Here is a 144179-nt window from a genome sequence, read left to right as displayed (position 1 = left end):
GTCTGTTGTTGCTGACCGAGAACCCTGATCCAAATATTATGTATATAAATCTACATCCACAGGTGTAAAAGTTTTATAAAAAACACTTTGGGGTAGTTTAAGTAAGATACTACCTATGTTTACGACAAAGCCGTTGATGGCATACACGCCTATTAAGGTCGTAAGCTTTGATCATGTCGCTGTCCTCAACAAGATCAAAGACCCTACTAGGTGTTTAACTATTTCCGCTGCCTTCGCAGGCTGATATATGGTAGGAATTATCACAATTATACCCCAGCAGGGAGATGAAAGCTAGCCACCATTCATCGCCAGGTGCCGAGAAGACGCCGCATTGCTGTGATGTCGACTGGTGCAGGGGAGTTAACTAGGTGAAAAATTACCACTGCAGCCCACTACAAACACATGTACAATAATGTCCAGCACATGCCGTCATCAGCTACGCAATTTTCGCTGTTTGCATTGTTAAAGGACGTTTGGCTAGTATGCAGCCTAAAGAGGGAAGTTTTTTATGCATTACGATCTAACAATCCATAATCATTGAAGTATTTCTACGCCTGCCGTGTCCTTGTCGGTGCAAGAGGTGCGGTGGTACTTACTTACTTACTTATATTGGAGATTTAACGTGCGCTTTCCGACTGCAAGCGTTTGTTTCACACGGGCCCGGCCAGGCCATTTAATTTGTTTCCAAAAAGGGGAAAAGTGAGTTTGTGCAACCCAGGAGGGGGGCTTTAGGGGTTGCTTAGGTGCGGTGGTTTATGAATAAAGTTTAAATAAGTATTAGGTTCTGGCTTCTACCCCGTTGTCTTCTGACACTGCCCGCAGGGTTTATAACACTGTCTGCAAGGCTTATAACACTGCATGCAAGGCTTATAACACTGCCTGCAAGGCTTATAACAATGCCCGCAAGGCTTATGACACTGCCCGCAAGGCTTCATCAGCAGACGTCAGTCGATAGACGAGAGACTGGGCTACCGTCTGTAGGGACAGCAGCGGCAACGTCTGCAATCGTTTCTATGATCTATGAATATTTCGATATTACAAAGATCGCATGTTGTTCATTTCCTCAAATGACAAAAAGCAGCTGCCAACAGCGGATATGACACAATGTGTTTTCAAACCCGGGATGCGCACTGCTCGAACCAAAAGAACAGTCCATAAAATGTAACCCACTTCCGGTTGCCGTCACTGTTCAAAACAAACAAACGAAAGCAAGTCCATCATGGAAGCTTGGGCCTATATTTACTATAATAAAATATTAATCAGTGCCCCGCGATAAGTTGTAGGTTAAATATAAAACGTCAACGACAGAGAATAACAAGTCTCGATGATCCGCCGAAACAGATTCCATTAAGGCGTAAAAGGCAAAAAAAGCCGTGAATGTGATGTGAATTGATTACTGAAAACCAGTGGTGACACCAAGTGTTCGCTAAAAGGCTAAAGGTAAAGTCTTGGTGTTCTTATAGAAACCTAATGGACCAATACACTGTGTATTCTGACGGTGTCTAGCAGCTGTCGGTCGGGGGTACTTCTAACGACACTCAGATGCGTTTGTTCATAGCCGTTTTAAGACATTGAAATAAATCCCAACGAAGTGTTTTCCGAAAACGTGGAATAAACAACCCAAACATCTCTCTTCACGATAAACTGCAAACCTGGGACACCCAATATCCACTCATCCTCCCACGAACTAATTCACTCACTCACCCCTTCACCTACAAGTGCACTCTCATCCAATCACTCATCTTTTCATTCAGTCAAACACTCAGTTTCATCAAACACTCATTCACTTATTCAGTCAAACAAGCACTGATTCAATCAAGTTCTCATTCAGACACTCACGCACACTATTTCTGTCTCTGTTTTGTTTTACTATATATATTACTTTACACGATACTTGACTCAATGACTAGTATCTGTCCGTCTGTTTTTTATTCAAGTTCAATTATTCAATTCTCCTAATTCGTCTTTCACAAATTCACCCATTGACTCACTCACTCACTCACACATTCATTCACCCAATCAATCAATGACACACCCGTCACTCACTCACCCACTCAGTCACTCACTCAGCATCTGTTCTGGTACATTTTTTACTGAAACAGTCATACGGACGCAATTTTAGGAAGGGCAAAAAAACTGACAGCAATGTAACCGTTAACGTCTTGATGAACTCCCTTGATGCGCAGCCAAACAAACTACTTTTACAATTATATGTGGAGGGCAAGACAACATTGCAGAACACACTCATGATGAAGAATCACTGAAGACCTCTTGTAACAAATGACCTTTCTCTTACCTTCCACTGTGGATGGACGTGACCTAATACCTCACTTACTCTGTATTCTTTAAGGGTTTGTGGGCGTTAGAAGTTTAGATATGGATTATACAGTTCAATATCATCATTAAATTCGGCGCATCCGGGGGGAATTGCAAGCCAATGAATTTTAACTTATAATAACTTAAAAGTCGTTTCTTGTTGTTAATGTCCCACACTCTAAATTCCTATCATCGATTTATTTGGTCGGCTTTTTCAACCCCATGATGCTTTCTTACTGAATGGACACTGATAAAAATAATAATTCCAAAATATACTCCCCCTGACTAAATCATGGGAACACTTTAATACAACTTAAATTTCTTTCTTACCAAATTATGACTATCGTAAGCGAAAAATGGCTTCTTCTGTAGTCTCATGTGCTAGTTATGTAAGTCAGCAAGATCGGCAACAATTTGTCTTTTAGTCATTTCAATATCCCAAATCAGTGATTGCGGTGTGTGGCATGCTACCATCAGCACGGAGTTGTCGATTCACTGACTGATGTGGAAGTAAACAAGTACAGCATGACGATATGGGTAGACATGAAATAATACAGAAACGTTGATGGCCTAGAACTATTTTGACTGGTCTTATTTAGGTTATAACGCCTCATCATGATTGAATGAGTGAGTATTGTTTTACGCCGCTTTTATCAATATTCCAGCAATATCACGTCGGGGGCACCCAAAATGGGCTTCACACATTGTACCCATGTGGTGATTTGAACCCTGGTCTTCGACGTGACAAGCGATCACTTTAACCACATGGCCCCTCCTCCCGCCGCCCCTCCTCCTGTTTCCCATTTTGCCCCTTGAAGACACGTGTGTCTGCCTTCAACTACCCAAACTGTGGGTCAGATAAGGTTTCTTTGCATTTTCCAAGTATATCGAACTGTTTATTTTTGACATAATACTAATTTCAAATTTAATTTACAACAGACTGCAGCGACACTATTTTCAAAGTGAATTTACACAGTACCGAAGCAATACTGTTTTCCAAATCAATTTACAAGAAAGGGCAGCAATTTACACCATACCGAAGCAATACTGTTTTCCAAATCAATTTACAAGAAAAGACAGCAATGTACACTATACCGAAGCAATACTGTTTTCCAAATCAATTAACAAGAAAGGCAGCCATTTACACCATACCGAATTCCGCGAAGCGATACTTTTTTCCTGTACCAGTTTACAACATACCACAGTGACACTATTTTACAGATCTAATTGATCCAGACAAGGCAGCAATACTATTTTCCAATCAATTAACAACATACTGCAACGATGCTATTTTCCAAACCAATCTACAAGATACTGCTGAAGTAGTACTATTTCCAAGTCAGTTCGCATCATACCTCAGCGATACTATTTTCCAAGTCACTTTGCAACATACGGCAAGTTATATATTCCAAGTTACTTTAGGGGTCGACCATTTAAAAAACAATGTGCTCCAGTAAATGCAAGAAAAGCTAATTTTGCCCTGAAAATAAATTGAATTGATATCCTGAACATACAGACCTTCGTCCCCATAAAAAGTGTCTTGCTCTTTCTTTCCCCAAAACTGACAGTATCACAGAAACTTTTGTACAACTTGAAACTATGGCAGAAACAATATTCTGTTACAGACAAAAATACATCGTGTGTATTTATTCACATATAGTTCCATTAAAGACTATACAAATCAAATAGCTAGAACATGAAGAAATATTCATCTTTTTCGAATATGATATATCTTATCACACACCTGTTCTAGACTGTCAGTAGCCAACAAACTCAACTAGATACTCTACAGGTAAACTTCAAAGGAAATGCCACGTTCACTTACCTTCGGACGTTTCCTCTGCTCCACCAGTTGTTGCACGGGTCTTCAAGTAGGGGCTCGCTCTTAAAGGCAGGGCCAGGATGTGTGCGAGCTTTTATGGCACGTCGGGACCACGCAAATATGAGCCGGGACGGAAAGAATGATAAAACACCGCGCATAAAAGGGTTTTTCTAAGAAGGAAAATAGGCAGTAATTGCTCAGATTATCCGTAAACATTGGCTGAAACTGACGCGATAGGCCTAGAGTGTGATGTCATTGTCATGCCCCCCGCCTATCACGCTTCACCGTGGAGTTCAGCCTCGGTGGGTGAGGGGGGGGAGAGCGGGGCAGACCCCGGGTCGATTTGTGGAAGATCTATTTCTGATATTTGTCAAAAGATCGGAGTTCAATACGTGAACTGACTTGAGCTGGCGGGCGCCAGGCGTGGATGACAAAGCGTGCTAAAATTGAATTTCCTCTACGAAAGTCTGCAAATCGGCAAATACCATGATAGCATAGCATCGCCTGATTACCTGCCGTATCCCGCTCTCCTAAACCACCCTTCTGAAGAACGCTTCCTAACTACTTCTTTGGGAAAAAAATGAAGTTCGGTATCTTTTTGAAATCGGTCATATCTTCTGTTTGGTGGGACAAAAAAATCCCGGTGTGTTTGTGCGTGGTCCAGTATGTGTGTCTACAAGGTCTGGGTACCATTGCGGAATGGCGGGGGTTGGGCGAGATGTAGGATAAAGAGCAGGTTATTTATCAGACATCACAAAGAGTTGACAGGGATCTGGACATGGAAGGGAATTATGCTGATACAGAGGAAACTAGACATTTGTTGAACTAGAAACGATCTTGAAACAGTAAAAATAGAGTCGCCAGTCCATGTCAATATTAATGTCAATATGAATGTCTGCTTTAGAAGAAGGTTGAGCTATGGCTAAGAACTAAGTGCCATGAAGTCAGGCTTAAACAAGTCCCCATAGCAATAACAAAACAGTATAAAAATGCACAAAACGCATTAACAGATCACCGTCTTGGGTTGATATTAATGTTAGGTACATGGCTCTTTTCGTAAATGTTCGAATGTTGGCAAAGTTCAACCTCAACACACAGTACGATCCCTAATCAAAGTCATACATACGATTGAGTATATGTTATCCCTGTATTACTCTATTTGTTTCTTTGTTTCTTTGAATCTTTAAAATAGTGACAAGTGTACGCCTTGATAATTCCACAACTAAATACATAATGAGTATAACAAAATGTAAATTTTTAAAATCAAAAAAATCTAAATCAAAGTAGAGACATTTTCAAATTATCTACATAAATTTTAGTTCACCGAATTTGTGTGAAAGTCGAAACACTTTGAAAATTTAGACATTATTCTGGAGGGTACAGGGTCAGTGTGTCTATATGAACCACGTGTACAGCCCACCCACACCTACACACGCCCACACACGCCCATACACGCCCACACACACCCTTACACCCACACCCACACCCCCACACCTGCACACACACACCAGCCTCTACGGAGCACGCCTCCGTACCTTCATAGGGTACTGTCCAAGGTAGAGGTAGATGCACACCGACCCTCATCAAGCACACACACACACACACACACACACACACACACACACACACACACACACACACACACACACACACACACACACACACACACACACACACCAGCCTCTACGGAGCACGCCTCCGTACCTTCATAGGGTACTGTCCAAGGTAGAGGTAGATGCACGCCGACCCTCATCAAGCACACACAGACGCTTCTATCGCACACACAACTCTATATTAACACAAACACGCACGTAGGCATCAGCACCCATACACCGAAGTCGACTGGCCACGTTATTCGTAAAAGAGGAGGAAAGCTGAAAAAATAAGAAATCCGAGTTCAATTCCATATTTGAGTACATATTTGTGATATGCCTCGAACACTACTCTCACTTTCCTGATATTATATTCCTGATATAATATGTACATAGCTGTACAAATGTACTTTCAACACTTCAAACGGTGTTTGTTATTTGAAGGAAATGTGTCCTCCGCTTCTATAAAAAACAAATGTTAAATTTGGTATAGTTTTACGGGGTTTTTCAGTTGTTTTCGCGAGTATGCTGATATCCATATGTTGCAATATCTCTTTTTTTAGTTATTCATAAGTTTCAGGGATGAAGGAGTTGGCAGACTTGACCCCAATCCAGTGAGGCGCTTGTTGCAGTACTTATGGCCAGCATCAATTTCAAGCCTGACTTCACCAGGACTTCCAAACACACAGCCTGATACCGTCACGTTCCGTGTTTCAGAGACCGTTCAATCATTTGCCGAGCTCGTCAGACAAGCTTACACATGCCTCGGCCGTTGTCAGTAGAGGAACTCCTATACTATTACGCAGCGTGTTATCTGACACTTACATTGCTGGTTACATGAGGACTGAGACGTGAAATTCACTGGCATGTGGCTGCTAAAGTTCCTCTAAAATACATGATAAACGTTTTACAAAATGACAGACAGATATTTTAAAAATATTTTTTCCATTTCAAGCAGTATAATTCTTTTGAAACAATATGCTCAAGAGACCATCAGCAGATTTGGCGTAGGGAATAGGGGTCAACGGTGCCTCGATTCGCTGTATGGGTTTTATGTGTGCCAGGATTTTAAAATAATGGGTTTGAATCCAAATTGTGATCCTTCGCTTATCAGCTCCAGAAATACGTTCCTCGTTTTCACAAAAATGGTAAACGACAAAGCTGAACATCACTTGTAACTTCCTCCTATATTAAGTACATACTCTGTGACACAGCAGAAATACTGTTCAAACTGGGGTTAATTCCAACCAAATAACTCTGGCAGACGTTTCCCCGTCGCTATACATTAAGCCACATTTTCTGTGGTTTTTTTTAAAGAAAATGGCAGTTTCTTTCTGTTGAACCGATTATTTTTTATAATATTTTTTTCTCACACATCTTCGTTTCTTGATGTCATTTAAGTGTTTGGGACTCGATGCACAGTCTGATAAGGCCTAAAGTAAGATATAAATATCATTAAACAGCCCACACGTGTTACACAAACCGCGGCTACTCTCACTGCAAACCCGAAAACGTCGTTTTTTTCCGTATATGGTCATTGGACGGAAAAACGACTAAAAATTCATTAAAATTGATTAATTGGTCAGCGTCTAGAAAGTGTCCAGAAAAGGGTCGAGTTTTTCAAGCGTAAAATGGACGGAAAAACGATGCTTTTTGCTCCGCCTTGTACAACTGTTAACGGCCAATCAGATGGCGCTGGTCCCCCGACGCACGTGATGTCCAAGGCTTCCTTTCGGAAGCTTTAGGTTTCGTATTTCTGGCATGCCTTGCTCTAGTATCTGTCGCGCGTAGTGCAGCGAGATTTGCTGATAAGCTCGTTTAAGGATATGTTACATGTTAATGGAATTCAGACATGCGCCAAGAAGTCAAACCAAACAATGTTACTAAGTTTATTGTGGTAACGGCTATGTACAGTTACCCCTATCGGATAATGGGTTGTGTTTCATTTGGTTATAACAATAACTAATTTTTTAATGTGAAGTTTACAAGATATACGACTTGGACGCGAGGTCGGTCACATGACGTTCTTCACGTGACTGTATTCTTGAAAAGGCGTAAACACTGACTACTTCCACATTCCTGGGGAAAACCCTTGGAATTCCCTGGTACGAATTCATACAGAAGCGTGGTTGCAAGCCCATTTAAGGATACCCTCGCTACAACCCATCCCAGAGAGAAAAAACACGGAAAAAAATCCGAAATTGTCGCAGTAACAATTTACAGAAATCTATGAATTTACCTTAGTATCTATTTGACACATCTTCACAATCACCTTTCAATGATCGGCCAATTGATCAGTGATGCCAAAGGCTTGAAATAGCCACAGGTTAATTACAAACTTCGAAAATATCTCCTGTCACGTTTATCGTGTCGGCCATTTTGACGTATTGTACTTGATGTAAATGTATTACGACGCTCTGTCATTGTAATTGACTTACTGAGGTAATTCTGTAAAAGATCTTCTCATCTAATGAGGATATTGTTTGGAATATATTTCTTGTAAACATACTAAAACATATGTTCCTCGCTTTGGGGGGAACTATCTTATTCCGGGGTGGCCCATTAAATCTAGTAGTAAGTCAAGGCACCATGCGTGATCTGTTATTTTATGTGTTTAACTTACGATTTGGGGCGTTAATTGGGGCGTTAATAAAATACACTAACGCAAGTATATTCTATTCAAATCAATTGGATTATTGAATATGCTTTCTTTTACATATTACATAACATCACTGCACAAAATATGAACAGTTGCAGTAACACACTACGGTAATCGCATTAAACATCATTTTCAACTGTACAGTATTTCAGTATTTCAGTTATATCATGGTGTATCAGACTGATGTGGGATAAAAATCCGAAGTGGTTCAGGTCATCCAATGGGTGTTCGGGAAAAGGTGAGCGTATCCTGCCACACAAATGGCACCCGTCACAAACACATGCAAGGACAAGTCAATTGTTCACCTGAACAAAGCACGGATACAAACAATAATGCCCGTCCTCAGTTTTACCGAGCATGTAAATTATTTTGTCCTTCAAAAACATCGACGAGTATAAACAATATGTTCATTCACGTAATACATGTAATACATTTGACAAAATGTATTGACTCGGAGCATTATTGTTAATCACAGCGTATGCAGTTGAACTCATCACCCGTCCCATTATTGATAACCCTTCTTGAAGATCTATAAAATCAGAAGCTGCAACACTCTATCCTTTAACTGGCATGTCAGACTTCTATTTCATTACTGAGTTTTATTTGCACGGATGACTATGGAAGGGACATTGTCTCGTTGTCGCATTGTCGCACTGACGCCTTTACAAAAACAAGCAAAACGTGTCAAAATTAACAAAAGCGCGACAATTGGCCATTTGTCGCATTGTCGCGTGTTCGCATTGTCGCTCTTTGATAATCCTTTTCTTTATTTTACAAAAGGGCGACGATGCCGTAACGCGACATTTTCAAGGCCAAAATATGTCTCGTTGTCGCATTGTCGCCCCATCACAAATGTGTATAAAAGGCGTAAAGTTCAGTTATTGTTACAGTTAGGAAGTTCAACCTGATAAATGTACGTCTTGAAATGAAAACACAAGTCCGTCCGCAAGTCCATAACGTTTTATTGTGAGCTCTTCTCTAAAAGTGCTTAGTGTTCAACTCCCAGTTCCAAACACGTAGTACCTCCTCAATAATCCACATACCTCCAGTGCAGTGGTCTTCCGGAAGATCTTACTCTTGACCGTATTAGACAACTGACGAGTGCACTCCTGACCTGTGACCTCGTTGCAACCCTCGTGATGTGTTTGCCAAAGGGAGAGGTGTAGGAAATGTGTGCTCCAGCCCAGCACAGAGCTCGCGACACACTGTATACTGATGTATACAATATATTGCAGTTGATATACTGTATACTGCATGTGATACTTATTTGCGGAAATGTTACAACTTTCAAGATTCAAGATTCAATTTGCATATATTTCATATACAAAAGACCGCCGTCATATATCACTGGAATACTGCTGAGAGCGACGTTAAAACAAATTGTTTTCATAATGGAGCGCTGCAGTCATTTAAAATAGAACCGTATACATATGTACATGTAGTACCAACTCACTCTATTTGTTTCGAATATTCAGCAGAAAATATATTATTAACCAGGTCTTTGGGAAAAGATATCAGATTTGTATAAGCAGCCACATAGGGATGATAAAGGACCCCTCGCTGATTAGGTTCTTGTTTACTTAAGAGCAGAGTTGGCCATGTTAGATGATATAACCAAAATCCGGGAGCTCCGGCGGGGGGCAAACTGGTCTTGTTAGTGTATGGTATGAGCTGTGACGTTGACCCAAGAGAATAATGTAAAACATGAGACCAACTCAAGTCTATAATGATTGGGAAAGTCTAGATTTCCACAGCTCTAGCCTGAAATTAAGAATTGTTCTATGCTCCATTTTAATTCAATTTGTATTATTTTCATTTTGTAGACATGGATGGACCAACCAGGAAAGAAATTGATGGAATATTAATATCACATGTTACCACTGATCCAGTTAAATTCATCACACAATAATAAATTAGTATTTGACATTACGGCATTTGATTATTAGGGCATGATCATGTACATGTCCACTGTAGTAATGTACACACCAGTCAACTTGATTATAATTTTTATCAAAGTGTAGCGCGGCATCAACGATTACTTTATGATATCCTCACTTGTCATCGATGTATTGACATCGAACAATGGACGGCAATTCCAAATTCTTATGGATAGCTTCAATAGGGATAGCGCCGGTGTCAGTACAATTTTCCTAGTTAAAAATAAGTATCTACAAAATATAATCTGAAGCAGACAAGAACAATATTTTTTTATTAATGCTTACTTTCATGGATAGAATTAAGGCAATCTAGGCTTGCCAAATCGTTCTAGTCTTGAGCTGGATTCCTTTTAAATTTATTCTGTATGGTCTGGGAGACGAACGGGCGTCAGTATCGCATGGAGAACTGGGACAGCCTTAATCAGTGTAATCGGATATGTTGTGGAGTTTCGGTTTTGGGCTGTTTGCTGAATATATAGAATTGCGAGTTATGTATACTCTGTATTATTTCGTCATGGTAGATATATATTTTCTATGTTGCTTTTTGAATTATCCACAGATAATGAGAACTACAATGTAAACCTCTCTCTGGAGATATGCAATAATACTACTGAAGGGCATATCTGAAAAATGGGACTTCTCGACAAATATTTCTTTCTTAAATACTACCCGTTACAGGCATTCTGATCATTATATCATACTTTGTACAGTTTAAAAGTCAAATAATGGCAAATTGTGTATCTTTCTACATTTTGAATTAATTATATTTTCTGAAATAAAACCTTAGCATCAGATAGTGATATACACGAATATGATCTATACTATTATAAATGAATTATCAATTTCGTATTATGAATTAGATAAACAGAAATATGATAGTAAAACCAATTATTTTAATCTATTCTTGTGAGTAGGTAACGAGAGATCTAGGCAACGCACTAACGTAGCCATTTATGAAAAATGAAATATTAAAAGTTTAGGGGTTTGAACATGCACATTGAATGACAGGGAAGAAAGCAACGCAATAATTAAATTATGAATCAAATTATGTTATAAATATAACAGAATATTTAGAAAATATAAGTTTAATTTCTTATTGTTGGAAGGTGTTTAATAATTATATAGATTTTGTTTGATTGTTTGTTGTTTAACGCCGCACTCAGCAATACACCAGCTATATGACGGTGGTTCGTAAATAATCCAGTCTGGACCAAACAATTTAGTCATTATCATCAAGAGCACCGATCTACGCATTTGGGATACGATGACATGCATCAACCAAGTAAGCGAGCCAAGTCGCCTTCGTACAAGCATGGGTTGTTGAATGCCTATTCTAACCCGGATCTTCACGGGTATTTTTTTAAATAATAAGGTACAATGAAATTCTGTATATGTCCATAATAAGTGTGTATAAGTAGATGGATAATATGTCCATACACGCCAAGTAAATGGTATATGCATTAATTTAAATGCAAATGATTCAATGATGAGTTCTTTCACAAGTCCATATTTCAAGGCATGTATTTGATATTCATTATAACTCCACAAAAGCTACACAATGGCAACAAAACGGTACCAGCATCACAGATACCAATAATACATGAGATACATATAATTACTTTAAAGTTAAAACATGTATCTAAACAGAAAATTAGAAGGATACACTTCCGACATTTTTCGTATTTTGTTTTCGTTTGGAGAGAGAAGTTGTGATTGGTATCTGATGGGTGCAAACTGGTGTTCCCTTCCGCCCAGGCCTTGCGGCAATGCTATAGCCCAAAATGAAACAAGCCTTGTTCAACAGGTTCAGACTCAAATTTCTATCCCACTTTGGCTCCTTTTAAATTTAAATATAATTTCTCGTGTCGATATGTGTCAGAAGAAATGAAATATTACAGCACTGGTGAATAGGTTATATGCGCATGTCAGCGTCGATCCTATGATATCCTTTTATGCAAAATACATATATACTGATGAATTAACGTAGTAATACTACGCAAATATATGTCCAGATGTATACATCAGTATCATCTCGTGATCTTAATTCGTGCTTTAAGCTCTTTTTCTACCGGAGATTCTGGGGTGTTACATCACAGCAGAAAGCCAGGTCCAAATTCAAGTCATAATTTCATGGTCCGTCTTGTATGTTGGAAACCAATATCGCAATATGGCTAAATATTGCTGAACGTGGTATTAACACGATTACTCACATAATTATTCAATTTTCTACAGTCATCTACGAACACTATCTTTAAGGAGGTATATCTGTATCATCCAAATGTCCATACATATAGGTCCACATTTATATGTATAAAGAAAGTCGTCCTGCACTCTTCCTTAAAAGATAAATGTTAAGCATTTCCTCTGTATGGATTTATATAATGTAATATCGTTTTAATGTAATGCTGATGCAGTAAACGTACCACAGACCTAATGCTAGAATAACATCTAATTTCTGAAATGAACATATTTTACAGAAAAAAACAGTTGTTTAAACAATACTTATAAAATATAATAACAAGGAGCCAAGAGCAAATATTGGGCTGTGTTGAACATATTTGTTTCGGGGTCTTATGACAGACAAACCTGATGCCTTTAAGTATAAAGATAAGTAAGTATAGATGTTGTACATATTCAAATATGTTCGTGAAAAATATTGAAAGATGAGTGGTAACTATTTATGCCATTATTTCAAATTAGAATGAGAGCACATCAGGAAAGCATGGTACTTTAATATACGTATCTTGTTAACCCAATATTCTTGAGTAAGAGCAGCATGTATATCGAGAGTATAGGTTTGGTGCATGACTTATCACACAGTACTTTCAAAAAGTGTGCATATTCTGTTTATCGGCAATAAATAACATAAGACGATACGGGTAAATACGATTTACTTCAGAACTAGTATAGATTATTTAAGGTTAGGGGGAAATGTATGTAATTAACAGAACTTTGGCCGGGTTTGAAGGATTTGGGTCCTGGCTTGGGCTTTGTGTTGGACGTGTAGACGGCATTTCCAGGTTTGACGTATCAATGACAAAGATGATGTCAGATGCAATTCTCTGCCTTTTCGGGTGAACAATTGGCTTGCCTTTGGATGTGTTTGTGGCGGGTGCCACTAGTGGATCGGAATGAGCTCGCGTTTTTGCGAGCATCCAATGTCATCATTTATTATGATGAATCATGAAACATGCTCCCGATGTTGTCGCAATGGTGCAGTTGGCGCTACTTTTGGCAAGGGTTTCTCATGATAATGGAAATGCTTATGTCGCTTTTGTTGACCGATAAACATGAAAAGATATAATGTTAGTGTATATGGTCATGTTATTAAGAAACAAACGACGAGTGGGAGTTGTTTATTGTACGATAAACAACGACCGAGACTCGTTTATTTCTATATGAGATATCAACATTACGTACAGCCTCTTTTAGGGTGTTAAATTAGGAAAAATACGCTTTACAATATTTACCCGTACCTAAATAATGATGATTCCTCGAATAGAATCCGACAGCGGCCATGCTAGATAAATCCATTTTAGGATTTGAGTTTGGTCCCGCATATTCTCACAATTTTCTCGTCAATCATCTGTACCTTTTCTCCCAATGCCGATTGTCATATCACTCTCACTTTCGGATTCTCCAGCAACATTTATTTGGAACAACTCACTAGACACATACCTCTCAAAAATAAGGTCAAATTTACAAATTTTACTTTTCAAGTTGCGAGTGCATGTTCGAATCTCAATAAATGACGTCATGATAGAACAATGTTTTATCGTGAAATAAATATCGCTTCCTTCTTTGTTCTTTGTGATTTATCGCGTAGCTATCTTATATCATCAAATGCCAATTTCTAATTGCTTTATCATGACGTATCCGTGTCATGTAGCAATAACATACACAAATATCGTTGACTTCGACGTTGAATAGTGTCATGAAATATGATTATCCTCTTGTGTGCAATATTTCTGGTTGATAAATCTAACATATTCTTACTTTAAGAATAGCGACTATACATTATTGTATATCCCTTATCAGGTCTCTGTAACATTTGCAAAATGAGACAAATACAAAAATACAACTGAACCTAAATGTAATGTTTTAATATCCTTACGTTGCTGAGTACAGCATTTAACAACAAACAAACAAATCATAATATCTTAAAGAATTATGTTAACAATTCCGATGCTAAAAATAATCTCATAATCTCCATACCTCTTTCTCTCTATGAAAACATAATAACTTTTTTTTTAATAATCTGAAGGAATAATAATGGCAATACTATCATAATTATCATCATTATTTATGTTACTTATCCTCAAGTGAAGTAGTCCTCCACACTATACATTCAGTGAAGAAGCCCATGAACATATGAACTATGTAACATACATTCATGGAAATTAGATGAACAGTTGAAGTTAGCACATTTAGAAGAACATTTACCGTGGGACCAACAGAGGGAATTATGACTATCGACTTGCTAATTATTTTTTTATATTCATGCCAGCTCAAACGATCTATTGGCTTGATTTATTGTTATGTTATCCACGAAATAAGTAGGATCCGATTTTTTCCGTTTTTGTTGAAATAAAACTAAATAATATTTGCTGTTTACATATCGAAGTTTGCCAAATTGTTACAAAATGTTTGCCCACAGCAAGGCTACGTATTCCCAACATATTGTGCTAGGCACAGTATCACTGGACTGAGGGAGGGCGGTATTCCTCCTTGTGGGTCACCTGCTTGGCAATATGGGACGGGAAAACTGCAGGGGGTGAGGGCAGTTAAGTTGATGGTGCAGACAGATAAGAGAGATCATTTTACAAATGTGAAACCTCAGTCCACAAAGGAAGAGGCGAAAGCTGAAACTTGGTGAGGTTTACAGAACAAAGGCAGTTATTTCTAGTTTCTTACTGACTCTCGAAGATGCATTTAATATAACAATTAATGCGCGCGCGCGTGTGTGTGTGTGTTAGTGTGTGTGTTAGTGTGTGTGTGTGTGTGTGTGTGTGTGTGTGTGTGTGTGTGTGTGTGTGTGTGTGTGTGTGTGTGTGTGAGGTAGAAGAATAATTGTACACCATAAAAATTGCTACGTATGAAGTTGGGGTAGATATGTTGAATGCCCGGCCAGTATGACAAGTCTGCATGTATCAATACTCATACCTGCCACATCCTCAACCACTTAACTTACTCACACAATCATCTGACAACATGTTCGCCAACCCTCGTATCACAACGCATGCACGCATGCACACACACACACACACACACACACACACACACACACACACACACACACACACACACACATCACATTCTTCTTTCCCCACCATTATGTCTACGTCAGCCATGATGGATCCATGCGCATGCTTTCATACATAATCCATCCTCCCACCATTCCCCAACATCCATCGAACTATAACTATATCCGCCCTCATGTATCGGTATTCGTGCTTTCATACATACATACACCCCCCTACCATTCCCCTACATCCATCGCAGTATAACTATGACTATAACCGCCTTCGTGCATCCGCACTTATGTTCACATTGCATTGCATATGTATCGAATTACACGTTTAAAATATCGTAAATATTTTACAACATGTACATATTATATATCAGCAAACAGAGATTATTATAACGCAATAGATTTCATCCGTCAAAACATCACAGAAAGAGGGGCAGCCTGGAATTTTACAATGGCATCTGAATGCACTAAGACGTTCAACTGGTCAGGAGGTGACAGTTGCGGAAGATTACGGTAAACTTCAGTTACAGATCTCCATTACGAATATCTAAAGTATGAATAAAGATCACAGCTTGCTATGACGTGTACTTCATGCCTGCAGAATTAGCAATGTCCTTAGCTCTAAATTGTATGTCTAAATGCTTATGTTGACAAAGACCCAAATGTATATAGGCATGACCATATTATATTCTAAGCAAATATCACCACATTTAAAAACAAAGCTAGATTGAGTCTTTGAAGGGCATTAAGAACTGATACACACAAGGAAAAATATTTATGGATGTCAACGGAGGAACACTGCGTTTCGGAATATATACTTTCTCCTTCATCAGGTGCATATTATTAAATGCTATGAGGCAGAGAACATATATTTGTACCTGTAAGAACAACAAAAGTAAAAAGATAGCAAAGAAGGGAACGCAACAAGGGAAGCCAACAGATAACTGGCATGGCGCTGATTACCCCGCCTCCCGTTTGTCCACTGTCCGTTTCCCATTACCAATCATTCATAAGTTAAGTTTTGGCTTTAATTTGTCCATTGATAATCAACCATCAAAGTCTATTATCTCCACCCTAAAAATATGTAGTTTACTGAGAAAGTGGTATCCAAATACAATGTGTGTTACTGTTGACCACTTTCTTAAAGGCATTGTTGGTTCAAAGCTTTCGGTCATAGAAGCCGTGCCATTTTTCTCTTGTCAGAGGAGTATACGTCATCTGGACTAACATTTTTGGTTTAAGTGGCTGGGTTAGATCGCCAACTTTGTGTTCTGGCGATTGGGTGCCTCACTCACAGTGTGGGTTCAAGTCCCGGACGGGACTCAACCCAAGAAAGTACGAGAATCTGTACTTTACTCAGAAAGTGTTATCCCAATTATAACATTTGTTGTCAAGAAAACACAATAAATGTATATTCGGCTTTGGATGGGTAATGATATCACAGACATATACGGATATTGATGATGACTTGGAGGAGCTTCGTAACGCACGTCTTCTCAATTCAGGGATTAGTAAATCCAAATATGTGTGTGCGCGTGCGTGCGTGCGTGCGTGCGTGCGTGCGTGCGTGCGTGCGTGCGTAAATGTGGGCCTGTTGGATGTTACATAAAACATTCATCTTGAGCGGGATGGTAGTTCGAGTTGGATTAGCATGTTAACTTTATGATCTTCTTTAGGCAGAGAATGCCGCGCATGAATGTATTGATGAAATTCCTAGGTACATGGGACCTTTTCGTCCCCAGGAATACCCACAGTGGAAACTTCAATGGGGATAGGGTGTACACAATGTGCTACCTGGTAGATTGTGTGTCATCAGACCGGACAACGTTGGTCTTTGACTGATTGTGGCGTAAAACACACTTATTCATTTACTTATATCGGAAATTGAATGTTCATCTTAATTGTTATTGTTGAACATGTAATATATTTTTTAAGAAATAAAACAGTGACATAATAACTACAACTTTATGTGAGCGCGAGTAGCTTTTTTGGAATGAGATGAATAAGTCTTATAAAGTTGTAAGCTTCTTCACAACCGTGTAACTATGAATTGACTTTATTGGGTAATCAAAAAAGAGATAGGACCTAAAATAGCCAAATTTCATACGATTTCACTTGTCCACCATCTTGGATGCAAGGCGAAAACATTTCAGCGCGTTTGAAGCCACTGAGAATGCCCCCTGCAGAGTTGGACGAACATTCTGCGGTGGCGCGGCTGAGTTGACCAGAGGCTATCAGCAGTATTTCCTGTCCAGGTTATTTAGGTCAGTTGTGTGTGTGTGCGTGCGTGCGTGCGTGCGTGCGTGCGTGCGTGCGTGCGTGCGCGCGTGGGGGGGGGGGGGGCGTGGGGGTGAGATTGGGGGGATAGATGATAGATTTAGCAACAAGTCAGGTCATCTTGAGTGGAAGGGTATTCGCAGATGGATTAGTATATGAACTATGATTCTCTTTAGGCAGAAAATGAGGATCCACGATGTTCGACCTGGTAGAAGTGTGTTATCAAACCTCACAGCATTGGTTTTTTGACTGACTGTAGCGTCAAAACAAACTCATTCATTTACTTGAACTGAATGTTCATCTTAATTGTTATGGATAGTCACGGAGCCATGATCCAGAGAACAGGGTGTCATTAGATAGAAATAAACTAAGTAATAATAGGATTACTAGAAAAACGGGGTTTTACACACAAGCCAATAAACCTCGCTCATTAACACCAGAGTAAGTCAGTACAAGATTAAAAACTGCCCCATAATTATGTATAACATGCTTGTCGGGTATTGCAACATGTATATGTGAAAACAAAGTTATTAAAATGAAGAGCAAAACTGATGAAAGTTAACAATAAACGTGTACACGTGTTATATCGTCACTGCAAAAATAATGATTGTTTGTCTTTAGTATTAACATTCAAATACGTTATATCTGAATTAGCGATATTGTCTTTGTTCCACCGGTGAGTCAGCGTTAGCCGTACTATCTCGTAGTATAATTGTATTTCTGAAGACATCACGATACAGTTTTTACGATGCATCACGTCTGCACTAGCGCTTGATAACAGCCTTGTGTTTGGGTGTTTCAGTGGTTTAAATCGCTGCTCTTGATATTGTTGATTAAACTTTGATACTATGAACAATATAATGTTATGTGAGAGGTTGACTTTAGAACGGTAACATACTAATAGTATATAGGATGACATAAACAGAACAATGAGAAGTTCGTCCAGATTAGTGTATAGGCAACATTTAATAATTAAAATAATTACATTCAACAACTCCCCTTTTAAGTCCATTTTCCTGACTTATAAGTAAATGCAAGAACAATCGGCCAGTACAATGTATAGTTCTTGTCCACTTCCATATGACTATATAGCATACAATAAGCTATCGGGTCCCGTTTAGATCGGTTTGGGTGGCAGCCTAGATAGCCATAGAATAGTTTCATCTTGGAATCTCCCATATCACTGGGGATCCTCTTCAATTTAAATGGAGTTACTCGTTACGATTCCGAACCTTCACGTTACTATGTTTTTGAACCATTGTCAAATAGTTGTGAAATTAAATCTAGGAAACAATACGCGAAATCGCGCATGCACAGAACGGAAAATTTGGTCAAGGCATTAAGTAATCCGCATGCGCAGAATGATTGATTTCAGTACTTCCGCTAAGCGCTTCGAGTGCTGCGTCAAACGCGGGCCTGTAATCTAACACGCGGGGACTGACCAATGAAATCTGAGAAGTAGAAATACCGGTAGACGCTGTTGCTTGATTGACAATGTCAATCAAGAAAGGGAGGAGCTTAACGCTATCGTTCTCTCCCAGTAAATTCCGATGTCAAATAACGACGTTATTTGGACGGAAAAACGATGGTTTGAAAACGTCCAAATAACGTCGTTTTTCCGTCCAATGACCATATACGGAAAAAAACGACGTTTTCGTGTTTGCAGTGTCTGATTGACCCTTTTGTTATAAGCCAGGACAGCGAAACCGTAGAAGCCGGCGTTTTAGACTTTAGCGTCAATATCAGTGACCACAAGGTTTATTTGTTACTCTATCCAATTGTATAAACTTAACACACTTATGTAAGACATGTTTTACTCTACAAGCAAGGTCATTATCAACGCCTAAACCAGCTTATTGTTTCCACAGATTGGGATTTTTTTTTACTCCTGCAATTCGGTCAGCGAAGCTTGTGACGCCTTTACATTGGCACTGAGTCACTATGTAAAAGAGTGCGTGCCTAATAAAACGAGTAATAATAAGGCCGAGGGGTAAACCCTGGTTTAACAGCGAAATTCGACGAGCAAACCGAATCAGAGAAAGACTCAGAAATAATGCTAAATTATTCTGTAAACCAAATGACTTTTTAAGGTACAAAAAACAAAGAAATACTGTTACTAATCTCCGAAAACAAGCAAAGGAGGACTTCCATTGTAACTTAGATGTTTTTTTATCAACTGTATCCAAAGAAAATAACAGCAACTACCGGAAACTACTTAGATTTAGTTTGAAGGATTCTGGTACTACAACAGCCTTACCCCTTTGGTCACTGATGTTTCAAATATGCCAACCGCTTTTTCAGATACCGAGAAGTCTGAAGCATTAAATCTATATTTCAGTTCAGTCACACATATCGATAATTGTAACCAAGGTTACCTTATACTTATAACAAATGTGATGCTGAACTTCTATTGTATTTATTGTTAAGTTAGTCTTTGCTTTAGCACGAATGTCGACACCAGTGGACACTGGCACATGTCATTCCACTATATAAGGAAGGGGATAACTCGTCATCTTCCAGTTATAGACCAGTCAGTACTATCAGGTATCAGTAAGATTTTTGAGCGAATCGTTTTCAAGAGATTGTATACTCATCTTATGCATCATTACATGCTGTGTAAATACCATTCAGGATTTTTCCCAGGACACTCAACTACTTTTCAACTACTAGAAATATATCATCAAATATGTAAGTCTTTAGATCAGCATGAATATTTTTGCATGGTTTTCTTGACATTTCAAAAGCATTTGACCGAGTGTGGCACAAGTGTTCATTACACAAGTTAAGACAATGTGGTATAAGTGATAACAAGCTTAAATGGTTCAAGAGCTATCTCACAAACAGACACCAAAACGTAAATGTTAACGGTTGTCTCGCCAGTGAACAATCATACACGCTGGCGTCCCACAGGCGACATTTTTGGGCCATTTTTATTTTTTATCTGTATTAATGACATATGCTATGAAATGAGAAATTTCACGTTTGTTCGCAGATGATGCCAACGCTGGCATATCATCACCAGATATTAAGCATATTGAAAATTCAAAAAATAAAGATCTGTGCAAATTACATAACTGTGCACAAACATGGCTAGTACAATTCAATCCTATCAAAACCAAGTATATACACTTGAAATACCATCACTAGTTTTCAATAACACATGTATAGAAAGGGTAGACTGTCACAAGCACCTTGGTGTTACATTATCACAAGACACAAAATGGAACGATCATATCAATAATATTCTTTCAAGTGCTTCAAAAATGGTTTCATCAATGAGAAAACTTAAATATCGGTTAAGTAGATCAAACTTGGCTGGAATATATCTAGTTTTTTTCAGACTTCAGTTGTCCGGTACAATTGCTCTTCTTATAATGAACTACTACAACTTGAGGCAGCTAGAATAGTAACAGGATTAACTAAATTTTCCTCCCGTCGCAGCCTATATCAAGAAACTGGATGGCAGCCATTAGCGTATAGAAGAAACGTCAAACTTGTAACTATGCATAAAATATATAATTAATATGCAATATAATGTCCTTCATATGTAACTCATCTTATACCACATCTGTGTCACAGAGCGTCAATTATAATCTCAGAAACCGCCATGATCTTGTAGTACTATTGGCACGGACATCTACGTTTAAAAGGTCTTATGTTATGGATACATTAGGCCAATGGAGTAATCTACCATCAGAAGTTTGTGATACTTCGTCAATATCTTCTTTTAAAGCTGTCGCATCTCTGCAGCAGCCTACATCACCACTTATGTACTATAATTGCGATAAGAGATCTACAAACATATTGCACACTAGATAAAGACACAATTATAGCACACTAATTTTCGTGTAAACTTACCTGACACTATTTCCTGTAAATGCGGAGCTCCTTGTGAAAATTCATTCCAATTTCTTCGTACCTTATATGGTGAGTTTAGGGAGACATTACCGTCAGCTATCCATAAATTTGGAGGACAAAAAAATCTACATAGTATTTTTTTGGTAACCCAAACCTAATTATTGTACTGAATGCAAATATATTCTTGTCTGTACACAAATATATAGAAACGACTAACAGATTCAGTAGCTAGCCTTTCATAGTTTCCAAATTGTTAATCAATAATATTGTTAAATCTATATATAAACACTAAAATTATAATATTAGCATATGTATGAGAAGCACACTGTCTTCACTTTTCAGAACATTGTACACACCCTTTATATCAGAGCGCTATATATATATAGTAATAACTAAATAATTGGAGTAAGAGACTCTCACGTGGTACGAATTGAAAGCGCTAGCCAATTGTGTTCAATCTTACTCCACTTATTTAATTATTACTATATTGAACTTTACTGTGCTTTATATATATATATTGTGCACTATGTTTCCACAATGCCAAGCTTCAATTGTAAATTGTTCATTTCCATTATGAAAAATTATGTTTAACTTTCTAAATGGAGGAGGCGGCAATACGTGGTGCATTTGTGCCCTATCTCAATTTCATTTTGGACAATAATATATGTTTAATAATATTTTTAATAAGATACAAATACCAAAACCTGAAATCAATTAATTTTTTATTATTGATATTTTATTTAAACATATCAAAATATTTCTCTTTTCAAATACAGTTGATAAACGAATTCGCCCCTCTCCACTTCAGCAACAAGCTCGAGAGAACTTATGATTTATTTGTGGACAGATGGTAGTTGCAAAACCCAAGTATCACAATTCGCGGGTATCACAATTCGCTGATATCACAATGCACTGGTTTCACAACAAATTTTGTCAATTTTTCGTCGATGGGGCAGTTCAGGATGCCAGTGTGGTCCGCCATGTTAACGGTCGCTGTGACAGGGGAATGTGCCGTCACGTATAGCGACATGCAAGAAAGAGATGTCGTGATGCAGAGACTTGGACTGTCAGGAGGTTATGCCCTTATCTCACTCCAAGCATAATTTAAAATGAAAAAAGTGTGGCAAACAGGTTTGAAACCTAACGCAACACGCAACACGCAACACGCAACAGGCAACACGCCACACATCCCCATTGTACACTGCACATTCTATCACAAAACAAAATTCGCACCACACCATAGACAGACCTCAGACACATCACAGACACACCATAGACACATCACAGATAGACAACAGACACACCACAGACACATCACAGACACACAACAGACACATCACATACACACAACAGACACATCACAGACACATCAAAGACACACCACAGACACATCAAAGACACACCACAGACACATCACAGACACACCACAGACACACCACAGACACACCACAGACAGACCACAGACATCACAGACACATCACAGACAGACCACAGACACATCACAGACACATCACAGACACATCAAAGACACATCAAAGACAGACCACAGACACATCACAGACACACCACAGACACACCACAGATACATCACAGACACACCACAGACACACCACAGACACATCATAGACACACCACAGACACACCAACTCACACATCACACAAAACATATGAGACACTCATCATCGCACTCAATACACACCCACACGCCTTCTCGTGGATCTTCAGCGTAATGTACTGGAGATGAATAGTTGTTTGTAATGACAATTTTATATTTAAATTATGTATGTTACTCTTTTAATCATCGAACTTTAACCTTTAATGACTTAAGGTAACTGTTTAATTATATTTACAATGTAAGAAGCGACGACAGCGACGTGAATGCAATGGCGGTCAGATTGGCCTGTAAATACAGAATAATGTAATATAATAGTGAAGTCATGTAATACTAGAACTATACTCTCCAATTCGGGCATCATTAATCAAATATCTCTGAATTAAAGGTTCAATTGTCTGCAACTGCTTGGTCATAACGCGTAGTCTGTATGCAAGGGAGTTGGCCAACTGTTTGCCCTGGTCGCCGTCTCCATACCCTCGCTCTAATCAATAGCATGTCTCCCACTCCATGTCTCAGCACAATTCTCTCTCACCTGTCGAGGACTATATAGTTGTCAGTGTTAGTGGCGTTTTATGGGGTGGTTTTTGTTTAATCTTTCAACCAACGGGAACAACAGAATAACTTCAAAACGTCAACTCAGAAAAGAGAATAATCAGTTTCGAATGTTTGCCCAAACCGATTCCATAGGGCGTAAAAGGAAAAAAAGTGAAGAAATTTATTAAATGGATCGCTGAAAAAATCACCGATGAGACTAGATGTTCACGAAAAGGTTAAGCATGGCCTGCTCTACCGGTAGCTCCCGCAACTCACACAATTTCAATTAAAGTAGTAAATGCCAGTGATTAAGGAGGCGTGACAACGCTATGCAAAGGTCACAGTATGGATGGATACTGGTACTGTCTCTTGGTGAGGGTATTTGTGATACGTGACTGTGTTAAACTACACCCACTCACTCACTACATGTCTATATGTTTTAGTCAGGCTAAGAAATCTACCATGTCGTGAAATGACTAAAGCCTTCAGTAATTTCCTTCGCGACATGCTGGTAGGATCAGTCTCTGCAGAATACCTGGATCCCCGCCCATCAGGAATAGGTCAAGAAGCTGAAATGCTGTTTTTGATGTCAGTGGCCAAAGGATGCAGAGCTTAGTGAGATGATCTGGATAATCCATATTCCATTTAAAGCTACCATGGCATATTGACTGCATGTCGTATAAGCGTATATGCACCATAATACCTCATATTTCTGTATATTAAGTTATCATTTCACAATATCACTTTATCATAACATATGAACAAGCGTAAATATAACACTTTCACTCATTGGTGTTTCGATGGAGTATATGACGTTTGAATTGTCCGTGCCATTACTTGGAAATGACACATGAACAACTGGTAATGTTTATCTTACCAAGTGTAGTTTATTGTTTCCTAATCAGCATGGTCTGCGATATTGAAAATTACCTTAAAAGGTCTGGGGTTTATTTCTATGATAATACAACGGCAGAGAGCAATACATATTTGTTTAAATCTTATATCATATATCATACATACATATTTGGAATTGTGTTGATCTGTATTCAAGATTAATTAAAAGGACAGTTTATGGTGTATGAGGTGATTAGTGTTTGAACAACTTTTGTGTACATCTACGCACAGACATTACTGTTGTTATTGGAGAACCTGTATAGACTAGACTGCATAATGCTGGCTTCTTAGCGCAGAGTTCACATTCATCGTTATTCTGGAAGGGGCTGCTGTCAATGTATCGCAAGGAGTGATAGATCAAGTCATATTTCTTAAGTGCACAAAACATCGAGCTCACACTGAAACAGTCGTCAATTTTCCCATTATGCCAAGCAGTGAACTACTCTATGTCCCAGCATGTGATGTTTTCACCTCATAATTATTGAAGTCCCCGAGAGAAGGTTTCCTTTAATACTGACTTCAACAAACGCTACCATGTGATGGGAAAAACGCTATTTGGTCAATGGTATGACATTATTGTGCTCATGAAAACATGTTCAAACGTCTTTATGGTAAACACTCTGGTTCAACATGCCAACATGCAAGGCCTGTGACAAGTGGAATCGCGGTGTCATGCCCTACTTCCATTCTCGGAGCGAATCCTCTCTGTAATCTCCGTGGTAAACAAACATAATGTCATCCTGACTTCTACATTTGTTAGCACTGACAATTCCATAGGGCAGTTCCTGTAAGAGAAGCGGAGCTGGGATTTCCATCTACATGTACTGTGTCAATGAGGTGTCGCTGTGATCTACAGTCTGGTCAATAAGGCGTCGCTATAATCTACAGTCTGGTCAATAAGGTGTCGCTATAATCTACAGTCTGGTCAATAAGGTGTCACTATCGTCTTCAGTCTGGTCAATTTGGTGTCGCTATCGTGTTCAGTATGGTCAATAAGGTGTCGCTATCGTCTTCAGTCTGGTCAATTAGGTGTCGGTATAATCTAGAATCTGGTCAATAAGGTGTCACTATCGTCTTCAGTCTGGTCAATTTGGTGTCGCTATCGTCTTCAGTATGGTCAATAAGGTGTCGCTATCGTCTTCAGTCTGGTCAATTAGGTGTCGGTATAATCTAGAATCTGGTCAATAAGGTGTCGCTGTGATCTACAGTCTGGTCAGTAAGGCGTCGCTATAATCTACAGTCTGGTCAATAAGGTGTCGCTATCGTCATCAGTCTGGTCAATTAGGTGTCGCTATAATCTACAGTCTGGTCAATAAGGTGTCACTATCGTCTTCAGTCTGATCAATAAGGTGTCGCTATCGTCTCCAGTCTGGTCAATAAGGTGTCGCTATAATCTACAGTCTGGTCAACAAGGTGTCGCTATGGTCTTCAGTCTGGTCAATAAGGTGTCGCTATCGTCTTCAGTCTGGTCAATAAGGTGTCGCTATCGTCTTCAGTATGGTAAATTTGGTGTCGCTATCGTCTTCAGTCTGGTCAATTTGCTGTCGCTATCGTCTTCAGTCTGGTCAATAAGGTGTCACTAACGTCTTCAGTATGGTCAATTTGCTGTCGCTATCGTCTACAGTCTGGTCAATAAGGTGTCACTAACGTCTTCAGTCTGGTCAGTAAGGTTTCACTATCGTCTTCAATAAGGTGTCGCTATCGTCTTCGGTCTGGTCAGTAAGGTGTCACTATCGTCTTCAGCCTGGTCAATATGATGTCACTATAGTCTTCAAATAAGAAACAAATGATAAAAGTGCAGGAGGGTGAGTTTAGAATAAAATATATAATTCCTCATATTCGAAAGTGGATTGATAATTTCTCAGTCTCACATAGGAAGAAATGACCAACAGACATCGAAATGATTTAATGTTTAACAGACCCGTGAAGATCCGGGGTAGAATAGGTCTTCAGCAACCCATGCGTGCCGTAGAAGGGGCCTATGCTTGTCGTACGAGGCGACTAACGGGATCGGGTGGTCAGGCTCGCTGACTTGGTTGATGCATGTCATCGATACCAATTGCGTGGATCGATGTTCATGATGTCAATCACTTGATTGTCTGGTCCAGACTCGATTATTTACAGACCGCCGTCATACAGCTCGAATATTGCTGTATGCGACGTTAAACAACAAACAAACAAACAAACAAACATAATGTCAACATAATCATTCATACACTTTCTCGGATGTGGTTGGAGGGTATTTATCCCGCTTCTGTAGTAATCCTTCTCCTATCTGTCAAATCGTTTTCCACAGCTGCTATGACGTCATTGCTGGGTGCACAATGGTTTCGGCTGAAGCGTCCTTCATGTTTGAGAACAGGTGTTTGTGTTTCGAAGCCACATCAGGAGAATGAAGGGGGTGCTCAAGGAGTTCAAAGCCACAGTCGTGGATTGTAGCCATGACAATGACTGATTTGTGCCCTGGCGGATTGTCCTGATGGAAGAGCACAACTATTTCTCAGCTTCCTACGTCTCGTAGTCTTAATCCCGTAATTGCCCCCAAGGTGCAGCATAACATGCTCTGTTAAATGCCTGGTCTTATGGAAAATAGACTCTTTTCAAACACGGAGGCCATAACCATTCAACATGATTGACAATCTTTGCCTTCTTTGGTTGTGGAGATATCAAATGCTTCCAAGTTTTTGTCATTGTTTGGGCTCAAGCTGGAAGTGGAGAACCCATGCTACACCTATCATCACAAATCGTTGCAAAAGCTCTGGTTCAACATGCCAACATGCAAGGTCTGTGACAAGTAGAATCGCGGTGTCATCCCTACTTCCATTCTCGGAGCGAATCCTCTCTGTAATCTCCGTGGTAAACAAACATAATGTCATCCTGACTTCTTAATTTGTTAACACTGACAACTCCATAGGGCAGTTCCTGTAAGTGTGAGTGAGTGAGTTTGGTTTTACGCCGCTTTTAGCAATATTCCAGCAATATCACGGCGGGGGACACCAGAAATGGGCTTCACACATTGTACCCATGTCGGGATTCGAACCCGGGTCTTCAGCGTGAAGAGCGAACGCTTTAACCACTAGGCTACCCGACCGCCCAGTTCCTGTAAGAGATACCTATCATCACAAATCGTTGCAAAAACATTTCTGGTTCAGTTTCAAACAGAGCTAGTTTATCACGAGACATGTCGATTGTGCCAGGTGCGATTTTGATCAGATGGTAGAAGCTTTGGAACCAAACGATCTGATACGTTCCTTATTGCCGAGGTTTCTGTGGTAATGGTAATGCACTCTCTCCTGGGAAATGTCTACTCCACTGGCAATGTGAGGCTGAGCCTTTCGCCGGTCAGTCATCACCAAACGTGGATTCTCTGGATCATTTCTGGTTTTGCTGACGTCACAGACCTTCGGGGATGATGGTCTTCTTCAAGGCTCTCATTGCCTCGCTGAAACACTGCGCTTTACAGTGACATAGGAAGGGTTGTATCTTTATGGATGTCTTTTGGAGTTAATCCCTTTGTCTGCAATTACTTGATCAATGCACCTTTGTCAAGTTTGATTAATTTTCAAAAGGTTACAAATCCCTGCTTTTTCTACTGACTTGTCGCAACGAATGATTTGGTCCAGTGAATCAAGGATATACCTTTAGGACATCATGCAATGCCCACAACAAAGATTTCATTATTACGCAATTCCTTCAAAGCGAGACTCTGAAGTTATCAACCCTCATAAATATTTGATTAAACAGTTTACTCATGTAATTGTCCAGAGCGCATAGGTCATAGACAAGGATCTTCACGGGTAACCGCCCGAGTGCAGTGTTCCTATGGGACTAGTGTTTCTGGGGACATGTTTCAGGGGACATGTTTCGAGGGACGGTTGTTGGTAGTAGTAGTAGTAGTAGTAGTAGTAGTAGTAGTAGTAGTAGTAGTAGTAGTAGTAGTAGTAGTAGTCAGTCTCATTAAATTCATTACATAATCTACATTCAATATTCACATTTTGATGCAAAATCACACATTGACGGTTTCTAGTTGGAAGTGGCTGGTCCTGAGCAGGAAACAGAATGCCTTCCGTTTCACTTTTCAGGCCAGCCGACTTCATCCAAGTGAAGGACTCTGCAGGGTTGCTGACCTTCTCAACACACTGCACATTAACTTGATGCATTGGTCGTTCAGAAAGCCTCTCATTGAAAATCATTGAGTCTGGGCCGATTTGATATGGCACTTCGCTTGGTTGACACTCATTTATGTACCTTCCAGCAGTACAGAACCATCAACAAAACCGACACCGACATTAAGATTATGTCCCACATCCTTGGCTCGTTTTAGAAAACTGTGGAATGCCTTGTTTTCATCATGAGTCTTGACATGCTTCACAAGAGGATCATCAGACAAATAAATGTGTGCAAAAGTGCACAAAACAATTCTATCATGGAGAGTCTCCACATCAATCAAATCACGCCCTCCCATCATAATTGGTAAATATAAGTGACTGAGGGAAGAGCGAGGGTGGTGGGATCAATTGTCTGACATGATTCCTCGTGTGAGGTAGTCAATACCCGGAATTTCTTGTTTCGTCAAATCAGCAACACCAAAAGAATACGAAAGGACGGGCACAGCTTAAGTATTTGTGGCTTTGACTTTATTGCGACTTGTCTCCATTTTAGGCTCTATTCTTTCGAGTATCACATTTGTTCATGACCTATTTATATTCGTTCATTGCACACCCAGTGGGCCACTCCCAGCACCCAGAACCCCTCAACATACCCGTGTTTAGCACGTGCAATGAAAACTATTAACGCGTAACGATATATTTTTCCTCATAATATGTGTACAAGTATAAAATGTTTACATAAGTACGAAAAAAATCCAATTTAGGTGCGCGATTGAGAAATGAGGTGCGTCCTACATTTCACCTTTTGACAGTGAAAATTTAAGCGTTTTAATGCACAGTTTGTTGTTTAATGTCTTTTCAGGGTATATTTACAACGCTAACCCGCTCTACTGACGAGCAATTGAACAGGTTATGCATTACGACCGAGAAAACGTTATTCCGTTTACAGCGTTCGTCCTGCTAGTAATTATTTTCCACATCGTTGGGGTCGATTGTGTTAAATCAAGTACCGTGTTTCAATTGTTTCTATTTAAGCGTACGTCTCTTTTGTCTGTACATTTCTCTGTTTAATTTAAGATTTCTATGTTGACTAAATTGTGTCTGCACACGATAGCACTATTGTCATGTTTGGGATGTTTTCATAGTGGGGACTGATTTTATCATTCTAACATTCAACCATGCATGGTCACTGAAACCATTTTATAATGCCCGTGATACACATTATTCTGTTCAGTCGCAGACAATCGATATTTAAGCAGTGAAACTGGAACGCAAATGCAATATTCATTATTGAACCATTCTGATGACGTCATGCTATTGTTCTTGTAGTTGATTCTGAGCCAGAAATGTACTGCCTATCCTGAACGTGTATTTTAAACAAATACAACTTACGTATCTAAAGGTCATTGTGCAAAACTGTGGTTAAAGTCAGAGAATTCTACTTCCGGAACCGACAGATTCTCATGATTATTCCACTATTATAATAAAAACGACAAAACCTTTCCATAATCATAAGAAATCTCCGACAAAAGTCCATTGTAGTATTCTGACCATATCATGAGAATAAATCATTATCAAATAGTGATGCTACCAGGTGTTTGTGAAAAGGTTAGCGTGCCCTGTCCCACCGGTGGCCCCCGTCACAAACACATGCAAAGGCAAGTCAGTTGTTTACCTGACAATATACGGGAACATATGGTACAAGTCTATATAGGGAATTGGAACGAACATCATTCTCGTCACTGATGCTGTAAATGTTTTTGAAGGCTTTACCGAGGCCTTGAATGTTGTAACCTTGATCACAAGATCATATTACGCCTTTTGAAACCTTCGTAGAAAGAGTACCTCAACAGTGAAATGTAGACACCAAGGGCTGGAGCTGATGGAATATTGCTCGACATTGGGAAAGTTGAAGTCATCCCTCTTGTCATGTTGTCTTGAGGAGATTGTTTTGTCGCTCTGAATCTTTAAGCACAGAAGAATTTTATGGCGCTCTTTGAAATCTTCGTAGAAAGAGCTTGATCGATTATACAAAGAACATGCTGATGTGTTAACTATTTTCTATAGACATAGAACACTGAATTACGCACGCTACTTTTTAGAACGCATTTCACTGTGCCCGTTTCACAAGGAATTTCGAAACCTGACCACGATTTTGGTTTATAGTTTGTTTGACTATTTGCATGGATGTTTAAATACATAATGAATTCTAAAAATCAAAATTAGGTTTCACAGTTTGTGTAGGTAATCGTATTATGATAAATGATGACAATACAATCACTTATAGCTCAAGTATAAGTCCAGGGCATTAAGATTTCGAAGTATTTTTTAACCATGTCGCCAAATAATCTGAATATGTGAAATGTTACAATTCATCTTTCTGAATATTTGTTTTCAAGTATTTCGATATCTTTGAAGCTCTTCTATAAAAATGCATGATCCAGTATTATTTTGATAAATAGTTGCGATCCAGACAGAGGGGTGATGTATATTCTCTATAGAATACGATCACAACAGAATGGGCGTAAGTTTTAGATCAGCGAATTGGGACATTCAATCCCCACCACTCAAGTTGGGTTGAGAGACGCCATTTCAACACATACTCGTCTGACATTGTGGACAAGCAGGTGGGTTGAGAGACGCCATTTCAACACATACTCGTCTGACATTGTGGACAAGCAGGTGGGTTGAGAGACGCCATTTCAACACATACTCGTCTGACATTGTGGACAAGCAGGTGGGTTGAGAGACGCCATTTCAACACATACTCGTCTGACATTGTGGACAAGCAGGTGGGTTGAGAGACGCACTTCAACACATACTCGTCTGACATTGTGGACAAGCGGGACGGACACCAGAAACAGACCAGCGACTATCCTACTGACAATCTGCAGTGTGCTTTCACGCTACATCGGCTGTGAGAGTTGACTTTCAATGTGGATGCTCTGAAACAACTAATATCCAAGTCACAAACAGGAATCCCGAGCGAGGCCGGAAGATATATGCATGGAGTCTCTTACACACTTTTGTCTGTTTACTCGATCAAGATTACTAACTCTCTGTTGTGACATCGAATTAAACCCAGGCCCTGGAAAGGTGCCCCTGGAAATGATACTGACCAGTACCGTAAGCGACACAAAGAACTCATTGCGGCAAATAACTCTGTTAAAGAAAATCTTTTAAAGGGAAAAAAGGCCTCAAAATAGAATCACACGAACTAAATAGTACCGTCGGGGAAATAAAAGTCTTGATAATCTTGACAAGAGATTCTCTGACTCGATATTGAGGAAATAGCTGCACGCTTTGATAGTGTGGTGACTTATGCTGATTATTCATATGTAGATGTATACAGGGGCGAACACAAGAGTTGATAAATTGCAAAACGATCTAGACAAACAGGAGCAGGTCAACAGACGCCTGAACATAATCCTGCACGGACGAATCTGCAACAGGTTGTAAACAATACACCTGTGTCACACTCAACCTCAGCGTGGGAGAAGGTGTAGAGTACATCACCCCAGATGACCTGCTGCAGCACATTGACAATATAGACCACGGTCTATGATAACGAAGATGTTCTATGTGGAGGAGAGTTGCGGACATTAGGCCTGAGAAACAATCTGAAGAAAAGTGGAGTGGGCAAATCAAATGATTTTACTCAACATCAGGGACACACTTCAGGAACTAAAATATAATGGTCAATTTGGTTATTAGAAAAATGGGAAACTAATCATCTCCGATCGCCAACAGCCAGCATTCCAGGCACGACACACAGGGGGGTAACGATGACCATAGGGGTGCTGGCGAAGAGCGTACAACGTCAGAACCAACACCCAGTGACGTCACAGAGACCACCTCACTTGAGGCCGAAATGAAATTCAAGGCTGACCACGACTCCGCGCTGAATTCAAAGCTGCCAAGGTCCAAACTGGGGGAACTGACAGGTGTATGTCTACTTTTTAGGAATATTAGTGGACTAGTCTTTGAAATAAGTAAACTGACTCGCATTTCTGCAATTTATTTAAACATTTGTTCATATTTGGAATAACAGAAACATGGCTTCAGGTTATTGATATTGATTAGGATGTTTTCATGATTATACCCTGTTATGACGAGTGCTACTCGAACAGCACAACACGGCAGGGGGATTGCCCCTGTGTAAGAAAATCATTTAATCTCCTGATAAGATATACCTGTATAGGAGAAAACGTTATTTTCTTAGTGCTGCATAAGTCTTTGTTTGATTAAGATGAATATGTTTCTTATGTGTACTTATTTCCATCCTGAAAGGACAACATGGTAAAACAAATAAACATGTGAAAACAGTAATTCACATATACTTTAGGAAGCCTTGATATTCTACACGATGTTTGAGTGAGTGAGTGAGTCTGGTATAACGCCGCTTTTAACAGTATTCGAGTTATATAGCGGCGTGTCAGCTTCATGTGGGAGGAAAGCCCGAAGTGATGCAGGTCTCAGACGTTTACCACTTCGGTGAAACCCACGAACACGGGTATGGTGCTGACAAACCTAGAAACATAATCGGGGCGAACCTGGATTCGAACCCACAATCATAGGTTTCTGGAGAGCCCAAGGGACGCAACTCTGCACTCACACGATGTTGAAATATTTTTATTATTAGCGGTGACTGGAACAATCGTCGACTATGCAAAAGTTGGTATTGCAGCATGTTTGGAAATTGACATCTATGACAAAATCTTCTTTGTTTTTTTTGTAACAATTAAAATTTACGTCGTTTCTCCTGTGACAAGGTCACAATCAGTTTTGGACGCCAACTTGTAAACCTGTGTGCATCATTAAACCCGGCCAAACTCAATGGTAGATGTGATCCTGGTATCAGTGATGTTATATTTTTTGGCCCGACTGGAGCCAGTGGACCCGTGAAGATTCGGGGTAAAATCGGTCTTCAGCAACCCATGCTTTCCGTATGAGACGACGGTGCTTGTCCTAAGAGGCGACTAACGGGATCAGTCTTGCTGACTTGGTTGATGGTTGCGTAAATCAATGTTCATGATATCAGTCACTGGATTGGCTTGTCCAGACTCGATCATTTACAGACCGTCGTTATATGGCCGGAATATTGCAGAGTGCGTCGTTAAACAACAAACAGACAAAAAGCTGGGGCGAGTGCTAACGACTATGCGTCACAACCATTGTTTACACAATGATCAACATTCGAGGTCATGTCGAGGTCAGACACATTACACCTTCTGAATCTTACAACATCTGTACGTTACCAATTATCCTGTAAGAAGACCCGGCCCGACCCGACCCGAACCGAACCGAAACGAACCGACACGACCCGACCCGACCCGACCCGACACAACATGTCCTGGTTCCCTACAGCACAATAAATATGCCGTTTGTCACAACTTCGCTTAACAAAAACGTAACGAAAACGTATGTGACAATGGTTGTTTATTTAAACAGGTACATTCAAAAAGTAACTTATGACCCCAAGGCAAATTGGCGGTAACTGTCAGCGTTAGTTGCATTCTTTCTGTGCATGCGTACTTTTGGACCGATGTCATGATTTCTATGAAAGCTACCTCACCGCAACACTCTGTAATTACATACCGTCACATAAGCATCTCCCGTGTAGATCCGGGTTAGAATAGGTCTTCAGCATCCCATGCTTGCCGTAAATGGCGACTATGCTCGTCGTAAGACGCAACTAACGGGATCGGGTGGTCAGGCTAACTGACTTTATTGATCATTGTCATCGTATCCCAATTGCGTGATGTCAGTGACTGGATTGTCCGGTCCAGTCTCGATTATTTACAGACCGCCGTCATAAGCCTGGAATATTGCTCAGTGCGGCTTTAAACAACAAGCAAACATACTCATCAGTATTTTATCTGTTGTTGATGGTTTGCAATATAGCTAGCGTGACAGTGAGGTGTATATGGTAAACAGGGTCAGGATGATCACGGCGTGTCAGCTTGATGGGGAAAACTCTGAAGCTCGAAGTGATGCAGCTGGGAGATGCTACTACGGTGATGAAGGTCACGACTTCTAGTGCGCTGCTGACAAACCAAGGCTCATAACAGAAGAATCAGATTCCAACACACGACCATCGACCCCCTCACGGCTAAGGGACCTCCGATGCCCACTGAACCCTAGACTAACATTTAGTCTCTGAAATCTTATATTACACAATATCCTTCTTGACTCTAAAAATATTTAAAAAATTCCCTATGCTGATTTCGGCTAGACTTGCTTTTGTATATTTTTTCTCGATTATTCTTTTTTCATAAAATAAATATATTCCACGGTCATGGTGCAGGACTAACTGAACCCATGCATCACAATGTAAGATATGTTACCGTTAAACTGGACGAAATGCCGCCGTTGTTGATGTCATCTTATTGTTGTGGATGTGGAACGACAAATGATTAAATAATTCAAATAATTAATTCAGAGACAAATTCAAATTCAAATTCAAATACAAATCAAGTTCAAATAAAATCAAATTCAAATTATTAATGCAACGACATTGCAGGATTGTCCGAAGATAGTCCCTTTTAAGGCACGAAGTATGTACGGGAGTCATAGTGGGTTGTTGTTGATCGACATGATGCGTATAACGAAAACAAAAGAACCAAGGTGACAGTTATATCACACGTCTAAAACATGGTGGTCAACATCAACGTCTGGAGATGATGGCGTTAAGATCTACAATATATGTTGGGTTTTTTATTTGACCCTCTACTTTACGTGGACTACCTCACTGGAAAACTCGTACAAAGAAATATTAAATAGATCGCAAAGTTGCAGATATTACTATTCGTATTGTTTTAAAGAAAAAATAGTTTGATGCAAAACTTTATCACTATTGTCAGCAATAAGTGTGAAAGGAGTAGAATCTTTGGGGGTTTTTTTAATGAGAAAGTGTTTGAGACTGTTGTCATGGACGTCCCTCACGCCTGTCTGTAGAGCAGGAACGACATCACAAGCATCACCACTGGTAACAGACCTGCACCTGAAACAGAGGGTATACACTGTACCATTGTGGGGAATCGAACCAGATTCTTCGGTGTAACAAGCTAGTGTTTAAATCAGTCACTACATTATCCCATCGACCCTAGGATCTTACACACACAGTGGAACATTCCCTGAACATAACATAGGGATTTCCGGAGAAGTTACATGACGTGGATTACACATTCATCACTCCTTAATTGACACTTTTTCCTTTTTTCTTTGCAGAAATGCCAACCCCACGCGTGTTGTGCGTGTAAGCCTTACCTGAAATGCTGCCTCTGTTTGGCGTCACTCGTATGTCAGCTGAAAGAAAAAACACAGACAAGTTCTTATGGATAAACGACTTCTTTATTGCAATTGAGGCGACGATTTCTGTATAGATTATAACACCTATGTCAAGCAAGTGATGCTTACTAACATGTCATACAGCGAAAAAGCGACCAGCAGATATAGATTCCTGCGTCTACCAATATATTCTACAGGTTCTGTAGTGGACAATGCCACTTCCAGGACAGACCGATTCCTGCGTCTACCAAAATGTCCTAGAGGCTCTGTAGTGGACAATGCCCACATCCAGGCCAGATCCGTTCCTGTCTACAAACATGTCCTACAGTTTCTGTGGTGGACAATGCCCACATCCAGGCCAGATCCGTTCCTGTCTATCAACATGTTCTACGGGTTCTGTAGTAGACAATGTCACTTACAGGACCACCTTCCATGTCTGCGTCAGCGACCTGCCCCCCAACATGGTCAGCTACGGAACAGAGAGCCCGGCGTTCTGACCAGCTACGATGACCAAATGACCAAAGTGTTACTCACCTTCCGGGCACAGCTCGTTGATAGTGGCGAGTGACACCCCATGGTCTGTCTGGTTAGCAAGGGTACAATGCTTCACACTGTCAGCGCACGTTACAGTGCTCTTCAGCATTCTGAGGAAGTGAATACATGGGGATTACTTCGTTTCAGACTCAATGAGCAGTAAATACCATGCGGGTTTTAACGCAATCATACCGCATACCATCTAACATTCTGTTTGGCTAGTCGCGTCTTTTAGAAGTCTAACGCTTTTCTGTTCGGTCATCATGACGTCATAGTGTTGGATGGGACGTCACTTGATTATCACGACACGATTAACCCTTATTTAGATCGATTCAATATTGCCACAGAAGTATATTTCACAGAAAATAAGTCTTTGTTATAGTGTTTATGATAAATTCATTACATGTGTCATTGGAATTTTAGAGAGAAATATTCGTGTAAATAAAAGCGACAAGAAATATCTGCTAAAACGAGTCCGTTGAACGATTCCGACTATAACACCTCGGTCTTCGGTCATTCCGTGCGTAACAAACGCAAGTAATTCATAATGTTTATCTCATATCGTGACCTGATGAAGGCCATTCTAGAAAAGATTGATTTTGTCAGCTAAGTCAAAAAGATAAACATGTTTGCTTGAAAAAATCCTCGATACATTCAACAAGTGATAATATATAAGAAACACTTTTTCGGAACCCTGCTTTGCATTTCAACTTCAATTTTCGTCATCCTGGACGTTAGATCGTATAGACTGGAAACATATAACTAAATCTCTCATCCAGAGAGTGTACTCACGAGCACCAGAAACGCGGGTCTATGAACAGGGGGACGGCTGAGTTGAGGTCGGTCGGGACCATCATTGTATCCATGCATGACGTCATTTCCGGACAGCCGACCAACTCCACGTCGACCGTCAGGGCTGGAGAAAAAGTTAAAACCGAATAACAGGCGGCATCACACAAGTATGTTGATGGTTAAAACCGAAAATAAACAAAAATGGAACAGATAAACATTTTATGAGAATCGTAACACGCCGTTAACACACGTTGTTTAGGATTTCTTGAAGGGGATAGGTTGATACCGATAAGCAATTTAGCCGTCAGGGGTGGGGTGGGGGAAGGGGTATGGGGGTGCATGAGCAATACTGATGAACGCTAGTTGAGGAGTCATAAGCATAAGAGTTGTCCATAAACAATACTGATAAGCATAAGAGGTATGAGCAATAAAACTCCAGGGAATGATCCAGAAGAAAATCGAAAATGTTGCAGTGTTAATCCAAAATTAATAGCTTAAAATCCTATTTGTAGATAACATGGTGGAAATATATTATTTGTTTAGAATGATTCAAAGTCCACTATATGTGCGCCATAGGAGACAGGACTGGATTTGAATATTCCTCACAGCTGATTTGAAAATAGGTGCACGTGATCATACACATGCTTACAGTGAGCAACAAGATGGACGTGCAGACACGTGGGACAATGCGATAACAATACTTCTACTCTGCTCGCAATAACCAACAAAAAACTGGTAAAAGACAATTTTTAAGCTTTCGACATTTCTTAGCATTCAAATATCACTGCTTTCTAAACGTTGTGTCCATGTAAGAGACATAAATGGTTTGTCAAACTGTCTCTCTTCTACATATTGGACCTATAATTCAACATCTATTCATAATTTGTATCAAAATCAATAATGCTATTGAGGGCGATGAAGCTGGAGGGTGTGTCTTAGTTCTGAAAGTATGTTTCCCATGGCGTCTCTAGGTGATACACATTCCGTTGTCAACTTGAATCTCCATAGCTACAAAACAACAGATACACTCGTATGCTAAGGAAACAAAGTCTGCGTGTTAATACTATGTAATAACAATGACTTCTAGAGCTTATGTTTATTCGCTGGATACACCTGTCTGCAAATTCCTTGACATAGTACACGACGTTGTACGTACTTCGACAGGTGGCGTTGTAGAGGCCGCCGACTTCTTCGAAGCTGTAGTCCCTGGGGGAGGAGACGTTACACTTCTCCAACTCTGCGTGCATGCAAGCCATTGTTTCTGTCATCTCCCTGTTGGAACACGGAGCGAGTTGGTCATGTAACCCAAACACAGCACTGAAGACTACTTCCGGCAAATGTTATTTATACGTTATGGATAATGTGTTCTTTGACTCTTGTATGGATGTCTAAGAAAGATGTTCTGCGGATAGCATTTCACACAGAAGAAATCATTTGAGTCATCAGAGACAGCTAGTTGAAGGTGTACGTACTGACATCTCATCAGTAGGTCTGGAACAGTCGGCGCTTCCTGGGCGGAGGTGGACATGTTCTTGGTGCATGTATACACAGAGGGACAGTCTGGAAATACACCGTCAAATGCAGGTCACTATACAACACCGTCAAATGCAGGTCACTATACAACACCGTCAAATGCAGGTCACTATACAACACCGTCAAATGCAGGTCACTATACAACACCGTCAAATGCAGGTCACTATACAACACCGTCAAATGCAGGTCACTATACAACACCGGCAAATGCAGGTCACTATACAACACCGTCAGATGCAAGTCAATATGCAACATCGTCTGATGCAGGTCAAATATAGAACACCGGCAAATGCAGGTCACTATACAACACCGTCAGATGCAAGTCACTATACAACATCGTCTGATGCAGGTCAAATATAGAAAACCGGCAAATGCAGGTCACTATACAACACCGTCAAATGCAGGTCACAATACAACATCGTCAGATGCAGATCACTATACAACATCGTCAGATGCAGGTCTAATATAGAACACCGTCAAATGCAGGTCAATTATACAACACTGTCAAATGCAGGTCCAATATAGAACACCGTCAAATGCAGATCAAATATACAAGACCGTCAAATGCAGGTCACTATACAACACCGTCAAATGCAGGTCACTGTACAACACCGTCAAATGCAGGTCACTATACAACATCGTCAGATGCAGGTCACTATACAAAACCGTCAAATGCAGGTCACTATACAACTGCGTCAAATGCAGGTCACTATACAACATCGTCAGATGCAGATCACTATACAACATCGTCAGATGCAGGTCACAATACAACATCGTCAGATGCAGATCGCTATACAACATCGTCAGATGCAGGTCCAATATAGAACACCGTCAAATGCAGGTCAAATATACAACACCGTCAAATGCAGGTCACAATACAAGATCGTCAGATGCAGATCACTATACAACATCGTCAGATGCAGATCACTATACAACATCGTCAGATGCAGGTCACAATACAACATCGTCAGATGCAGATCGCTATACAACATCGTCAGATGCAGGTCCAATATAGAACACCGTCAAATGCAGGTCAAATATACAAGACCGTCAAATGCAGGTCACTATACAAAACCGTCAAATGCAGGTCACTATACAACACCGTCAAATGCAGGTCACTATACAACATCGTCAGATGCAGGTCACTATACAACACCGTCTAATGCAGGTCACTATACAACACCGTCAAATGCAGGTCACAATACAACATCGTCAGATGCAGATCACTATACAACATCGTCAGATGCAGGTCTAATATAGAACGCCGTCAAATGCAGGTCAAATATACAAGACCGTCAAATGCAGGTCACTATACAAAACCGTCAAATGCAGATCACTATACAACACCGTCAAATGCAGGTCTAATATGTAACACCATCAAATGCAGGTCACTATACAACACAGCTGCATCCCTTAAGTGTCCGTAGAGCCTTATTACTAACAACACGTACCGACCATATGGCATGCCATTGTGTATCCCTCCTCCAGCTCTCCCAGGACCTCAGACCGCGTGACGGGAGGGTCACAGCTAGGCAGCAGCTCGTCCACACAGACCATGTAGGAGCTGAGGCCTCTATAAGAAACAGATGGCGGTGCTGCGTTAGGAAACAGATGGCGGTGATTGTTTGTTGTTTAACACTACACTCAGCAATATTCCAGCTATATAACGGCGATCTGTATATGGTATATAGTCTGTATATAGGACCAGAAAATATAGTGATTGATATCATGATCCACGCAATTTGGATACGATGACATGCATCAACCAAGTCAGCGAGCCTGACCACCCGATCCCGTTAGTCGCCTCTTACGAGAAGCATTGTCGCCTTTTACGGCAAGCTTGGGTTGCTGAAGACCAGTTCTAACCCGGATCTTCACGGGTCAGATGGTGGTGCTGCATTGGGAAACAGATGGTGGTGCTGCATCAGGAAACATATGGTGTTGCTGCATCAGGAAACAGATGGTGGTGCTGCATCAGGAAACAGATGGTGGTGCTGCATCAGGAAACAGATGGTGGTGCTGCATCAGGAAACAGATGGTGGTGCTGCATCAGGAAACAGATGGTGGTGCTGCATCAGGAAACAGATGATGGTGCTGCATTAGGAAACAGATGATGGTGCTGCATTAGGAAACAGATGGTGGTGCTGCATCAGGAAACAGATGATGGTGCTGCATTAGGAAACAGATGATGGTGCTGCATCAGGAAACAGATGGTGGTGCTGCATTAGGAAACAGATGGTGGTGCTGCATCAGGAAACAGATGATGGTGCTGCATTAGGAAACAGATGGTGGTGCTGCATCAGGAAACAGATGGTGGTGCTGCATCAGGAAACAGATGGTGGTGCTGCATCAGGAAACAGATGGTGGTGCTGCATTAGGAAACAGATGATGGTGCTGCATTAGGAAACAGATGATGGTGCTGCATTAGGAAACAGATGGTGGTGCTGCATCAGGAAACAGATGATGGTGCTGCATTAGGAAACAGATGATGGTGCTGCATCAGGAAACAGATGGTGGTGTTGCATTAGGAAACAGATGGTGGTGCTGCATCAGGAAACAGATGATGGTGCTGCATTAGGAAACAGATGGTGGTGGTGCATTAGGAAACAGATAGTGGTGCTGCGTTAGGAAACAGATGGTGGTGCTGCATTAGGGAACAGATGGTGGTGCTGCATCAGGAAACAGATGATGGTGCTGCATTAGGAAACAGATGGTGGTGGTGCATTAGGAAACAGATGGTGGTGCTGCGTTAGGAAACAGATGGTGGTGCTGCGTTAGGAAACAGATGGTGGTGCTGCATCAGGAAACAGATGGTGGTGCTGCATTAGGGAACAGATGGTGGTGCTGCGTTAGGAAACAGATGGTGGTGCTGCATTAGGAAACAGATGGTGGTGCTGCATCAGGAAACAGATGGTGGTGCTGCGTTAGGAAACAGATGGTGGTGCTGCATCAGGAAACAGATGGTGGTGCTGCATTAGGGAACAGATGATGGTGCTGCATTAGGAAACATATGGTGGTGTTTCATTGGGGGAAAGGGTAGCTATTCATATTTTTTTTTTTTTCCATATTAATGATAATTATAACAGATACCGGTCATAAGTTCGTTTGAGGACTCCAGGTGGTATTGTTTCCAGTACATGGGCCACGACTTTTATAAAAATCAAAGAGCAATGAGGATAGCATCAAGTACTGCTGAGAATGACTAACTAGCAAACGCCACCAAGTGACACTTTTGTCATTGACAGTATAATCATGTTGTACTGGTCCGTGTCCTTGTACACGCTAGAGCCGCCGTAAAATTGAATCAATTCTTCTGGCAGCGACGTACACCTGTCTTACTTACTTTCGACCCGTGAAGATCCAGAGTAGAAAAAATCATCAGCAACCCATGCTCGTCGTAAGAGGCGACTTTATGGAGACGGTGGTCAGACTCGCTGGCTTGGTTCGTGCATGTCATCCTCTCCCAATTACGTGGATCGGTGCTCATGATATCAATCACTGGATTGTCTGGTCCAGACTCGATTATATACAGACCGCCGTGATATAGCTGAAATATTGCTGAGTGTGGCGTTAAACAACAAAGAATAAAACTACTTACCTGCAGTAGACAGGCGGCTTGTCTGTATTGTTGAGGGCATCTACCAGTTGTGGGAAGCAACTCTGAAGCCTCGTCTGGCACATTTCTACTGGGTTACCTACAACAAGATATGTTCAATACGAAAACTGGATCTGTAAAACATGGTGAAAAAGTTTCAAATTAATGCTCTTAAGACGCTGACAAGATTTTAATTTCAAGATAAGTCATCCCTATGCGTAAAATAACATTGCATGAATCCTAACAGTACTGGTTTTACCTTATCCAGCGAAACCTCGTTAGTGCGGACTCCGTTGGTTAAACACTTCCTGAGGATCACTTAGAACGTTTACATGTACAAATTGACTGATCACCTTAACCTTGATTCATCAACCGTTGAAGTATATTATTCCTCACACACGCCCCCACCTTCAAGGGCCACGTCGCTCCAGTGGCCTGAAACACCGATGATGCATAGATGCGAGCCTACCCCTTGCCAGGAGATCGTGCGTTTAAATCTCGGAATAGCCACGGGCGGATCGGGGGGGGCGGGGGGGGGCTCCCCAGGAGGTCCGGACACACACACACACACACTCTCACAGACACACACACACACTAATGCACGCACGCACGCACGCACGCACGCGCGCACACACGCACCATCCCTCACCCAACCTGACACGCCGGGATGTATGTGTAACACTGTTCCCGACGGCGTTGGCCTGACTATAACGTCACCTTTACACAGTTTCCTGTAGGGGTCCTCCAACCCAGAGATGAAGCTGGTGCGATTCAGGCTCGGGTCGCATTTGGCAAACGTTGTGTCGAAACAACTCATGTACTCTCCCATTCGCCTGCAACATCAACGGTCGGGGATAACACAGATTTACCGCACATGGATACAACACTGTTACATATTACACAGTCGGATATAACACAGTGGGATATAGCCCAGGCAGATATAGTACAGTTAGGTATCACACAGTTAAATATTACACAGTCGGATATAACACAGTTAGATAAAACACTGTTATATTAGATATCGAACATCTTACTTTGCATGTTGTTAATATTAGTGTCTACGGATGTTTCGGTGTCTGTGTGGGAACTTCTGTTAGTGTCGACCGATGTATGAGTGTCTATGTTGGAAGTATTATTAGTGTCTCTACAGATGTTTGGGTGCCTATGTAGGAACTATAATTAGTGTCTACAGATCTTTGTGTGTCAATGTAGGAAACAAAGATTATTTTGTCTGCATATGTTTGAGTGTCCATGTAGGAACAATTATTTGTATCTACAGATCTTTGTGTTTCTATGGGGGAAACAAAGATTCTTTGTTTCTGCATATATTTGTGTGTCAATGTAGGAAACAAAGATTAGTGTCCAGTCATGTTTGTAGGTTTATATGGGAACTATGTTAGTGTCTACCCATGTTTGTGTGTCAATGTAGGAAACAAAGATTAGTGTCCAGTCATGTTTGTAGGTTTATATGGGAACTATGTTAGTGTCTATCCATGTTTGTGTGTCTATGTAGGAAACAAAGATTAGTGTCCAGTCATGTTTGTAGGTTTATATGGGAACTATGTTAGTGTCTATCCATGTTTGTGTGTCTATGTAGGAAACAAAGATTAGTGTCCAATCATGTTTGTAGGTTTATATGGGAACTATGTTAGTGTCTACCCATGTTTGTGTGTCAATGTAGGAAACAAAGATTAGTGTCCAATCATGTTTGTAGGTTTATATGGGAACTATGTTAGTGTCTACCCATGTTTGTGTGTCTATGTAGGAAACAAAGATTAGTGTCCAATCATGTTTGTAGGTTTATATGGGAACTATGTTAGTGTCTACCCATGTTTGTGTGTCAATGTAGGAAACAAAGATTAGTGTCCAATCATGTTTGTAGGTTTATATGGGAACTATGTTAGTGTCTACCCATGTTTGTGTGTCTATGTAGGAAACAAAGATTAGTGTCCAATCATGTTTGTAGGTTTATATGGGAACTATGTTAGTGTCTACCCATGTTTGTGTGTCTATGTAGGAAACAAAGATTAGTGTCCAGTCATGTTTGTAGGTTTATATGGGAACTATGTTAGTGTCTACCCATGTTTGTGTGTCTATGTAGGAAACAAAGATTAGTGTCCAATCATGTTTGTAGGTTTATATGGGAACTATGTTAGTGTCTACCCATGTTTGTGTGTCTATGTAGGAAACAAAGATTAGTGTCCAGTCATGTTTGTAGGTTTATATGGGAACTATGTTAGTGTCTACCCATGTTTGTGTGTCTATGTAGGAAACAAAGATTAGTGTCCAGTCATGTTTGTAGGTTTATATGGGAACTATGTTAGTGTCTACCCATGTTTGTGTGTCTATGTAGGAAACAAAGATTAGTGTCCAATCATGTGTGTAGGTTTATATGGGAACTATGTAAGTGTCTACATATTTGAGTGCCTATGTAGGAACCAGAATTCGTTTCTGGTGATGTTTGTGATTCATTGTGTAAAGCTTTATGTACACACCTGCAGTACTCATTTATGTTAGAAGATGCTAAAGCTTCAGATATTCCCTCCATTGAGTCTGCACATCCAGCCGTATGAAGCTTGCCTGTACATAATGCTTTCTTGTCGTTTCCTGGATAAACAATTCCATCTTTCAATATTTCGGCATACAAGTTTGTATTTACAGTATTACTGGACCCACCTACCAAATCGCAGTGTTGCCTTGACGTATAAATAGCCCCTAAATACGTACAGCATCAACCAGGTGATGCGTTAAAGGAGCAAGATAAACTGGTAGGGACACAGAAAAGATGTACATGCTAGAGTTGGTTTAACGCCGTTTAAACAATAGTTTAGTGACATCATTGCGTTTCAGCTTGGTATAGGGAGCCTGAAGAATTGAAGTCTTCGACTGTCACCACGACCACGGCGAGGTACTGGCAAACACAGAAACATAATCAGGGCGCACCGAGACTCGAACCCACAGAGTGGCACGCCGACGCACGAGGACCGACCATTAGATATGGTTGAGGGGAAGGGAGGGGTGATGGCTGGAACTTGATCAAAAAAATATATTGTCCCCGAAAGTCTTGAAAATAAATGCTGCTTCAATCTGTTGAAAACAAAACTTGCCTGCCATAAAACTTCCATTGTTTCAAGGTGTTTTTCTTAAAACAAATTCAGACTCATAGTTTCAAATAAAATATCTGCTTTTGTAGATGTAACTGAAAAAATATCTAATCTCTATACAAAATCTCAGGCCAACTCCCTCCAGAATATCATTTCGTCGGTCCATAAGGATTAACAAATCTAGAGAAGTGAGTGAGTATGGTTTTACGTCGCTTTAAGCAATATTCCAGCAATATCACTACGGGGGACACCAGAAATGGGCTTCACACATTGCATCAATGTGGGGGATCGAACCCGGGTTTTCGGCGTGACGAGCGAACGCTTTAACCACTAGGCTACCCCACAGCCCCAACTCTAGAGGAACTGCAAGGGGACATGAATAGGAAATACGTGTAGGGTAAACCATCTGGGGACACGTCATGGATACACGTGCAAGATAAACGTAGTAACTATCGATTATATTAACCATGACTTGATGCTAATGAATTTATGATCGGAACAAATTAAACAACGGCACACTTACTATTCATTGTGCTACAAAAGTGGTCGTACGGTGTATACAGGCCTTCTAGCACATCGAACAGGGTCACACCTTTTGCGCAGGGCTTCATTTTAAACTCCACACAGTGGATGAACGCTTCCATGGACCTGCAACAGACCGTCACTATTACACACAGGGGCCACACAGTTGGAGCTAAGTGCACGTGACATGCATGGTTAAGACACCGGGTTGGTGGTCACGACGATTTGATGTGATAAACAGTGGTATCCCAGAATAAACGAGTAGTATGATACACGTAAAGCAGCAGATAGTGTGAAACGAGTATGCAGTAGTATGACACACGTACAATAACAAGGAGTATGACACACGTACAGTAGCGAGTGAGTGAGTGAGTATGGTTTTACGCCGATTTAGCAATATTCCAGCAATATCACGGCGGGGGACACCGGAAATGGGCTTCACACATTGTACCGATGTCTGGAATCGAACCCGGATCTTCGGCGTGACGAGCCAACGCTTTAACCACTAGGCTACCAGACCGCCCCTACAGTTGCCAGTATGACACACTTACAGTTGCCAGTAGTATGACACACTTACAGTAGCCAGCAGAATGACACACGTGCAGTAACCAGCAGTATGGCACAGTACAGTAGCCAGTAGTATGCCACACGAAAAGTAGCCAGTAGTATGACACTCGTTCAATAGCAGTAATAGGACACACGTAACGTAGCCATTGGTATGATACACGTACAGTAGCCAGTAGTATGACACACGTACAGTAGCCAGTAGTATGGCACACTACAGTAGCCAGTAATATGACATACGTACAGTAGCCAGTAGTATGACACACGTACAGTAGCCAGTAGTATGGCACACTACAGTAGCCAGAAATATGACATACGTACAGTAGCCAGTAGTATGACACACGTACAGTAGCCAGTAATATGACACACGTAACGTAGCCATTGGTATGACACACGTACAGTAGCCAGTAGTATGGCACACTCCAGTAGCCAGTAATATGGCATACGTACAGTAGCCAGTGGTATGACACACGGGCAGTAGCAGTAGTATGGCAGACGTAACGTAGCCATTGGTATGACACACGTATAGTACTATAGTAGCCAGTAGTATGACACTTGAACAATAGCAGTGGTATGACACACGTACAGTAGCCAGTAGTATGACACTCGTTCAATGGCAGTAATATGACATACGTAATGTAGCCATTGGTATGACACACGTACAGTAGCCAGAAGTATGACACACGCACAGTAGCCAGTAGTATGACACACGTACAGTAGCCAGTGGTATGACACAAGTATAGTAACCATTAGTTTGACACACGTACAGTAGCCAGTAGTATGACACTCGTGCAGTAGCCAACGGTATGACGCACGTACAGTAGCCAGTAGTATGACCCACGGATAGTAGCCAGTAGTATGACACACGAGCAGAAGCCAGCAGAATGACACACGTACAGTATCAAGCAGTATGACACACGTAACGTAACCAGTAGCGTGAAACACGGATAGTAGCCAGTAGTATGACACATGGACAGTAGTCAGTATGATGACACATACAGCAGCCAGCAGTATGACACACGTCAGTAGCCAGTAGTGTAACGCACGCTCACTAGCCAGTAGTGTAACGCACGCTCAGTAGCCAGTAGTGTGACACACGTATAGTAGCCAGTAATGTGACGCACATGTAGACAGCAGTAGTGAGACGCACATGTAGACAGCAGTAGTATGACGCACGTGCTGTAAGAAGTTGTATGATGCATGCATGGTTGCCAGTAGTATGACGCACGTGTTGAAAGCAGTAGTGTGACGCACATATAGTAGCCAGTAGTATGACGCACGTGTTGAAAGCAGTAGTGTGACGCACGTATAGTAGCCAGTAGTATGACGCACGTGCTGTAAGCAGTTGTATGACGCATGCATGGTTCCCACTAGTATGACTTACGAGCAGTAACCAGTCATTTTCATTTTCGTGAGTAGATTTGAAGCTTCTGTCACCAATGGATAGCAGCTGACAATCTTGTTATTGCAAGACCGAACCTCCTCCTCTGAAAAGGCAACGAAACTTGGAATTTAATATAACTGTTGAATCAAAAACATATATTAACACCACCACAAGTCAAGATGCAGACTAGTCTCTGAGAGTTCATCAAACCAGTAATGTAATTCAGTTCTACAACTTGTATGGGGGCGTCTGCCATGTGACGTCAGCAAACAAGCACAATACACTCACTCGTCACCGAACACTCGCTGTAGTATTTTCTCTTCATGGCGTCCAACAACTCGGTACTGTTGTCGCATCTGGCATCGGCGCTGGAGTAGCAGGCAATCGTTTTGCTGGTGAACCTGTGGGGAGGCAGGATATCAATATCATATTTCAGTTCTAGTGTGACGCTATTGCAGACCTGTCCCCAGGACAGACGGGTTTTTTTTATTATCAGTAGGCCATAGTGACAAATACACCTGTGTAGATGTGACCAGAGCTCAACTCGGGGTCAGACTATCGCGAGCCCATCATATTGCTATGCAGCTCAGGGAGATAGTTTTAGATTGGTTTTGTAGAGTTCCTGTATTTATGTAGATATATAGGCAATAAAAAAGGAATGTGTGAGTATTACAGAGTTTTACGAAAATTGAGGGTCGTACTTCTGCCACGTGTAAACTCAGTAAGACACATATTCGAGTGCAGTCATACCTCAAGTTCCAACACGTATTAGAGTAAGCAACATCTGTTCCAAACTTCAACCTAACTGAGATGCATCGGTATTAACATGACGTCAGAAATTATAGTATGTTGTCATATTAATGTCATTTCTATATGACGTCAACCATGCTGTCTACATTACGTCAGCGATCATTATGACATACTTGTATATCGTGTGGATGTTGTGTACTCGTTCATGTTGAACCATATGGATCGATCACTAACGGTACTCCAATCTCATATTCACTGACTGAATTTTACTTATTCGTTCATTCCAAACAGCTCCACGTCAAGTCATGTAAAAAAATTCTACCTTTAATTCATTCGTCCATTTGATCACTTACTGTTCCATCCATCACAGTCGTGCATGCAGCCCTTCGTTCCATCATCGCCTGTTAAAGGCGCCATGTTTCAAACACGAATGTAAACATGCACACGTCATTTTATTCCCGCTTCCACTGACTGCACTAAGCGCTAATAAAATGCCGATCTCTTACACGTGTTGAATCACCACTACACGACGCGTTGAATCACCCATACACAAAGTCTTGAATCACCACTACACTAAGTGTTCAATCACCACTACACAAAGTCTTGAATCACCACTACACTAAGTGTTCAATCACAACTACACAAAGTTTTGAATCACCACTGCACTAAGTGTTCAATCACCCATACACTAAGTGTTCAATCACCACTACACTAAGTGTTCAATCACCACTACACTAAGTGTTCAATCACCACTACACTAAGTGTTCAATCACCACTACACAAAGTCTTGAATCACCACTACACTAAGTGTTCAATCACCACTACACAAAGTCTTGAATCACCACTACACTAAGTGTTCAATCACCCATACACTAAGTGTTCAATCACCACTACACTAAGTGTTCAATCACCACTACACTAAGTGTTCAATCACCCCTACATCAAGTGTTCAATCACCACTACACTAAGTGTTCAATCACCACTACACTAAGTTGTGAATCACTACTACACTAAGTTTTGAATCACCACTACATTAAGTATTGAATCACCACTACACTAAGTGTTCAATCACCACTACATCAAGTGTTGAATTACCAATACACCAAGTGTTCAATCACCACTACACTAAGTTGTGAATCACCGCTACACTAAGTATTGAATCACCACTATACAAAGTTTTGAATCACCACTACACTAAATATTGAATCACCACTACACTAAGTATTGAATCACCACTACACTAGATATTGAATCACCACTACACTAAATATTGAATCACCACCACACTAAATATTGAATCACCACTACATTAAGTGTTGCATATGAGGCGGAGAGTGAGTGACTGTTCTTTCATACATCCATATGCAGACAGAACTATGCAGAACTGTACAGCTCACACGCTAACACACACATACGCACACACGAACGCACAAAACACACACACACACACACACACACATACGCACACACAAACGCACAAAACACACACATACGCACACACAAACGCGCAAAACACACACACACACACACACACATACGCACACACAAACGCACAAAACACACACACACATACGCACACACGAACGCACAAAACACACACACACATACGCACACACAAACGCACAAAACACACACACACATACGCACACACAAACGCACAAAACACACACACACACACACACACACACACATACGCACACACAAACGCACAAAACACACACACACACACACACACACACACACACATACATACATGTTAGTGATGTTACTTACTGACAGTACAGTTTCTGGTCGTTGTCTGTCTTGGCTCTGTTGGCGTCCACACTCAGGGCTGTACAACTGGAGTCGCTCTTACACGCCAGGCTGCCGCCTAGACATCATGCAAGGAAATGCACGTCACAAAAGACTGGTGTTATGTATATATTCTTTAACTTTTAGTCACCAAATATACCGGGCTGTGTTAAACAGCGTCATATGAATTAAAATAACAAGCCTCACTTCCAGCAAGTATATTGACTTTGGTTGTGAGGTACTTCTGGAAATACCCCTTAAGGAGATACAATGCATCACGGCTTGGCACCCTTGTACAGCCTTGACCTGGTGTTACACCTATTGTGTGAAACTGTTACAATGTCCCTGTGTAATTAAGGTAAACATGAACTGCTAGACTGGAAATAAATCAGAAACCAGCAGAAAAACAAAATCGTATTTTCAATTACTTGAGTCAGTACTCATGTGACCACCAACTGATCCACACCTAATCGACTGTCTACTGTATTCTACCATGTATAACGTGAACTTCTTGAACAATCCCATAATGACTTAACAATGTATGCATAATATTTATATCCGATAAACTAGTGTCCGGCGTCGAGTGTGTGTGTTTTCCTGTTTAGTTCTGATTCAGTTAACTTTAGCTGAAGGACATAGCCACTTTACACGAGTATACATTCTTTGACTGTTAAAGATCTATCTTAACGTGTATGCCTACATAAATATGACTGCATATTGAGAGAAAATCAGACCCATAACACATTCACTATAATTCTGTCCATTGTCATTTCCAATCTACTACTTTCAGCGCCAACAATCCCGGCCTCCCGTTCGCCCTTTGCCCATTGCCTATTACCAATCAGTGATAAATTAAGCCCTGGCTTCAAGTTGTTCATCGCTATCAACTATCAGCGCTAATTTACTGTTAAGTGTGGCTTCCATTTGTCCACTGCTAATCACCTATCAGCGCCAATGATCTGTTGGCTCCCCTTGTTAAGTTTCCACCTTTGTGATCTTATTACTCTTGTTGTTCTTACAGGTACATATATATATGTGCTCTGCCTCATAGCAACTAGTAACTGCCCACACTGCAAACAACCAGAAACCCCAGAACACGCACTCATCCACTGCACACACTACCAAACACATCGAACCGCATTACAAACCACCCTTAATCTAAACAAGGCTCTCACTCTAGAAGCAATACTAAACCCACAAAATAAACTAGAAAACTTCAAGGCCTTAGGCGTATTCTTAATAAAAACGTAACTAATAAAACGCATCTAAAAACACAATAACCTACCAAATCAAAATCACATAAACAAACAAACATCCACCATACCCAGCTCCCTTAGTTCTCCTCCCCAACCCCATTGGCATCTATTCCAAATCTCAAAATTCCCAAATTCTATAAAAGCAACCCCTAAACCCCCCTCTTGGGTTGCACAGACCACTTTCGCCCCTTTCGGAAACACATTAAATGGCCTGGCCGGGCCCGTGTGCGAAATACGCATCAGTCGGAAAGCGCACGTTGAATCTCCAAAGTAAGTAAGTAAGTAAGCATTTATTCACCTGATGAAGGAGTAAGAATATACTCCGAAACGTTGTGTCCCATATGATAAAGAAGTTGACATCCATTAAAAAATATCTTCCTTATGTGTATAACTTTTAAACGCCTGTCAAAGACTTACTATTATTCTGGTTCAGAAATCATTATTTTCTACTTCCGGGAACCAAACTACAGGTATTGTTCTGGAGGTTCTACTACACCAAATCAGAACCAGTTTGGAGAGTGCGGTTTTCGTAGGGAGCCTTCAGTGCAGATCGAGAGATATCTGCAGGCTGTGATTGGAGCATATTCTGTAAGATTTTTATGTCTTTCAAATGTACATCCATCCAGTTATTTAAACTGACCATGTTTTTCTATATTTAGTACTGTCTTTTTCAACATGATGACTTATGCTGAATGTGACCACAGCTATTTTTAAGTAGGTGACATTTGGTGCGAAACTGGGGGTGGTGTGTTTAGCTTCCTGTACTCGGAAAAGGAGCTGGCTAAGCTAGTCATTTTTTTATTTTTTGTATTGCTGCTCTAAGACCAAACTGTGCACACACGTACAGGTAATAGCTGTTGAATGCTTAGTTATTTTAAAAAAATATATATAACGTTAATATAGAAGTCTATGGGAAAACGTTTGGTTGTGTGTAACCTGGAGAACCAATTGTACGAGATATGTGGACACACTTGACTAATAATACAAGCAGCACGAACTCCACACAATGTAAGGTGGGGCACGTCGTTTGTGGCAGGCTCGCCATGTTATTGGCCGTTATCGTGACAACATACAATAAGTTCATATCGATCAACAGACAGCACCGTCGTCATGGTAATACGATATTGTTTTCTTTCAAAGAATTCAATTAGGAACGAAATATATCCAGTGTACTTCAGTTCGATTACAACTGGCGTGGACTGAAAAACGTTAAGTATAAAGTCGGGGTTTCGAAAAGTTTTTCAGATTCCGATGCAGTAAGTAGCACCAGGAACGGGTGTCAATTGTTGAGTGAGTGAAGTGGCTGTAACGGCAGTTAAACAGTGTCATATTTCAAACTTTTAAAGGTTGCAATACACACAAACATGGTGTGTATCAACAAAGAGTCAAGACCCATTTGTTATTAAAGTTGGTTTTGTCATCCTTTTTTGTAGCAATGAATTCTCAAAAGAATATATGTTTCAAAAGTGTATCTATTGTTGGTTAGATTCCTTTAATTTCACATACAGAAAAAACCTGGTTGATTGAAGTAGTAAAGTAAACTGAAGGACAAAAGAAACTTTACCAAAATTATAAAAATCTTCATTTAAAAAAAAATACACAAGATAGGTGCATGTATTGAAAAGATAAAAAATAAATCTCAACGAAATCAACATCTAAAATGACAGCATGCAGCATCCACTATCGGCATGGCAGTTACCCGAATTGAGGTGAGGTAGCAAAACCTAGCTGTCAACGTAACGTCAAAGATATTGAGAACAGATAACCTTCACCTTGAAAATTTACTGTTCCATGTGTGCCACATGGAAACTGGGTCTATAACAATGATGTGTGCCAAATTTGAACAATCGATTACCATCTATTAATTATTTATGATATAGAATATATACATCTAATATACATCTAAAATCCTTCAATGTGTAGATACTAATTCTATGTAGAAATCTGTACATAAAATCAAAAAGTTTAACACCCCTATGTTTATATCTATGTTCTGTAAATGTTAATTGATTGTAAAGTATTTGTCAAGAGAAAAAACAAAGTCAAAGTTGGAAGTGACGAAAATATTTGAACAAGTTTTGACAGTGCTAATGTTTTTATAACTGTACTTTTTCCTATTAAGGAACCGACCATTCGATATTCGGGGGACGGGGGATTTTGTAGATATTTTTTAAATAAAATGCCAGCCCCCCACCCAATTCTATATGTAAATCTTGACATAATCCCTCATTGATGCCAGCTTTTGAACCTATGCATATTGCTTTTGTCTACATTACGTTTTAGACTAGACATTTATAGAATTAATTATGTTTCTACAGCAGCAGATAATGTTTCATATTAAACATTTAAATGTAATTCAATATCATCAGCATACTGCCAAACTTTGTAGCATTTGTTATGAACAAAAATTCCTTCAACTTTATTACTATTTCTGATCATACATCCTAGGATTTCAGCTACGAGGAGGAAAGTGTATGGCGACAGTGGGTCTCCTTGTCGACAGCCTCTTTCATTTGTAAAAATATTCTGATAGATGTCCATTTTTTATTAAATTTGCTGTAGTATCAAAACTTTGTATATTTATCCACCTTGTCATATCAGGCCCAAATCAATATTTCTTGAAATATGTTGTTTTGAAACCGTATCAAATGCCTTTTTCAAATCTATCAGCAGACGTAATCCTTGTCTTTTTTGTCTATTTTGATTCACAGATATTGTCGTATGACATTCTTGTGTTTTCTGAAATACATCTTCCAGGAATAAATCATGTTTGAATGCTATGAATGAGCAATTCCAAGTTTAACTTATACGGTTTTCAATACAAGTGCTAATTATTTCATAGAGAGCATTCAATAACGTTAGTCGTCTACAGGTTTTAATCTGTGTTCTGTGTATTTGCTTTTGGTATAGACAGGTTATAACTCTTTTCATTGTCATGCTCATTTTGATATAAGCAGAAGTACTATTTAAAATCTGCTTATCCAGAATTTTAGTCCTTTCCATTTTTTTTAATTCAATAGGAAAGTCTTCAATACCGGGGCTTTTATTGTTTTTCATGTTTTTAACCACAAAAGAAATTTCATCAAGCTCAATATCTGTCGTCACTGACTGTCAGATGTATATCTGTTATCTTTGAAAACTCTACATCTTAGCATCACACACTTCCGGACACACAATCACAAAACACTAGGTATACTCACATGATTATCAAACTCATTCTCGGATAAATGAGTTTTTTTGGAATACCAACCAGTGGGTCAAGAATATATTTTCAAATGTTTCCGTTAATGTTTATATACGCTTTCAAGATCAATAATAATGTTGTGTCTTAAGTTTTCATGGGAGTAATGGATCAAATTTGTATGAGGAGCAGTAATTAAAATGAATTGTAACGGTCAAATAATAAAATGAATACCCCGCGTGGTTTGACTATTCCGAACCACATCGAGGTTTAGGTATCTAGGCAGTCCGTGAATGACTTTAAGCTTTGTACGGTCCGAGGAATATTCTCTTTTACGTCTGTTAGGATGGAATATGGGAGGTACTATCTGTATTACCGATCACGTCCGTGTGCGGTGGTTCGACCCCCGACCGCCTCATAACAATAGACGTTAAAAGGTGGTACTTTGTTGATACCCTTCCTGGAGCTCGGCATTAAGGGAGAGGTCGGCTCGGAATCAGTATTCTGTGTCCGAGTGGGGTATTCATGCTAAACTGCCACATGGTATCTCAGTGGGCTGGCACTATAAAACCGACTATGACAAGCACACACACATACACATACACATACACATACACATACACATACACATACACATACACACATACACACATACACACACACGCGCGCGCGCACACACACATATACTCACACGCGTGCACACACACACACACATACACATACACACACGCGCATGCCAATCTCTACATAAACGCAATAATAATGATGTTCAATCCCATTTCACCTCACCGTAAGGCTAATTCACCAATTTAGAGCATGCAATATAATTACCCGATTCTGTGTGATGACATTCACAGACTTTGCAAGACGAAACGTATCATTGTTTAAACACTCAATTATTCTTCAAATCGACAGACTGTTGAGTTAGAGAGAGGGGAGGGAGTATACCATTGATATTGAGATTCGCATCAAGGCAAACATCATCCTTACTTTATATGTCGTTGATGGTAAATCCTTTTGATAAAAATAATCCAAAAACATCGTTGCCAATGGTGTTACACTAAGGGGTTGGGAGATGGTTGTTGAGAGACGGTGTCCGCTGGTCTATATTATAGGTAACTGGGAGCAGCTGATTAGTCATACAAGATATAACGAGTATATAAATATGCAGCAGCTTCTATAGCATACTGATATGAACAGAAGCCGCTGAGCGATATTTGCTCCAGGCTGTACAGCAGATGTGCAGACAGATAATTCATCACTTATATCAGTCAAACTCATCTGTAAAGTTTATTGCCGTAGTAAATGTAGAGATAAACAAAGTATAACTAAGTGCTAGGTAATTCATACTTCTAAAACTGTGTGCCTTCAAAATAAAGTTTCATCACTATATCAAATATACAATTTAAACATTATTTTGTGTATCGAGTGTTTGAAAGGCATTTAGAAGTGATACACATAAGGAAGAGAATATATGGATGTCAACTTCTTTATTATGAGGAACACAATGTTTCGTCCATTCTTTCACCGATCAGTGTTAATTACCCCCGGCCTCCCGTTTGACCAGTGTCCATTACCTATTACTTACTTAAGTACTGGCTTATATACTATCAGCGCTAATAACTGAAAAGTGTTGGCTTCCATACTATCAGCGCTAATAACTGAAAAGTGCTGGCTTCCATACTATCAGCGCTAATAACTGAAAAGTGCTGGCTTCCATACTATCAGCGCTAATAACTGAAAAGTGTTGGCTTGCATTGTCTATTGCTAATCACCTATCAGCGCCTATCCCAACATCGTCACCCCATGATAAGAACAGAATAAACTATTACTTTTATAAAACAGATATACAGCCGCAAAACAATATCAATAAACAATATTAATATATAGAACCAAGTCTGTAAATAATAGTTAAAATTGTGTGCAACATCTCTGTGACATGTACTATAGGCCTGGGGCTTCTTAAGTACTTGAATAAAGATTGATTGATATTTAATTATCACAAGTTCGACTTCGGAGAAAGATGGCTTGATAAGGTCCATCAGAGCCATACAGAGAGGGTCATACCATGAGTGAATAAAATAACCTATTTTCATTAATCCCATATATATTTTTTTCAACAAAAGTCTGCTGTTCAAAATGTACCTACCGAGGAATAACGTCAAAAGGCACAGGCTGTTGAATGTCATGCTGTTTCAGGTGTGTGTTCCCGGGACGACTGATGATGGTGGAGTTATGTTTGAGCCAGTGGTCGGCTACTGCGCAATGCACATGCTCAGATCAGCTCAATGCACTGCAGTTATAGGTGTCGCTACGTCCGCATAACAATGATATGTATTAGGTGTGTTCTACAATGATATGTATTAGGTGTGTTCTACAATGATATGTATTAGGTGTGTTCTACAATGATATGTATTAGGTGTGTTCTACAATGATATGTATTAGGTGTGTTCTCGAAGTAATTGGCTGCGGCCAGGTTGAAGTAACCTTCCCTGTCAGACTGTCAGACTGTGTCACGCTGTGTCAGAGCAAATCATATGATCATGCGGTCCTTGTGCTCCCATGGGACACCGTGACTGTCAGTGTTCAGTGAGGCGTGACTGCCTCGTTGCAGTGGGTACAGGTGTTCAAGGTCAGCGGTGCAGGTCTACCAAAGAAAAAACTTAAATATTTCCCAAGAGGTCGATATGAGATTTTATTTGTAAAGTTCGAATACAAACCTACTTAATGAAGTCGTTATGTGATGGCTTAGCACGCGCGACTACAAAACATTCTAGAAAATGTCCAAGGACATGTGCGTCGTCGTTCTTCCGAGTGCACGTATATTTTTGTGATTGGGTCTTTTGTTGTGCAGGATAACTGATATAATACATGGTCACATGCAACATACAGGGTCATATGTAACATACAGGATCATATGTAACATACAGGATCATATGTAGCATACAGGGGCATATGTAGCATACAGGGTCATATGTAACATACAGGATCATATGTAGCATACAGGATCATATGTAGCATACAGGGTCATATGTAACATACAGGATCATATGTAGCATACAGGGTCTAAGTAACATACAGGGTCACATGTAACATACAGGGTCATATGTAACATACAGGGTCATATGTAACATACAGGGTCACATGTAACATACAGGGTCATATGTAACATACAGGATCATATGTAACATACAGGATCATATGTAGCATACAGGGGCATATGTAGCATACAGGGTCATATGTAACATACAGGATCATATGTAGCATACAGGATCATATGTAGCATACAGGGTCATATGTAACATACAGGATCATATGTAGCATACAGGGTCTAAGTAACATACAGGGTCACATGTAACATACAGGGTCATATGTAGCATACAGGGTCATATGTAACATACAGGGTCACATGTAACATACAGGGTCATATGTAACATACAGGGTCATATGTAACATCCAGGGTCATATGTAACATACATGGTCACATGCAACATACATGGTCACATGTAACATACAGGGTCATATGTAACATACAGGGTCATATGCAACATACATGGTCACATGCAACATACAGGGTCATGTGTAACATACAGGATCATATGTAGTATACAGGGTCTAAGTAACATACAGGGTCACATGCAACATACAGGGTCATATGTAACATACATGGTCACATGCAACATACAGGGTCATATGTAACATACATGGTCACATGTAACATACAGGGTCATATGTAACATACAGGGTCATATGCAACATACATGGTCACATGCAACATACAGGGTCATATGTAACATACAGGGTCATATGCAACATACATGGTCACATGCAACATACAGGGTCATATGTAACATACAGGATCATATGTAGCATACAGGGTCTAAGTAACATACAGGGTCACATGCAACATACAGGGTCATATGTAACATACAGGATCATATGTAACATACAGGGTCACATGCAACATACAGGGTCATATGTAACATACAGGATCATATGTAGCATACAGGGTCTAAGTAACATACAGGGTCACATGCAACATACAGGGTCATATGTAACATACAGGATCATATGTAGCATACAGGGTCACATGTAACATACAGGGTCATATGTAACATACAGGGTCATATGCAACATACATGGTCACATGCAACATACAGGGTCATATGTAACATACAGGATCATATGTAGCATACAGGGTCTAAGTAACATACAGGGTCACATGCAACATACAGGGTCATATGTAACATACAGGATCATATGTAACATACAGGGTCACATGCAACATACAGGGTCATATGTAACATACAGGATCATATGTAGCATACAGGGTCTAAGTAACATACAGGGTCACATGCAACATACAGGGTCATATGTAACATACAGGATCATATGTAGCATACAGGGTCATATGTAACATACATGATCATATGTAGCATACAGGGTCTAAGTAACATACAGGGTCACATGTAACATACAGGGTCATATGTAACATACAGGGTCATATGTAACATACAGGGTCATATGTAAAATACAGGGTCATATGTAGCATACAGGGTCATATGTAGCATACAGGGTCATATGTAACATACAGGATCATATGTAACATACAGGGTCATATGTAACATACAGGATCATATGTAACATACAGGGTCATATGTAACATACAGGGTCATATGTAACATACAGGATCATATGTAACATACAGGGTCATATGTAACATACAGGATCATATGTAACATACAGGGTCATATGTAACATACAGGGTCATATGTAGCATACAGGGTCACATGCAACATACAGGGTCATATGTAACATACAGGATCATATGTAACATACAGGGTCATATGTAACATACAGGGTCATATGTAGCATACAGGGTCATATGTAAAATACAGGGTCATATGTAACATACATGATCATATGTAACATACATGATCACATGTAACATACAGGTTCATTTATACCACACAAACTAAAACGTAACATACAAGTTAAAACGTGACAGATGGCTGCTAAAAACATACAAGTTAAAGTGTACCAGGCAGACTGATACGTAACATTCGCACTAATAGGTACGATACAAGCTTATATGAACTATACACAAGTTCAAACATTTGATACAAGCTAATACGTAATTATCGAGCTAAAACGTAACATACAACACGTAACTTACAAGCTAAATCGTAAAAGAAAGCTTAAACGTAACAGACAAGCTTATACGTAATATTCGCTTTAATACGTAACATGCAAGCATATAAGTAGTGCAAGGTCACATGCAACGTAAAATCAAATTTATGAGTGAGTGAAAAACTTAACGCCGCATCGACATAATTTCAACGAAGTAGCGACACAAGCTAATTGATAAAATACATGTTCATATGTCGTTCCTTATTTCATTCAGTGTAAAGGACAGTCTATCCTGATAAATTATGTACATATGACAATTGCTATCTATATTTCATTTAGTATTCACTCTATATTACGTACAGAATACATTTATTGCAAGAAATGCAGTATGCTGATGAGAACAATATTAACACTCTAAATGCTAATTGGTATCTTACTTATACAGCAGATCACGCACTTAACACACATAGAACGTGGTAGAGTTTCCAGGGATGAAAGTTCTTAAAGCCTGTTCGTTCTGAAAGTATATTCTTTGGTATTTTAGAGGGGGAAATGTTTCTTTCAAAATATGTTGGTAGTTGCTTAAAATGGCCAGTGACATGAAGTATAATAATGTTTAATCGACTGTGATGTGGTCGGTTTATAAATAATTCGTCTTGAGTGAGTGAGGAGTGAGTGAGTGAGTGAGTCGGTGGGTGGATGGGTGGGTTGGTTTGAGTGAGTGAGTGAGTGAGTGAGTGAGTGAGTGAGTGAGTGAGTGAGTGAGTTGGGCTTAATGCTACTGGGAACAGTATTCCAGTTACATCACGACGTGTCAGCGTTATGTGGGAGGAGTGAGTGAGTGAGTGAGTTGGGTTTAACGCTACTTTTAACAATATTCCAGTTATATCACGGCGTGTCAGCTTAATGTGGGAGGAAAGCCCGAAGTGATGCAGATCTCAGACGTTTACCACTTCTGTGAAACCCACGAGCACGGGTATGGTGCTGACAAACCTTGAAACATAATCGGGGCGAACCAGGATTCGAACCCACAATCAAAGGTTTCTGGTGTTCCCTTATGTGGGAGGAAAACCCGAAGTTATACATTTTCTAGACGTTTACCACTTTGGTGAAACCCACGAGCACGGGTATGGTGCTGACAAACCTAGAAACATAATCAGCGATAATCAGGATTCGAACCCACACGTTTTTTTGGCATACACATCTCTGTACAGCGAATTTCGGCGCTCTAGACGAATGGCCGACCCATACCACCTGGTCGCCTTGAGAGTTCCACACAAAGAGTATGTCCGAAAATATATTGTCCCAAAGGACTAATGCAAACAGGCTGTCATCGAGGTAGGCGGGACGGAGTGTGCACATTTACAACAAGAATATTGTGCAGGGCAAAAGAAAGTATACACCCATGTTTGATGATGGATCAATATTTATCCAACAAGAAATGGTTATTCGATGACATGTTTTGATACGGTACCATGTTTGAGTTTTGGACTGTAAGTCCAAGTGTTTCTGATTTTCGGCGACTGTTTTCAACCTAGCAACGTTTTGATAACGTTTGTATGTTTTTGGTCAAATCGAAGTTTCAAAGGTATACTTTCTTTTGCCCGGCAGTTTACGTAATATCGTGTTATCAAATCTATGTTAATGATGCGAAGGGGAGATAGCACGTAGCACACATGTTACCTACATTAAACACTTGATCATATATACATGTACAACCAAATGATATTATTGAAAACCGTCGACTACCTTGGAATCGTGTCAGGCAGGTTGCTCTACCTGTACTCAACATGGGGCAATAGGTTAGGCTACTGGTTGACGCGGTTGTTGGGTTCGATTCCCACATGGGTACAATGGGCCAATTCGTTGTGTCCCCTGTCGTAATTAGGCTGGAATATTGCTACACACGTTGTAAAACCCAACTTATGAATGTTCAGTGATGAATAGCCGGCAGATAGACCATATAAGGACAGATTTGTTTGTTTCTTTGATGTTTAACGCCGCACTCAGCAATATTCCAGCTATATGACGGCGGTCTGTACATAATTGAGTCTGCGCCAGAACATCCAGTGATTGACATCATGAGCATCGATCTACGCAATTGGGATACGATGACATGCATCAACCAGGTCAGCGAGCCTGACCACCCGATCCCGTTAGTCGTCTATTACAACAAGCATAGTCGCCTTTTACGGCACGCATGTGTTGCTCAAGACCTATTCTACGCCGGATCTTCACGGGTCCTATAATGGCAGAAGAAAGGAAAGCTATGGTAATACAGCATTCTGTTTATACCGAGGAGACATATAAAAAAGACAGCTTGTCTCCAGCGTTGTAACATGTGGAACAAGGCTTTCTAGTCATGAAAATTAATAAATTCAATTTACACTTAAATTGAATTTACGTGCCATACGAACATGCGAATTTTGATTTATATGTCCTGAGGTTCACACAGAAAGACTTAACCAAAAGGCATTAAAATGGTTTATTATTCAACAAGACTTTAACAAGTTCTAGTCTTGGCTGTCCACAATGGAACTCCACAGCTGCTATGACGTCATTGCGAATGACGGAATGGGTTACGGCTAGAGCTTTCTTCATGCTTGGAAACAGATGGAAGTCTGACAGAGCCAGATCAGGAGAAAAAGCGGGGTGCTGAAGGAGTTCAAAGCCACACTCGGTGATTCTAGCCTTGGAAATGAATGATTTGTGCACTGGCGCATTGTCCTGGTCGAAGAGCACACATTTTCTCAGCTTCCTACGTCTCTTAGTCTTCTTTTTATCCCGTATTCAAAGGGGACAAGTGACAATATTCAGATGTTAGAGGACGCGTGACAATATCCAGGTGTAAGAGGACACGTGACAATATTCAGGTGTAAGAGTACACGTGACAATATTCAGGTGTAAGGGGACACGTGACAATATCCAGGTGTAAGAGGACACGTGACAATATCCAGGTGTAAGAGGACACGTGACAATATTCAGGTGTAAGGAGGCATTTGACAATATCCATGTGTGAGAAAACGTGATGATATCCAGGTGTAAGGGGACACGTGACAATATTCAGGTGTAAGAGGACACGTGACAATATTCAGGTGGAAGGGGACACGTGACAATATTCAGGTGTAAGGGGACACGTGACAATATCCAGGTGTAAGGGGACACGTGACAATATCCAGGTGTAAGAGGACACGTAACAATATTCAGGTGTTAGGGGGCATTTGACAATATCCATGTGTGAGAAAACGTGATAATATCCAGGTGTAAGGGGACACGTGACAATATTCAGGTGTAAGAGGACACGTGACAATATTCAGGTGTAAGGGGTTGTGTGACGATATGCCAGTTTTGATTGTATTGGTAACAGCTGCTTTACAAATTCGGCTGCCATGTGTAAAACTGTCCATATATGTATATATATACATATCGATTGCGTGGCCATGGTTTTGTCAGTTAAAGACGCACTGACCGAAGGTAACGAGGGTCATATGACACAAGAAATACAAGGTAACCAAGAATTAGACTATGGTACCATACAAGAGGAAACGAAGACGTGATTCACACCGTCGTAATGCATACATCATTATTAACATAATGTAGACATCAGTGTTAACGTAAAATAGGCATCATTGTTGACGTAAAATAGGCATCACTGTTGACGTAAAATAGGCATCATTGTTAACGTAAAATGGGCATCATTGTTAACGTAAAATAGGCATCATTGTTAACGTAAAATAGGCATCATTGTTAACTTGAAATAGGCATCATTGTTGACGTAAAATAGGCATCACTGTTGACGTAAAATAGGCATCATTGTTAACGTAAAATGGGCATCATTGTTAACTTAAAATAGGCATCATTGTTAACTTAAAATAGGCATCATTGTTGACGTAAAATAGGCATCATTGTTGACGTAATACAGACATCGTTGTTAACGTAATATAGGCATCGGTGTTGATTTAGTATAGACATCGTTACTGACGTAACGAAGGCAACGTTGTTGGCGTAATGAAGACAATCGTTGTTGACGTAATACATAAATCGTTGTTGATGTAATACATAAATCGTTGTTGACGTCATAAAGACACAGTTGACGTGAAATGTTTGTGACGTCAAGGTAGATGAGGACGTCACACGAGGGCGCCGTTAGCCTTTTGACACGGCTCTCTTGATAAAGAACATTTCTCTTCTCTACTATTTATGATAGCGGATGGTAAAGAAAGTAATGCAATATTTTACTTCCCTCGTTCTCCCATACACACGTATTTACTATCTCGATTTATTACTTGCCCGTGAAGAGATCACCCGTTTAATAAACATACAGCTGTATTACACATTGTGTAATACCAAAACGCGTGCTTCTGTACTCTCGGAACACGTTTCACGAACAAATATTGAAAGCTCTCAACATCCCTTGGCTTATTCAACGATATTGCGTGTGGAGTTGATAGATCACTGAGAGGAGCTTATGCACACTCGATGACCCCAGCAACCTTGTTGCTAGGCTGACGTCACATGGCATTGTTTCGCCGATGGATCTTGCAACAAAATTCCACAAATTACGTCATCGGGTATTGTGACGTTATTGTAAACTTTGAGGTGCAAGGCCCGTTCCACAAGGCGATCTATTGTAGCGCAACGACAGTCGTAAGTCTTAGTTAAAGTATGTGAGTTGCGATAGTCTTAGCCCTACGATAATTTTGTGAATTCTAAAGGTGGACCGTTGTATGGTATTAAATTCCTACGTTTCAACTTTTGACGTGTTTGAAGAATTATTCTGTTAAACTCAATTGGAATATGCCGTGGATCGTGTAGGTGTCAGCCTATTCATACTCAATATATAATTCAAAAAACGTTATAAATGGCAAGTAATAAATAAAATACTAAAGTCGCTCCCGTGTAAAACCAATTTTATGAAACTCGTGAATAGTTGTGGTATCTGACTCGTTTTCGCTCGTCAGATACCACAACTATTCACTCGTTTCATAAAATTGGTATTACACGGGAGCTCGTTTAGTATTCTATATGTATTAGCCATATGGTTTAGAATAAGCGAGGTTGTGAAGCTTTATGAAGCACAACGGATGCACGCGATTTTGTGTGCCCTTCATTCTTGTTGACGTAACACAGATTCCACTGTTGTCACACAGCTAACTACAAAGTGTAATTTAAGAATTGACAACAATATTTGTTGTGTCTATGAAAGTATAAAACGTCATCCCCAGTGCGCATACTGTGTAATGTAAAAACATATTGACGTCAATTCTTATGAATAAATACGTCAACAATAATAACTTCACAGATTGGTTAGTTATTCATTATCACACAAAAACTGTGAAGAACAATGCAAAATCAGTTACATTATTCAGAGCATTGCTGCAACAGTGGGCGCCATTCTGGGCTGCTTGGGAACACAATTTGGACACTCGTTTCCTTAAATGAACATGATCCACACAACCATACAATAATCTTAAGTACAATGTTGTTGCTTATCTCCAGGTCATCCTACTCTACCTCCCCACTCAAACAATGTAACCAAAAAAGGAGGCCACCCATTCTCCCGCCTCATAATATATTATTACGCTCCGGGAAGAATGAACGAATGTTCTTTTTCATAAAAAAATTCTTCGCTGTATTTTATCGGGAATATATTCGATCAAGGGCAGAAACGTTTCTATCGGGTTTTACGTCTTACAGGCTATCACTTCTGGTGCAGCAACGAACAAAGTTAACATAAAATTAAAATTCTTAACCACTTCAGGTCAAGTCGTGTATATTTGGTTCGAGAATCTGTCATTGTTCCCAGATTCTCTCTATGTATGGACCCCTACCATGACCTCACAGAAAGTCCTTGAATTTGGAAAGTCCTTAAAGTGAATTAAGGACTTTTTGACACAGCTTGTCCATCGGCTTTAGTTCTTTGACCGTGGGACGCCAATGTCTTCTTATGATACATTTTACAATTTGAAAACAACAGTGTTGTGTTGTAAGTAGTGTATATGCCGAGTAGCTGTAGCGTTGCCCAAATACCCAGGTTGTCGTCGTGCATGCGGTAGTTTGTCCCGCATCCCAGGCCGTCGTCGTCCATTATGTAGTTTGTCCCGCATCCCAGATCGTCGCCGTGCATGCTGAAGTTTGTCCCGCATCCCAGGTCGTCATCGTACATACTGTAGTTTGTCCCGCATCCCAGGTCGTCATCGTATATGCTGTAATGTCCCGTATCCCAGGTCGTCGTCGTGCATGCTGTAGTTTGTCCCGCATCCCAGGTCGTCGTCGTGCATGCTGTAGTTGTCCCGCATCCCAGGTCGTCGTCGTGCATGCTGTAGTTTGTCTCGCGTCCCAGGCCGTCGTCGTGCATGTTGTAGTTTGTCCCGCATCCCAAGTCGTCTCAGTGCATGCTGTAGTGTGTCTCGCATCCCAGGTCGTCTCAGTGCATGCTGTAGTTTGTCCCGCATCCCAGGTCGTCTCAGTGCATGCTGTAGTTTGTCCCGTATCCCAGGTCGTCGTCGTGCATGCTGTAGTTTGTCCCGCATCCCAGGTCGTCGTCGTGCATGCTGTAGTTTGCCCGGCATCCCAGGTCGTCGTCGTGCATGCTGTAGTTTGTCCCGCATCCCAGGTCGTCGTCGTGCATGCTGTAGTTGTCCCGCATCCCAGGTCGTCTCAGTGCATGCTGTAGTTTGTCCCGCATCCCAGGTCGTCTCAGTGCATGCTGTAGTTGTCCCGCATCCCAGGTCGTCTCAGTGCATGCTGTAGTTTGTCCCGCATCCCAGGTCGCCTCAGTGCATGCTGTAGTTTGTCCCGTATCCCAGGCCGTCGTCGTGCATGCTGTAGTTTGTCCCGCATCCCAGGTCGTCTCAGTGCATGCTGTAGTTTGTCCCGCATCCCAGGTCGTCTCAGTGCATGCTGTAGTTTGTCCCGTATCCCAGGTCGTCGTCGTGCATGCTGTAGTTTGTCCCGCATCCCAGGTCGTCTCAGTGCATGCTGTAGTTTGCCCGGCATCCCAGGTCGTCGTCGTGCATGCTGTAGTTTGTCCCGCATCCCAGGTCGTCGTCGTGCATGCTGTAGTTGTCCCGCATCCCAGGTCGTCGTCGTGCATGCTGTAGTTTGTCTCGCGTCCCAGGTTGTCGTCGTGCATGTTGTAGTTTGTCCCGCATCCCAAGTCGTCTCAGTGCATGCTGTAGTGTGTCTCGCATCCCAGGTCGTCTCAGTGCATGCTGTAGTTTGTCCCGCATCCCAGGTCGTCTCAGTGCATGCTGTAGTTTGTCCCGTATCCCAGGTCGTCGTCGTGCATGCTGTAGTTTGTCCCGCATCCCAGGTCGTCGTCGTGCATGCTGTAGTTTGCCCGGCATCCCAGGTCGTCGTCGTGCATGCTGTAGTTTGTCCCGCATCCCAGGTCGTCGTCGTGCATGCATCTGTGGGAGTGGGGCTGTTTACTTATGTATACATGCAGAGACAGCTGGGATACCAGCCGACGCTGGAAGACACTATATATCAGTCCTTCCAGGAGGTGAAACAAATGGGCTTCAACGGCGCGTCATTATTATTACATGTTAATAGCGATGTGTATGCATGTGTATGCCTGATTGAACTAGTCCGGATTAATGCCGATTTTAGTGCCGGTCCGCTGAAATACCAAGCCGCAGTTTAACATGAATATCCCACTCAGACACAGTATACTGACTCCGAGCCGACCAGTCCTTGTTTTAGCCCCTTAATGCCGAGCGCGAGGCAGGGTAACAACAAGTACCATCGTTTATGATGCGGCCAGGGGTCGATAGGGGATCGAACCGCCGACCTTCCGCTTTTCGGACAGACGCTCAATCTACTGCACCATGGAGGCGGTCAGTTCATCCCGGACGTGTTGTGTAGCCACGGTAACTGATATGGACACAGGTACTATGGTGACTAGTTAGGTGTGTGTGTGGAGGGTGTGTGTGGGATGGGGAGGAGTGTGTGGGAGAGGGGGGTGGCTACACGAAGCGTGACCCTTACACTACACTACACTGCACTACACGACACGACACGACACGACACGACACGACACGACACGACACGACACGACACTACAAGGCGACAATCCTTGTCGTAAGAGGCGACTAATGGGATCGGGTGGTCAGGCTCGCTGACTTGGTTGATGCATGTCGTCGTATCCCAATTGCGTGGATCGATGGTCATAATGTGAATCACTGGATTGTCTGGTTCAGACTCGATTATTTACAGACCGCCGTCACATAGCTGGAATACTGCCGAGTGCGACGTTAAACCACACCACACCACACCACACCACACCACACCACACCACACATGGAGGACGGGCAAGGTACAACCAAGACTTATCTGCTTTTCCCAGTTCACCAGGAATTAGTCATTATTGTAGAGACGCCGGCAGATCACCACGACATAACTATGTGGACATCGGATGTTGGTGATATTATCACAAGCTGTGCGCGCGTAATGACAGGATCTCATCTCACAAATCAACCTCTGTCATATCATTTTCATGCTGGGAACAGCCTCAATTTGTTTTCAAACAACAACAAAATCACACTGAGAATTCACATTTTATCAACGTGTATAATAAATAACAAGTAACAATATATTAAATTAAAAGCGTTGATCACTAAGGCTACATTGTACGTTCAACCGAGTTCAGAGGACACCTGTTTGTAATACATGAGACGGGGGCCTGGGGAGATCCAGTGTAGAATAGGTCTTCAGCAACCCATTCTTGCCATAAAAGGCGACTATGCTTGTCGTAAGAGGCGACTAACGGGATCAGGTTGTCAGGCTCGCTGACTTAGTTAATGCATGTCATCGTATCCCAATTGCGTACAGAGAGGTCATAATGTCAGTCACTGGATTATCTGCTTCAGACTCGATTTGTTTACAGACCGAGGTCATATAGCTTGAATATTGTTGAGTGCGGCGTTAAACAACAAACAAAGCATGAGATGGGGGTGATGCCATCTCCAGGTGGATGCAAGTAGTGTGTATGTTGCGCCATTGTCATATAAAGATATCACATCAGCAGCAAAAACAGTTGCGTTTTCCACCATGTCTTCATAAACAAACACACTGGAGGAACCACACGGTGTCGTTCAGTGTTTGTTCCGCCAGTTTATATTTTAACAAAGATATGCCTACATTATTTTTCGTGACTGAGAATGAGACACCGGTAATGTGTATCGTATCGTATTGGATGAACGTGAGTGAATGATTGCATATTGTCTAGCGCCGCAGTCATCAAACTACTCCAGCTATATGACGGCGACTTGTCAAAAATCAAGCATGGACCAGACAAATTAGTGAGTGGGGTATGAGGAAAACCACCCAAGCCTCGATTACGTATGATCAGCCGTGTCGAGGCAGTGTATATTTTAACTGACAGAGACACCGACAGTGAATGTCTTAACTGGGAGAAGCGTCTCGAGGCCGACAGCATATATTGCAACTGAAAAAGACGCTGAGAGACACTTGGGAGTGTATTCTGAAGCGACTGATTCACAGCCCACATGTCACCTGTTGACGAGTCTCGCCACACCTGTACTAAGTTAGCGCGATCAGGTTGCTACATGCGACTAGGGCAATATTATTAACACGTCTGCATAATGAGCATTCGATCTAACCCGACTTCTGTCCTCATATATTACTGTAACATTGGATGACCAGACACTACCGAACTAGCAGCTTTTCGTTAATGAAAACGGTTTTGATCTCTGAAAAGCGACTGTCCATTAGAGTTTCTAATAACAATTAACCCAATGAGTGATATCTAATCCATTCTCTGTTGTGGAATGTGCTTATCATGTCTGCATCACAGAGGAGACGTAAATCGCCCAACGTGTGACCCCTAGTGCCCCCTGGAGTAAGGTCGAGATCATCCTTCAGGAGGAGATAATCGCTGTTCACAGGGTATGGCCTTTCTACGCTGGACACCTCCCCGCGGGATCTAGCAGGTGTCTCTCAGGTTGTAACTGTCCCACCCGGTGTTAGCTTCAAAGATCGAAGACGCCATCGTGTCGACGTACAATTGACAGTTATCGGTGAGGGTAGGGTCGTTGTGGTAGTTGTAGTAGCGACATGCTGGGTTCTGGAGGCAGATGACGCCGCATCCCAGACGGCTCCGTGATGAGGTTTGCACCACGTCTCCAACAATCCTGTGATCTCTCCTGCTGAGACACACGCTTGTCTCACGCTTGCGGGACGACGCTGCAACAATGGTAATATGAGATAACATGCATTTTACAATGGTAATATGAGATAACATGCATTTTACAATGGTAATATGAGAAAGTATGTATGTTACTATGGTAATATGAGATAACATACCTTCTACAATGGTAATATGAGAAAGTATGCATTCTACAATGGTAATATGAGATAACATGCATTATACAATGGTAATATGAGAAAGTATGTATGTTACAATAGTAATATGAAATAACATGCATTTTACAATGGTAATATGAGATAACATGCATTCTACAATGGTAACATGAGATAACATGCATTCTACAATGGTATTATGAGATAACATGCATTCTACAATGGTAATATGAGATAGCATGTATTCTACAATGCTAATATGAAATAACATGCATTCTACAATGGTAATATGAGATAACATGCATTCTACAATGGTAATATGAGAAAACATACATTCTACAATGGTAATATGAAATAACATGTATTCTACAATGGTAATATGAAACAACATGCATTCTACTATGGTAATATGATATAGCGTACATTATACAATGGTAACATGAGAAAATATCCATTCTACAATGGTGATATGAGACAGCATGCGTCTAAAGCGTCCATCTCAGACAACGAAGTGTCGGACACAATCTTGGTGAAACGTCGCTTCGAACCGTTATGACACGTGAACGTAATAAAGATGGAGGACCCGGAGAGCACGTTTATGGTTGTGACAGACCAAGGATCATAATCAGGCCGAATACTGGATTCGAACCAACGACTTGCAGAGCCTGGCATCTGGCACGCAGATAAACCGAGCCTTATGTCAGTGCTTCCGTGTCACCACAATTCAAAAATAAGAAGAAAACCACCCTTTTATATTTCTGGAAGAAATTGCTTTGACGCAGCCACCAATTCGTATTCCGTCGGGTCTTAGAAATGCCTCCTATTTTACAATAATGCCTGCAAGGCTTACCTGAGAACACACACTTCACGGTGACGTCAGACCATGTGTTATCGGGGCCACACGTGGAGTTGACCTCTGATGATCCATCGTCAAAGGAGAAGTCGGACTTACAGGTGTAGCGCACCGAGAAGGCGTCTAGGTACTCGTACGTTGCCCCCGGGAGATATGGAGCCCCGGGACACCGGTAAACTGGGGATACATGAGACCCTTGGTCATCATCAACAAGCACTGTGTCATCATCAGCAAGTACTCAGTCATCATCAACAAGCACTCTGTCGTCATCAACAAGCACTGTGTCATCATCAGCAAGTACTCAGTCATCATCAACAAGCACTCTGTCGTCATCAACAAGTACTTGGTCACCATCATAAAGTACTTGTTCACAATCAATAAGTACTCAATCACCATCAATAAGTTACTTGGTCATACTCAACAAGCACTCAGTCACCATCACCAAGTACTCAGCCACCATCGCCAAGTACTCGGTCACCATCACCAAGCATCCAGTCACCATCACCAAGCATCCAGTCACCATCAACAAGCATCCAGTCACCATCAACAAGCATCCAGTCAACATCACCAAGCATCCAGTCACCATCACCAAGTACTCAGCCACCATCGCCAAGTACTCGGTCACCATCACCAAGCATCCAGTCACCATCACAAAGTACTCAGCCACCATCGCAAAGTACTCGGTCACCATCACCAAGCATCCAGTCAACATCACCAAGCATCCAGTCACCATCACCAAGTACTCGGTCACCATCACCAAGCATCCAGTCACCATCACCAAGCACTCGGTCAGCATCACCCAGCATCCAGTCACCATCACCAAGTACTCGGTCACCATCACCAAGTATCCAGTCACCATCACCAAGCATCCAGTCACCATCACCAAGCATCCAGTCAACATCACCAAGCTCTCGGTCACCATCACCAAGTACTCGGCCACCATCACCATGCACATTCAGTATACGAAAGTACCTCAATAGACAATGCCCACTAAGCGTCATCACCATGTCAGTAGAAAAAATATCCCAAACCAACAACGCAAACATATCACTCAGTCAGATGTATTATGACTTAAATGGTCCAGAAAAGATCACTTTTCCTTACACCGGCATATAAAACCTTGTACATCCAAGACAGATATCCCGCGGGTACCTTTTCTTACAGACCCTACTCACATTGACAGCCTGAAGAGGGTTCTGACCACCGTCCATCCTGGTCACACCCAGACGTCTTTACGGTGCTGTTGTCGGAGAACATGGAGCTGGGCCGGCACTTGTAGGTGATCACGACGCCGTAAACAACGCCGGCGACGCTCTCAAGTACGTCGGCGTTCTCCAAGACAGGCACAGCGTCGCATGGACGGGCTGCAGGGAGCGGTCAGCTACGTTAGTGGTGTAATCAAATACTCACGACAGTGAGTTTGTGTTTAGGTGCTGTCAAAATCTTTTATTTTACAAACACCATTATGGAAGATATCAACATAAGACATTGGGGGGAAAACATGAAAATGTGTTGTTCGGTATGTATCCATTTTGTAGGGCAATGTTTCAAATGAGAAAGAGATTCAGTTATTTTGTAGCTATCTGCGGAGATCAGTTCCACATGCCCTACATATAGGTGAAGGTATATTTGTAATATAAAGTGGGCGTAGGAAGAGAATAACCAGCCTAGATTTTCTGCCGAAACAGATTCCACTTGGCGTAAAGGGCAAATAGCTGTAGAAATTATATGAACGGACCATTGAAAATCATTGATGACACCAGGTGTTCGCGAAAAGGGTAAGCAAGTCCTGTCCTGCCGCTAGCACCCGTCATTAATTTTAAAAGGTATTAATTTTATTTCCTGATGCAGCACAACAAGTGATAGATGAACCAGACAATCAAAGGACACGAGAGTACCATTACTGATTGTGTTGAAACTAAGAAGAAACGGCATCTCACGTGTACAGTCATCCGGCGTCACGCTCCACGTCTTGGAGTCGCTGCACGTCGTAGTCTGCGTCGTCAGCCCCATGTTGTTGACGTAACCAGGGTCGCAGGTGTAGGTGATGACGGTGCCATACACGGTGTCGTTGCCGTCTCGCGTGGCATTCAGGGGGTCCGTAGGTGCCGGGCAGTGTTTCACTGATACATTCAGAGCACGGTTAATATTGTTGGGTCAATACATGACAGGAAGTGGTCACATCATGACAGGAAGTGGTCACATCATGACAGGAATTGGTCACATCGTGACAGGAAGTGGTCACATCATGACAGGAAGTGGTGGTCACATCAGTGCCATTTGTGCATTCCTGCTATTATTATTCAAGATGTGAGTGAGTGAGTTATGCTACCCGCCCACTTTCGCGATGTTGACCGCGATATATGACGATGTGTGAAATTTCGTACTGGGTATAAATTAATGTGTGTGAGTACACACGACACTAGCACGATTTCGTACGGGCACACCACGAGCTTACAACGAATATAACACGAGTTTTGTACGATGTCATTACGAAATGTTACGATGTTGGCTCGATATAGACTAGTTTCGTTACGAGCTTACTGCGACATTAACACGGGTTTATCACGATGTCAACACGACGAAACAAACCGCAACCAGAATAGGACCGACTTTTGTCTTATTGTAAATTATCAGTATGATTATCGTCCATTCAATCATATCTTATTTTCAGAGCTTCGGATGGTGGCGTCTTTGCGTGGACGATGTTGTGGGCAGCGCTGGAGAACAACAACCTTGGTGTGCCCCCTCCCACACCATTTCCCAGACACGACCAACTTCTGCCATACCCCACAGTGGTAGGCGACGCCTTCGCCATGCAATCATGACTTATGAAGCTATACCCCAGAGGTCGTTGTCAAGGAAACAACGCCTCTACAACTACAGGCTGCCACTTGCACGACGCATTATGGAGGATTCTGGCATCCTTGTACATCTGTATGATAAATATTCTTAATCTACTTGGATCTAATCACTGTGTGGCATTTCTTGCAATAGTTCACATTTATTATATTTTGCATGAGAATATTTTAGTCACTACTTTTTCACTACAAGTTTCACTTGACATGAGTTCAGATTCAGATTCAGATTCGTCCTGAGGGACTGTGGCTTGTCCTCGCCCTTGTCTTGGGCCTGGCTCTGTGTGGGTGTGGTTGTGGGTGACCTCTCCAAACTGGGATTGAGGGCTGGGGACATGTCCTCGGCCTGGTTTTGTCCTTGGTCTGTGTGAGTGTGGTTGTGGGTGACTTCTCCAAACTGAGATTGAGGGCTAAGGAGACTTGTCCTCGGCCTGGTCTTGGGCCTGGCTCTGTGTAGGTGTGGTTGTGGGTGACCTCTCCAAACTGGGATTTATGGGTGAGGCTTGTCCTCGGCCTTGTCTTGGGCCTGGCTCTGTGTAGGTGTGGTTGTGGGTGACCTCTCCAAACTGGGATTTATGGGTGAGGCTTGTCCTCGGCCTTGTCTTGGGCCTGGCTCTGTGTGAGTGTGGTTGTGGATGACCTCTCCAAACTGGGATTGAGGGCTGGGGGATTATCCTCGCCCTGGCCTTGGGTCTGGCTCTGTGTAGGTGTGGTTGTGGGTGACCTCTCCAAACTGGGATTGAGGGCTGGGGACTTGTCCTCGGCCTTGTTTTGTCCTTGGTCTGTGTGGGTGTGGTTGTGGTTGGGGGTGATCTCTCCAAACTGGATTTGAGGGATTGAGACTGGTCCTTGGCCTGGTCCTGGCTATCTGTGGGTGACGGTGACCTCTTCCTCTCCTGCTCCATCTTCCTGGCACTCTTCCTCAGCCGCTGTCGTGTCCCCAGCCAACTTTCGGCCTTAATCCGAGGTGGGATACTGATATCAAAACTCTGAAAATCTGAAAATTGCTGCAAATTAATGTTTAACGCGGTAAACTGATTCCTGGTGAGGGACGCGACCGGTATTTATACACGTGACGATCTTGCGTCACCCGCGCATGCGCACGTGATCATATCGTAGCGCACAAGCGATAAGCTCGTGGTACATCGTAGCTTGCTCGTACTCGTTCAGCTCGTATAAACATCGTATTATACTCGTGACAAGGACGCAGTTTGCTCTTCCCCATGAAAATTAAAACGTGTTGTGCTAGTATAAATCGTGTCTATCACGAAGACATTGTACTCACGTCGTACTCACTTTGTGTTAAAACATCGTGTTCACGTCGTGTCACAAATAAGGGCATTACGATCGCAGAACGATACACACGAGTTAACTACAAACAATACCGAGCACAACACGAGTATAACACGAGCAGGACCCTCTATAGTCAGTTGCTGTTGATGTTGGACATGAAACACATGTACAGCTAAATTATTTCTGTCCTCTTCGCCTCATTAAAAAGAACGTCACCATCTTCAATCATCTGCAAGATAGTTTGTCCTGGAATACCATCGTTTGTTAGAATAACATGATAGAAACAAGTCTTTGAATGGCATTTAGAAATGATACACATAAGGAAGAGAATTTATGGATGTCAACTTCTGAATTATGAGGAAAAACAACGTTTCGGAGTATATGCATACTCCTTCATCAGGTGAATGAATGCTATAAGGCAGAGAGCATATATATGTGTATGTAAGGACAACAAAAGTCCTCATAATAAAGAAGTTGACATCCATAAATTATCTTCCTTATGATTGAAACAATAATGAAATTACCTCCCGTTCCCTATTGACGACAAATAGATGGAGGACTGACATTTGAGATATCAAGGTATAGGCCTATGAAAGGTATTTCAGTAATCCTACCTTGGCAGTCGGGAATCGATTCATTCCATACATTAGACTGCAGACATGAAACAGACTTGGCTGTTGAGGAGTCTGGGAACTCGAAGCCAGTGACGCACGTGTACGTCATCTGAGTCTGGAACGTCATGATGCCCGGAACGTTGTAGACCTTTGACACAGTCGACGTGGCGTTTGCGGGAGTTGATAGTTCTGGGCATTTTTTCTCTGTATTGATAGAAGGATAAAGTGTTGGGTGAATGTCCTCCGTTAATGACAACAACTGACTGTCTCGTCGTATAACATCTCCAGTCAACGTATGCCCTGTGATCAGACATGAGACGTTAGCCGACTAACTCGTCGTGTGTACTAACACGACAATATCATGTCACATCCATTACCAGACCTGCTCAACGAATGACCTTGAGACAGCCAGAGGAAGTCTAACTCGTCGTTTGTACTAACACGACAGTATCATGTCACATCGATGTCATTAACAATTAACTCACCGAACGACCTGTAGACGGCCACAGGAGATCGTGTAAGTTACATAACACACCAACTAACCGAACATCCTGAAGGAAGTCAGGGAAGATCGCGCCAGTTACGTTACACACCAACTCACCGAACGTCCTCTAGACAGCCACAGGAGATCGCGCCAGTTAAATTACACACCAACTCACCGAACGTCCTGTAGACAGCCACAGGAGATCGCGCCAGTTACGTTACATACCAACTCACCGAACGTCCTGTAGACAGCCACAGGAGATCGCGCCAGTTACGTTACATACCAACTCATCGAACGTCCTGTAGACAGCCACAGGAGATCGCGCCAGTAACGTTACATACCAACTCACCGAACGTCCTGTAGACAGCCACAGGAGATCGCGTCAGTTACATTACACACCAACTCACCGAACGTCCTGTAGACAGCCACAGGAGATCGCGCCAGTTACATTACACACCAACTCACCGAACGTCCTGTAGACAGCCACAGGAGATCGCGCCAGTTACATTACACACCAACTCACCGAACGTCCTGTAGACAGCCACAGGAGATCGCGCCAGTTACGTTACATACCAACTCACCGAACGTCCTCTAGACAGCCACAGGAGATCGCGCCAGTTACATTACACACCAACTCACCGAACGTCCTGTAGACAGCCACAGGAGATCGCGCCAGTTACATTACACACCAACTCACCGAACGTGCTGTAGACAGCCACAGGAGATCGCGCCAGTTACGTTACATACCAACTCACCAAACGTCCTGTAGACAGCCACAGGAGGTCGCGCAAGTTACATTACACACCAACTCACCGAACATCCTGAAGACAGCCACAGGAGATCGCGCCAGTTACATTACATACCAACTCACCGAACGGCCTGTAGGCAGCCACAGGAGATCGCGCCAGTTACATTACACACCAACTCACCGAACATCCTGTAGACAGCCACAGGAGATCGCGCCAGTTACATTACACACCAACTCACCGAACGTCCTGTAGACAGCCACAGGAGATCGCGCCAGTTACGTTACATACCAACTCACCAAACGTCCTGTAGACAGCCACAGGAGATCGCGCCAGTTACGTTACATACCAACTCACCAAACGTCCTGTAGACAGCCACAGGAGGTCGCGCCAGTTACATTACACACCAACTCACCGAACATCCTGAAGACAGCCACAGGAGATCGCGCCAGTTACATTACATACCAACTCACCGAACGGCCTGTAGGCAGCCACAGGAGATCGCGCCAGTTACATTACACACCAACTCACCGAACATCCTGTAGACAGCCACAGGAGATCGCGCCAGTTACATTACACACCAACTCACCGAACGTCCTGTAGACAGCCACAGGAGATCGCGCCAGTTACGTTACATACCAACTCACCAAACGTCCTGTAGACAGCCACAGGAGATCGCGCCAGTTACATTACACACCAACTCACCGAACGTCCTGAAGACAGCCACAGGAGATCGCGTCAGTTACGTTACACACCAACTCACCGAACGTCCTGTAGACAGCCACAGGAGATCGCGCCAGTTACATTACACACCAACTCACCGAACGTCCTGAAGACAGCCACAGGAGATCGCGTCAGTTACATTACACACCAACTCACCGAACATCCTGTAGACAGCCACGGGAGATCGCCCCAGTTACATTACACACCAACTCACCGAACGTCCTGTAGACAGCCACAGGAGATCGCGGCAGTTACATTACACACCAACTCACCGAACGTCCTGTAGACAGCCACAGGAGATCGCGCCAGTTACATTACACACCAACTCACCGAACGTCCTGAAGACAGCCACAGGATATAGGGCCAGTTATATTACACACCAACTCACCGAACGTCCTGTAGACAGCCACAGGAGATCGCGCCAGTTACATTACACACCAACTCACCGAACGTCCTGTAGACAGCCACAGGAGAACGCATCAGTTACATTACATACCAACTCACCGAACGTCCTGTAGACAGCCACAGGAGATCGCATTAGTTACATTACACACCAACTCACCGAACGTCCTGAAGACAGCCACAGGAGATCGCGCCAGTTACATTACACACCAACTCACCGAACATCCTGTAGACAGCCACAGGAGATCGCTCCAGTTACATTACACACCAACTCACCGAACGTCCTGTAGACAGCCACAGGAGATCGCGCCAGTTACATTACACACCAACTCACCGAACGTCCTGTAGACAGCCACAGGAGAACGCATCAGTTACATTACATACCAACTCACCGAACGGCCTGTAGACAGCCACAGGAGATCGCGTTAGTTACATTACACACCAACTCACCGAACGTCCTGTAGACAGCCACAGGAGATCGCGCCAGTTACATTACACACCAACTCACCGAACGTCCTGTAGACAGCCACAGGAGATCGCGTCAGTTACATTACACACCAACTCATCGAACGTCCTGTAGACAGCCACAGGAGATCGTGTCAGTTACATTACACACCAACTCACCGAACGTCCTGTAGACAGCCACAGGAGATCGCGTTAGTTACATTACACACCAACTCACCGAACGTCCTGTAGACAGCCACAGGAGGTCGCGGCAGTTACATTACACACCAACTCACCGAACGTCCTGTAGACAGCCACAGGAGATCGCGGCAGTTACATTACACACCAACTCACCGAACGTCCTGTAGACAGCCACAGGAGATCGCGGCAGTTACATTACACACCAACTCACCGCACGTCCTGTAGACAGCCACAGGAGATCGCGTCAGTTACATTACACACCAACTCACCGCACGTCCTGCAGACAGCCACAGGAGATTGCGCCAGTTACATTACACACCAACTCACCGAACGTCCTGTAGACAGCCACAGGAGATTGCGCCAGTTACATTACACACCAACTCACCGAACGTCCTGAAGACAGCCACAGGAGATCGCGCCAGTTACGTTACACACTAACTCACCGAACGTCCTGTAGACAGCCACAGGAGATCGCGCCAGTTACATTACACACCAACTCACCGAAAGTCCTGTAGACAGCCACAGGAGAACGCATCAGTTACATTACATACCAACTCACCGAACGGCCTGTAGACAGCCACAGGAGATCGCGTTAGTTACATTACACACCAACTCACCGAACGTCCTGTAGACAGCCACAGGAGGTCGCGGCAGTTACAATACACTAACTCACCGAATGTCCTGTAGACAGCCACAGGAGATCGCGCCAGTTACATTACACACCAACTCATCGAACGTCCTGTAGACAGCCACAGGAGATCGCGCCAGTTACATTACACACCAACTCATCGAACGTCCTATAGACAGCCACAGGAGATCGCGCCAGTTACATTACACACCAACTCATCGAACGTCCTGTAGACAGCCACAGGAGATCGCGCCAGTTACATTACACACCAACTCACCGAACGTCCTGTAGACAGCCACAGGAGGTCGCGGCAGTTACAATACACTAACTCACCGAATGTCCTGTAGACAGCAACAGGAGATCGCGCCAGTTACATTACACACCAACTCATCGAACGTCCTGTAGACAGCCACAGGAGATCGCGCCAGTTACATTACACACCAACTCATCGAACGTCCTGTAGACAGCCACAGGAGGTCGCGGCAGTTACATTACACACCAACTCACCGAACGTCCTGTAGACAGCCACAGGAGATCGCGCCAGTTACATTACATACCAACTCACCGAACGTCCTGTAGACAGCCACAGGAGATCGCGTCAGTTACATTACATACCAACTCACCGAACGTCCTGTAGACAGCCACAGGAGATCGCGTCAGTTACATTACACACCAACTCACCGAATGTCCTGTAGACAGCCACAGGAGATCGCGTCAGTTACATTACACACCAACTCAACGAACGTCCTGTAGACAGCCACAGGAGATCGCGTTAGTTACATTACACACCAACTCACCGAACGTCCTGTAGACAGCCACAGGAGATCGCGGCAGTTACATTACACACCAACTCACCGAACGTCCTGTAGACAGCCACAGGAGATCGCGGCAGTTACATTACACACCAACTCACCGAACGTCCTGTAGACAGCCACAGGAGATCGCGCCAGTTACATTACACACCAACTCACGGAACGTCCTGTAGACAGCCACAGGAGATCGCGTCAGTTACATTACACACCAACTCACCGAACGTCCTATAGACAGCCACAGGAGATCGCGTCAGTTACATTACATACCAACTCACCGAACGTCCTGTAGACAGCCACAGGAGATCGCGGCAGTTACATTACACACCAACTCACCGAACGTCCTCTAGACAGCCACAGGAGATCGCGTCAGTTACATTACACACCAACTCACCGAACGTCCTGTAGACAGCCACAGGAGACCGCGTCAGTTACATTACACACCAACTCACCGAACGTCCTGTAGACAGCCACAGGAGATCGCGCCAGTTACATTACACACCAACTCACCGAACGTCCTGTAGACAGCCACAGGAGATCGCGCAAGTTACGTTACACACCAACTCACCGAACGTCCTGTAGACAGCCACAGGAGATCGCGCCAGTTACATTACACACCAACTCACCGAACGTCCTGTAGACAGCCACAGGAGATCGCGCAAGTGACATTACACACCAACTCACCGAACGTCCTGTAGACAGCCACAGGAGATCGCGTCAGTGACATTACACACCAACTCACCGAACGTCCTGTAGACAGCCACAGGAGATCGCGCCAGTTACATTACACACCAACTCACCGAACGTCCTGTAGACAGCCACAGGAGATCGCGCAAGTGACATTACACACCAACTCACCGAACGTCCTGTAGACAGCCACAGGAGATCGCGTCAGTGACATTACACACCAACTCACCGAACATCCTGTAGACAGCCACAGGAGATCGCGTCAGTGACATTACACACCAACTCACCGAACGTCCTGTAGACAGCCAGACCATTGTTCGGTGTCTGACCACACGTGTATCCACCAGTAGAGAGGACACACGTGTGACTGCAGCGGCTGCTGTCGGCTTGACCGAGATGACCAACAGATGCCCCACACGTGCACTCTGTCGTCCCCCCGGCGTCGGCTGTGGAGGAACGTGCAACTGGTCTTATGTTATCGCATCAAACACATCTACACATGGATATTTAATAACTGTTCATATGTACGTTCTTATGGATATTCATTAACCGTTACTCTGACATTGCCATGGGACCAAGAAAAGGGTAAGCTGATTGGTCAAATTGCTCGTAACCAAGATGCAAAAGTTAATACCCTCATAACTACCCTGAGACAAAAGGATACACTCCTACCCCCATAGTTACCAAGGGTTATGAAGAGGTACATTGTTATCCTGATATTTACCCAGGGCAATGAATGGCTACATTGTTATCCTAATAGTTACCTAGGGCCATGAATGGCTACATTGTTATCCTAATAGTTACCTAAGGCCATGAATGGCTACATTGTTATCCTGATAGTTATCTCAGGCCATGAATGGGCACATTGTTATCCTGATAGTTATCTAGGCCCATGAATGGGCACATTGTTATCCTGATAGTTACCTAGGGCCATGAATGGCTACATTGTTATCCTGATAGTTACCTCAGGCCATGAATGGGCACATTGTTATCCTGATAGTTATCTCAGGCCGTGAATGGGTACATTGTTATCCTAATAGTTACCTAGGGCCGTGAATGGCTACATTGTTATCCTGATAGTTATCTCAGGCCATGAATGGCTACATTGTTATCCTAATAGTTACCTAGGGCCATGAATGGCTACATTGTTATCCTAATAGTTACCTAGGGCCATGAATGGCTACATTGTTATCCTAATAGTTACCTAGGGCCATGAATGGCTACATTGTTATCCTGATAGTTATCTCAGGCCATGAATGGCTACATTGTTATCCTAATAGTTACCTAGGGCCATGAATGGCTACATTGTTATCCTAATAGTTACCTAGGGCCATGAATGGCTACATTGTTATCCTAATAGTTACCTAGGGCCATGAATGGCTACATTGTTATCCTGATAGTTATCTCAGGCCATGAATGGCTACATTGTTATCCTAATAGTTACCTAGGGCCATGAATGGCTACATTGTTATCCTAATAGTTACCTAGGGCCATGAATGGCTACATTGTTATCCTGATAGTTATCTCAGGCCATGAATGGGCACATTGTTATCCTGATAGTTATCTAGGCCCATGAATGGGCACATTGTTATCCTGATAGTTACCTAGGGCCATGAATGGCTACATTGTTATCCTGATAGTTATCTCAGGCCATGAATGGGCACATTGTTATCCTGATAGTTATCTCAGGCCGTGAATGGGTACATTGTTATCCTAATAGTTACCTAGTGCCGTGAATGGCTACATTGTTATCCTGATAGTTACCTCAGGCCATGAATGGGCACATTGTTATCCTGATAGTTATCTCAGGCCATGAATGGGCACATTGTTATCCTGATAGTTATCTCAGGCCGTGAATGGCTACATTGTTATCCTGATAGTTATCTCAGGCCATGAATGGGCACATTGTTATCCTGGTAGTTACCTCAGGCCATGAATGGGCACATTGTTATCCTGATAGTTATCTCAGGCCGTGAATGGCTACATTGTTATCCTAATAGTTACCTAGGGCCATGAATGGCTACATTGTTATCCTGATAGTTATCTCAGGCCATGAATGGGCACATTGTTATCCTGATAGTTATCTAGGCCCATGAATGGGCACATTGTTATCCTGATAGTTATCTCAGGCCATGAATGGGCACATTGTTATCCTGATAGTTATCTCAGGCCGTGAATGGCTACATTGTTATCCTGATAGTTATCTCAGGCCATGAATGGGCACATTGTTATCCTGGTAGTTACCTCAGGCCATGAATGGGCACATTGTTATCCTGATAGTTATCTCAGGCCGTGAATGGCTACATTGTTATCCTGATAGTTACCTAGGGCCATGAATGGCTACATTGTTATCCTGATAGTTATCTCAGGCCGTGAATGGGCACATTGTTATCCTAATAGTTACCTAGGGCAATGAATGGCTACATTGTTATCCTAATAGTTACCTAGGGCCATGAATGGCTACATTGTTATCCTGATAGTTATCTCAGGCCATGAATGGGTACATTGTTATCCTGATAGTTATCTAGGGCCGTGAATGGGTACATTGTTATCCTAATAGTTACCTAGGGCAATGAATGGCTACATTGTTATCCTAATAGTTACCTAGGGCCATGAATGGCTACATTGTTATCCTGATAGTTATCTCAGGCCATGAATGGGTCAATTGTTATCCTGATAGTTATCTCAGGCCATGAATGGGTATATTGTTATGCTGATAGTTACCAAGGGCCATGAATGGGTATGTTGTTATCCTGATAATTATCTAGTGCCATGAATGGGTATATTGTTATCCTGATAGTTATCTAGTGCCATGAATGGGTATATTGTTATCCTGATAGTTATCTCAGGCCATGAATGGGTATATTGTTATCCTGATAGTTATCTATGGCCATGAATGAGTATATTGTTATCCTGATAGTTATCTAGGGCTATGAATGGGTATATTGTTATCCTGGTAGTTACCTAGGGCCATGAACGGGTACTTGGTTGTAGAAGTACAAGCAGCCAGGCAGTCATCTGCTGATGTCACTGTACCCTGGGATACAAAATCGGATTCCGCAAAGCATCCGACATAGCGATCAGAATCTGGAAATGAACCCAGCATTCAGATACATGTAGTCGCGTTGATGTTGCTTTTTTTTTTATGACGCAGTCAGAAATATATCCCGGCGGGCTGTAAATAGCGTTTTGGTCAGCAGGTCAGAGTTGAAATGGCAAACAAGCTATAAAGCCAGACCAACCACCAGAGCCCGATGTTTGGTCAATTCGAACAAGAGTGCTCTAACAGATGATATGTACTCACTCGTATTTATACAGATACATGACTCGAGATACACCATTTGTCTCATGCAAAGTGAAAGTAAAGTTTGGAAATCACGTGGAGCATAGCGCGATGAGAATAAAGACGCTCTGTGGTAACACTTGACTGATTTGTCATTAACTGGTACACATGGGAAACATCTCTACTTAACGCACATACTTCTCTATATGTTTATATCAGTATAATAACTTGTTTTGCAATACCACTACGTGGTAGAGCCGTTTTATGTTGTGAATTATGATTCATTCAAGACAATAGATTTTACGCCGCTTTTAGCAATATTCCAGCAATATCACGGCGGGGGACACCAGAAAAGGGCTTCACACATTGACCACTAGGCTACCCGACCGCCCCTCCAGACAATAGAGGTGGTATTGAGTGAGAACTGACATGTAATATGTGGTATATTGTTCCAATATTCCAGCTATATGACGGCGGTGTGTAAATAATCGAGTCTGGACCAGACAATCCAGTGATTGGCATAATGAGCATCTATCTACCCAACTGGGATACGATGATATGCATCAACCAAGTCAGTGAGCCTGACCACCCGATCCCGTTAGTCGCTTCTTACGACAAGCGTAGTCGCATATTACGACAAGCATGGATGCGGCGTTAAACAACATACAAAATGTATGTCTTAGGTTTCTACAAATGGTAACATTGTACATTTAAAAAGAAACACAGTGCAACATTGGAACACTTACGATTAAAGTTGAGATAGAGCTCCCCAAGGAACTCGACTCTCATGGCGGCGGCAGCGGCGCTTGTCTCTGGGACCAGTCGGATGCTGTCACACACGAAGGGGTCGGGGAAGAAATGGTTTGTCACAGTAGATCTGTCCGTGTTTCCGCTCATCTGGTAACACAAGTGTGGTGTGCGCGTACGATAAACGGTTACTGCCACTCATGACATCAATCATAACTGATGAAGAATTAAATATACTGTATACTGTATAGTGTATACTATAATACTGACTGTAAAAGCTCTTGGCGAACTAGGCTTGAATATTTTAACTCGATCGTAACGCCACAAGTGACTATTACGAGTTATGTCCCTTCTATGTCCCTCATACTGACCAATTAGATTCCACATCTTATAACACTTGCATTTGCTTCAAACATAATGGCGGCGCCAGTGAAGACGATCTGATCGATAATCAAAATATATATTGTGATAAAACGGGTCTTACTTCGCGAAGTGCCTCAAGACACATGAGCATCCTGACTGAAAACGTGAACAGATCTGAAAAAAACTGCACCCCAGTTTACGAACCGGATGTACATTTCGTTTTGATGGGACTATGCGTAGACTCGTGAATCTAGCCAAAATATGACTCCATAATTCCAGCCTAGTTCGGCAAGGGTGGAAACGTGACTTTCATAGTCAGGGCCTCGGGAAGATGAACGCATGGGTTATCACTGTGATCTCGGGATGTCTGTTCAAACTGCATTCGATCTCCTTTTGGAATATGGCGCCAGACGGTGGGCGTACACTACGATCCGCAACGGTTTGATTATATTTACACTTGCCTCTTCCTCGATCTGTATCCCATCAATATTGATATATACCCTGAACCCATTCGTCATCTCATCTTCGTTTGGTTTGAATTACCCGTTGCTGGACGTCTAATCATTATACAGTGTTCTTCATTTAAACAAGCAGCGATATTAATTACTATTAACTTGGTATTTATATAGCGCTAGTTACCAGACTGACTGCTCAAAAGCGCTCTTGAAGCTCGCACAGTTGGTATGGCTGTATATATTTTTCTCAACAAGTGTGTCTTCAGATGTTTTTTGAAACTGTTAAGATATAACCAATTCTCATCTCGAATGTTGCATGCCGCAGGAAAGTGACGTCATGATCTATTGGTTCAGGCCGATCGACCTTCGACCTACGACCCCAGTAGCAGGAATATATGAATAAATTACAAGTCGGTCTACCGGTTCACCGGTGAATTTTTTGTGTTTATCTTGGAACCGCGTACCTGTTAACTCTCGCGCATCTGACGTTAGACTCACGCTATTTCAACAAAACTCCCTCTCTCACGCCAATATTCGCTCAAAACAACTTTTAAAAATATCGTGCTTTACTTTTGTGCCGAATCGACTTGCTTCTCATCGTAACTATCGCAACGCTCTTGTCATTTTTTCCACATCGCTCTGTTAAGACAATTAACAAAAACACGTTCAACCAGAGGGCTCCAAAATACTTTGGGAAATGTTGAAAGCATTTTCGGATGGGGGGGGGGGGGACTTCGCCCCTTTACACATCACCAAGCCTTCGCCCTTGCCATGACCTGGATCTGCGGACCCTAGACGCTAGCTAATAAACAAGTCACTCACGGAATACGTCTGGGGTTGACAGCTATGAGACTGCAATCGGAATTTCATCATGTATGTTCGAAGTCAGAACATTGTCATTTGTGACGCCATGATAACTTTATGACGTCATATTGTCCGTACATGCAGGCCAGTTGTACGCGATTTTACGACACCTATAGAATCTATCATTAAGTTTTCACAAGTACTAGTATAAACAGGTTATCACGCGAGTGTGTTTTGGGTTGGTAAATATCCTGTATTAGGAATAAACATTGTATTTAGCGAGCCTTAGGGTGGCAAATATCCCGTGTTAGGAATAAACATTGTATTTAGCGAGCTTTAGGGTGGCAAATATCCTGTGTTAGGAATAAACATTGTATTTAGCGAGCTTTAGGATGGCAAATATCCTGTGTTAGGAATAAACATTGTATTTAGCGAGCCTTAGGGTGGCAAATATCCTGTGTTAGGAATAAACATTGTATTTAGCGAGCCTTAGGATGACAAATATCCTGTGTTAGGAATAAACATTGTATTTAGCCTAGATTCATAGTGTGTATTCCATAAGCGTGATAACCACTTTATTATATAATGTCGTCGAAAATCCTGAAAGTTGAGCTTCTCATCTCTCACAAACGGTACCAAAACATTGCAAGTTTCCCTGAAATGTGCGCCTCAATATATTGCGTCAGAAGGTAAGTGATTTGCCAGTCGGACAGTGACAACAGTTTTTTATCCAACCCATTATATGATAAACAGACTTATTTTCGGTGAAAAATGTTCGTGTGCCTTCGGTATTTCCAAAACATATGTCAATTGTGACAAGACAAGCAGAGCACCCCATATAAAAATACTGTGACGTCATGTCTGTACAGACTGGCCCGGTGGTTAAATCGCTCGCTCGTCTCACCGACGACCAGGGAACGATTCCCTCCATGGGAACATTGCGTGAAGCCCATTTATGGTGTCGTAAGAGGCGACTAACGGGATCGGGTGGCTAGGCTCGCTGACTTGGTTGATGCATGTCATCGTTTCCCCATTGCGTGGATCGATGCTCATGATGTCAATCACTAGATTGTCTGGTCCGGACTCGTTTATTTACAGACCGCCGGCATATAGCTGGAATATTGCTGAGTGCGGCGTTAAACAACAAACAAACAAAAACTCCTATACCGTGTTGAACTGTGGCAGGGAGACCCTTGAAGACGACCACCGTCTTGGAAGGCCTGTCAGGTCAGAAATGTTCAAGAGAGTCCACAATGGTGATGACCGATCGGCGGAGAACGGCCTGCCGACTTGTATGGATTTTATGACGGGTAATGACAAAAGTTTTCACAAGACGAAGACAATCAAATCAGCTGGATAGATTCTCTTATCGTGTAATGATGAAAATGTACATACCGAATTGGAGTATTGCGTCCACGTCCCGCCACTGTCGACACTGTATTGGAGGCTGAAGGAGGTCACCCACGCCTGGTACGCCAGGGACTGACCCCCTGCAGGCGACAGGAGTAACATTGATATAGAAGACAGACGGATTTACTATAACACATTGGACTGAAAGTATTCAAACATTCAGCTACTTGACCCTTAGAGTGAATATGTGAGTTCGTTTTTCATGTGGCACTCATCAACGAGCCAGTCTTATCATGGAGACTGTAACTAACCGAGTCGGGCAAGGCAAACATGTGGTCGATAGCACTATCAACAATCCACGCGATGGGATACAATTTCACACAGTCAACATATTCAAACACCTGATTGTTAGGACCCGTGAAGATCCGGGGTAGAATAGGTCTTCAACAACCCATGTTTGCCGTAAAAGGCGACTATTCATGTCGTAAGAGGCGACTGACGGGATGCGGTAGTCAGGCTCCCTGACTTTGTTGCTGCATGTCATCGATCCCAGTTGCATGGATCGATGCTCGTGATATTAATCACTGGATTGACTGGTCCAGAGTCGACAATTTACAGACCGCCGTCATATAGCGGTAATATAGCTGCGTGCGGCGGTGAACAACAAACCAACCAACCGGATCGTTAGAATGGTCGGCCCTAATGACAAGCAATTTCTATGGGGTTGAAACTTTCCCTACAACTGAACATGAACAGCCGGCATCAAACACACCGAAAGGAAACAGTGTCAGTAGGGTCAGTGTAGAGAGTATGGTACTGCGAAACATTACCAATGTAAGCTATATTTGCCAATTAGCTACTATATATTATGGGGCGATCGGGAAGCCTAGTGCTTAAAGCGTTCGCTCGTCACGCAGAAGACCCGGGTTCGATTCCCGACATGGGTACAATGTGTGAAGCCAATTTCTGGTGTCCCCCACCGTGTTATTGCTGGAATATTGCTAAAAGCGGCGTAAAACCTCACTCACTCACTACAATATACCATAGCTATTCAATAATACAGTTATATATACTATACTATTACTGACCTTGTGTGAGCACCGCCTTGACGAGGTACTGGGCGTGGAAATTCGCCTGCAGCCAGGAGGGAGTGTCGGCGGGTTTCCAACTACTCGGGGACACCAGGCCAGAGCCCAGTCTGGGGAGAGAGAGAGGACTCACGCAAAAAATACATTTTATAAAAGCAGTCTTATCTTTGCATACACATGCAACTGGACGCCAAATAAAGGTAGATACAAAGCAGGTCCGGTTCCAGGTCATGGTTCTACATAGGTCTACTCTCTCTTCGGTATTAGGACATATATAGGAACAGATTACTCGTGCAGAGTTACGTCCCATTAGTTGCCTGGATCAGCTGGATGTGAGTTCGATCCCAATTTTTCCCACTTGGTATGAATTGGTCAGCATCTGAGGTCAACTACTACGACTCGCAGCAATAACATCGATCCTCTGACATCAACTGTGACACTGTTCAAACCAACGATAGACTCTCGCCCACCCACACACTCACTTACTCTCCCTTCAGCTGCAGTATGTTGTCCCCTCGTCTCTCTCTCTCTCTCGGGGCGGTCGGGTAGCCTAGTGGTTAAAGCGTTCGCTCGTCACGCCGAAGACCCGGGTTCGATTCCCGACATGGGTACAATGTGTGAAGCCCATTTCTGGTGTCCCCCGCCGTGATATTGCTGGAATATTGCTAAAAGCGGCGTAAAACCAAACTCACTCACTCACTCACTCTCTCTCTCTCTCTCTCTCTCTCACACACACACACACACTCACTCACGCACGCACGCACGCACGCATGCTATTATAGCACAATATTGTTAGAGCGACGTTAAACCCCAGTTCACCTCACTTACCTTGCGTGTGCAGCAGGGTGGCCTGGGGTCTCACTGGAGGCAGACACGCCCCCCGAGCTGGACCCTAGTATCGGTTCATAGCCCGCCCCTGATACAGAGGAAATGGTATATCTTGCGTTATGTACATGTAGGTTAATCGCCAGAATCAAATTTAATTGTTTGGTATAACCTTTTCGTTAATTTTAACTCGAAACTTTGGAAAGTATGTATTATTTTAGGAAGAATTGCATCTTGACGCAATGTATCGATTAACTTGTTACTTATATACACGCCAGGGACGTCTCGTTCACGGTGAATATACATGTACTCCTCCCACTGTTCGGTAGTTATTCAAAGTAGTTTAAACCGAAATTGTCTTTACTTTTAAATCAACATAGTGGTGGACGGTCGCTTATTCTACAACGGAGGATTTCATCGACCCAATGTGTGTACGAACGTAGAGTGTATGGCCCAAGAACATCGACCAATAATAAAGTTTTCCTCACCGTAGACGAAACACTGTACCAGTGTCGTTACCGCGTTGCGTTGCAGTTGGTACCAGCCTGGCATCGTCACGCCGTACTGCTGCAGCTGTGTACAAGACGACAAGATGGCGGCGGTGTAGGAAGCTGGCAACAGAAGACACGCATGTCAGTACCACCTCGTTGTCATGACATTATATACCTAGTGTGCGACTTACACGTGTGCTGGGAGTGCAACATGCCTTAAGAAGACCAGACTCCTCCGTTTGGTCCTCCGAGACTCCATTGCACTGGGATAACGAGCTATTGCCAGTTTGATCTAAAAAACACCTGAGCCAGTAGAAGTATGAAGTGTTGTTAAATTACCTTCATGTAATTGTTTGAATTCGGTGTTTAAGTCGATCCCCTTGTTAAGTGACGACCATATGATAATCTGATCATTTTTAGAATCTGGTCTAAAAATACCTCCCAAGAATGTATTTTTGTGGCAGACAAAAAACATTCAACAATCTGAAGCATGCTTATTTTTTCATCAGTTCGCTGGTTCAGTTTATTTTTTTCGATAAAATTCCAGGCCCCAATTCCCAGAATATTAAATGGCCCGTCACTAAACATCACAGTATTAAGAATTTGAAATAAATTGTTGGTTTGTTAAATCAGAGTTTAGCAGATCTGTACATAATCGAGTGGGAGCAGAATATCCAGTAACTGACACTATGAGCATTGATCCACGCAAATGGGATACGTTTACATGCATCAAGCAAGTTAGCGAGAGTAGTGTAGGAAAGCGCTTTGGTAAGCCAGCAGGAGTTATCTGAAATGCCGCCATCTTAGATGTGCGAAGAGGGGCATGCTGGGTAATGCGTGCGCATCAAAGATGACGTCACGTCCGTTTCCGGGAGGGCGTGCGCATGCCTCCAAGATGACGGCACGTCCGTTTCCGGGAGGCGTGCGCCTCCAAGATGTCGGCACGTCCGTTTCCGGGAGGTGTGCGAGGAGGAGAAGCGTAGGAAAAAGGAGGGAGGAGGAGGAGAATATTTTTTGGTGGTCCATATGGCATCTACTAGTGATATATCGTTACTAACAGACTTTGGTAATGGTTCACGTGGCATCTATACTAATGATGTACGTTCCTAACAGACTCTGGTGGTGGTCCATGTGCCATCTACTAATGATTCACGTTCCTAACAGACTCTGGTGATGGTGCCTGTGGCATCTACCAGTGATGTACGTTACTAACAGACTCTGGTGATGGTGCCTGTGGCATCTACTAGTGATGTACGTTACTAACAGACTCTGGCGATGGTGCCTGTGGCATCTACTAGTGATGTACGTTACTAACAGACTCTGGTGATGGTGCCTGTGGCATCTACTAGTGATGTACGTTACTAACAGACTCTGGTGATGGTGCCTGTGGCATCTACTAGTGATGTACGTTACTAACAGACTCTGGTGATGGTGCCTGTGGCATCTACTAGTGATGTACGTTAATAACAGAGTCCGGTGATGGTCCCTGTGGCATCTACTAGTGATGTACGTAACTAACAGATTCTGGTGATGGTTCACGTGGCATCTATACGTACATCATTATTATAGATGCCACGTGAACCATCACCAGAGTCTGTTAGCAACGATATATCACTAGTAGATGCCAAACGGACCACCAAAAAATACCCTCCTTCCCTCTTCCTCCTCCTCCATCCATCCCTCCTCCTCCTCCCTCGCCGCCATCTTGGAGGCATGCGCACGCCCTTCCCGGATATGGACGTCACTGCACACGCATTACCTAGCATGCCTCTCTTCGCAAATCCAAGATGGCGGCAGGGGAGATAACTCCTGCTGGCTTAGTTACTACTAGCGAGCATACGATAAGCATGGATTGCTGAAAAACCAATTCTAACCCGAATCTTCTCAGAGGTTTACATACCAAACTCACTTGGCAATGCAATAATTATCTGAATGAATACATTAACTATTAGTAAACAAGCTCCAGCCATGATGGATCCAGTACATCTGCATCCCCGCAGACTTAACCCATAACGTTGACAGATATACAGATTAGGCATTTGGTGAGTGGGTGAGTATGATTTTATGCGGCTTTTGGCAATATTCCAGCAATAGCACGGCGGGGAACACCAGCAATGGGGTTCACACATTGTACCCATGTAGGGAATCGAACACGGGTCTTCGGTGTGACGAGCCAATGCTTTAACCACTAGGCTACCCCACCGCCCCTTGACGGGCATTAAGAATATAAGCCTACGGCTCTTGAATGCTCTAAGTTGAACCATAGTGTTCGTTAAGTCAGTCGTTCATAGAAAGAGGCATGTTGGACCAAGTGGGTACTATCACTAGCAAGTCTCTTACCTATGTCGTAGAATGAGGATTCGTTAGATCCATTGGACCCGCACTGCTGGAAGGGCTGGACCCGACACCCTGTGTCACATATGCCCGAACTGATGACGTCATAGGAGGCGTAACACTCGCACGTACTTCCGTTAAGGGCAAAGTGGGATTCATTCTGGCCCCTACAGAACTCCATACATTGAGAAACCGACATCTGTTCAGCTAAAGTGACAGTGTTGCTAGGCGACGACCCTGTCACGTGACATCCGGATGAAACTGAAACTGAAAGAACAACAGCTTCAGTAATATGTCCCTGGCACATGACTGTCCTCGAAGCGTGTTGTATAAGTCAGTACTCTCACCTGGTGCTGTCTCACAGATGTACGGTAGCTCGGCACTACAATTGTACCTCTGTAGTTTCAAAGTGCCCACGTCGACAACGATGCAGCCGTCATCCTTGAATGTATCGGCCGCCAACTCAGCCGACGTCATATATGTGCCGTCTGCTAGCATCACGTGACCCTCCAGCATCACCTCGCGTGCTCCTGTCCGCCATTTTGAGTAGTGTGCCCACACCGGGACGGCGTTGATGAGATCCGCTATGTACTGGACGGTGTCTGAATGTCCTGGAGTGAACAGATGCCCGCCAGACTCGAAACATAACTCGGCGGCACCAGTCTGAGATTTGGCGCTGGGGTTTACTTGAATACAGGTCCGGTTGTGACCGATCCACCCAGGAGGACAATTAATGTCGTGAACTGCAATATTGAGAAGCGTCAATTACCGTAGGCTTTCTTCAAACTCAGAAAAGACATGGAGAAAATACGTGAATGTCGTTACAATGACGCTGCTTGGTTCTGATTTGTCAGAATACCCTTAAAATCGGGTATCTAATTCTAACAGATACCTCGCAATTAGCAAGCCTTTTCACATAAAACCTGTATGTGAATACATGGATCTATCGAAAGCCTACAAATCGATGCATAATTATTTGTTGATAGAACTGTATACGTTCGATATTGGAACATTATCAGATGTTTTGTCATTTATTGATACATGACACAAGCATGTAGTCACAGCAGCATTTTAAATATGATTAAATGTATTTCAAAACACATGCTATTAAATTAATTACACTAACCACTGTCACAATAAGAACTCTCATTGTTTTTTTCTCAGACGCCAAAGCGCTCGCTCCCATATTAAAATAAGAAGAATCTAATCTACAGTTACGCAACCTTACATTTTAAAAAGACAACATAGGTTTATCTCCCTAATATAACATTGTCTTACGATTTAGTTTGTTGGTTTCTTTGTTGTAAAACGCACACTCAGCAATATAATCTATATAACGGCGGTCTGTAAATAAACGAGTCTGGACCAGACAATCTAGTGATCGACATCATGAGCATCAATCCAAGCAATTGGAATACGATGACATGCATCAACCAAGTCAGGGAGCCTGGCCACCCGATCCCGTTGGTCGCCTCCTACGACAAACATAGTCACCGTTTACGGGAAGGACGGGTTGCTGAAGAGCTATTCTACCCCGGATCTTCACGGGTGTTACGAACAAATGCACATACTAGCTGTAGATCTACATCATAATCTAATCTGAAACTTCGACCAATGTGGGTGGTGTAGAACTTACTGTCAAATCCGCACTCCCGAGTCTCGGCCGTGCCCGTAATGGTGTTGTTGATGAGGTATTGTCCCCGGTACAGCACCCCACTGGCGTACAAGACGCTGCAGCTCTCGGGGAGATCATCATGCCCTGTAACGGGTGTCGGGTTAAAGGTCAAACAGGTGTTAGAGCTTGATGCAACTTGTACTCTTATGTTGGTTAGCATAATTATGTTAGGGGGTGTATTTAACGTGTGTATTTAACGGGCTAAAAGACATCAAAGTTATCAATTCATAATAACCTTATAATACCATTAATTGACTCCCTCATCCATTATATTGAGATGAAAATGGGCTTTAACAATATGACAACGCCTTCGTGGTCTAGTTGATAGAGCGTCTGACCTTAGGTTGGTCGTACCATAAGACGCTAAAAAATGGTACTTGTTGTTACCCTGCCTGGCGCTCGGAATTGCATGGATAAAACAAGGACTGGTCGGTTTGGAGTCAGTATACTGTGTCTGAGTAGGGTATCCATGTTAAACTACGGCATGGTACCTCAGTGGGTTAGCAACACACACACACACACACACACACACACACACACACACACACACACACACACACACAGGCGATGGAAACTGCCTGTAGCAGTCACAACAGTGTTATTGTTCGATGATACATATATCATTCCCTTACCACTTGGGAACCCCTACCCACATACACACTGCATATCCAGTCGCCTTTAACACGGGCATTTTTGAAGGCCTATGGTAGATCCACGCACACATGTGTACACAGTGTCAGTGTAACAAAGGTTAAAGGTTGAAATACTTTGCACCAACTAATTCCATCAATATCCCACTCTGACTGGGACAACGAAATGCAATAGTCAATAAAGTTCAATAACTTAGGACATGGTCTTACATATTCTGTAGGCCCTTAGCTTTGAACCGGAAGCACAATTCTGACCCGAGTGACCTGGACAGCTGACCTCACATCCGGGGTCAGAGGTTACTTTATTCAAGTTCGATAGCTCGTCAACACTTGCGCAGTAACAATTGGCGACGTGGAGCAAGGCTATTTCTTTGGCTTGACCCAAACAGAGCTGTCGGCACAAGGTAAAGGTCATCGTAGAATAATTGGCTACAATTGGCTGAATCTGGTTGTTGTTGTCATAGCAAGCATCATATTCTGAAACACAAAACGTCATCGATCAGGAGTGTAATTACAATTGGTTATCCCATTCCGTTATCGTTATTGTTGTCAATCATAGTGTTCTTTACCATGGGTGAGTTGGGGTTAGGGCCGTTTAATCCAGCTATATCACCGCCAACTTTAGGTTTACCACACGGACATGAATAAAGAGCTGATAGACCAAGTATGACAATCAGGTTATCAGCGGATCATTGTATAGATAAGGGACGCAACTCCACACAGCGAACTGTGGCATTTGATACCACTGGGTCATGAGGGAATCTCATCATTATCTAGTGGACGCTTGTCAATACATTATCCAGTGGACGTTTGTCAATACATTATCTAGTGGACGCTTGTCAATACATTATTTTGTGGACGCTTGTCAATACATTATCCAGTGGACGCTTGTCAATACATTATCTAGTGGACGCTTGTCAATACATTATCTAGTGGACGCTTGTCAATACATTATCTAGTGGACGCTTGTCAATACATTATCCAGTGGACGCTTATCAATACACTATCTAGTGGACGCTTGTCAATACATTATCTAGTGGACGCTTGTCAATACATTATCTAGTGGACGCTTGTCAATACGTGCCTTTCTCTGTTGTGCACATGAAGCGTTTGTCATCTGACTTCTTTGTGTACATAACCCCAGACAAAGTTTTCATTCTGACTCCTCCAGTGCCGGCTGTGAAGTTTGTGCCCGGGGCTGCTACCCCGTGCTTCATCAGTGATCCATCCGCCCAAGAAAATAGACCATTTCGAAATTCATCCCGAGCACCAAGTGTCACATATTTACTTGACATTAACGTTTTGGAATCTGGAATAACAAAACGAATACAATATATTGTTCCATGCAGCCGTACGGTGTGTGGATACGTTGTGTTTCCAGGATTTGAGTTAGCAAGACTTAACCAGACATGTATGGCTCTGGTTTTATCTGTCCCCGTGTTGTCTTTTTCAGGTGAACAATTGACTTGCCCTTGCGTGTGTTTGTGACTTGTACCACCGGTGGGGTTTATTCACTATTTGATAGTGATTCATAAACACATGCTCATGATATAGTCGGAATGGTACAATGGACAATGGTTGTAAGCAAAGTTTCTTATGATTATGGAAAGGATTTGGGGGACGTATCTTATTTGTGATAGCGTATCCTATCTTCAGAATACTGAGGGCGACGATTTTGTTTGAACATTTTTAGTAAAATCACGGCATGTCAGTTTGAGAGTTTGAAAGCCCAGAGTGATGTAGGTCTTGGACTTTTACTTGGTTTTGGTGCTGAGAGACGTAGAACAATAATTACGGCGAATCTGGCATTCGCAACCAGGATCATTGGTTCCAGATATGACTGAGGGACTTGACTGATAGAGTTGCAGTGACCTAGATGACGGACACACGTTCCACTATAACTGAAGGGAACGTCTACACATATAAACAAAAGGCAATATCGTCAATCTGTAAATTTGTAGTGGTTGGTTGGTTGTTTAACGCCGAACTCAGCAATATTACAGCTATATGACGGCGGTCTGTAAATAATCGAGTCTGGACCAGACAATCCAGTGATTGATATCATGAGCATCGATCCACGCAATTGAGATCGATGACATGCATCAACCAAGTCAGCGAGCCTGACCACCCGATCCCGTTAGTCGCCTTTTACGACAAGCATTGTCACCTTTTACGGCAAGTATGGGTTGCTGAAGACCTATTCTGCCCCGGAATCTTCACGGGTCTGTAAATCTGTAAGCCTGGTAAGCATTGAGAACGGAACCGTTCGAGATAACGCTGTTTCGCTGAATGTTAGTAACTTACACTTGATCACTTGTCGGAGGAAGGTCATCTCCCCCGCGTCTCTCGTAGACGCCAAGACGCCACCCCAGCTACGACAATCCGTCATCGCGTCATCCTCTCGCTTAGACTCGAACCCAAACAGCACGCAGTATCCGGCGTGACCCAACCCTGTGAAGGAAGTGTTGGGGCTCGTGGGGCAGGTGGAGTTATCTGGAGAAAGAGGGAAATAGCATCACCTCAAGTCTAGGAGTAGGATGTGAACTCGCACCTGCAGAAATTCTGCATGATTAAACAACATATTTTTTCCTGAAGCTGGTTGTTCGGATTAGCGATGAACTAAGCGTTTGTTTGTTGTGTAACGCCGCACTCAGCACTATTATTGCTATATGACGGCGGTCTGTAAATAATCGAGTCTGGACCAGACAATCCAGTGATTGACATCATGAGCACCGATCCACGCAATTGGGACACGATGACATGCATCAACCAAGCATAGTCGCCTTCTACGGCAAGAATGGTTTGCTGAAATCTATTCTAACCCGGATCTTTACGGGAAGGAACTTAACGTGCAGCTACGGAAACATATCCCGTTTCATATAAATGATACATACATTAGGTATACTATATATCCAGGTATATTAGTGAAACTATCTTTCACATGATGCCACTGAATGTATGTCCTACACTACCTGACATAATGCAGTAGGCCGGTGTGCCGTCCAAGATGTAGGTCCCTGGTACCATGATGCCCTGGTTGAAGAAGTCACTGCAGGATTTGGCGTACTCGGGGAAGGCAGCTGGAAGCAGATGTGCTGACGTCAAATAAGACGTTCATGTATATGTAGTGTACAGTTCCATTGACCACGAAGAAATTGACAACACGAGTCTTCGTGAATAATACACCAAGGCAGGGAGCGTGTGTCGAAGTGTATTGTTTGCATGAATACTCGATTTGGAGTTACTCTTTGAAATAATAATAATAATAATGATTATAATAATAATAATAATAATAATAATAAATCCTTTGTTGCAGACATCACATGACGTCATAGATTTATATCTACACAAACTTGAGTCAGTTGAGCAAAATTGTTTCGCTGCGTCAAGTCAGTAAAATATGCTGAGGCCTGTGCCCTTTCCAAAGGACAAACACGAGAAAACTGCAGTGATCAAGTACTACAAGAAAAAAGGCTTAGGACCAAAGCTAGCCATGAAGATATGAATCCAACACCACGAAAGGATGCTCCTTCCTATGCCACCGCACCTGTGAAGATCCGGGGTGGAATAGGTCTTCAGCAGCCCAAGCTTACCGTAAAAGGCGACTATGCTTGTCGTAAGTGGCGACTAACGGGATCGGGTGGTCAGGCTCGCTGACTTTGTTGATGCGTGTCATCGTATCCAAATTGCGTGGATGTTCATTATGTCAGTCACTGGATTGTCATGTCCAGAATAGATTATTTACAGACCGCCGTCATATAGCTGAAATATCGCTGAGTGCGGCGTTAAACAACAAACAAACAAAAACTCCTATGCCGTGTTGAACTGTGGCCGGGAGACCCCTGAAGACGACCACCGTCTTGGAAGGCCTGTCATGTCAGAAATGATCAAGAGAGTCCACAGTGGTGATGACCGACCGGCGGATAACTGAGCGTCATATTACTAGTTCACTAGGCATTTCCCAAGACAGAACATTCCAGTATCACAGGAACTTTGGTAATGAAGAAAGTGTCAGCCCGCCGGGTTCCAAGGCTTCTGACATCTGATAAAAAATGCACCAGAAGCAAAAGGTATCGTGATAATATAGCTCTGTTTGAAGCTTATCTACAAAGGTTCTTGCAACTATATGTGACTATGAATGAAACTTGGGTCCACCACTTCCAACAACAATGAAAACAGTGGAAGTGACTGACATCACCGAAAGGCAAAGACAATCAGCTGGAAAGGTTATGGCCTTCGTGCACTGGGATGCAGAGGTTATCATTATGGTGGACTTTCTTCCCAAAGGCCACACAGTAAACGGACCTTTGAGGCAGAAATTATGACAAAGAGACGTGGTAAACTGAGAAAAGGTGCGCTCATAAGCCGTTGCCGTGGCTTCAATGCACGAATGGAACTCCTTCAGCACCGACCTTATTCTCCTGATATGTCTCGGTCAGACTTTTTTGTTTCAACACAAGAAAAAAGCTCCTTTCGGGACCCATTTTGACTCATAAGATGACGTCATAGCCGCTATGAATAACTTTTTGGAGTAGCCAAGAGAAGGACGTCTACGACAACATCGTTGACAATACTGAAGGGGATTATGCTGAAATTAAAATCATCTTAGTGTCTTTAGGTCAGGACTACTTCTGTGAGACACAGAAGCTTTCAATCACCCGACGCATGTATCTGCTGCATCCAGCTACACAATCCGAAATTCTCTATTCATTGTTTTTATTATGAGGTTGTGATATCATAACCAAATGTATGGCACAATGCTATGTAGACTGCTATACAAGTAACGGAATAGGTTCTGTTAGTTACGGCAAATTAATATATAATTGGTTTGTTTTTTCAAATTCTTGATTTCAGTAAAACCCGGTGTTAATATTTTGTTAATATCTGAACCATTTGTGTATAACGAAACATGTTGAAAATACAAACCAGTTGTGTGTATGTTTGAAATAACTTGAGAAAAGTCGGGTATGTTGAACTGAAACAATATTCCTTTTTTGTACTACCTTGTATTATGTATTATGTCTCTTTTGATTTGATATTGGCCAATCATAAATCGCTTTCACTTGGGGAGGTGGTGAAATGTGTGCATTTATACACAAATTTGAACAGTTTTGTATTTGATAATTAAGCTTGGACGGTACAATCGGGACTTGTATGTCATTGGAAGGGGTGTTAATCTGTCATGTGTCGATCGTTTGGATTCACACATCAAGAACGTAAGAGACGAACTGTATGATTCTTTTCACAATAAACACCCAGGCTATCAAGTGGTTGATTTATTACAGTAAAATAACAAACCTAACAGAATTACGCCCACAAAATGTTGTTATAAACTGTACTAAATAATCTATAATCGACAGAAGCAATTTCCCTATTATTAATCAAAGTCCTGGTGTAACCATAGGGCGAAGTACGTTGACAACAGTGTACAGTCTCACCGACGCTGTAGGCGGACACATGCGCCGGTCCCCCGCACATCTGTCCCTTGTTAGTCAGACACATAGATGTACACGATGTTGGCGATTTGGCACTGGCCATGGAGATGGTGCTACTACACCAACAGGATGTGACGTCAAGGAGGGCGTAGGTTTGACCTTGACCCCTACAGAGTTCAACACAGACTGGTATCGTCATGTCTTCATAGTCAACCAAGATGGCCGCATCAGTCGGTACGTCGAAACAACCTACGTAATCTGAAATATAATGATTTAGAGTCCATAATTTCGTGGAACTGTGTATCATGTTCATGGTCGCAGTGTCATTGACATAAATGTTTAGCTACATATACGTAGTGATAAAGCCGCCATTAAAAATATGTTTTTACATGAATCACTTCAAAATATCCCTTATTGCGCCTACATATGATATCAATGAGTGAGTAAATAAACATTTCCATCACATCGACATTATTTCAATCATATAACGACGCTATAAAATTATACATTCATAAAAAACATGCACAGTAAAGGAGAAATGGAGGATCTGGGGAGATTGGTTTTGGGAATGAAAAATTAGACAGTGCGCCTGTGAGTGTTGCTCACAGGTCACTTCTAGAAATGTCGATAAAAAATGGCCAAACACTTAAAAGCAATAACGTATTCAAGCTATATCACGGCGGCTTGTACACTATCGAGTCTGGACCAGACAAACCAGTGGTTGATATCACGAGCAACGCCCAACACAGTCGGGTACGATCGATGTCACACATCAACCCCGTCACGGAGCAGGACCACCTCATATACCCAGTCACCTCTAACGAGAAGCAATGTCCTATTCTAACGGTCACTCCCATTGTGACTATTCCCATTGTGGCTAGACTCAAATAAGAAAATGCGCCTACCTCTAGAATAATGGAATACACCAGTCGTCATCTCTACTCTGCCAATACTTGCTTGAACAATGTCTAATGTAAGATGTTGTTCTTGTGTAAATTAAATGAAATCTACAAGGAATCTGTTTTGTCTATTCCAATTTTGTGTACTCCAACACCGTACCCAACTTAAACTAGATATAGCGGTGACAAGTAGTAGTTACAAATGTTATATTTGGGATAACACTTTCTTAGTAAAGTACAGATTCTCGTACTTTTTTGGGGTTGAGTCCCGTCCGGGATTCGAACCCAGACTTCCCAGGGTGAGGCACCTAATCGCCAGCAAACAAAGTCAGCGATCTAACCCACTCAGCCACCGAGGCTTCCACAAAAAATGAAAGTCCGACAACTGGTAGTCTAGATCACGTACTTTGAGTACCCCTCTGACAAGTGTCAATTGGCACGGCTCCCATGGCCGAAAGCTATGAATACACAATGCCATTTAGAAAGTGGTCAAATGTAACAAGTGTTATATTTGGGATAACACTTTCTTAGTAAAGTACAGATTCTCGTACTTTTTGGGGGTTGAGTCCCGTCCGGGATTCGAACCCACACTTCCCAGGGTGAGGCACCTAATCGCCAGCAGTAGTAGTAGTAAGCAGTCACTGAACCACGGCGTATTTGTTTTGGAGCAGTCGTCATAATAGGAAGGAGTCATAATGGGAAGAGTCCATTCTAACACGGGTCCCCGGGCATAAATAAAAAGACATCGAGAAAAAAAACGTGACTGTCCCTCAAAGTCATTATGGATATTCAAATAAAGTATACGAGGAGTTATCATCAAACAACTTCCACTTCCTGTTGCAAAAGTAGGAGCGATGGGGTAGCCTCGTGGTTCGCTCGTCACGACGAGGGCCAGGGTTCTATTCCCGACATGGGTACAATGTGTGGAGCACATTTCTGGTGTTCAGGACCCGTGAAGATCCGGGGTAGAATAGGTCTTCAGCAACCCATGCTTGCCATAAAATGCGACTATGCTTGTCGTAAGAGGCGACTAACGGGATCGGGTGGTCAGATTCACTGATTTGAATGATGCATGTTACGTATCCCAATTGCTTGGATCGATGCGCATGATGTCAGTCACTGGATTGTCAGGTCCTGACTCGATTATTTACAGACCGTCGTCATATAGCTGGAATATTGCTGAGTGCAGTGTTAAACAACAAAGAAACAAACAAATTTGGTGTTCCCTGCCGTTACATTCCTGGAATATTGCTAAATGCGGCGTAAAACCACACTCACTCACTTTCACCCTCCCGGATTGAAACCAGGGTAGGAAGGGCGATTCGGAACATTTTCTGTGTAGTGTTGGAGAATTTGACGTAACTAGTATGACGTTGTGTGCTTTGATATCCACAGTTGTCATGTAAGATGAGGAAACATCACCTGGTTGTGTAGCGTGTATTGAGTGAGTGAGTGAGTATGGTTTTACGCCGCTTTTAGCAATATTCCAGCAATATCACGGCGGGGGACACCAGAAATGGACTTCACACATTGTACCCATATCGGGAATCGAACCGAACCGAACTTCGGCGTGACGAGCGAACGCTTTAACCACTAGGCTACCCGACCACCCCCATATTAGATAAGGAAACATCACCTGGTTGTGTAGCGTGTATTGGATGTATGGTATGCTTTGGGTGAAACGAGAACAGCAACAAGCAGTGATTGGGGATTCTTACCGTCACCCTTCTCACAGATAAAGGGATTCTTGCTGGGGTCGGCTGTGATCAGTTCAGAGCTGTTGCTGTCTCTGTGGAAAGCGAAGAAGGAATTGTCATTGGTCACGGAGAGATAAAACGCAGATGAGTTGAATAGTTGTCCGTTACTCCAGCGGTATACGTTGTTGTTGTCGTTATCCACGAGTCCCGTCAACCACCAGTCAAAGTAGCGCAGAGTCACAGCCCTATTGATGATCTCTCGGACCTGCGCAAGTTCGTGCGCATCTGTGAGTGAGACTAGATAGGCTCCCAGTTGGCTACACGATGTGGCAGGGTTGTCGGTCCTGCCGACCATGAACTTGTAGCAGTGACCCTCGATGTTCACCCAGGAGAACGGACACAGCACACTGTCTGGAGAAAGAATATATAGAGTGTGAGACAGCGAAAGGCAGGAGAGACACAGCAACAGGGAAAGAGAGAAATAAAAAGCCTCAAATCAAGAAATTAACTTTAAGAAATATTAACAGTTTACGACATGGTCTTAAAAACAACAAAGTACATTTTAAGAGGTGTTAGAAAAACAAATATTCTAAATCAAAATGAATTAATGTGACTTACTACTTGTTGTGCACGTGACTTCACCATGAGCTGTGACAAACGTATTGTTCGTGAGGCCCTGCAACTCAAGCTCCTCACATCCCTCTGCCGGGGCGGGGGGCGACCCTGTAAGGAGACTTGCCATGTTACTGGAATAGAAGGACTGTCGCATAGAAGGACACGCTAACAATTTTACAGCTATCACTTATCTATATTATAAACTCGTGGTATTTTTACACCAACGCCGGGATATAACTGAAATACTCAGTAATTCTACTTGCTCCAATATTCGAAACATGTTGTGAAAGAGCCAGTGATAAAGACGTAATCGTCGGACATTGAAAAATAAGCTTACCCATTATAGAAAGCCAAAGTACAGAATGGGATTGAAATTATCCCATTGAGAAATGAAACCAGGACCCGTTCCATCAGAATATTCTTGGTGTCGTTAATGGAGCAATCTGTTGTCTCCATATGTAGCACTGACAATTAAAGTGGGTGTTCTTCGGGAGTGAGTATGGTTTTTCGCCACTTTAGCAATATTCCAGCAATATCATGGCGGGGGACACCAGAAATGAGCTTCACACATTGTATCCACACGAAGAATCGAACCCGGATCTTCGGCGCCACGTGCGGACGCTTTAACCACAAGGCTATCCCACCGCCCAGGAGTGTCCCTGAAGTACTCGATCATATGTGAAACTATGTTGGTCATACAGGAACGGCCAGGTGTGAAAACCTCTCCACGTTGTGTTGGGGGATGCAGTGATTGAATTCAAATCAATAAAATCATACGTTTATCAATTACAGATCATTAACGAGCGTTCTCCTCAAAGCTTTACCTCCTCCGGTGACGAAGATGACCGTCTTGTCTGGATTTGCGGACGCACCGCCGCACGGCTGAAACATGTGACCAGGACATTTCACGTCACATGACGACCACCCGAGTGTCACGTGACTCGGGACTGTATCAACGCAGAAGCATGTCCTGTTACTGACGGCAGAATACGCACGTGACACAGACAGACACTTCTGGGAACACAGAGTCAGAGTCATGTTCTCATGGGTCAAGGCCGCACTCAGGTCCGCTGTTGCGACTTCCAAACAACCGTAATACCAGTCTGAAACATTGAACATAATATTCACGCCGTCATTAGAATCACAGTGAGTGAGTGAGTTGGGTTTAACGCCGCTTTGAACAGTATTCCAGTTATATCACGGCGTGTCAGCTTAATGTGGGAGGAAAGCCCGAAGTGATGCAGGTCTCAGACGTTTAACACTTCGGTGAAACCCACGAGCACGGGTATGGTGCTGACAAAACTAGAAACATAATCGGGGCGAACCGGGATTCGAACCCACAATCATAGGTTTCTGGCGTGCCCAAGGGACGCAACTCTGCACAGCGAATCGCGGCGCCTTAGACGACTGGGCCACCCGTGCCCCCCATTAGAATCACAGGACACATGTTACTACAATGTGTCGCATCTTCTTTTTCATGTTGTGACCAGGAAGTCAAGTTTACAAAGGAAGTTTAGCGAGAGATTCCATTAAATAAGAAGTTACTTCGCAAGCTCCGTTCATACGGTTTGAGGGGAAAGGGTGGCCCAGTCGTCTGAGGCGCCGCAATTCGCTGTGCAGAAGTGCATCTACTGGGCACGCCAGAAACCTATGATTGTGGGTTCGAATCACGATTTGCCCCGATTATGTTTCTAGGTTTGTCAGTGCCATACCAGTGCTCGTGGGTTTCACCGAAGTGGTAACGTCTGAGAACCGCATCACTTCGGGCTTTCGTCACACGCTGACATGCCGTGATAAAGGTAAAGCGGCGTAACCCAACTCAACCACTCACTCAAACAGTCGTTCACTCAATGAATTATGACGTATAGCATGGGAATTTGTTCCGATGCTATTTGTGTAGTCACTGTACCTGGTCGTCTTTCACAGATGAAGTTTTCTTCATCGCTACATTCCCGGTCGTACCAGCTGACGTCGTCGTCTTCACGGGCAACTACCACGCAGCGCTCCTGGAAGGGTCGGCTGGGTTCGCTGGAGAGGAAGCTGGTGTAGGACACGAGGCCGCCATCAGTCCACTGGAAGGATGCGCTCTCGCGGGCGTCGTACAACCCTACAAACCACGCATTATTCCGAGCTCGAAAGTTACGGAAATCTGAAAGAGAGTACGTTCCAGGCAGTGAATTAAGTGTCGTTTTGGAGTTTATTTCCAATAAAATATACTAAAATATGCAACTTCTGAAGGTTTGTGTGTTAACTTCAGACGTTCGTGCCATTAAATTCGCTCGTACTTTGATAACACAAAGGTATATTGGAGCCCAATGACCAAAAGATCAATCACTAGGCAACGGATCAATTACTAGGCAGTGGACCATCACTAGGCACTGGACCAATCACAAGGCACTGGACCAATAACAAGGCTGTGGGTCCATTACTAGGCAACGGATCAATCACTGGGCAGTGGGTCAATCACTAGTCAACGGATCAATCACTAGGCAGTGGGTCAATCACTAGGCAGAGGGCCAACCACTAGGCACTGGACCATCACGAGGCACTGGACCAATCACAAGGCAGTATATCAATCACTAGGCAGTGGATCAATAACTTAGCAGCAGATCAATAACTAAGTAATGGATCAATCGCTAGACGGTGGAGACAGCGACTAGACATGGGTTCGGGGTCTCCAAACGCGGGAAGGCACTAGCCAACTCAATTAGCGCACGTAAAATCTCTCTCTCACTGTAGAATGCTTCCTTAAGAATCAGCTGCTCCTGGCTCGACTGTATGGCCACCAGATGCGCGTTCTGTGACAGGCAGTGGCTGTAGGAGGCGCTGAACGTCGCGGTGAATTTGCTGAAGTAGTAGCAGCTGCCGTTGTATCCGACCCAGTAGTCGTCGCACACCGTGTCATCTACATTCACATCACAAGGAACACTAGGTCACACATTTGCAGCATACACATTACACACGTATGTAGTTTATCGCTCCAATGGTTGTGTTTATTTGTTCATGTAAAGCTGAATTGTAAATTATCTGATTTTTTTAATCGATTTTGTGGACACAGTATCCCCAATAAGGAGTGACGGGAATGTTAGTGGCGTTTACCTTTAAAGCGACAGTAGATCCTGGTGTTGTTGGAGGTGTAGTAGTAGCCGTGCATGCAGATGCCGCCCTTGTAGAGGTTCTCGCAGCTGTCAGCCAGCAGCGGCTCCTGCTCTGTTGGATAATACTCACTTTATATATCCATGGCAACACCCACGGTGATCAATATCTATGGTTTCATCAGATTCATGTTTTTTTTAGGGATTCAAAGTTGACATCAGGAATGTATCGTTGAAATTATGTTTTGGCCCATATGTATTATTTGTCTACACTAGCCACGAGACACTGTATCAGCACTGGACAGTGGAACAGACAGAAGACACTGTATCAACACTAGAAACTGGAGTAGGCACTAGCCACTGTAACAGAACTAGAGGGTGAACTAGACACAAGACACTGTAACAGCACCAGAGAGTGAACCAGACACTAGACACTGTGACAACACTAGAGAGTGGAACAGACGCTAAAGGCTGTAACAGCACTATGCAGTGAAGTAGACGCTAGACACCTTTACAGCACTAGACAGTGAAGTAGGTACTAGACACTGTAACAGCACTAGAGAGTGAACCAGACACTTGACACTGTAACAGCACTAGAAAGTGAACCAGACACTAGACACTGTAACACCACTAGAGAGTGGAACAGACGCTAAACGCTATAAAAGCACTAGACAGTGGAGTGGGCACTAGACGCTATAACAGATCTAGACAGCAGACCATACACTAGACACTGTGACAACACTAGAGAGTGAAACAGACGCTATAGGCTGTAACAGCACTAGACAATGGAGTAGACGCTAGACACCTTAACAGCACTAGACAGTGAAGTAGGTACTAGTCACTGTAACAGCACCAGAGAGTGAACCAAACAATAGACACTATAACAACATTAGAGAGTGGGGTGAGGTGAGGTGAAATTGGGTTTAACGTCGCGTCCAAGATCATTGCACTTATATAGCGACGTGCATGCACGTGTGTGTGTGTGGCTGCTTGTACTAGTCCGGACTGATGCCGATTTATAGTGCTAGCCCACTGAGATACCATGCCGCAGTTTAACATGAATACCCCACTCAGACACAGCATACTGACTCCGAGCCGACTAGTCCTTGTTTTAGCCCCTTAATGCCGAGCGCCAGACAGGGTAACAACAAGTACCATCTTTTAACGTCTTTTGGTATGATGCGACCGGGGATCGAACCCCGGACCTTCTGCTCTCCGGGCGGACGCTCTACCACTTGACCACGGAGGCGGTCACTAGAGAGTGAACCAGACGCTAAACGCTATAAAAGCACTAGACAGTGGAGTGGGCACTAGACACTGAAACAGCACTAGAGAGTGGAACAGACGCTTAACGCTATAAAAACACCAGACAGTGAACCATACGCTTGACACTGTAACAACACTAGAGAGCGGAACAGACACTATAGGCTGTAACAGCACTAGACAGTGCAGTAGGGACTAGACACTGTAACAACACTAGAGAGCGGAACAGACACTATAGGCTGTAACAGCACTAGACAGTGCAGTAGGGACTAGACACTGTAACAACACTAGAGAGCGGAACAGACACTACAGGCTGTAACAGCACTAGACAGTGCAGTAGGGACTAGACACTGTAACAACACTAGAGAGCGGAACAGACACTATAGGCTGTAACAGCACTAGACAGTGCAGTAGGGACTAGACACTGTAACAACACTAGAGAGCGGAACAGACACTATAGGCTGTAACAGCACTAGACAGTGCAGTAGGGACTAGACACTGTAACAACACTAGAGAGCGGAACAGACACAAAACGCTACGGAACCTCTCCCCGTCACTTACCTAGTGTCCACACGCGGACGGTTGTCGCGGCGCTGAACGGTCTCACAAGGTCTTGTATCGGCAGATTACACACGTCGGGGGAGATCCGCACAGCACTGATACCAGACGTCGTGTTGGTGCATTGGCAAAGGTAGGATCTAGTTACCATGGCTATTGGAAAATCAAGTCCACGGCAATGTTCCTTACATGTTACATAACTTTTGCCAACAATGGGTAACGAAGACATGAAGACGCTTGAGTTGGTCATAGAATAACAGCCATCTGCAAAGAAATGTTGGGCCTTGTTATCAAAATATAAACTCTTCAAAAAACGAAACGCAATACGGATATTTTTGGCCATAAAAGCAACATTAGTGGCCAAGAGATGCAAAATGAAGAGGTTTAATGTGTTATAGTGTCAGTGACAAATTTCACGGGTCAGAATGATCACAGCAAGGACATTAGTCGGGAAACACGTACGATTCGGAAAAACGCACCCAGTGCATTAACAAAAGGGCCATGGAGCTGCACGTACTGCACGTGCGCACCACTATGAACGGTATTAAAGTTTAGGTTTTTTGATTGCCTGGCATCTGCGTAAATCGAACAGTGACAGTTCAACAACATGCCAAGATTAACAGAAGTGCAAAGAACAACGTCATGGGTCAACACGTGATCGGCCAAGGTCGGGACGACCAAGAGTAACCATCCCGCCCAAGATCGCTACATCCACCTGCGCCAAAACCACCTCAAGCGCATCAAAAATACCCGGACTGCGCAGAATCTCCGACCAGACTGTACGAAACCCGTTTAAGAGCAGCAGGTCTACGAGCAGGACGTCCTGTTCGACGCGTCATATTGAGTCGACAACATCGTCAACAACAACTGCATTGGTGTCGTCAACACAGGGTGTGGCCTCAACTGCGATTAAGGTAGCTGACCTTAACCTTGGGCTTTTCCTATGCACCGATAATTGAGATGACTACAATCACCAAGTGTTCTCTCCACAACATTTTAGCTTGTACGGTTCCTCGTATAAATGTATTTTCCTACCTCACACAAATCTAGCTTTGCTTTTCTTTTTTTGAAGAGTATATATATATAATATATATATGACACCAGGTGTTGGCTAAAAGAAAACATAACATGTAACATGCTACAACGTAACTGTCACATACCGCGTTAGAAGCTAATGTATTGTAGTAACATGCTACAGCGTCGCTGTCACATACCGCGTTAGAAGCTAATGTATTGTAGTAACATGCCACAACGTAACTGTCACATACCGCGTTAGAAGCTAATGTATTGTAGTAACATGCTACAACGTCGCTGTCACATACCTGTCCCACGTTAGAAGCTAATGTATAGTAGCAACATGCTACAACGTAACTGTCACATACCTGTCCCGCGTTAGAAGCTAATGTATAGTAGTAACATGCTACAATGTAACTGTCACATACCGCGTTAGAAGCTAATGTATGGTAGTAACATGCTACAATGTAACTGTCACATACCTGTCCCGCGTTAGAAGGTAATGTAAAGTAATAACATGCTACAATGTAACTGTCACATACCGCGTTAGAAGCTAATGTATGGTAGTAACATGCTACAACGTAACTGTCACATACCTGTCCCACGTTAGAAGCTAATATGTTGTAGAAACGTGCTACAACGTAACTTTCACATACCTGTCCTGCGTGCGGTAACAGATTATTTTATCAATTTGTGAAATAACCACCCCACTTTGAACCTACCCACCCCGTCCACCCTCCCCCTTTTGCAAATGTTAAATGACTGACCCCTTACTAGTAACTTGGTAGCCTCGCCACAATAGTACTTTCTAATGACACCGGCCACGATGCAGTGGATGTTCAGCTTTCTGGTCCGACTAGTTTGCACGGAAAGAGGTATCACTAGACAACCAAGCCCCCTCCCCCAAAGCGAGCACCGTGTTCACAATGAAAAACAAACTCACCAAAGGTCACATAGACGCTCATCCTGCCGTCTGCCCCTCCACACATGACGTCGGGGTTGTAACCACAAGACGTGTTACAGCCGGTGTTGTTCACGTTGGTTCCGAACGCGGTGAGGTTTCCACAGTAGCAGTCGCCTCCTTGAAAGCCGCTGTAGAGCATGTTGTTATCCCTGCAGTGAATGAGGCAGTGACTGTGGCTACTTGTTCCTGAGAGGGACACGTTCAGAGCCCCGGTGGAGGACTGTCGGCACCCGACGTACCCGATTGTCATAGCTGGCAACAGACACAAGCTGGAAGTCAGGGAGAATATATTGTGTGAGCACAATACAATAATCGAGCCTAGGTCAAACAAACCAGTGGTTGATAGTGTGAGCATCCGCCCATGATGTCAGAGTACAATGACACACATAGGGTGGTCGCTAGGGGAATGAGTTGTGTTTTACGCCGTTTTTAAACAGTAATATAGTTTTATCAGGGCGTGAGAGGAAAGCACAAAGGGATGCGGGTTGACGTTAACCATGCGTGCGGATATGGGGCTGTCAGACCAGGGATAATAAACACTACGAACCTAGGATTTCAGTAGGCTATCAGTAGATCCTTGCAAGAGCAAGGGATGTAACTCTGAACAATGAATTACAGCACCTGAAATTTGAACCTGAAATTCCAGTACACTAGCAACGGATCCTTGCACGACCAAGGGACGCAACTCTGAACAGCGAATTACAGCACCTTAGATTCGAAACCGGGATTCCAGTACACTGTCAGCGGATCCTTGCACGTCCAGGGGACGCAATTCTGAACAGCGAATTACCCGGTTAGCCATTCAAATTGTCATATAAGAGATGGACAAGAAATCAAGTTAGTGTCATACAATAGGTTAATGAAAGTTACTCTTAACTATCAAGGCTTAAACGTTAAAGCAACGAGTATTCGTAATGATTAACAAACATCGAAATTAGCAGTGTATCCTAAACATTTAAATGAATGCGGTGCTGGCTAAAGAAACAGGATATGTCACAACTTCAAATCACACATTTGTACTCAGCGAAATGAGGAGACTTAAACACCCAGAATATCCTACGATCAATTTTGTTTTTGTCGATTATCCTGGGCAATCTATGTTTATAAGGTAGAGAAGATATCAAGGTCTTTATTATGAGGAACACAACGTTTCGGAGTGTGAGTTGGGTTTAACGCCGCTTTTAACAGTATTCCAGTTATATCGCGGCGTGTCAGCTTAATGTGGGAGGAAAGCTTTGTGCAACGGTGCCCTGGTAGAGATACGCTAGATCACTGGTTCACGCTTGACCCTCCAACAGATGGCGTTGGACATGGTAATTTTGTAGATGGGGTGTATTTGAAAGTTGTTGCCATGGAAGCAGTAAGTGAGGTTACATTTGCAGTCGAGGGTGGTGGTGTTGACGTCCTGCACTTCCCACTCCCCCGTGGCGTTACAGGACAGGTTGAGTCTCGAGGGGTAGATGTCTCGGAACCTCCCCGATGAACACGTTATAGAGAGCACACTTCCATACGTCACCGAGCTGTACGTCACGTGGGCACTCGTCACTTCCGGGATGGTTGTGCACGTCGCGGCTGAAAACCAACGCTATGAATATACACAGATTCAACACACACTCAGTGTTGACTAAGTTTATCATATAAATGGATTGTTTGAAAAATATTTGTTCGTGAAATGTTTGTTAATAAGTTAATATGCAATTTCCCAACATGGGGGGGGGGGGGGGGCGAGTTTGTTGTTTATATATATATATGTGTGTGTGTGTGTGTGTGTGTGTGTGTGTGTGTGTTGTCACGGGGTCACGTGACCAATAGCCTTGCTTATCCGGGCTATTATCTTCTTTCTGTTATGAGAAAATACCTTGGCGGACCCATTCGCTTTGTTTTGAGTTGGAATCGAAAGGCATGCCTCTAGAAATAGCCCGTCCAGTGAGATTACTGTTATCATATATGTGCAAAAATCATTTGTAAATTTCATTTCACATCATCTCACTTCATAACCGGAAAATATTATGTGCTACGTAAGAGAGAGAGTGAGTTATGTTTAACTCCGGTTTTAACAGTATTCCAGTTATATGACGGCACGGCAGCTAAACGAGGAATGTTAGCCTAGTGCAGGTCTCAGACGTTTACCACTTCGGTGAAACCCACGAGCACGGGCGTGGTGCTGACAAACCTAGAAACATAATCGGGGTGAACCGGGATTCGAATCCAGAATCATAGGTTTCTGGCGTGCCCAAGGGACGCAACTCGCCTTGGACGATTGGATATTATACCCTGGATAATCGAAGATGCGTGACCAATAGCAGGCAAATCCTCCGAGTTAGTACAAACACGATAACAATGGTTGATAGAGATCCACAGCAGAATCAACATACCACTATTCCTTCACATGGGGTGTGCTTGTCGTTGCGTAACTTAGATAGTTCAGTATACATCTGCTGATCTAACGTTTCCTGTATCATACATTTATCCATCTATCGCATTTCTCTACTCCAAGGCTGGAAATCTGTGGTTGATTTTATCAGATCGGTGGTTGATCAAGTAATCAAGTAACTGTATTTAAAAATATGTCTACCCGGAGCCCAAAATTTTGTCGTTCGAAGAAAATGGAGTACGAACATAACGTTCTTCAAGAAATAGTTGATGCTGCAAAGAACATAGATTGTCACTTGTTCCGAAAAACTGTAAAAAAATGGTATTCTCATTAAAGTAAATCCGAAGGTATATCTACTGATAATTGGTTTAATCATTTTAAAACTCTCTTAACCCTACTGCTGAGATTCTAACCTATCGTTTGTGATACTTGAACAGCATATGCTGTGACATTTCCACCGTTATTTCAACGTGATGTGCTACTGGCTTGTTAGACACAAATAGTCTTGTGTTGAATACTACTAGTATTTATGCCAGGCTTTTCTAGGTGTCAGTAATTGCTATGCACCTAACGACTGCACCTAATCGTAATTGATTACAGTGTATAACGATACACGCACATTTGCTGCATGAGCTGCTTATCTTGCCCGAATAATATCCAATGACATGACTGCTGAAGTGTTAATCCAGGTTAGCATAGATGGATCTAGTTAAAGGGAGACTCGGCTCTGTGAAACTGGCAGTCTCAGTTCACTCAATTTCACACAAAAAACCCAAACCAAATCTCTCTGTAAACTCAAACAGTATGATGTAAAAATCTCAGTGTGACCGTCTGGATCTAGACACCCCTGGGCCCGCCAGAAACCTAAGATTGTGGGTTCGAATCCCGGTTCGACCCGATTATGTTTCTGGGTTCTTCAGCACCATACCAGTTTCACCAAAGTGGTAAACGTCCGAGACGTGCATCACTTCGGGATTTCCTTCCTCATTAAGCTGACACGCCGCGACATAACTTGAATACTGTTAAAAGCCGCGTTAAATCCAACTCGCTCACTTGTGGGGCCTTTACACAGGATGGCGACCTTGGTGCCTCCAGTGTGCGACCATACAATTTGCCAGGTCGTCGTTGGAGGCTCAAAGGAGGCAGAATGGTTGCCTAGGTCGTTCCAAGGTGGGACACGGGATTTTCAGACATCGCCATGGACGCCATGGTCGCAATGAATTTTGGAACATGTTTTCGAACAAGGTCGCCGAGGAGGCTGGTTGCTCAAAGGTGGCTCAAAGGAGGCTCAAAGGAGGCAGAAGGGAGGCACAAGCATTGCCGTTGTTGCAGAATGAAGGCACAGTGGTAGTCGCATGGTCGCGAGGTAAAAGGTGCGTTCTGTTGCAAATCTTTCCCGTCAATCTGGGCGATGCTTCTGCCTCCCCTGTGCCTCCTTTGGGCGACCAACAGCGTGCATTGAACGATGACTGTGGCGACCGCTGTGCCTCCATTCGGCGACCACGGCAACCCTTTAGACACCATGGCAATGCTTCTGCCTCTTTTCTGCCACCTTTGAGCTACCTGTAATGCCTCCTCGGCCTGCCTATAAATAGAGGGTTTGTACCTGCAGTGTTTCACTGTGGTTGCAGACGCTTAACAACTCGAGCAGTTACTGCTGAACAACTCCTGGTAGTTACATAGATACATGATTGAGCGTCCTGGCCAGTTTTTGATCGCTCAAAGGAGGCACAAAGGTCGCAGCCCTGTGTAAAGGGGGCTTAAGTCTTGGGTGTCATATGTGTCGAGTTATCACTTATGCCAAGTGGAGTGTCGATGTCTGCCGATTAGTCGGTGAGTTGGTTTGGCTTAAGGCGCTTTGCAGCTGTACTGTAGCAGAGGGTCATTTAAACATAAAGGCGTATCATCAAATTGCGGGGGTAAATCCCGTGTAATGCATGTCACAGACGTTGTATAGTAGTAATAGTGTAACGGGCTTCCACCCCGTCTCGTCTCTACACTAACACGGGGCGGTGGAATAACCTAGTGGTTAAAGCGTTTGCTCGTCACGCCAAAGATCCGGGTTCGATTGCCTACATGAGCACAATGTATGAAGCCCATTTCTGTTGTCCCCCGCCGTGATATTGCTGGAATATTACCAAAAGCGGCGTAAAACCATACTCACTCACTCTCCACTTACATGTCAATATATTCTGCAATCATATGTACTACTCGAGAGAAGTTCAAGAACAGCCGATCCTTTTATATTACTGTGTCTTCTTTAGCCCTTAGGACTTACGTGAAACCCTTAACGACTTACGTGAACCATTCAACGACTTACGTGAACAGCTTTGTAACGACCCATCCCATGTTGCATTGCCTGTAATGTTTAGCTGGCAGCGTAGATTCTGTGTCTTCTGTCCGTCTGGCAAGGTGAAGCCAGTCTCACACGTGACATTGACGTCACTCCCAGCCTCGACGGAAGTGACGTTGTCAGTGGCCACTAGAGTCGAGTCGAGCTGGAGCGGCGGACATGTTGCAGCTGAAAGGAAAGAAGCAGACGACAGATTACGTCAACATACGTCGACATGGACAGCGTCTCTGGCATTCCGTGGTCACAACTTGGGGGACATGTTGGGTATAGATAGGTAAGTATGTAACTGGGCAGTAATTATTCACCAGTCATGTCGAGTACAACATTAAGTATAACACACCAGTCATGTCGAGTACAACATTAAGTATAACTCACCAGTCATGTCGAGTACAACATTAAGTATAACTCACCAGTCATGTCGAGTACAACATTAAGTATAACTCACCAGTCATGTCGAATACAACATTAAGTATATAACCTACCAGTCATGTTGAGAACATTATTAAGTATATAATTCAGCAGTCATGTCGCATACAACATTAAGTATATAGCCCCCCAGTCATGTCGAGTACAACATTACGGTTATAACTCAGCAGTCGTGTCTCGACTACATTAAATATATATATAACTCTGCAGTCGGATCGAGTACAACATTAAATATATAAATCAGCAGTCGGTTTGAGTACAACATTAAATAAAAAAGTATATAACTCAGCAGTCGGATCGAGTACAACATTAACGGACATTAGTTGGTCCGTAGTCAGTGTCAGTTGGTCCGCAGTCAGATAGTCCGAGTTGACCGCAGTCAGTGTTGCCTACATCACAACCCCCACCTCATAGCTACACAGCAATACTGACAGACTACATCACAACCCCCACCTCATAGCTACACAGCAATACTGACAGACTACATCACAACCCCCACCTCATAGCTACACAGCAATACTGACAGACTACATCACAACCCCCACCTCATAGCTACACAGCAATACTGACAGACTACATCACAACCCCCACCTCATAGCTACACAGCAATACTGACAGACTACATCACAACCCCCACCTCATAGCTACACAGCAATACTGACAGACTACATCACAACCCCCACCTCATAGCTACACAGCAATACTGACAGACTACATCACAACCCCCACCTCATAGCTACACAGCAATACTGACAGACTATACAGGAGTGTTTACTGGAGTGTTTCAATGACCACTCACAGCGGTACCATCACTATGGCCATAAGTGTGGCTAAGCCTACTACTGCATTACTAAGGTGGATCTATACCTAAAGTAGGCATTGAATATATCACTAATGAGGTAAACAATCACTCTTCATCGCGATGACAGCTTTGCGTGTTTCCGCGTTCCACTGACTCCGGCATTGTGTACCCTCAGTGGCCATTTTGTCGTCATGTCAAGGAGGTTTTTTTGTTATAAATCTGTTCAACATTTCTCCCATCCGATCTACCGTCCCCAGGGACAGCGAAAATCTCAATCTACCCCACCCCAGGGACCTTGGTGACCCGTGTCTACCCCATGTCCTGTGCATCGGGGCTGTATGGACGCGCGATTCTACTTTCAGTAATTAAAAGGAATTCTCTCGAGGCATGTAGGTATTAGCGGTACTAATTATGGTATCGATTATTACTTCGGGGTAATTACAGGTGATGGGGGACATACAATAGATACCACCGCTTCCAGAAATCACGGCATCAACATAGAAACAGCCAACATTAATAGAAACAGCATGTCATAAACAGCTTTCGTATTATGGATTTACTCTTTATCACAACACAATGGGGGCAGAAGGTTACAAGTCATCGAATAGTGATCGAGTAGTTGTTTTAGTTTGCGCCAAAATAATAAGTCACATTTAGTTCTTAGTTTTTCACAGTTATTATAACTATTTGTATGTGGCAATAACTTGGCATTTGGTAATGTGTTTAATATTGCAACATTGTCGCCTGACCATTACCAAACATGCAGCATCAGTGTCTGAAATCTTTCAGCATGACAATTTCCCGTAGCTAATATCCCAATAAAAAATTGTAATTACATATATATCATTACTGTCAGAGTCATAAGTTTAAGTCAACTCAACCCAACTAAACTCAGTTCAACTCAGCTCGACACAAATTTACAAATTAATTGTCTTCTATATATTACCAAATTTTTAGACATATATCGTTGGGCATGTCTTTGGTCTTTTGACATACATCGCTCGACGTTAAGAACCCAAACAGAACCTACAGATGACAGCGCCTTGGCACTCTGGCCACAACGTTGTGTAGTCGTTCTGTGGTGGCGCAGAAGACAAATATAGTATTACAATATTACAACACCAAGCGCTTCTAAGTTGAAACATGTATGTACAAGTAAGTACTCAAAGGAAATGAAAAACATCAATATTCAAAGAATAAATGGAACACAATTTTGATATAACTAAACTCCATGCCAGACATTGTTGATCTTTCCTCGATAACTCCTTGATGAAAAACAAACTAGTCTTAACAACGTACACGTGATTTCACATAAGCATACAGTTCCTGTGACGGTGTCAGCTTTTGTCAGCACATACACGGAGCATAAACACAGTTTATCACGGTAAACAGACGAAGGCATTGCCAAGTCGGTCGACAAAGGTTTCATTGATTTAAATTAAATGCTTTCTTCGAATCACATATTTGTTGTTTTTTTATTTTGTGTTTCTGGTATTTGTAAGGTGTGTTTGTAGTTGTTAGATGAACTGACGTCAGCCTTTCAATGCCATTGGGCTATGTCTGATTGCGACAATGGTATGGGACAAGCACCTTTATCGAAAATGGAATTAAACCACATGTGAAATAAAGATGGAAGCAATATGTCTTTAGATGACTAAATCACCTCTACAAAGTTCTTTCCTGGACCGCTAACTTCCCATCCTATTATGGACTTTGTTTCATCTGGAGAGCAGACTCGAAGCAATGGATATCATTTTCCATATTGTGCACCTGCACTTTATATTCCACAGGGCAACATTTGTACTTCGGTGACACGAACTATTATGCAGTAAAGGATGACCAGAATTCATAATATCGAGAAGAAAAACGGAACATATACGTGTATACATGTATGTTTTGTATCGGATTATTTGAGAAGGTTTAGAGACACAAAAGCAGGCCGTTTTTGTTTCAGCGTCAGATACAGAGGAGATGTGGAAAATGCAAATGTCAACAATAGACAACCAGACAACAGACAAATGCTCCACGACACATACTCACAGCATCCCAGTCGTGTTCGATGGGATTGAGGTCGGGAGACCTTGACGGCCTGTCCATAACGTTGACTCCCGCATTCTGAAGGAAATTCCTTGTCAAAATTGATGTGTGGGGTCTGGCATTGTCGTGTTGGAAGATCAAACCGGGTCCATGTGCTGCCATAAAAGGCAGAAGTTCTGGTGCCAGTACCTGGTCGCGGTAAGGAGCAGCATTGAGGTTGCCACGGATGACAAGAAGCCTGGAACGTGCATTGCCACAGAAAGCACCCCACACCATCACACTTCCGCCTCGAAATCTGTCAACTTCCTGTACACAACACTAGGCGTAACGTTCATGACAGCGCCTCCACACCCTCGCCCTACCATCAGCAAATCGAAGATTAAATCGGGATTCATCACTGAAGACGACTTGATTCCAATTCCTCTGAGTCCATCGTAAGTGTTGCTGTGCCCACAATTGACGTTGACGTCTGTGTAATTGAGTCAGAATCGTCCCGCAGTATGGTGAGCGGTTCTCAGAGGGTTTCGAAGAGTTTGCGCACTCAGTCTACCCCTATACAGTTCATTTCTGGTTGATGTAGCCGTCAAAAATCGGATACGGAGGTGACGTAAGCCAATCTGACGATCCTCTGCGTGTGACGTCACACGTAGTCGACCTGGCCGAGGGCGATCAGCGGTGGTACCCGTTTGCTGTAGACGCGTCTGTAAATCATAAACAGTCCGTCGACTACAACCCATCGGCCTTGCGACTTCAGCTACGGACGTTCCCGTCTGCAACATGCCGATGGCACGTTCACGTTGCACATTTGAAAGGCGTGGCATGTTAAATGGCCGTAAAGACTTTTGTTTTCTTGTGTTTTTCTTTTTTTGTTAATGACTGCTAACAAGTATGGCTGAAAACACGTGCGGTATTATGGCCACGTGACCAGTTGCACTTTTGCCACTATAGTGCTGTGCCTGCACAAAAACGGGTGTTATCTGAAGACAATACGTGGCCATTACAGTTTAAATACACAATAAGGGCCCACAATGATAACTGGTCAAAATGTTAAAATTTTAGGATTGTGAAGTTTTTAATTTGGTTCAGTATATTATGTAATCATTATTCATCAGACAAATCATAATTTTGGAGACAGGACGTAGTAGGCTAAAATGGGTGATGTCATGTCACCACTTGTTCTTGTTATCTAGTGTTGCTTTATATCTAAACTGTCCAAGTCGGACTAGAAACATTGGCTTGAAAAGATACATTGAATTTGTTTGCAAAATTTACCAAGTTTGTTGATCAATGTGTCCTTGTATGAATATTACTCAAACTGAATCTCTTACTATTTCATCAGGCATGCGCTTACTAAGAGCCTGGATTTTCTTACAAAAATAGAGATGAGTGGTTTCGAGCATGTCATATTCCTTTAAGGATAGTTTTCCCCATACATTATATACATATACGCCACAGGGTAATATCAGCAGATGCCAGGTGAGCACAGTGGCTATAGGATGACGTCCACCAAAGTACATGTCGGAATCATGGTTTACATTTATCAATTTTATAATTTTTTCACATACTAACCTCGTTCTTTATTCAGAAAACTATACTTAAATACACACTCCAGCATAGACAATTGACTTTTGAACAAGTAAATTTATGCTACCAATGTACAGATGTTCGGGCGACACTGAGTTGTCGTTACATTCGAATGTTAGGACGGTACTATTGATTACATTGTATTTTAGCTGTCACTTGATAGCATAGTCTTCTGCAACGTTTAGGGGATTGTGAAGACCAGTTGGGTTACAGCTGATCAAGGTCGTGTCACCTGCTAGCAGTATTCCTGGCCATCGTCCCCTTGGCAGACATAGTCCACAACCGGAATTGCTGAGTTCATGAAGTAAATCGTTGATAGAAAGAATAAAGAGCCATGCTGATATGACACGACCCTGACCTACATCCTGTTTAACAGGGAAACATCAGATTTAAGCCAACAAAGCAAACACAATGACTACATAAAGTCATAAGATAGACGTAGAATTCACCATAAGTTCCCATTGATTCAAATTTATGTAATTTATTAAGAAAATGACCGTCAAGCCAAACACGATCAAAGGCTTCCTCATTATCGAGAAAGGCACAATAAACTGGTGAATTCCTTTCGTTAAAGTATGCAATACTTTCTAGAAGTGTGAGAGCCGCCATTTCAGCACCAGCCTTCATTATAGTATGTCCAAACTTCTATTCTGTGAAAAAGATTTTTTTCCGAAAAGCTTACTAAGAACTGAAGTTAGTGTCATACCAATGGATCACTTTTACGTTTTCCTTGTTCCTTATGTATTGGTAAGATTTCGCCAATATTTTCACTTAGGGAAATTCAATGTATTCATCTTTAATAATAGCATTGAATAATAACATAATATGATTCAACAAAGATCTCCCAGCACACTTTAAATATTCATTTGTGAGCCAGTCAGGTCCTGGAGATTTATTGTTTTGAAGCCCTTTAACTGCACTTAATACGTCTGTTGAAGTGAATGGTCCCCTTAACTGGGTAGTTAACAGTTACTTCGATATCAGCATTAGAGGTTTCGTTGTTTTCAATATTTGTGCATATTACTTCATCAGCAAAGGAACGGTCAAAATCACTTTCCATGGTTGGGACTGACAAGTCTCTAAAATATTTACCAAAGAAATCAAAAATACTTTCCGTGTTACTGGTTTATTAAAGGTCACGTCAGAACGAACTTTGACCAACCTTTGAAATAACTAACAAGAAGTCGTCATTAGCCAGTCAAAATGCAGCTTTCTCGAGCTTTACGGTACTAGTTTCAAACTGGTGACCTCCATCCAAGACTACGCTTTGCAAAAACAATTGTTCTCGAACAAAGATAGAAAACTGAAAAGTTATCAGTTCTGGAAATGTCTAACGGATGGTAGAGATTATGTGGCAGAACTTCCCATCGGATATGGAAAGTCTCGTTCAAAGGTCTCATTGAAGCGATATTTTGACGATAATTTTGACGGAAGCAGTCCGTATCTGTCGTTCGAAATACCCCGTTTTAACCTTTTCGCGGTCGCATGATCAGACAACACACACCGACTTTCCAGATCTGGTAAGGGACATTCTGATTGGTCGGATGAAAGGTCGTTCTCCCATAATGGAATGTCCTCAGATCTTTGTTTAACGGTAGCGACAACTAAGATCTGATTTTAATGAGATCAGAAAATCTCTTTTCGCAGGAACTTGCCATCATCGTATCTTGTATAGCATGTAACCGCCCTTAACGAAGCCCCAGCCCATACATTCCATCAGTCACGCCGCACGGCAAATGACATTTGTTTAAATATTGATTTTACTTAATGGTCTCTGCGGTCGTATCCCTCATCAATGTCGTGAACCTTACGACGACCGGATATTATAAATGGCTTTCAAAATGATTAAAGGATTAAAGGAAGTTTAGGCAGTGCAGTTTAACTTAACCCGATATTTGAGCTGGGCGATGGTATGCGCATAAACGTATCACAGTACAAACATTGATTCAGGATACACCACCAAGATAGGCTAGTGAGGCGGGTATCGAGCATGTACTAGAACAGGGTGAGACAGAATGTGAGCTTTGTTGCCACATCGGAAACTCTTTGTTTCAGGGAGTTTCTAAGTGAAGATTGTTCTTCTCAAGTGAGTATTACAAAAGACGGTATGTCAACAGACATCTGTGTTCTGCCTTGTAAGGATGTGATGTTGAGAAGCCAGATACCTCGGGTTGTTGGACACAATGCCTCTATGTCATTGAACCCTCACATCATTGTACTAGCATAGTAAAACACCAAATTGATTTCTGTGTTCGTTTTAAGGAACAATGTGTACGATGATGAGTGTACACAAATTGATTTTTGAAAAATCTCATCTGTAAACGTATTGAATATGAATTTAAGAAACCTTCTGCTTAGAAAGGGAGACATTGTCTCGATACACAACAGAATACCATAGACGAACCAGATATCACAGAGGGTCGTTATCTCCTCTATGGACGGTTATGGCCGATGATGGCGACTGAAGTGTGTATACTCATGGCAGTACAAATATTGATGAGGATTGTGGTGATAGCATCTACATTGAAACAGCATAGCTACCAACCAGAGAACACTGTCCTCGTCGACAAGGTACTATGAAAGCGAGCATATGAAAAATTATGCGGCATGTCAGCTTAATGTGGGAGATAAGCACGTGATGCACCGTTTACCACTTCGGTGAAACCAACGAGCCCGGGTATAGTGTTGACAAACTTAAAAACAAAATGGGGGCAAAACGGGATTCGAACCCACAATCATAGGTTTCTGGCGTGTCCAAGTTTAAAGCGTCAGATTATGATTAATAATGCGCCATGGCACTACATTATCATTAAACTATTACGGGTAGATTTTATACAACTAACTACGCATTGCATGACATGTGTTTTACGTGCCACGCGTGCATGTAAAAGTGACCATAAGGATCCAGGCGGGAAGAACAGAGAGTAACCCGACGCGGGAACTGGTTGTGTCACTGTCCGTGATGAGCCGGCTGTAGTCCGACTGTAGTCCGACTCGACCCTTCATCACTATAGTCCCCCGTGTACGCGGAGGGAACGCTACTCAGTAACAATGACATTCGTCTGAATGTCTCATTAACCTAAATCATTTACTTATTCTATATAATTAAAAATGTCTCGTTATACCACTGCAACATATGTCAATTTCTTCGCTGTCTTTCTTAATTAGATAATGGCACTTGGCTATTTTATTTTATTGGAAAAAGCTACAGAGAAAAAGATTCACCTTGACTTATTCCTGAATAAGTAAATACTCCGCGATTTCATCATTAGCTTTCACATATGACTAGATGTATTTTGTGGGTTTTTTTGTTTTGGTGGAGTGTGAAAACGTTTTCCAATTATGACTATTTTGCATAATTTGAAACCAAAAATATATTCTTGCCATTTGTAAAGCTTTTGCAAAATCAATTAATGCACAATTGATTTTCTGTTAGTGTTTTTAAGATATGCGTAACCAAGTGCATCACAAAGATGTAATTGATAGTTATATATCCTTCGAGGAGTCTTGATTGTGTGGGAGATATTATTTGATTAATATTTATAAATTGTGTCAGTATAGCGTGATAACGCTTCCCAAAGAATTAACGATTCTAATAGGGCGGTATGGAATGGGATCAAACTGCTCACTTTCATCTTATACACTAGTGTATTATCCCTGTGAGCGAACTACCGGTGGCAAGGCAAGGTTGAATAGAGGAACATAGAGCCATCAGATCGATAGAGTCAAAAAGGTAATAATTTAGTAAAATAATCTATTCCTGTGGCTTTATTGCGTTTAATTCCCTTAGCGGCCCCACTGCTCTTTTGTAAAGTAGTTTAAACCGAGTCAGCACATCCTTTGAAGTTTGATGCATCATCATCATTATCTACCTTCGTGAAGCCTGTTTCTGGTGTCCCCCGCCGCGATATTGCTGGAATAGTGCTGAAAGTGGCGTAAAACCATACTCACTCACTCACCCACTTGATTTTGTCTATCTCGAGTATTCCAGATTCTCACGAGTAATGATTAGATTAAGTTTTAAATATGCTGCCCACCTCAACTATGTGTTAATTACTTTTCATATAAGTTTACACCCACAGATCTCAAGTCTAAGAAGATAATTACATAATGTGAATCCACAAGCCTAAATTCTCCTTCTGTTAACATTGTTACAATCAGTGGCTACGTAAGCAAGATATTTTTGTTCGACTCATCTCATTAAACACCATAAGAAATAAAATCAACCTTTGGGAAAACGTTTTTTATCTATTTCATTAATGGGGACATTGACGACAAGTCATCACATTTTTGTTCCAATGAAACTTATCCATGTTTCTACTAATGCAGCACAGAATAAAATTAATGACTGGAAGCACAGTGAATGATATTCGTTTGTCAACTTTATCTGGTATACATTGAAATAGATTAAGCATCATGGTACTCACAAGTGGGTCCTGATTTCAACAAACGTATGTGTAAGCTGAGTTTATAATATCTTAAGCATAAATAGAGAAAGCGACTTTATACAAACCATGTAGTTAAAAAATACCGCCAACGAACTTCTACTGCTGATACACTATCATCCTCCTTGGTTTGTTTCTATGACGGCACATACTACTATTTGGGCAACTTATTCACATGCTAAATGCAGCATTCGTACATTCTTTTTCAAAAACAAATTTCCCCTAGGATTGATTTTAGTTCTTGCAGCAACATATGTTTATAAACATATGTTTATAGCAACATGGTTGTTGTAATATATGTCAGGGTTGAATTATCTTCATGTCAAGTTCTATTTGTCGTGGAAAACATTGACAGTCAAGAGAATCAGACAACCTATTTCCGGAACACACAATATCACTCGCCTCTCACACGGAGCAAGTATTTTTTGTTTGATATGTCAACGCATTTCTCGGCACTGTTTGCTTTGGGTACAACTACTTCTGATGCACAATGGAAGAGGAAAAATCTGTCAGGAAGTCAAATATGTCAGTGGCCAATTGAATGGTGACTTGAAGCTCATTCGTTCGATGAGAGTCTAATTAATTTCGAGAATAATTGGTAGGGGGCGCAAGTCTTGATGGATGTCGTGAATACCTTGTTAAAGTTGAGAACTCTTAGTGGATGTCGTGAATACCTTGTTGAAGTTGAGAACTCTTGGTAGATGTCGTGAATACATTGTTGAAGTTGAGAACTCTTGGTGGATGTCGTGAATACATTGTTAAAGATGAGAACTCTTAATGGATGTCGTGAATACCTTGTTAAAGTTGAGAACTCTTGGTGGATGTCGTGAATACCTTGTTAAAGATGAGAACTCTCAATGGATGTCGTGAATACCTTGTTAAAAGTGAGAACTCTTAGTAGATGTCGTGAATACCTTATTGAGGACTTGGTGGATGTCGTGAATACCTTGTTGAAGTTGAGAACTCTTGATGGATGTCGTGAATACCTTGTTGAAGTTGAGAACTCTTAGTGGATGTCGTGAATACCTTGTTGAAGTTGAGAACTCTTGGTGGATGTCGTGAATACCTTGTTGAAGTTGAGAACTCTTAATGGATGTCGTGAATAACTTGTTGAAGTTGAGAACTCTTGATGGATGTCGTGAATACCTTGTTGAAGTTGAGAACTCTTTGTGGATGTCGTGAATACCTTGTTGAAGTTGAGAACTCTTGGTGGATGTCGTGAATACCTTGTTAAAGATGAAAACTCTTAATGGATGTCGTGAATACCTTGTTAAAGGTGAGAACTCTTAGTGGATGTCGTGAATACCTTGTTGAAGTTAAGAACTCTTGGTGGATGTCGTGAATACCTTGTTGAAGTTGAGAACTCTTGATGGATGTCGTGAATACCTTGTTGACGTCGGTACTACTTAGTGGATGTATAGAATACCCTGTTTTGACTTCGGGACAACTTAGGTCACGTCGAAAACACCTAGTTGATGCCTTGAAACTCTTGGTGGAATTTGAACAACTGTCTGATCTACTTGGCAGCGTGAACATCATGTAAAAAAAACACGTAGGAAATAATAAGTGGGAGTATTTGAGCTAAGCTATTTCTACTCCGTTATGAAGATGGATATAACTGTATAGTTTAATGCCCTTTCCAGTTAACGTATTTATTACGTTGTTTGACGTCATTTAAGGCTATTAATTATATTGATCTGATTTACCTGGAGATTAATGATCGTCTAGTGGTTAATGCACTGTGAAGGCCTGGCTCGACTCCCGTCGAATATACAATGCATGAGCCTTATTGATAGAATCCCAATCTTGACAGAGCTGAAGCGTCAAATCAGCCACACATGCACATACACCTGTCGTCAAATATTAATGGTTTTCTCACTGATCAATACAGACGGGGTTAGTGTACGACTGTAATGCAGGGGGCGTGTCTTGTCCCACTCTCGCTTCTGTTTGACCTGCTTCTATCTTTCAACACTTTCAGGTCTTTATAGTACCTTTCCTATCACACCAATTAACGTTTACCTTGATGCAGTTATAATAAGACGTTGCTCTGGTAACAAATCTGTCATGCTGGTGTCTATGGGTAACTTCGAGCTTCCAGTTTACTGCGCGCTACCCGGAGACAGGCTAAACCTTTCAAATGTTACACTCATGTTCCGGCGCCGATAAATACATTGTAGGAAGAAATTAGAGGCTTCATTTTGAAAATTATAGTGTTGATTTTCAATATATTAAATATGTTATTTTCAACAGCGCTTTTGACACGCTAAATGCCATTTCGGATACAAAATGTAAAACTTATCGCCGTCGTTAACAAGCTACGTTGATTCTATTCTGTAACATCACAAACTTGAAAACAAAACGCCTCTTTTTTTATTTCAGGTTTTCTGAACTCGAAGTGCTCTCAAACTCAGAATTACGCTCAACGGAAAGGGTAAATGCTCCGCCAAATGCATACGTAAGACAAACTTATTGAAGCAGAGGGTGCAATCGACAACTAGCCCCAGTCCGAAAACCTACTTCATGCTACCTCGCCCCAGACCGAATACTTACCTCATGCTACCTAGCCCCAGACCGAAAACATACCACATGCAACCTTGCCCAGGACGGAAATGTTACCTAGCTCCAGACCGAAAACCTACATCATATTACGTAGCACCAGACAGAAAACCTCCCGCAGACAACTTAGCACCCATGCCAGAAACTACCGCATGCTACGTTGTCCAAGGTCGAAAACCGAACGCATGTTACCTATAACCAGATCGAAAACCTACCTCATGTTGCCAAGCCCCAGACCGAATACTTACCGCATGCTACCTAGCCCCACACCATAAACCTATCGCATGCAACCTAGTCCCAGACCGAAAACGTACTGCATGATTTCTATCCTTAGACCGAAAGCTATCCGCATTCTACCTGTCCCCAGGCCGAAATGCCGCCACATCCTACCTAGCCCTAGACCGAAAACCTACGGCATGCTACCTATCCCAAGAGCGAAAGCTTTCCGTATGCTACCCATCACAAGACCGAACACCAACCTTAAATTAGAGGTTTAGTCAAAGGACAAGCTCTCCTTACCAAAAAGGGATTCCAGATCAGACTAGGTCCCCAGTACCTCATTCTGGTCACAAGACTATTCTAATATGGGGATCTGGTGACTGATCTCTTTGACTAGGTGTGTGGCATATACTACTCAATGTTTGCTAAGGATCACCACTTGAAAACATAATACGACAAATTGTGTGAATTTGTTGAAATAGCAAAAGACAATATTGCGTGAAGACATGTTTAATGAACAAAGGTCCGTTGTCATGACCACACAATGCCGGCAAACAACATGTGATCAATAAACAGTCAGATCACCCGTCAAAAAGAGAGTATCTGACCAGATCTGAAACGTCAATAAATTAAGAAAACAAATTCATTGTCCAAAAAGACGACAATCAGTAGAGCGTATGTGATCCACATGATGCGATCACAGCCTGGCATCGTCGTATAATGCTCCCAATAAGTGTCTGACTGGTAGCGACTGTAGAGTTGCCGGAAATGTGTTCGAGAAGATTGAGGTCTGGTTACCAGGCTGGTAACTCCATGCGGACAATGGTCTCGTGCTCTACGTAGGCACCAACAACCCTGGCACGACGTGGCCCTGCGTTATCGTCCACGAGGATGAAGTCCGGTCCGATTGCACCAGCATACGGTCTCACGTACACATCCACAATGTCATCCTCGTAGCGCACCTTTCATCATGCCCCGCAGTAAGACATGGAGGTAGGTTCTCCCAGCTCCCATGATTGTGTCCCCCACAATAGGCGGTCATGTTCAGCCCGATCCAAACGTGCCTGCCTGTGATGTCGGTTCAGTGGGATGCAGAGACCGGAGACCAGCCTCGCAGATACGATTACGCACTGTCTGAGAAGAAGCATCAACGCCACTGGCGTTCAGCAGGTCATTTCTGAGTGTGATGGCAGTCGCAAACTGATGGCGTCTTGCTACGTCAGGAGAAACCAGTCTTTTCGCTGTGGGTTGGAACGCTGTTGACTACCTGCATGTCGCTGTGTAGCTGACCAAACTACGTCTTTGAAGAAGTCAATTCAGTTGTTGCAATTCTCAGTAGCAAATGTTGCTGTGCTCTCTGATAATGATGTGTGACGATTGTTTGAGGATACATCCAAACACAGGTTTTCCACAACTTCGTGCATGTCGTTCCCATGACTGCATGTCTCTGTCCGTTCATCGTGAAATCGAGGTCCTTTTAGGGTTACCCAATCATTGTGGACCAGGATATTTCGAGGGGGAATCATTAACACATTTTATCTCCAGTTACCTCCCTTGTTGCTTGGTAACCAGATTTCCTGGGCATGTGGCATCAGACGCATGCTAAAGTTTACTTTCAAAACAGGGACTTCCACTCCGCAGGTCGAATGTTGTGTCAAGTTGATATGTCAAGTCGTTATAGCCTGTTCTTGTAGTTCTCCTTTGAAAGTTCACTGCAAAATCCCCAAATCTTTCTTTTTAAATAATAAACACCGTGACCAAGCTGGAGACATTGTTTGTTAAGTCTCCCACAGTGTTTATGAGTGTTCGAGCTGACAATATATTAACAGTACTTGAAATAGTTCACAACCAGCATACAAATCACCAAGAGGGAATGAGTGAGTGAGTGTGGTCTTACGCCGCTTTTCCCAATATTCCAGCAATATCACGAAGGGGGACACCAGAAATGGCTTCGCACGTTGTACCCATGTAGGGATTCGAACCCGGGTCTTCGGCATTACGAGCAAACGATTTACCCACTAGGCTACCCGACCGCCCTACTCATCAAGATGTGAGGTGAGGTGAAACGACGCGTCAAAGATTATTGCACTTATATAGCGACGTGCATGTACGTGTGTGTGTTTGTTTGGCTGCTTGTACTAGTCCGGACTGATGCCGATTTATAGTGCTAGCTCACTGAGATACCATGCCGCAGTTTCACATGAATACACCACTCAGACACAGTATACTGACTCCGAGCCGACCAGTCCTTGTTTTAGCCCCTTAATGCCGAGCGCCAGACAGGGTAACAACAAGTACCATCTTTTAACGTCTTTTGGTATGACGCGGTCGGGGATCGAACCCCGGACCTTCCGCTTTCCGGGCGGACGCTCTACCACTAGACCAGGGAGGCGGTCTATTCATCAAGAAATACACTTTGTGTCTGTATGGATAAAAATAATAACCATACTGTTTCTTCGGTTCACAACCATCACCACTGCATTTTATGTTTAATTCTATAAATCACTTGAATAAATCGCCCGTTTTTCTCTCATTAATTGTAGAACTATCCTACGAGAGAAGGCCAAGTAAATATACCTAATCTTTTTGTTCATGGAGCAGGATAATATTTTCTTGATCACATTTCCTCTGGCACTGCATTGTTTGCATGCTTAAAAACATGGTGCAATTTACAGGATTTTATGCGTCGTTGGTTCAACACCGTGGTGGTACCTCCTATGCCGATCTTGATGGCGAAGCCTGGGTAGGATGTTATTCTAAATTCAAGAGAGCACGTGTCTCTTTCAAATTAAAACGACAACACGCTTTCCACATTCTTAAGAAATCTTTGCGAAAAGCAGAGTTCATTGTACGTTTACGACCACATCATGAGCATGTGTTAATGATTATCTGTCAAACTGTGACGAAACCAGGTGTTCGCGATAAGGTCAATCTCATTAAAATCAGATCTTAGTTTTCGCTACCGCTAAAAAAAAAGGTCGTTCTGACGTGACCCTCAATGGGATGTCCTCAGATCTTTGTTTAGCGATAGCGAGAACAAAGTTATGATTTTAATGAGATTGCGATAAGGTAAACACATCCAGCCCCACAAGTGGCACCCGTCACAAACACATGCAAAGGCAAGTCAATTTACTTGGAAAAAACGCAGGGGAAATTATGGTCAAAATAGGGAATTGCATCCGGCGTCGTCACTGATGCGCCACCTTTCCACCTTGATATGAATGTTTGAACGTTAATTTACATGCAAGGTGACGTCTTCAACTCAAACTATTTTTTATTTATCATTCAGGATCATATAAATAAATTGCAAGTGGTTCCATGTCATTTGAATGGCTATTTTATTATAAAAAAAAATTTGGGGAATGCCCACATACGGACTACCGTTTCCTGATTGGCTGACAATAGAATGGCGTGAGGAGGGGGTATGTTATTGCGTTGAACGATGACACTGATTTCATGTCTACAGTAATTAAAGAAGTCCTTTGAAGAAGTCATTGTCCTTGACGTATTTTTTATAAGAACTACGCGGCGTTTACAGTGTGCACACCGACTTGTACATTTATACTTTCATAAACGCTAAAAAATATTGAAGACAGTTTAATACTTATTATGAACGATACTATCAAGTGTAGTTGTCCGGTTTTCGATCACGAATGTTGATACCACTTAATTTTGTTTATCCGTATGCATCCAACCATGTCGGATTAACGGGACTTGACTGTATATCGTCACTCCGCTTGTCTCGAACCACGGATTACTCGGCAGTCCCAAGGATTTGTGAATGAGGCGTCACTGCATTCAACCCATTGACAGTTAACTCTTTTTGTACGTCAACTGTAAACAAGGGTGAAAAGATGGACTTTGCTCACAACCTAATATGCATAACAGCATACAAAAACGTCAAGGCCAGAGAATAACTAGTCTCGATAATCCGCCGAACAGATTTCATTTGGCGTATCAGGCAAAATAATCTTAAAATCACTTAAAAATCTGGGATCACACTAGGTGTTCGCGAAAAGGGTAAAGGGTAAAGGTTTGACTAAGTGAGACTTTTAATGAAGGGCGTTAAGTCCATAAAATATGTGTAAAAGCATAGGAAATCAGTGGACAGCAAGGATCATTGCACAAATGCGTTATCAATCGGCTTTCTCCATCAGCAAATACATTTATAGCTTGGTTGAATAGAGTAACAGTAGATGACTTCCCATTACTTAATTGGACCCGTCCAGCATGACAGAGCCGACACGTATTTACCGTTATTGCACGGAACGCCAAGGTGTCACTGTCATACTGCCTTCGTCGTAATCCATGCAATAGTGATATCCTCTTTTACTGTTTTATACTGTATTTACTGTTATCTCTTGTTATTTATCCGTTGACATGTTTTCAAGCACTTGTATATCATACCATAGGGATTTGGCCTGTGGTATTGTGTGACCAAGACTGTACCAAGATGGCAGCTGGGCAGCCGCTACATGTACTATCAAACAACCAAACAGTAGAGATGTTTGTAGTTCACCCGTCTTTGGCGTTGCATGGCTCATGGCTCATCGATCACTTGATTGTCTGGTTTGTTTACAGGTTCCGTCGCACGGCAGCAGTACTGCTGTGAGGCGTCAGACAACAAATAAATACATACTTTTTAAGTAAATTGTGTGAGCGGTGGGTGATACCGGTAGGGTAGGACATGATAACCCTTTTCCGGAACACCTGGTGTCTTCAATTATTTTCAGTGATCCCTTCACATAATGTTCAGAACAAGTTTGCCTTATACGACCTATATTGGCTTCTACCATGTGTTCCCGTGTTTTTTTCAGGTGACCAATTGACTTGCCTTTGCGTGTGTTTATGACGGGTACCACCGGTGGAGCAGGATACGCTCACCTTTTCGCGAACACTTGGTATCATTACTATTTGATAGTGATTCACAAACACATGCTCATGATGTAGTCGGAATCGTACAATCGACTCTGCTTTATGCAGAGATTTCTATTTGATATGGAAAGAGTTCTGTCGCTTTATCTATATCACATGAAGACACTGGATGTCTATTGCCTGCTCACTGATGTGGCTGACAAACATGATCTGTGTTGTGTGCTCGTCTTACGATTTTAGCATCGCATTTGATCATGGACTGAAACAGGACCGCCACTTTGAGTAGTGATGTAATCTTTCCAACAACAGCTGACACGCATGTAGAATGTTCACCAGATTAGTGGAGTCCTAAGAGTACGGAATAACGAAATAATTAAGTTTGTCGGTGCCATAAAAAAATTATATCTTAAGGGTTGTGCCCCTGTGTCGGCGGGGGAAGGTAGTCTGGTGGTTGAGGGCAATTGTTCCAGGAATAGCGTTCCTTTGCCCAATACACTCGTCATCTCTTCGTCTAATGATGGAACTTTGAAATTGAATCCATTTGCGCTTTCTAAAGCTATATATGGTATCGCTGGTGGTGTTGTGTCAATGAAAGGATACGTTCTGGCTGTATCTTGATTGAATGCAAATCTGCATCACAATCAGCTACGCTGTTGGCTGTCAAACATCTCATTTCTGTGCCAGTCATTGTCTCTGCGCACAAATCACTCAACAGTTCTAAAGGCATTGTCAGAGATCGTGAACGTTGTCTTTCAGACATGCCTGAAGATGACATTACTTCTAAACTGAAAGACCAGGGTGTTACAGGTGTAAAACGTTTTACAAAGCGGCAGAATGGTCAAATTGAAAAGTTAAACACACATCTGTTTACCTTTTCTTATCCTGTTCCACCACACTCTTTCAAAGCAGGTTACTGTAACATGGGTGTGGATAAGTACATACCGAATCCACTCCGGTGTTACTCATGTCAACAGTGTGGGCATGGTGCCCAATCGTGTAGAAGCAAAAAGAAATGTGTCGATGTGGAGAACCTGCTCATGACAATAGAATGCTCAAATGATCCAAAATGTGCAAACTGCTTTGGGAATCACGTTGCATCTTCCAAATCTTGTCCTGTCTGGCAACTTTAACACCAGATAATAAAAATGAAGTATGACAAGAACATATCTTTTTCGGATGCCAAACGTTTAGTAATGTCGTCTACTACCTCCACTGCAGCTGTGTCATATTCTGCAGTTGTCACCCGTACGCCTCCAAAAAGTTCTAAATCATTTACCTCTGTTGAATGCCAGACGGATATTACTTGGGTTAGCTCCGACAACTCTTTCTTTGGTTCAGTCAAGTTCTTCTTCTCAAACAGAAGACACATCAACAATTTTGTCACCACCCTTGGCAGCAGCGCCGGCACCATCACTGGCATCGGCACCAAATCCATCACCTAGTGTGACAAATGCCAGCAACAAAGTAGACTACACCAGAAATTCTGATCGTGTGTCGAAGGGTCACCGTGACCCTATTCAAATTTATAATAGGTTTCAAACCTTGGAGGACATGGATGTCTGTCCTCATCCAAATGGGTGCAACAGCAGTAAGTTACCTAGAAATGGGAGACGTAGATCTCCCGTTCATCCACCTGTCACTTGAACACCATGAATCCACTTATTCAGTGAATTTGCAGAGGTCTAAGGACCAATTGTAATGAATTACAATTATTAGTACAGGATTTTTAGCCATCAGCATTCTGTCTGCAAGAGACATATCTCAAACCAACTGATAAGTTTGACTTGCGTAAATACATTTCGCATCATTCATTTTCTCCTCCCGCTGTTAAAGCTTTTATTCTATTTTAGAGAGGCAAGATGTGATCCATAACCCTGTTCCTCTGAATGTCAATCTACAGGCTGTTGGGTGCAGTTCGACTCACATTGCACGTTGTTTTCACTTTGTTCTCATTTTATATTCCACCCTCTTCAGCTCTTAGGCGGTCTGAACTACAGTCATTATATGACCAACTCCCGAATTCCTGTATAATCATGGGCGACTTGAATGGCCATAATCCTTTATGGGGAAGTGCCAACACAAATTCAAAGGGGAAAATCATTGAAGATTTTATTACTGACAATAATCTATGTATTTTTAATGATGGCTCAAAAACATACTTACATGTTAGCGGGACTTATTCTGTTTTGGATCTTTAGATTTCAGATTCAAGTATGTTAAATGAATTTACATGGACAGTCCACGATGATCTTTGTGAAAGTGATCATTTCCCTTCTATTCTTACTGCCAACAACCCAGCTGATGAGCCGCGAGAACGAGATGGAAAGGCAAATTGGCGTTTTTTTAAATCATTATGTGAGGAAATACTGACACCTGATATTTTGATAAATGTCCCTGATCCGATTCAGGTGTTCTCGGACAAACTAAATGAAATTGCTGATGAAACTATTCCTAAGTCCTCTGCACTTCCACATATTCGTAAAACATGGTTTGATACAGATTGTAAAAAGGCTAGAAAGATTAGGAAGAAGGCAGAAAAATATTTCCGTCGACATCCAACAGTACATAATCTCAATAATGTGAAAATAACAAACGCCAAGGCACGACGTACAATTAAACAAACAAAATGCCAATCGTGGAGAAGGTATGTATCCAAAAATCAATTCCCGAACTCCGATTTCAAAGGTCTGGAACATAATACATTAAAATCAAAGGTAAAGGTGCAAAATCTGCTGTTCATCATCTTGAAGATGGTGGTAAATTGCTTACTGACAAAACTGACATTGCAAATAAACTGGGCGAAATTTTGGCCCAACACACTTCATCATTGCATTACGTACCTAAATTCCAAAAATACAAACAACAACAAGAGAAGAAAAGTATTAATTTTAGTTCCGACAATGGTCAAGATTATAACGAAATATTTTCAATTCATGAGCTAAATACTGCACATGGACAGGCCCATGATACTGCAACGGGTGCTGATAACATCCATTATCAACTTCTGAAACACTTGCCTGAATAATGTTTAGAAGTTCTGCTTTGTATCTCTAATGAAATATGGACTTCAGGGAATTTTCCATCTTCCTGGCATAATGCCATTGTCTTCCCTATACCAAAGCCTGGCCGGGATCATTCAGATCCTTCAAATTATCGACCTATATCATTAACTAGCTGTAGATTAGTTTGGTACTTTGAAACCAACAATTTAATCACTAACATTCAATGTGATTTCCGAAAAAACAGAAGTACCATCGACCATTTAGTACGTTTGGATTCGTTTATAAGAAATGCCATTGTAAATAAACAGCACGCGATAACAATCTTTTTTTACTTGGAGAAGGCATATGATACCACATGGAAACATTGCATTTTTAAAGATTTACATGATTTTGGTTTGAGAGGCCGTTTGCCTCAATTTGTATCTCGGTTTTTAACTGACAGGCAATTTCAAGTCCGCGTGGGCTCTACCCTGTCTGATCATTAAAATCAGGATCAGGGTGTCCCACAGGGCAGTATATTGTCTGTCACTTTGTTTAATATTAAGATTTACAGTTTAGCAACTGTATTAAATGACTCGATTGAAGGGCCATTATTTGTTGATGATTTTAATATTTCGTGTCGTGGCAAAAATATGCCCACTATTGAAAGACAATTGCAGCTTTGCTTAAATAAAATTCAGAATTGATGGGGAAAAAATGGTTTCAAATTTTAAATTCCAAGACAAATTGTATTCATTTTTGTCGGAGTTATAAACCCTATAAAGATCCTAAATTGTTTCTTGACGGTACTCCAATTAAGGTTGTTGAGGATTGAGGAGGCCAAATTTTTGGGACTTGATTTTGACCATCATTTGACCTATTTGCCGCATATTAAGTATCTGAAGAATAAATGCCTGAAGGCTTTAGATTTATTGAAAGTCGTATCAAATTCTAAGTGGTGAGGGGATCAGACAACCCTCCTCAACTTATACAGATCACTTAATCGCTCCAAATTAGATTATTGCTCGATTGTATATGGTGGAGCCTGTAAGAGTAATCTCGAAACATTAGATACAGTCCACCATCAAGGCCTGAGACTCTGTCTTGGCGCCTTTAGGACATCTCCTATTGATAGCCTTTATGTCGAAGCTGATGAGCCTTCTCTTCACCAACGACGTATGAAATTGTCTCTTCAGTATATTACAAAACAACGTTCAAATCTATCAAATCCTGCTTATGATACAGTTTTTCATCAACAATATGAAGAACTGTTTCAGAAGAAACCAAAACATAATCCACCTCTTGGGATTCGGATGAAATCCCATATTACCGATGCCAGTATAGAACTGGATACTGTATCTCCATACAGACTTTTATCAACTTCTCCATGACAATTGGTTCGACCGACGGTATACCTAACTCTTGCTAATAACAAAAAATCAGAAACTAATGACTAATATCAACAGGAGTATATACAGTTAAGGAGCAAATATGATTCTCACCGTTCTATTTTCATTGATGGGTCCAAGGATGAGGGCAATGTGTCTAGTGCCACTGTCATTGGATCTAAAACTATCTCTTCCCGATTACCAGACAACAGCTCCATATTCACAGCCGAGTCTAAGGCAATACTCACAGCCTTGGAATACATTCAAGAGCAGCCCATACACGAACAATTTATTATATTTTCTGATTCACTGTCCTGTCTTCGGGCGATTAAAAACATGTCTTCGGGTCATCAATTCATATTGGATACATTGGAACTGTATAATGTTCTTGCCACTGGCCAATACGACATTGTCTTCTGTTGGTTGCCCAGCCATGTCGGCATAGTGGGTAACACAACGGCTGATGCTGATGCAAAAGCAGTGCTCAACAAATCTGTGACACCCCTTATTATCCCATACGGTGATATTAAACCTGTGATTAGATGTTACATCCGAGGTCTGATGCAAAAGAAGTGGGACACCCAAGAAGGTGTAAATAAGCTACATGCAATAAAACAAACCATCGGTTACACTCACTTGGGTTGTCAGTCCAGATTTGAAGAGGTCATTATGCGACGATGTCGTATTGGCCATTCTCGTTATACACACGAATATTTTTTGAAAGGTGAAGATTCTCCATTCTTTATCCCTTGTGATGAGAGAATCACCGTCAAGCATGTTTTGTTTGATTGTGTCGATTTATCTCTCACAAGGGATAAATATTATCATTCATCTTCTTTAAAGGATCTTTTTAATAATGTCAGTACTCATTTAATTCTTGAATTTTTTAGAGAAATATAACTAATAGATACATTTTTAATAGATGATATGCATTTTAAATAAGTTAAATATTAACATCAACTGAGATTATTGATGGTGGTGCCACTTGTATTGTCTTTTTTAATATTGGCCAGCATGCGGTACAGCCACTGGTAGCCAAAGGGATGGCATAAATCCTGCTGGGGAGTCATGCAGGAAGCATAGGTACTGTTCCCATGATCTCCAGTAAGGTGGTAACTTTGGTTATCAGTGGTCTATAGCCTTGTTTTAATTGATAGGACTTAATCTATTATAGCTATATGTTTCTTAAAAGAAATTATGATCTAGTTTGTTTTATTAAAAACTGTGATATACCTTACTATTTTACTGTCCTTTGTCGACAGATATCTTAGATTAAATACCTAGTTCCCATCGCTATATGGCTGAAATATTGCCGATGCGATGTAAAATTTAACTCACTCACTCACTCATTCTGTTCTCTACAAAGTATAAAAAGATGACAAAGTATAAAAGATGACATTTTATAAAGATTTCAAGAGTATAGATCGAAATATTGGAATCTGATATGATATTTCTTAATCTTATAACTGAGAGGAATGTTAATTTATTTAAATACGATTATTATTTGGTCTGTTACGGTCAAAGGTGAACGAGGGGTGATGGGTGAGGGGTAGCTAATATTAGCAGATGTAGGTACTGCTGTGAATATACTGAAAGTAATTATCATATGAAATGGTGTCATGGCCACATTTGCACAGTGGTCAGCGGCAGCGAGTGGAACTGAATATTATCCACCCTGGTGTTCGCGAAACGATGAGCGTATCCTGTCGCACCGGTGGCACTCGCCACAAGTACATGCAGACATTCGACAGCGACAAAATGCTAGACATTCGTGTGTGCACTTACGTTATTCTAGGACATTCTATAGTATTGCTGCTGCCACTAAAGTTAGGCTATCTAGTGTGTCTGTTACAAACTTTAATCCGATCTTACAGATTAACATTAATACTAGTGTGAGTCACAAGGCCATAGTGATAAGGTGCGGCGTTAGCACTTCAAGAACACGTGTCATATGCAATATAGGCCCAAGTGTTTTGCTAGTTACTGCCTAAAAGGTGACTAAAAACCCGAGGGAATTAAACTTTTAAGGTACATAACCAAAGCAATGAAAATACAGGGTGGGGGGCTTCAATCTGGACCAGGTCACACAAACCCACCGCCGCTGATGTTTGACCGCTGATTGATTGATTTAAAGGTCATCTTTAAATGTAAACTGATTTAAAGGTCGTACGAGGCTTTTTAAATCTTCGCACAAACTCACAAAGAGGTTTGGTAAAATGGGGTTTAACGTCGCGTCCAAGATTATCGCACTTTTATAGCGTCGTGCATGCACTAGACTGGACTGATACTGATTCATAGTGCTAGCCCACTGAGAAACCATGTCGCAGTTTAACAAGAATACCCCATTAAGACACAGTATTCGGACTCCAAACTGACTAGTCCTTGTTTTAGCCCCTTAATTAACAACAATTACAGTAAACCACGGTTATAACGAACTCAAAGGGACTACTGCTTTTAGTTCGTTATAACCGTAGTTCGTTATAAGCATATATACAGCATAACTACAGCAAATAGTCGGGACCAAAAAGTAAGTTCGTTATATCCGTCAGTTCGTTATAAGCGTGTTCGTTTTAACCGTAGTCTACTGTACTATCTTTTAACGTCTTTTGGTCCACAAACAAAGACGCATTCGGAGCAGCATATCTGATTTTTGCTTCTCAAACACGAACGAGCAGTTCCGAGTGGACATCTGATTACCTCAAAAATTCGCTCAGGCTTCAACTGACTAAAATGCTTATTGACATAGGTATTATCTCGTCTGAGTAAAACTTTTGATTTTAATGAGATTGCCTGCAGCGTAAACGCCATTGTGTGTAAGACACGGTTAACTCTGGTACGTCGTCAAAGCAGATCATTACTTAGATACACACAATCACAGCAATATTATGCAACCAAACATGGCTTATTGTACTGCTGTTGGTTGCATCCTGTGGCCAAACCTACGCATCTATTAGTCTCATGCTGGTTGTCTGTGTTTATGCAACGGACATATCTGGTACAGGGAGGGGGAGCTGGGGGAGCTGGGGGATCACACCAAAGAACAGTTAGAGACAAGAAAGTGTCATGCCATGCCGCATATGCACTCTTTCCTATTCTGTTTAAAACGTTCTATTTTCAATGCCCATTAGGAAGATGATTATGTTAATAGGCGACACTACACTTTAGGTTCAGAGAAATCCCCATCGGGACCCGGGTTTAAATAGCTCCCTCTGTTGCTGATCGAACCCGCTTTCGATGTGTAGTAAATAGAGCGTTCCCCGGAAAACGGCTGATCGGTGGTTCGAACCCCTGACCGGGTCATACCAAAAGACGTTAAAAGATGGTATTTGTTGTTACCCTGTCTGGCGCTCGGCATAAGGGGCTAAAAGAAGGACAGGCTGGCTCGGAGTCAGTATACTCTGTCTGATGGTACCCTGACTGGCGCTCGGCATAAAGGGTCTAAAAGAAGGACAGGCTGGCTCGGAGTCAGTATACTCTGTCTGATGGTACCCTGTCTGGCGCTCGGCATAAAGGGTCTAAAAGAAGGACAGGCTGGCTCGGAGTCAGTATAATCTGTCTGATGGTACCCTTTCTGGCGCTCGGCATAAAGGGTCTAAAGGAAGGACAGGCTGGCTCGGAGTCAGTATACTGTGTCTGATGGTACCGTCTGGCGCTCGGCATAAAGGGTCTAAAGGAAGGACAGGCTGGCTCGGAGTCAGCATATTCTGTCTGATGGTACCCTGTCTGGCGCTCGACATAAAGGGTCTAAAAGAAGGACAGGCTGGCTCGGAGTCAGCATACTCTGTCTGATGGTACCCTTTCTGGCGCTCGGCATAAAGGGTCTAAAAGAAGGAGAGGCTGGCTCGGAGTCAGTATACTCGGTCTGATGGTACCCTGTCTGGCGCTCGGCATAAAGGTTCTAAAGGAAGGACAGGCTGGCTCGGAGTCAGTATACTGTGCCTGATGGTACCCTGTCTTGTGCTCAGCATTAAAGAGAGAGTTTTAAACGGTGTCTGAATCGTGTATCCAGGTTGCAAGGGTGTGGCACGATATCTCAGTGGGCTAGCACTATATATCCGGTATAAGTCTGGACTTCCACAAGCAGCCACACACGTACATGAGCGTTGTATTGTAGGTGAAATAATTTTGAAAGCGAAGTTAAACCTCTTCACCTCACATATTGCTGATCGTATTATTCGGCTGAGATGGTCGGGTTGTCAGATACGGGACTTGGTCTATTGTATGTCAGGATTGTGCTCATGATGCCAGTCACTGGTTTGACTGGTCGACTGTTTTCACGCCGCCGTGCTATGACTGGAACCGTATTGTCGACTCTGTTTTGGGCAGAGATTTCTTATGAGTATGGAAATGGTTCTGTCGCTTTTATTTACTGCCGCGTTACACATTGACTCACTCACTCTTAAGAGAAATGTTTGTTTGCTCTGCTTGGGTAATAATTCATACGATATTTAGTTTTCATTCACAAAGAAATGATGATTATTTCAGAACATGAAGGTCTGGGTGATCCCAAGACACCAATAACAAAAGCGTCACGAGGCGATTGTCCCTGATTGTGCAACAATCGGTTGTAACAATCGGATATAAAATATTTCTTCCGCAGTCTCAGATTTTTCTCACACGAGTCTTAATTACTTTAAACAAGGAAATGTGCCATGGTTACAGCTGGACAACATGAATACATTAATACCGTAGTGTATTGAGGATACCCTGACTTCATGCTGGTCATAGAAGCTTGCAGAATATTGATGTAATCAGTGTTTAAGAAACTACTTCTTTTCTCCACTAAAAAACTAGATCTGCTCGATGTGAATGCCGACTCCATTCTTTACACAAGGACGCCGTTATCGCCGCCATCAACAATGGCATTTACTTAACGGGAGTTTCCGCCATATCGCGTTGCTATCACATTGTGCTAATCCAGATTATGACATTAATTCTCTGTGGTAATGCGATAAAATAATTGACTCGTTTCATTGATTATTCTGTCAAACACTGCATAACTTTATAGCTTTTTGAGACCAAGTTTTATTTGACAGCATGTTTAGATTTGCTGTTGAAGGCTGCTTCAGATAGATATGTATAGCGTCTATATCAAACCATGTGTATCTTGTATATGCTCTTACATATTTGTGATAAATAAGCTAAAGACAATTAATAATCATGAAATAATGTCGAGAGACATTGCTGTAAGCGTGTTTACTTACTGTCATTCTGTGAAAGTCCCCCTTGACAGAAGAGTGAGAGATAAACACATATACAAACGATGTTACTCATGTTGGGTGGATGCAGTGAGAGACTTATGACATCCTCTACAGAGTCCGCGAAGTCCGCTTATGAAGCAGTTGTAAGGAAATGAGTACCTCGCCTGACTTCACGCGAGATCCGACATCGACCACACGAGAGGTAGCATCTACACCACTTAACTTGATCACCTCGCTTCCGCTTCCCAATGATTGTTTTACGTAAAGAACCCCCAGCCAATCAGATCGCGCCGTGAACACAATGCGAGCAGCCAAGTGTGTGTTAGGCACAGTCGAGGGGATGGATTATGAAGTCGGCACTAAATGGTTCGTTCAACAGTGAATATTAATGATTTATCACAAATTGTGGTAGAAAAATGTAGTAACAATTTACTTTTTCCCTGCACTTTACCGTAATTCAAAGAGGAGTCGGCGGAAAATGCTCCAACAATTCCGAGTGTTGTAACGCATGTGAGTGTGTGAGTGAGTATTGTTTTACTTTTATCGTATTCCAGCAATGTGAGTTTTCATTTAACGCCGCTTTTAGCAATATTCCAGCAATATTATGGCGGGGGACACCGGAAATGGGCTTCACACATTGTTGGGAATCGAACCCGGGTCTTCGGTGTGACGAGCGAACGCTTTAACCACTAGGCTACCCGACCGCCCCTCCTGCTTTGTTACTGCGGGGACACCAAAAATGGGCTTCACATAATTTACCCATTTATGGAATCGAACCTGGGCCTTCGGCGTGACGAGCGAACGCTTTAACAACGAGGCTACACCACCGCCCCTTAACGCAACTTAGCAAATACATAAATAACATACAGTAAACTACGGTTATAACGAACTGACGGATATAACGAACTTACTTTTTTGGTCCCGACTATTTGCTGTAGTTATGTTGTATATATGCTTATAACGAACTACGGTTATAACGAACTAAAAGTAGTAGTCCCTTTGAGATCGTTAAAACCGTAGTTCGTTATAACCGTATTGCAAAATGTTTTAAAATAATATATCCCTTTAAGAGGCAATGTGTTGTTAATGATAACATTGTTGCTTGCCTTCTAAACGTCATAGATTATGCAACCAAAGCGATACGCTCTCCCAGCCTTTCTGAAAGACTTCCATTGTCTCGTCCTGGTGTTCACTATTGCCGGTTATATCGGGTGATGACGTCAGTGTTTGGCTTCAGTAAATAGTTTTGAGTTATCAGCTTTATAATTCGATTGTAATGGGTTTTTTTCTTAATACATGTATGAAACTTCCAAAGGAGAAAGGCAACATACTTACACGTCCACTTTTCACCCGTCTTCACGACATGCACGTGCATCTCGCATCGCTCACGTTCTGTATATAACCACTAGTATGATGATGAAAGAACAGGTTCTCGAGATGAGGCGTTTAACAGTTATCGCGCCATTGTAGATGTTGGCGAAGCTAACACGTTAATAGCTCCGCAACGCGTTCCCGCAACGCACCTTGCCGAACATGTCCTGCTGTAGCGGTACCATCGAGTGTCGGGTGACAGTTCTGTTAGCGATAAGCTCTGGGCCCACTTGCACAAAGCGATCTTAGCGCTAAGATGATCATAACTCCAATACTTTAACATAGGCTGACAATAGTCTTAGCGCTAAGATCGCTGCTGGTGGTTTTAACGAGGAGCGCTGATGTACATCCAGAGGATCCAGAAGATCCAGAGGGTCCAAAGGATCCAGAGAGGAGGGGGAGTCCAGGGGTCCGGACCCACCCCTACCCACCTCCCTTTTTAAAAACCTAATGTAGTGTGTTGTAGGCAGTAAAGTTATCTGTAAGAGGATTTTGATATTTTGGACCCCTCTTTTTAAAAAAATGCTTGATCCAGAGGCTTGACCGACCAAAGGCCGTTACATCTGTATTGTAGCGTAATAGGCTTTGTGATGGATATTTT

The 144179-nt window shown here is 42.4% G+C and overlaps 2 protein-coding genes across 2 annotated transcripts; both read right to left on the bottom strand.

Moving 5' to 3' along the window:
- Positions 1 to 35773: 35773 nt before the first annotated feature.
- Positions 35774 to 57453, bottom strand: LOC124152906. The gene is made up of 15 exons (XM_046525985.2): positions 57310 to 57453; positions 50706 to 50802; positions 48471 to 48583; positions 48183 to 48285; positions 46236 to 46360; positions 45104 to 45215; positions 43326 to 43441; positions 42612 to 42708; positions 40465 to 40586; positions 38953 to 39040; positions 38637 to 38752; positions 37481 to 37604; positions 36689 to 36798; positions 36134 to 36172; positions 35774 to 35867 (listed from the first exon to the last, which is right to left on the bottom strand). Exons 1-15 carry the CDS (start codon positions 57347 to 57349, stop codon positions 35806 to 35808), a joined length of 1464 nt encoding a protein of 487 aa, XP_046381941.2. The 5' UTR covers positions 57350 to 57453; the 3' UTR covers positions 35774 to 35805.
- An 11391-nt stretch (positions 57454 to 68844) lies between these two features.
- On the bottom strand, positions 68845 to 142406 carry LOC124129714. The gene is made up of 31 exons (XM_048382380.1): positions 142211 to 142406; positions 115658 to 115858; positions 112338 to 112535; positions 110943 to 111215; positions 108989 to 109249; positions 107169 to 107279; positions 106804 to 106974; positions 105979 to 106218; positions 104894 to 105172; positions 104073 to 104177; positions 103476 to 103865; positions 100862 to 101116; positions 98396 to 98503; positions 97728 to 97916; positions 96508 to 96732; positions 95634 to 95900; positions 94735 to 94857; positions 93446 to 93841; positions 93105 to 93365; positions 90762 to 90884; positions 90277 to 90364; positions 89449 to 89558; positions 88406 to 88500; positions 85388 to 85538; positions 84323 to 84445; positions 81646 to 81804; positions 76235 to 76438; positions 73410 to 73592; positions 72645 to 72833; positions 71467 to 71646; positions 68845 to 70499 (listed from the first exon to the last, which is right to left on the bottom strand). Exons 1-31 carry the CDS (start codon positions 142278 to 142280, stop codon positions 70240 to 70242), a joined length of 5988 nt encoding a protein of 1995 aa, XP_048238337.1. The 5' UTR covers positions 142281 to 142406; the 3' UTR covers positions 68845 to 70239.
- Between the last annotated feature and the right edge of the window lie 1773 nt (positions 142407 to 144179).

Source organism: Haliotis rufescens, unplaced genomic scaffold (genome assembly GCF_023055435.1).
Source record: "Haliotis rufescens isolate VD_foot unplaced genomic scaffold, xgHalRufe1.0.p SCAF_4, whole genome shotgun sequence".
Classification (NCBI taxonomy): domain Eukaryota; kingdom Metazoa; phylum Mollusca; class Gastropoda; order Lepetellida; family Haliotidae; genus Haliotis; species Haliotis rufescens.
This window is presented reverse-complemented; position numbering and strand designations above follow the sequence as displayed.

Bases quoted from the DNA above. Each gene is read 5' to 3' on its own strand.
- LOC124152906 (XM_046525985.2), bottom strand. From the start codon at position 57,349: ATGACATTCAACAGCCTGTGCCTTTTGACGTTATTCCTCG. The intron at 46,361-48,182 runs GTAAGTCATACT...GGTCTGTTGCAG, and splicing joins AAAATGACTGGTTACTGCTC to GTCCATGGAAGCGTTCATCC. The intron at 38,753-38,952 runs GTACGTACACCT...GTGTTCCAACAG, and splicing joins GACCTACTGATGAGATGTCA to GGAGATGACAGAAACAATGG.
- LOC124129714 (XM_048382380.1), bottom strand. From the start codon at position 142,280: ATGAGTAACATCGTTTGTATATGTGTTTATCTCTCACTCTTCTGTCAA. The intron at 115,859-142,210 runs GTAAGTAAACAC...CTTTCCTTTCAG, and splicing joins GGGACTTTCACAGAATGACA to CTGCAACATGTCCGCCGCTC. The intron at 81,805-84,322 runs GTAACTACCAGG...GTTCCTCCACAG, and splicing joins GTACCCGTTCATGGCCCTAG to CCGACGCCGGGGGGACGACA.